Genomic DNA, 144179 nt, shown 5'->3' with positions numbered 1-144179 from the left:
TAAGTGGAGAAGATCATGTTATAACCCAGGAAGTTAGTGGACACACAAAGCAGAAAGCCAATGTAGCAGCAGGGTTCCATCTACCAGTGATGTCTCCCACATGTAGCAAGCCAAAGCAACAGACTCCTCCCGGCATTGGTAGGAACAAAAAGCAGACACCCACTACTCCTGGGCTTCATCCCAAGAGTAACACCATAATAGGATAAGCTCATATAGTAGCTGTTCTTCCCTGAGTGGAAATGTTCAACAAGCAGGTATTTTCCAGAATGTGCTAACAGATAAAACCACTTGGCAGTCTTTGCAGTGGTATTGTTAAGTTAGTAGATACTGCCCCTCTCAGAATAATATGGAGAAATGCCATTCTGTGAAATAGACAGTTAACAAGAAAGAGGAAAATGATTAAATTTGAAGGAGTTTACCTATAACAATAAAATATATAGGAGAAGTTCAGAGGTTTCTGTCTTCCATGGTAACCAGTGAGGACATTTTACTCTTGTGAATGGGGTTTCTGATTCAGATCAAGGGTAAACTACTGCGCAGTGGCCCTGGATAATGTAACCACCAGAAAAAGCAACATGGTGACATTTTTCCACATGCAGAACCCTTATATCACAATCTTTCCTTGTTTCTGTTTTGTTCCATCTCTTTGGTTGGCTTTGCCATCTTTTCTCTTTGATCTTATTCAGTTGTGTAGTAAAATGAATAAATTTCTTTCTTTCTTTCTCTCTCTCTTTCTTTCTTTCCTTTAATTGGGGAAGAGATTTCTATTTGGAAACCTCTTTGGTTGGAAGAACTGTTTCCCATTCCTCCAGCCTCTTTTTCCATATGTTAAAGTCAAAATGAATCCAAGATGGAGACCTAGAAAATAATGAACATGGAAGAGAGAATTTAAGGATTTTTTTCTAGTAAGGATAGAAAGACTTCTTAAAAATAACTTGCATAACAGAAAAATTTTCCAATTGGGAGATGAAAGATTTGAGTTAAAAATAAGTAGGACTCATTTGCCTAGTGTGTCTCTTCTAGCTGTTAACTTATGAACCTGAAAAAATAGTTGATGTCTGATGGAGAATTAAAGTTCATATATATTAATTGGACTTAGATCACCTATGGCTAACAGACTGGATAATATAATAGACAAGACTAACACAAGACACATACCTATGAAACTATATAGCCAGATCTATGAATTTGCAGTAAAACTTGTTAATAAGAAAATTTTAAAACAACATAACTATTTGGAAATGTTTAAACATTATTTTACACATATGGACAATGAGGAAATAAAAATAAAATTACATATACCTTGGAAAGAACAGATGACTTGAAAATTACATGTGAACATATTTTAACTTTCTCTGAAATTTTAATAGTTGCAAATGTATAGCTTTACAGACATGTTACTAGTGTTTCCACATCCATCTCTACATGCACACAAACATACATATGACAATATACAATGACAACTCAGAAAGGGAAAAAACTGCAGTAAAATTAGGAAAGTAGTTTGAAGAGCATAAATACAATTGTGAGCATAGTTAAAATTTTTGAAGATTTAGTGGGTATGAGGGTAGAGGGAAATTCTACAAATCTAATCAGGTAAAAGATAAAGTAGTTTTGAAACAATAAATGAAATATGACTACATATACAGATGATATACTAGATGAAAATTGGTTGCACAAATTCAAGTATATCAATGAAGTGGAAAAGTTTATGAGTTAACATCTAATTAATCCAAGAAGGAGAAACTACATACAAATAAATATGTAACAAAAAGTAAATGTCATTAAAGAAATGCCTCCACAAAAGCCATTGTGTGCCAATGAATTTAAAGTGATTTTAAAGAAATTCCTCAATAACAGGTAATTCCTCTTCTAAGGAAATATTCTAAGGAAAGGAGACATATCTAAGAAATGCAGACAAATATTCACAAGACATCCATTGAGGTGTTATTTATTATAATTTGGAAATCTTAGCATATATTGCATATTTATTACATACATATATTGTAAATCAAATCCAAACAAGGGCTACAGATCAGCCTTAATTCTTTCTCTCATACTTGAAATGCAATCCATCAGGAAGTCATATTGGCTCTACCTTCAAAATATATCCCAAATAATCAAACCATCTATATCTTACCACTTAAACCACTATCATTCTGCACGGAGCCACCATCTTCTCTTGCCTGAATTCTGAAGTAACCTCTACCTGGATACCCTGGTTGCATTTTTGACCCTCCACCCCAGAAGGTGCTTTCCATAGGGCAACTAGAGAAATCCTATCAAATACGTATCTAAACATCTCATCTTTATCATCAAAATAATTCTATTACTTCCCTATAAACTCAAAGTAAAATTCAAGAACCAACATGGGTTATAAGATCTGGATCCCTGCTCCTTCTTTATTTAATAACTATCAGATTTCCTTACCCATTGGGTTCCCTCAGCCCTCTTGACTCCTTGGTGCTTCTTGAGTTAGTGAAACAAGTGCCTCAGGACTTTACTTTGCATTTGCTTTCCTGTTTGCCTGGAACTCCTTTCCCTCAAATAGCCAGGTGACTTTACTTCTCACTTCATTCTACCCTCTCCTCAAACATTTTCACCCCAACAAAAAAGCATCCCTGACAAACCTGTTGAAAATACAGAAAAATCCATCATTTTCTATCACTTTATCTGACTTTATTTCTTCATAATGCTTATATTAAATTATGCATCTATTAACTAATTATGTGTCTCCTCCCACTAGAAAATAAATTCTATTAGAGCAGGGGTTTGTTTGTTTGTTTTGCCCTTCTATCCAGTGTTTAGAAGAGTCTATGGGAATACAAGAGGAGCTCAATAAATACTTTTGAATGAAAGAATGGATTAAATTAATAACATCCAGGAAATGTAAATGTGAAATGTGAAAATGATGGTTTTACCCATATGATTACATTTTATTTAGTTATGAAATAGATGCTAAGACAATGGAATACTTGCTTTCCCTGATGTGATTCTGTCCTGTTGGCTCTTCTCTGGCATAGTAGTAGTTTATCCCTGTCTGCCTTCTTTAACCTCCTACGTGTGTGCCACCACCCCATAGAAGATTTGATGGACATGGACATGAGCCCTCTAAGGCCCCAGACCTATCTTTTCAGTTGTGAAATAAAGGCTGACAAAGATTACCATTTTAAAGTGGATAATGATGAAAATGAGCACCAGTTATCTTTAAGAACAGTCATTTTAGGGGTTGGTGCAAAGGATGAATTACACATTGTTGAAGCAAAGGCAATGAAGTACAAAGGCAGTCCAATGGAAATCACACTGGAAACTTTGAAAATGTCTGTACAAGGTTTCCAAGCCCTCGGGGGCTTGGAAATAACACTACCTGTGGTCTTACAATTGACATGTCTCAGGGTCTGTGCATAGCGGTGGATAGCATTTAGTAGCTGTGGGGGAAGATGCAGAGTCAGAAGTTGAAGAGGAAGAGGTTGTGAAATTCCTTAGCAATCTGGAAAGTGTTCTAACCTTGGAAAAAGCAAAACTTGGTGCTGGTGAAAATGATGACGAAGATGATAAAGATGATGAGGGAGAAGAAGAAGAAAAAGAAGAAGAAGGGGGAGGGGGAAGGGGAAGAGGAGGAGGAGGAGGAGGAACAGGAGATGATGAACATGATAATGAGGAGGAAGCTGAAGAAAAAGCTCCAGTAAAAAAAAATATATATGAGATACTCCAGCCAAAAATGCAAACTAGAACGAAAGAGACTCAAAACCATCAACACCAAGATCAAAATGTCCCCAATCCTTCAAAGAACAGGAAAAAAACTCTTAAAACGCCCAAAGGACCTAGTTCTGTAGAGGACATTAAAGCAAAAATGCAAGTAAGTAGAGAAAAAGGTGGTTTTCTTACCAGAGTAGAAGCCAGGTTCATCAATTATGTGAAGAATTGTTTCCAGATGACTGACCAGGAGGTTATTCAAGATCTCTAGCAGTGGAGGAACTCTCTTTAAGAAAATAGTTTAAACATTTTGTTAAAATTTTCCATCATTCCGGGGCGCCTGGGTGGCTCAGTTGGTTAAGCGACTGCCTTCGGCTCAGGTCATGATCCTGGAGTCCCAGGATCGAGTCCCACATCGGGGTCCCTGCTCATTGGGGGGTCTGCTTCTCCCTCTGACCCTCTTCCCTCTCATGCTCTCTGTCTCTCATTCTCTCTCTCAAATAAATAAATAAAATCTTAAAAAAAAATTTTCCATCATTCCATTTCTGTAATAGTTGATATCTGGATATCCTTTTTATAACACAGAGTGAGAATTTTCCCTACTGTGTCTGATAAATGTTGTCTAGATTCCAATGCCAAGAATGTGTTGTTCAAAATGCCTGTTTAGTTCTTAAAGATGGAATGCCATCCTTTGCTTGGTTTTGAGTATGTATGGAACGTTATGATAGGACAAATGGAAATGGTGGGGAGACAAAAATATACATGTGAAATAAACTCAGTATTTTAATAAAGTAACAAAAAAAAGAGCATGGAGTGCTTAATATTTGAATTTAAGTATAAAATTCAATCTACAAATTTGCACACAGACTATTGTGTCAACGGTGTGCAAATTACACATGCATAGAAAAAGTAGAAGGAAATAAACTAAAAATCTCTATTAAAACTTTCTTAGAGTGGTAAAGCTTAAAAGCATTTGTTGTGTTATCATTTACGTTTTCTTTCATCTTTAAATTTTCAGTGTACTTTTTTAAATTAGAAAAAGATATGTTTTAAGAACTGAGCACCTACTGTGTGCCAGCCACTGGCTGGGACTGGTGGATATGAAGCCAAATAGGTGTTCTAATTTTAACTGGAATAATATATGAATAAACCAATAATTGTAATTTCAGTCAAATATGACAAAGATCACATGAGCAATATGTGTGCTCCTTAATTTCTTAAAGCCTTATTTTCCTCACTTGTAAAATAGAAATAATAGTACATCGTCTTCGTAATTCTGTGCTAATATTACATGAGCTAATGTGAGTAAAAGACTTAACACAGCAACTCACTAATAGTAAACTCAATTAGTCATTTTTAAAGTTATTCTTATCAGTGTAGTACAGAGGAAGGAGTGAGTATTTTTTGCACAATATCAGGGAACACCTCCTGAAGTAGTGGCCATTGGATTGAGCTTAAAAAAGTAATAGTATTTGACAATATAGCAAATAGTATGGGCTAAGATACGCTATGGTAACAAGAACTCCCCCAAATTTCAGTGGCTCAGGAGGACAAAACTTAATTATTTATGCAGCAATGGGAAGGGACTGTCTCTGGTCATCATAATCCCTCAGAGGGACCCAGATGAACAAGTCATGATCGTGACCTATGCTTAACCTGTGCAGCAGTGGGAGTGGTATGCATTTAATCACCCACCATCTCCCAAATTTTCTGGGCAGAAGGGATGCATTTCACTTTCACTCACATTTCAATAGCCAAACAAAGCTACATGGCTAAGTCTAACTTCCTATTGATGGCCAGCAATCCTACCTGGTGCATGAAAGTTAAAAAGCTGGAAATACTGGGCGAAAGCACTAATGATCACCACAGATACACTGACAAGGAAAGTTGGTAGTTTGTTTCATCATCAGGATAATTTGGACAATGATACACTGTTAGGCCCTCACTTTTCCTTTATCTCTGGACAAAAACAAGATGAGAGTGTATCATCTCTGGCATTATGGCAGAATGGATACCGCTAAATCATCCTATCCCCAAAATGCCAGAAAAAGTTGAATAATTTTTAAAAGAATAGTTTAAAGTGCATGTCTGGGCTGGCAATAAAGTCAGAGTAATCCTTAAGGGCAGAAAGCAAATAGAAAGCATAAATCCACAGTAATAAGTGAAATAAAGTCCGTGGCTTCCCTGGGAAAAGTTGTGCATTCCTTAATATAGAGCTTCGATTTTAATAACCTATGTGTGCCTAGAGCCCACACGAAGTGAAAGATCAAATCAGAGATCACACATAAACCTTGGATTCAAGTGTAACAATTTCAGTGAAAGAATGAACCCAGAAAAATAAATAAAACAGGAAAGTAATCATTTGCAAAGATAGAATGTTCAAAAGCTTGTCTATTTTAGCCTTGGCTTTCAGAATTCTTAACCACAAGCTGGTGCTCATGTGGTTTTGGGGTTCAAGCTCATGCCTATGTGGTCTGACAACCCAGGAGAAAGAATAAAGTTGAAAGCACCTCATGAAGTTATGTGTTATGACTGTTCCAGGGACTAAGAATGCAAACCCTAAGAAACAAATGCAAATATTCACTGAAGAAGCAAAACTTCAGTCTAGGTCACAAGGGCTCCCCACAAATATAGTTGTTTTCAAACATAAATGCTCCATAAAAATAATGATAAAGCAAACAAGGCAGTAAGGCAACATAAATGATACGTGCAACCAGATCAAATAAAAAAGATTTTAGACATTGGAATTATGTACAGAATGGAAATAAATTATCATCTATAGGATGGAAAATATGTGTCATATATTTAAAAAATAGATAATCTAAAATATGGACTGGAAAAAGAGAGTGGCAAATTGATATACACAGTTGAAAAAAAGTTCAAATATAAATTTTAGAAATAAAATAAAATAATATAATATAATATAATATAATATAATATAATATAATAATATATAAAATAATATAATCGTTAGAATTTAAAGATCTAAGATGATTTTAAAATTGTGGTAAAATGAGCTTAACATAAAACTTATTATTTTGGGCCGCATGGGTGCCTCAGTCAGTTAAGCGTCTGCCTTCGGCTCAGGTCGTGATCTCAGGGTCCCAGGATCAAGCCCCGCTTCGGGCTCCCTGCTCAGTGGGGAGCCTGCTTCTCCCTCTCACTCTCCCGCTGTGCGCTCTCTCTCTATCTCTCACAAGTAAATAAATAAATAAATAAATAAAAATTATTATTTAAAAAACAACAACATTTTAACCAACTTAAAGTGTACCATCCATAGACATTGACAGTGTTGTTCAACCATCACCACTAACTAGTTCCTGATGTCTTATTTGTTCAACGTCCCAAAAAGAAACCCTGTACTCGTTAAGTTCAGAAGTGTTCCTTCCTCTTCTGTTTTTATTTTTCACAGGAATCTGAAAAGGATTGGTGTTAATTTTTCTTTAGATGTTTAGTAGAATTGACCAGTGAGTCATCTGGTCATGGATTTTCCTTTGTAAAAAGGTGTTTGATAACTGATTCGGTGTCTTGTTATAATTCTATTCAGATTTTTTATTTCTTCTTGAGTCAACTTTGTGAATTCGTATGCTTCAAAACAATTGTGCATTTTATCCGTTGTATACTATTCTCTTACAATCCTTGATATTTTGTAAGATTTGTAATAATGTCTCAACTTTCATTTCTGATTAAGTAATTTTAGTCCTCTCTCTTTTTTTCTTCATCAATCTGGAAAAAGATTTGTCAGTTTTGGTGATCTTTTACAAGAACAAATTTTTGTTTTCATTGATTTTTTGCTATTTTTGTAATCTCTACTTCATTTTTCATCACTCTAATCTTTGTTATTTCTTTCCTTTTTCTAGCTTTGCATTTTGCTTGCATTCCTTCTTCATTTGCTTCAAGTTATTTTCTAATTTCACTTGAGATTTATTTTTGACCTACTGATTGTTTAAAAGCATGTTATTTAATTTCCACATATTTGTGGATTTTCCAGTTTTCCTCTGCTAGTTTCATTCCACTGTCATCAGAAAAAATATTTTCTATGATTTCAGCTTTCTTAACTTTATTGAGACTTATTTTATGGTCTAACATGTGGCCTATTCTGGAGAATGTTCCATGTACACTTGAGAAAAATGTGTATTCTGCTGTTGTTGGGTAGAATATTCTGTATATGTCTCTTAGGCCCAATTGATTTATAGTGTTGATCAAGTCCTCTGTTTCCTTATTGATTTTCTTTCTGCTTGTTTTATCTATTACTGGAAATAAGGAATTGAAATCTCTTATTGTTATTGTGCTGTTGCTTATTTCTCCCATCAATTTTATAAATATTTGCTTCATATATTTGGGAGCTCTGATGATATATATATCTTATTATATTTTTCTACTGAATTGATGTTACTATCATTATATAATGTCTTTCTTTGATTCTTGTGATGATTTTTGTCTTAAAATCTATTTTTTTTGGTTTTTGTTTTTTTTTTCTGATATAAGCATGGCTGCCCTTGCTTTCTTTCAGTTGCTATTTACATGCAGTATCTTTCGTCTTTCTTTCACTTTCAACCTTGGCGTGTCTTTGGATCTAAAGTGAGTCTGTTATAAATAGCATATAGTTAAATCACTTTTAAAAAAATACATTCTGCTAATATCTTCCCTTAAATTAAAGAGACTAATTTATCTTCAAAATAATTACAGATAGAAAATTTACTTCTGTCATTCTATTGCATTTTCTCTATGTCTTATCTCTTTTTTTGGTCCTCAATTTTCCCATTATAGCTTTATTATTTATTTAATTCATGTTTTGTAATGTACCACTCTGATTTCCTTCTCATTTCCTTTTAGGATGCTTTTTAGGTATTTTGTGAGTGGTTATCCCCGGTATTCCATTTAAGCCCTTAGGTTCATAACAATAGTTTGAATTAATGCCAACTAAATTTGAATAGTGTACAAAAACTCTCCCTCTATACAGGTTTTTCCCTACCCTTTTATGTTGTTATTTTTGTTATATGCTGTATTTGTTATATGCTGTAATCTTCTCTTTTTTCTTCATTAATCTGGAAAAAGATCTGTCAGTTTTGGTAATCTTTTACAAGAACAATTTTTTTTTTGTTTTCATTGGTTATTTGCTATTTTTCTAATCTCTACTTCATATATATATGAACCCATTAATGCAGACTTATAGTTTATAGCTGTATAGCTATTAATGTAGACTTACAATTACAGTTTTATACATTTGTCTTCTAAGACACATAGGGGAAGAAGAAGAAACAACCCAAAATACAAAGATACCAGCTTTTATATTTATCTATATAGTCAATTTTGCTACAATTTTTATTTCATCAGGTATTTTCAGGTTGCTGTCTGATACCCTCTTATTTCAGCCTGAAGAACTCCCTTTAACATTTGTTGTAGGGCAGGTTTGCTAGTGACAGAATCACTTAGCTTTTGCTTATCTGAGAGGATCTTAACTTCTCCTCATTCTTGTGGATGGTTTTCCTGAATATAGAATTCTCAATTGACAGCTTTTGTTTCTCTCAGTATTTTAAATATGTCAACCCACTTCCTTCTGGTCTCCATGGTTTCTGAAAACAAATCAACTTTGAGATGTACAATATGTTTATTTGATACTTTTATATATTGTGATATGATTGCCATTGTATTATTAATTAACACCTCTATCATGTCATGTAATTATTACTTCTTTTTTGTGCTGGGAATAATTAAATCTAGTCTCTTAGCAAGTTTGATGCATATGATATAATATTGTAGTCTATAGTCACTACGTTCCATTAGATCTCCAGGACTTATTTATCTACTAGTTGCAAGTTTGTACCCTTAAACAACATCTTTCCTATTTTCCTATGTTTTTATTTTTTGAGAGATGTCCAAAGTGTTCCATAGCAGCGGAACCAATCTATATTCTCACCAATAGCATACAAGGGTTCCCTTTCTCCACATCCTTGCCAACACTTGCTATCTGCTATATTCTTGATTTTAGCTATTCTAGCAGGTGTGAGGTAATATCTCATTGTGGTTTTGATTTGCATTTCCCTGATGATTAGTGATTTTGAACATTCTCTCATGTACCTGTTGGCCATTTGGGTGATGTGATCTTATAGGCAGAAAAATCTAAAGATGTCACAAGAAAAACTGTTAGAAGTAATAAACAAATTCAGTGAGTTGCAGGGTACAAAACAACACACAAAAATCAATTCCATTTCTATACACTAACAATGAACTATCCAGAAAATAATATGAGAACAATTTTATTATAATACCATTAAGAAGAATAAAATAGGAATAAAATTAACCAAGGAGGTGACTTGTACACTGAAAACTACAAAACATTCCTAAAAGAAATTAAAGAAGACACAAATAAATGGGAAGATAACTCACGTTCTTGGATTGGAAGATTTTATTTATTTATCTATCTATTTATTTATTTAAATTTAAGTAGTGAACATGTAGTGCAGTATTGGTTTCTGATTCATCACTTACATACAACACCTAGTGCTCATCATAACAAGAGCCCTTCTTAATACCCATCACCCACCCAGCCCATCTCCCACCCACCTCCCTTCATCAACCCTCCATTTGTTCTCTATCATTAAGAGTCTTTTATGGCTTGGTTCCTTCTCTCCTTTTATTCTTTTCCCCCTTCCCATATATTCATCTGTTTTCTTTCTTAAATTCCACATGTGAGTGAGATCATCTGGTATTTGTCTTTCTCTGACTGACATTTCACTTAGCATTACATTCTCTAGCTCCATCCATGTCATTGCAAATGGCAAGATTTCATTCTTTCTGATGGCTGAGTAATATATATATATAACATCTTCTCTTTCTCTCTCTCTCTTTCTCTCTCTCTCTCTCTCTCTCTCTCTATATATATATATATATATATATATATATCACATCTTCTTTATTCATTCGTCAGTTGCTGGACATGTGGGCTCTCTCCATAGTTTGGCAATTGATGATAATGCTGCTATATACATCAGGGTGTATGCATCCCTTCAAATCTGTATTTTGTATGCTTTGGGTAAATACCTCGTAGTGCAATTGCTGGATCATAGGGTAGTTCAATTTTTAACATTTTGAGGAACCTCCATACTGTTCTCCAGAGTGGCTGCACCAGTTTTCATTCCCACCAACAGTGCATCCTTGCCAACCCCTATTGTTTAGAAGACTATAAAAAATCCTAATGGCACTTTTTCCAGAAATGGAAAGATCCATTCTAAAATTCATATAGGAGGGAAACCTACTAATATAAAATACAATAAAGAACATATTTTACAATTATTTTTTTTAATTTCAGAACATTAAATGTACATATATTGGAGATCTCTTGACTATTTTCTATGTGTATTTTTTTCTGTTTTTCAGATTTCTTCTTAATTTCCATTGACTTCCCCATATTTTTTTATTGTCTGTTTTTCTTATTGTGCTTTTGATCATATATAGTCTTCTCAGTACATCTCATAATTAAGTCTTCATTTATTAAATATTTTTTGTCCTTTTTTTCCCTTTTACTTTCTGCTTTTTCATTTCATATCTTCTTATTGTTTTATATTTTCTGAGTTTTTGAATTTCTGTTTTATGGTGCTTGCATCTGTTATTTATTGCAACAATAATACTGTATAACAAATCATTCCAAAACTTAGTGGTTTAAAACAGATTTGAGTCAGCATCTCAATTCTGCTCTTTGGGCCAGATTGAGATCATCTTAACTGAGCTCATTTTTGTGTCTTTGTTGAGCTGGCCGGTAGACTAGAGGCTAGCAAGTCTATTATAACTCAGCTGAGATGTCTTAATATCTGCCATGCAGTCTCTCATTGTTCAGTAGGCTATCAAAAGATTGTTCTCAGAACATAAGTGAAAGAATAACAGAACAATCAGAAATGCACACAAGAGTTTTATCAAGCTCTGTGGATATCATTCTAACATCTCATTGGTTAGACAAAATCACATGGCAAGACTAAGAGTCAGAATGGGATAGGGCTACAAAGTTATACGGCAAAGGTCATGGAAAGAGAGAGACTATTATTTAAGGCCATTAAGGCAATAAATATGCCACACTGAATAACACTGCTTTGTTATATTCCTTCTGCTTTGAGTTAGTATTTTTCTGGAGTTATTTTTTCTGCCATATATTTCATTTTTCATTTTCTATTTTTAAGCTTTTAAGTATTTTCCTTATATTATTGTGTTTAAAAAGCTGTAGTTTTATTTCTCTTGTTCATATTTGAAAGTTCTAATTATTTTCTAACCAGCTACTAACATAAAATCCTAGGGGGGTGATCGTTTGGGTGGCTTTTTCAGTTTCTTAATTTCTTCTATTATTGATATGATGAAAAAAAGCATTTTTTGAAATATAAACCCCTCATATGTAGAATATAAAAAGTGGCTTCCATTTTCCTTACCAAATTTGAATAGGAGACAGCTTTGAAAATATTTTGCAGTGTTCAGTAAAAGTGAAGATGTATGACATCTTCTATGACATTGTAATTGTATTCTTATGCATATAGCCCACATAAATTCATGCTTATTTGTACCAGGGTACATTTTCAGGAACGACCATAGCAGCAATATTTATAATGGCCAACATATGAAAATATCCTGAAAGTTTATTATAATATAATAGATAAATGAATTAGGAGATAAGCTTGCTATGAAATACATTCAACAATGAATAAAATGCAACGAAAAGCAACAGTATAAACAAAATTTTTTAAAGATTTATTTATTTATTTATTTGAGACAGAGAGAGAGAGCAAGTGGGGAGTAGGGGGAGGAACAGAGGGAGAGGGAAAGAGAATCTCAAGCAGACTCCCTGTTAAGGGTGGAGCCCAAAAAAGGGCTCGATCTCAGGACCCTGAGATCATGACCTGAGACGAAATCAAGAGTCAGATGCTTAACCAACTGACTGAGTCACCCAAGCACCCACATGAACAAATCTTAAAGATATAATCTTGAACAAAAGAATCAAGAGACAGCTGAATACCTCATGTATAATTTCAATTATATATAATTCAAAAATAGTAATATTAGACAGTATTGTTTAGATATGAATATTTAAAAAGCAAAAGTGTGAATGCTATTAAATTCAGGATATTAGTATTAGGGAAGGAAGGGAGTAATGACCGGACATGTTGGAGGTATGGGGTGCTTGTTATGCTCTATGTTATCATCCTGGTTTGGGATTATATGAGAGTTCATTTTATAAAACTGTTATGTTTGAGAGGTCTGTTATATATCAAGGTAGAAATATTGAAAATACATCTGGATATATGAGTCTGGAATTTAGAGAAGTCTAGCCTGGAGTATAAATTCAAGGAGTCTTTGGTACACAGACATAATATAAAGCATAAATCTAGATGAGATATATAACAATGTGTTTAGGAAGTGGTTTCTCTTGGACTGAAGTATGTTCCCTCAAAACTTACATATGGAAGTTTTAACTCCTAGTATCTGAGAATGTGACCTTATTTGGAAATAGGATCAGTGCAGGTATAATAAATTAAAATGAGGTCATACTAGAGTAGAGTGGGCCTTTAATCCAGTATGACCTGTCCTTATACAAATGGGACATTTGGACATGGATAGGACAGACGAAGAATGCCATGTGAATATGAAGGCAAAGATGAGGTGATGTGTCTACAAGCCAAGGAACACCAGATTGCCAGCATACCACCAGAAGCTAGGATAGAGGCATGTAACAGATTCTCCTCATAGCCCTCAGAAGGAACCATCCCTGCCAATAACTTGATCTTGGACTTCTAGCTTTCAGAATGGTTAGAAAATAAATTGGGGGGACACCTGGGTAGCTCAGTCAGTTAAGCATCTGCCTTCTGCTTAGGTCATGATCTCAGGGTCCCGGGATTGAGCCCTGCATCAGGCTCCCTGTTCAGCAGGGAGTCTGCTTCTCCCTCTGCCCCTTGCCCCCCACCCCCGCTCGTGTGCATGCTCTCTCTCTCTCAAATAAAAATTAAAATCTCAAAAAATAAAAGAAAAAGAAAATAAATTTTGGTTATTTAAGCCACTCAGTTTCTGGTACTTTGCTATAACTATCCTAGTAAACTAATACATGTTCCAAGCCTAAGGCCCAACATTAAGAGATTGAAAAAATGGGAAAGAACCAAAAAAGGAGGTCAGTGTGATAGGATGAAAACCTTTAGAAAATGAAGCTCTAGAATCCAAGTGATGAGTTATGGAAGGAAGGACCGGTCAAGTGTATCAAAGTTGTATGGGAACCAAGAATTAATCCTTGGGTTTCACAAAGTTAAGGCATCAGTGATGTGATAGAATAAGTTTTGATGGAAAGGCTGAAGGCAAATGCCACTGAAGGATGTTTAAGATGGAATAGGAAGAGAGGACTTGAAGATGCTTAGCATTGTCATAGTTCTCATTTGGAGTTTATAAAGCAGCAGAGAAATGGTGCAGTAACTGCAGATTTAATTGGGATTGGAAGTGTTTTAACATGGAAGAAAAAAAACACATTTTATACTCATGTGAGTGATCTAATAAAGTAGGATAAATTGATTTTTATAGAGAGTTACTGGACTATAGGTCATCAAACAGACTAAAGGAGGTAGTATTTGGTAAAGAAACTGGGGAGGATGCCCTTAGTAGTATGAAAAATTAGAGGTGCCTGGGTGGCTCAGGCATTGAAGCATCTGACTCTTGAGTTCAGCTCAGGTCGTGATCTCAGGGTTGTGAGATTGAGCCCCACATCGGACTCTGCGCTGGGCATGGATCCTGCTTAAGATTTTCTCTTTTTTCCTCTCCCTCTCCTCCTCACCCCCTCCCTCTCTAACAAAAAAGAAAAGAAAGAAAGAAAGAAAGATGAACAATTCATTCATAAATTCATTCATTTATGAATTCGTTCATAAAAGGAAAAGGGACAGTGGCAAAGTAGTAATTCAAAGCATGTAGACATGTTTATATGGTGGAAGCTGGTGGACATTCTCTTCAGACTACATCAAAAACTCATGATGTAATGTATGGTGATTAACATAAATAAATAAATAAATAAATAAATAAATAAATAAATAAATAAATAAAAATAAAAACTAAGTTAAATAGGATCTAAGCTTTCTAGAATGAATAGGTGTCAAAATTTCAAGAAAATGAGAAAGGTTTGAAAATCCAGTGAAGTGAGTAAACAGATTTGAGAAATATAAAATAAAAGCTCAGCAACAGCAAGGGCCTGTTTGAGATTAGTGGTCATGAATGCGTTGTGAGGACATTTAATATAATTATTAGTTTTCTCACCAGCCATATTGAACTGATTTATTCAGCAGCCCTTTCCCTGAGGGCCAGGCAGAGAGAATAAGAGATGGAGTGGCAGTTGTTGGCACCTTGCAGTGGCTGTGGTCAGATGGAAACAGCTGGGAAGTCAATTTAGAATACATTTTCAGAAACCTCTTATTTGCCAACAGTGGTATTAGTAGAATTCCTTTAATAAGAGTCTTCCCAGAAAGAATGCTAAATTAATCTTCATTTTTCTTTTAATTATGGCAGATTTATTGTGAAGAAATCACCACATACTAAGGCACATCTGTTTAAATAATGATTAAAATGTTAGAAAGATATTATAAATCCACATTATAGTAGTAACAAAAACAGTAACTATCAATCGTACTGCAAATCACTATTGACAATGTGATCTGCACACATATTCTTTTATTTATATTTTATATGTTCTCTACGAGGTATTATTATCTTCATGTTACTTATAAGGAAACTGAGTTTCAGAAAGATTATTTTGAGTGATTTTTGACAATCACTCTATGTCTCTTAATTGCTGCCTAACCATTAAAATTTTAGAGAGTTTACAGCAGTTGCTTAAAAATAGTTTCTTGCTTGATTACTTGCTGTAGTAGCATTTCATTTAATCCTAGAAAAATGTGAAATTAGCAAATTACATAGATCCAAAAAAGAGGAAAACTTTATTTGGAGACATTTCCCATAAGGGAATGATCACGAATGACAAAAAAGTATGTGAGTACATAATACACTTGGGAGGATAGACAAATGAGGTCACAACCAAATATCACAATTTCTAGGTCAAACTTTATTTAGTTCTTTCTTGGTTAAAATTAATTAGGGTTCATTTTTTTTCTTCCATATTGCTATATATCATATAAGTCAAAGTTTAGTCAGAAATCTAGATGTTTTGGTAGACAAGATTTGATACAAGGAATTAGAGCCCTACAAAACCATAGGGAAGGCTGGGTGAGTGAAGGATAGAAAGAACCACTACCGACTTTGGGGAAATCAGACAGTGCGAACTGTCTATGAACTTAGCTATCTCTTGCACCAAGAAAAGTTATTTGAAGATTGACAGGGTGCCTCTGAAAGTTACCTCTACCGCCTGGTTACATATATATACATCAGCCACTATTGGAAGAGAAAAATGACTTTTGCTTTCTATCTACCTAATTTCATACAGATACCTATAATAAAAATCTAAACTGGAATTTTGCTGTCAAGAACCCGGAAAGCATAATTTTTTGGTTCCAAAGCCTGTGTTACAAAGGAGAGTTTCAGAACAATGCAGATACTAATAAATATCACTAAACAATATGTGATTCAGTTCTCCTCCTTGGATTCCTGGGACCTAGGAAATACTTCTATTTACATTTAGGCTCTTAAAAATAATTAAAAACAACAGTATGTATCCATCTAATACGACGATAGATAGTTTGTTATAGTCTTCCTTTCCTGGCCAGAATATGAGAGAGTGAGTGAGAGAGAGAGAGAGAGAGAGAGAGAGAGAGAGAGACAAAGTCCCACAGATTACTTTCTCTATCTCTGTGTAATAATTATTGTACCTCCTGTTCAGTCACAAACTACTTTATATTCTCCAACTTAAAAGAAAAAAAACTAGAAAGCTAAATAAAAATACTATATGCATAGCTCATATAAAATATGTGGGAAGAACAATCCTAAAATTTGTATGGAATCAGAAAGGACACCTAATCTCCAAGGAAATGTTGAAAAATAAAAACAAAGCTGGGGCATCATGTCACCCAATTTCAAGCTATATTACAAAGCAGTGATCACCAAGACAGCATGGTATTGGCACAAAAACAGACATATAGACCAATGGAACAGAATGGAGAGCCCAGATATAGACCCTAAACTCTTTGGTCAAATAATCTTTGACAAAGCAGGAAAAAATATGCAATGGAAAAAAGACAGTCTCTTCAATAAATGGTGCTGGGAAAATTGGATAGCCACATGCAGAAGAATGAAACTCGACCATTCTCTAGCACCATACACAAAGATAAACTCAAAATGGATGAAAGACCTCAATGTGAGACAGGAATCCATCAAACTCCCAGAGGAGAACACAGGCAGTAACGTCTTTGACATCAGCCACAGCAACTTCTTTCAAGACACATCTCCAAAAGCTTTGGGACTTCATCAAGATAAAAAGCTTCTGCACAGCAAAGGAAACAGTCAACAAAACAAGGAGACAACCCACAGAATTGGAGAAGATATTTGCAAATGACACTACAGATAAAGGGCTGGGATCCAAGATCTATAAAGAACTTCTCAAACTCAACACCCAAAAAACAAATAATCAAGTCAATAAATGGGCAGAAGACATGAACAGACACTTCTCCGAAGAAGACATACAAATGGCTAGCAGACACATGAAAAAATGTCTATCACCATTAGCCATCAGGGAAATTCAAATTAAAACCACATTGAGATACCACCTTACACGAGTTAGAATGGCCAAAATGGACAGGGCAAGAAACAACAAATGTTGGAGAGGTTGTGGAGAAAGGGGAACTCTCTTACACTGTTGGTGGGAATGCAAGTTGGTACAGCCACTTTGGAAAACAGTGTGGAGGTGCCTCAAAAAATTAAAAATAGAGCTACCCTATGACCCAGCAATTGCACTCCTGGGTATTTACCCCAAAGACACAGATGTAGTGAAAAGAAGGGCCATATACACCCCAATGTTCATAGCAGCAATGTCCGCAATAGCCAAACTGTGGAAAGAGCCAAGATGCCCTTCAACAGATGAATGGATAAAGAAGATGTGGTCCATATATACAGTGGAATATTACTCAGCCATCAGAAGGGATGAATACCCAGATTTTACATCAGCATGGATGGGACTGGAGGAGATTACACTAAGTGAAATAATTTAAGCAGAGAAAGTCAATTATCATATGGTTTCACTTATTTGTGGAACATAAGGAATAACATGGAAGACATTAGGAGAAGGAAGGGGAAAAAATGAAGGCATGGGGGGGAATCGGAGGGAGAGATGAACCATGAGAGACTATGGACTCTGAGAAACAAACTGAGGGTTTTAGGAGGAGTGGGGGATGGGTTAGCCCGGTGATGGGTATCAAGGAGGGCACGTACTGCATGGAGCACTGGGTGTTACACGAAAACAATGAATCGTGGATCACCACATCAAAAACTAATGATGCATTGTATGGTGACTAACATAACATAATAAAATAAAATTAAAAAAATAAAATATGTGGGAAGAAGAGAAGGATAAAATGTAAATTTAGTTTATATGTAAACATATAATAGCAATCTAGTTGTTTCTTAAAGTGAAATAATTATTTGTGGAAGAGGGCATTGCTTTGCTTCATATGAATAGTGACTGCGTATTTCATCCTGACTGGTGATAGATACTTTGAGCATCTTGACATCTTCTGCTTCACAACTGGCTGAGCATCTTGTCCTCAAGTCTCTACTACCAGAAGAGCATCTGCTTACTCTGATCCTCACTCAAATGTGTGCCTTTGGGCTAATTTGCTAAATGGCTGGGAGCAGCATGCTCAAATACTGTACCTGTTTACAGAAGCTCAAGAAACCTAACAAGTCTTGATTCTTTTTTAGTGGTATAGGAGTAAAATACAGTAATTTTTCTTTTATTTTGGAAGGACACTTTGACAAGCTTTAAACTAAAAAGTTCATCAAAGTGGCATGCATTTGAATTCTGAATTTTAATGAAGACAGGCACATTTCTTGCCAAGCCAATTAGGATATTTGCTACTTCTTCCCTGATCCAATGGCCATGATAAACTTTAATATGGTTGGACCAGAGGCAGGTCCTGTTCACCGACATACTTGCATTTTATTATATTTCTTCTTCTCTGGTATACAATCTCAAAATACATTCTTACACACACTCTCCAATTTTCTTTTCATATAAATTGACAAAATGGTTACAATTATTTTGGTTTATATGTTCTCTCGTTCTAGAGTAAGATGAAGGGAAACTTATTTCTTTAGAATCAACTGGGATTTGACTTTTTTTTTAAAGATTTTATTTATTTATTCATGAGAGAGAGAGAGAGAGGCAGAGGGAGAAGCAGGCTCCCAAGGAGCAGGGAGCCTGATGCGGGACTCGATCCCAGGACCCTGAGATCATGACCTGAGCCGAAGGCAGACGCTTAATGGCTGAGCCACCCAGGCGCCCCTGGGATTTGACTTTTATGATAAGTATGCAGGCTCATAATTTGGTGGGGATGGGTCTTGAGGAGAAACAGCAACCCTTTGCAAGAAGTTAATTGTCTTATTTTGGAGTCTTCCAATAAGAGGATACTCATTTCAGACAGATGAGAAGGAGCTGATTCTGTTGGCATGGAAGACACAGTGAAATTCTGAGGTCTAAAGTATTCATAGTTGCCAGAATTCACCAAATATCACTATTCCAAATTTATGTGTCTTATTTTCCCCCCATTCAATGCTTTGAGTTTCATATAAGAGCCCTATAGAATCTGTGAATGACTCTGTGAATATCAACTAACTGTAATTTTGGATAATGAATGGTTAACTTTGGTTTTATTTTTAACATGGGCCCTGAGGTTCCAGGGGATTAGACATTCTTTAAAAGCAGTAATAGAATATTGTTGGGTTTTTGGTCTTCCCTGGAACCAAAATTTTAAAGCCCTGAATTTGTAATTTTTTTGTAAGCTAACCATACAGTTAGTAGTAGCTATCTCATACTATTTGTAGGCTTTATTTCCATTATTAAATTCTATTGCAATAATCATTGTGGTCTTCCAAAGCCACATATTGAAGAAACATTTCTTTCCAGGGCAACTATAGGCATGCCAGAGTCTACTAGTATTTCATTTATCTTAGCAACAGTGTCATTGTTTTGACATAAAACTGTCAAAACAGTTTCCCACCTCTGAGCCATTTTTGTTAAAAAAATTCTGCATCAGTCAAGAGTTTTGTTAGAAAAAAAAAAAGACACACTCGCTGTAGGTATTTCAGAGGGAACAGATTTAATACAGGGAATTCAGTGCTTACATCTGAAAAGCTAGCTAAACATTGGCCAGGGAGAAGCCCTGCTGGATTTAATGTGTCTAGGAAACACTGCAGGAAATCACTGATAATGATCTGAACCCTTGGAGCACCAAAGCTCAAGAATCTAAGGAGTTTTCCAAGAAACTAATGAGAGCTGTCTGTTCACTCACTTCCTTGGAGTCTCCAAAGGAAGGGAACTATATATTCTTCTCGTCTGATTATTGACTCTCAAAACATTACTTTTACTGTTGCAACATAAAGTAGGACCCTAATGGCAAGGGATTCTGGGAAATAGCATTTTCCAGACTCTGCGACACAGGGGGATAGTTTAAGTGGCTGAAAATGTCAATGCATATGTAAAACCTATATCACTATTTTTAACAAAACTTTGCATCAGTGTCATTTATACCTACATTTATATTTACATTTATATATATTGTCTGACAACTATTCAGCGAATTTGACATGACAATCCTGTCAAGTAATCATCCTGAAGTATCTCTTATATTGACCCACTTTTCTCCATCCCACTCAGTGATTCTAAATCTGTCCATCACAATCTTTCTGTTGGTTGGCTACAATAGCCTCCTAATTGTTCTCCCTGTCTCAAGTATCATTTGCCCCCAACCTACTCTCACTGAAGTCAGAACAATATTTTAAATCACAGATCTGATTATGCCACTTCGTTGCTCAAAATATTAAATTTCTCCCCAATATTCTTAGGTTAAAGAAAAACTTATAAACATAGTCCAGTAAATGTAATTATTTGGACTTCGCTACCTTTTCCAAGCCCTATCATTGCTATAAGTCAAATGTCATGACTTGTCATTCATAGCTACAAGTAAAATTCAGGTTCTTTGATCAACTTTCTTCTTCTCCAATATCATCCCTAATTTACTCTGCATTTCCTCTCCCACTGATCACTTTTCCATGTCTGACCAACCTTTTAACTGCATGCTTATTCATCCAAAGGTTTTTTTCAACATTTGGACTCAGCTACAATCTGACTCTCCCCTGCATCTGCCAGTTTCTCCTGCAGAGGAGATCCTTCATTCATTCCCACTCCCTTTACCGTGTTGTCATAGATGGAATCTGTACTTCCTTAATTCTCACTGCTACTTCCCAAGCATTGCTGTTTAGCTCATGTAAAAATTTTCCTTTCAAGTTTTGCCTCTATTTATCATCCTTTGATGTTGTCATCTGCTGAGGCCCTTGGGTCTCACATGGGTCATAGTGTTTCTTTTTATTTCAAATCGCAACAGCTCCGTAATGACTTTAAAGAATACGTGGCTAGCTCACTGGGCACCTTATTTTCATAGACATTTGACTTCCTGGATTCCAGTTCTCTCAACTTCTACCCTACTTTAGACAGCCATTGTCATGATCACAGCTGGATTTTATCATCACTTATCATTTCATTACCTCCAATATAATAAACTCCAAAATACTAATCTCTAATCACAGCCTCCATTCATTTCAGCTTCTCACTTCATTACTTTCACTATATAGCATTTTATCTTTATCATGTCTTTGGATTTTTAATTCCTCCTTCATTTGTCTCCCATTCCCACTGCTTCATTTATTTCTTATGGATCCCAGCCTCAGTAGTGGATCATATCAATATTTTATTTGTAAACTGCTTGTTTGATTTGGTGGTTCGGACTGGTTTACTGGCTTGTTGATACAATTTTTGGCATAAGCTTCATAAAAATTCTTTAAAATTAACTCAATCAAGCCATCTACCTCTTCTTCTCAGGATGCTGAGAGTTGCTGGAGAAAATCAAATATCTGTGCAGATGGATGCTTCTATACATTTTTTATACTCATTGGACACTCAGTTCTATTAGCAATCATTTTACTTATTCTTGTGCCCTACATTCTGTGGCCACAAACATACATGTTTCAGTGCATATCTACAGTTACTAACTGTGTGAGGACGCACAGACCTCACCTCTGCGAAGATTATATGCTAAGGTCATGTATTAATGTTGTGCATCATGCCCTGCATCCTGGCATTCTGGCCTGGGGTACAGTTGCTCTGGAGAAGAAGTAATTCCCATAGGCTTGGGTCTGGGAAGGTCCAGGGAGCATTATTTGAAGAGTTAAAGCCCCATCACATTCCTGGACTAAGACCCTTGTGTGGGAACTGCAGCTTGTCCGGAGGGGCTCTGCCTCCTCCCAGCCCCCTGTTAGCCCTTGGTCCTGACATTCTGTGCCCACTTTTAGTTTGAGTATGATAATGGCTATTTGGAAGAGGTATTATGAGAAATAACAAGAAGGTATAGTCAATAATATTGTATTACAAATTTGAAAGTTGCTAAGAAAGTAAATCATAAAAGTTTCCTTACAAAAAAAAATTGTAACTTTCATAAAGATGGTAATTAGACTTAACTGCAGTTATCATTTCACAATGTATACAAATGTCAAATCATTATGTTGTATACCTGAAACGAATGTAATGTTGTATACCAATTTTACCTCAATTTAAAAAAAAGGAAAAAAAAGGTGAACATGAATAAGGGTACCCTACACTCTGTGCTCACAAACATGTATGTTTCAGTGTATATTTATAGTCACTTTTTAACCACTTTCTGAGAGGAAAAGATGGTTCTTTTGTCTTTAAAGTTTCTCAGCCGTGGTTCTAAATATAATTTTCCTTAGTAATTGCTCTAAAAAGTGTCTCTTTCTTTTATAAATCAGATCTCTGAAATTCTTCCTTAGAACCCATACCACTCTGGTTCCTGAACTCTTTTTATTTTCTTCCACAGGTAGGCTATTGAAGAAAAACTTGACTAACTTTCATAATCCTTTGCTTCCTATTTTCATTGGAGTAGATAAATTTGGATTTCATCATCACCATTAGACTTTTATACTCCAATTTAATAAGAACTATTTAAAGATGTTGAATAAAAAGGACATTTTTTCTATTCTAATTCAAGCTCTTATAAGCATTGAGTTGGTGACCACGTACTTTATTAATTTTTTTTTTTTTTCCTACTTGGCTTTATGGATAACACTGTCTAGTTTCCCCTTTTCCTTCTTTTGGTTCTTTCTTAACATTTTCTTGGATTCTTCTTTTTCCAGTCCCCAAAACATCAAAGTTCCACAATGTTTTGCCATCAAACTGCTTTCTATACCCTATTCTATACACTCTTTGTCAGTGATCTTATCTTTTCCCATGGTTTCAATTGGTATATATACATTGATGATTATCAAATATGTTTCTTTAGTCCAGACTTCTTTTCTGAGTTTCAGGTTTATATGTTCAACTAGGTACTAAGTATCTACATTCGAATGCCTCACATGTACTTTAAATCAATATATCCTTAGATGAACTTATTATTTCATCTTACCCAAACTTGTAGTATTTCCCATCTTTTTCAATAGCACAACTATTCATAAAACTCCCAAGCCCTGAGCCCTACACATCATTCCTGATTCTTTTACTTCTCTTACTAATAATTCTACTTTCTTACATTTCTTTCTCTGCAAAAGATTATCTTTCCTATATTTCCTTCTCCAACACCTGTGTTACTCCCTCATTTAAGATCTTATTTTCTGTGAATTTCCGGAACAGCCATCTTTCTGCTATCCATTTCTATAAACTTGTCTAATGCCTAGCCATTTCTACAGTTACTGGAATTTGTTTTCTCAGATACAACTCTCATGGTGTCATTCCCCTCTTTAATCCTTTATTGGCTCTTGAGGCCTACAGATCGACATCTATATTTCCTAGCATGAAGGAAACATTTCTCGACTAACTGGACCCTGTCTATTTCCTTTGTCTTATTTCTTGCCACATCTCCTATTCTCTCTTTGCTGGGAATCCCTTTGGAATTGTGTGTTCTTTTGTGACTCAGGGCTTTTGCACACATGGGAGTCTTATGTCTGAAACATCTTAACTGCTCCAACAGTACCTTGTATTTCTAGCTCTCATAGCACATTTTATTATGATCATCTATTTATTTGCATTTTCCCCTCAGATTCTAAACCTTTTGAAGGAAAAAAAAATTTTTTTCAAATACTTCGAACTCTATTTAGAACAGAATGAATTTAATGAAAAATTAAGTGAACAAACCCAAGATATAAGATAAGATTTAGTCCAGTCTCATAAACAAGAGCCCTTTCACTCTGTTTTTGGTAAACATGCTGATACCTCTATTCAAATGAGTTTATTACAGTGGCACTACTTTGTACAGGGCCATGTTTTATTTTTGGCATGTATTTATTTATACCAAAATATAAGTTGAATGTTCAATAACATGAGTTCCACTGTATTAACTTACACATATTACGTAATTTACCTTCTTTGATATAGATGAACTAATAAAGCTGAATTATTCATGGAAAGTCAGCTGATCCTGCGCTCAACTTATAGTATATAGTTAGGCGGTAGTGAGTTTTTTCAAGAAAGTGGGAATTTACCAGTTTATGTAATATTGTCTACTCACAGTAAGATTAAAAGTGATTATACACAAAAATCCATTTGAACTCCCTGATATTAAGGGTGAAAAATAGGCTACAGTAGAAACATGAAGTGTTTCCTATGCTTTCCATCCTCTCTTGTCTGGTGATTTATAGATGACCAGGAGTCATGATGTATTTCCTCCCAATAGCTCTGGAACAGTATCCTACAGGATTTATTATGATTTATGATGCTGATGGCGTAACATTTTATTTCACTATAGCATCAAATTAATTATATTGACTTAATTTGCATTTTGAGAATCCGGCACCCTGCCTCTGTGACATAAAAAATACCGTGCACCCACCTGCTTTCGTGGGGGCTATCAATATTTGCTTTTCCAGATATTAATGCACATGAATGGTTCTATGTTAGTTTTTATGCCATAAGTCAAATGTATGTGTGTTTGTTCATAAAATTTCATATTTTCTTACATTTTATTAAGTATTTTAGAGAAAAATGCCCTAAAAAGAGAAGAAAGGCTGAAGAACACTGAAAAGCTCAGCTATTCCATTTTCTCCTTCCAAGAATTTCATATGAGTTTAATCTTGGAAACTCTAAATACACTCACTGATGGCATGCCATTTATCACACCTAAACAAAGTCTTGGGTCCCACAGTTTAACTGAATCCCATTTTAATAACACAATGGAAAGATGTTTTCTCCCTTAGTACACACACCAAATATGTTACTGATTTTTTTTTTTTTTCTGCTGATCCTGCAGGCACTGTTACCACTTCATGTCTCCCTTTGTTTCTCCAGCCTTCTGCAAACCACATGGGTGATGCATTCACAATAGATATTAGGTCATTCTCTTGTTCGGTTCCTCTTTCTTTTGGCTACTAGGATATTTTTGCACTTTACATATTTAGCAGCTTTTATGTTTGGCTCAAACAGCCAGAAACACCATCTTCCTTATTTGCTTCAGTGTCAACACCCTATGACTCAAACTACATTTCCCATTCCAGGTGCTTCTGCTCATGTAGTGAATTTTTACTAAGGGTGTTTCCATTGTTTTTACCTTACACATTTTGATCAATTTAATAATTCTCATTGACATTGTCTTATTTTCATTAAATAGATAGGAAAAATTGTTTTAATAACATGGACTCGAAAGATATTTCATTCATAAAATTCTTAAAGATGGCTTTCTACATCAAGTTGTTCATGTTGTCCAGTTCATAATTTAAAGACTGTCGTGATAGGCAGTCTTTTATTTTCCATCTTTAGACAGCAACAACTGTGTGATAACCCCTTTTTAGAGTCAGTTGAATTCTTTCCGTTTTGTGGCTGAGAAGCATGTAGTTCTCAAATTTGGCCATAGTTTTGGTCCATTTTTCAGCACTGAGATTATGTTTATGTCAAAGTTTTATACAGTTTTGACAGTTGGGTTCTCAAATCTGTGTGCTGTTATTGAATGTATGTGAGTAAGAGCTTGCATTTATCTCCTCATAAAAATGGACAAGCTCTAGCAGTACCAGCAGAAAAGAAAACACAATTTCAGGGCTAGGAGGATTGGAAATCCCATATCTAGCAGAGCTCCATTTCTGAGATAACTTGACTTCACATTACAAGCAGGAAGGTGAGGATTTATAGTCAAACACTTTGAAGAAAAATATGTAATAGGTGGAGAAGGGAGAAGGCACTGTAGAAAACATTTCACTTGCATGATCTCTTTGTTTTCTGTAGAATGTCTTAGGATGAGCTGTGATCCAGAAAGTACTACCGTAGTCACCTTCCCTCCTTGAGTGAAGATTATCAATTCTCTTCACTTAACAGAGACCCCAAAAGTTGCTTCTAGGCGAGTGTTGAAGCTCCGCTTCCATCAACCCTTCCCTTCTCCAATTTGTGCATTCAGACAGTCTAGAACAGTTGTCTAGAATAGAGAGGACCTGGGAGAAGTGTCCTGAATATCATATGGGTAGAGCCTAGGGTCTTTATATTATTACATGCTGTTGCCACTTGATATCAGCACAAAAATGAATAATATATAACACCAAATCCAGATGCATTCAAAAACCCTCAACTGTGCCATCTGGGGAGAGGTCACTCCAGGTCTAGTTTGAGTGTATTTTGCGTAAAAGACAGTGTAGACAAATTATGAAGTTATTGTCCCTTTTAATAGCTTTTAGTGCCCTATAGTTATTCAGATATGTACTTTCCCAGTTTATTCTCTGCTGTCTTGTATTTATGTTTCCGTCAATCACTCTTTTTCATTTTCTTTGTGTTCATTTTCTGAGAAAGACTGTCACATGCATTATGCCCATTAAATCTTAGTGCTACCAATTTCAGGTAAGAATAATTTTCTCAGAAAATTGAAGAAAGTGGAGGCATAATAGACTAAATTCCATGAAAAATTCTCCTGAGTTTTTCTGAGTTATATTTTATACGTTGAAACAGTTGTTCTTTCTAAGACCCTAACTTAAAGTTTTAGCTAAAAAAATAGAAATTCTTCTTGAAAAATATTTTATTTATTTTTATTTTTTTAAAATATTCTATTTATTTATTTGACAGAGAGAGACACAGTGAGAGAGGGAACACAAGCAGGGGGAGTGGGAGAGGGAGAAGCAGGCCTCCCGCTGATCAAGGAGCCCGATGCAGGGCTCGATCCCAGGACCTTGGGATCATGACCTGAGCTGAAGGCAGACACTTAACGACTGAGCCACCCAGGTGCCCTTGAAAAATATTTTAAACTGAAAGAAAACCTAGGATACATAAAATATATGATAGAAAAATCTATCAAACTTCAACTTATTTTTTCACTCATTTATATACCAAATATTTATTGAGCATCTACTATATTCTACTTACATGCTAAATGATAGAGATACAAACAACTTAAAAAAGATTTTAGCTAACTTCAAGGAGTTATTTCTGGTTAAAGAGACACACATATTAATAATAGTCATAAATAGGAATGTGTCAGAGGAACTCATCAGGATTATTAAAAAAAATATGTACATAGGTTTTCTGAATGATGTAAAGCAGATCTAAGTTACTGTGAAGGCTCAAAATATGATTTCCCTAAGGTAGTAAAGCCCAATTTGTTGTTTGAAGTTAAAATAGAGGTATGATATGGAAAAATGCTACAAAGAGAGAGTGATATGTACTGTTTCTGATATGAAGGAACATGGAACTGAATGGAGGAAAGTGTAGGTAAAGTGTAGAGATGAACAGAGATGGGCAGAGATGGACCCCATTACACAATGGGGTCAGGGCAGCAGTCAGGTGCCAAAGCAGATGAGACACTGATGGCTATGCTAAGAATTTCTATCATAGGAGATATTTGAAGCTATTGAAAGGAGTTTAATGGGAGAAACGTCCTCCTTATATTTATGCTTTGAAATAATCATCCTGGTTACAGAGTGTGGAATAAATTGGAGTGTGGCAAAAGTGAAAGAAGAGAAATCCACTTTGATGCTATTTCTATCCAGGTAGGGAAAAAAAAAAATCATAGCTTGATCTAGGATCATGTGACTTGAGATGGAGATAAGTGAATACATTTCAGTATTAGAAGGTAAAAGGTACAGGACATTGTGTTAGTAAAAGAAAAGCTTGGAAGGTAGGGTCATATCTAGATTTCTGGCTTGCAAAATAGAAGAATAAAGATGCTGTTCACTAAAGTAGGAGACAATGGAAATCAGTGATACCATGGTACCAAGAGTTAAGAATAGAAGACACAAATTTGGACTTATTGTCATATCAATGATAGTGGAAGTCATGCGAGAGGGTAAAATTTCCTAGGAAAAGATTATATCCTAGTATAGGATCTTAATGTACTCCTACATCTAGTACAGTTTGTTGTAAGGTAGGAGACTTGAGCATATTTATGTTAATGTGAAGGATGCAGTCAAGAGAGAGGTTTGATATGGAAGAAACAGATGACTGACACAGTCCTTTAGAAGGTGGAAGGAGTTAGGATATAAAGCAGCAATAAAAGGAACAATAAATATTATATATGCCAATATACAAACATGTTAACTAGTGATATGTTTGAAGTATAAAAAAGGTTGTGTTTTTCCTCTTTTTAAGTTTTGGGACATTTGGCAAATTACTTAAATTTTCCATGTTGCTTTTTTTCCACAGTGACACTATATAGAATTAAATCAGTACATGAAGAACCCTTGGAACAGTTCTGGGCACAGAGTGAGAACCCAATACATATCAGCTGTTTTACAGCAATTTTAACATTGTATAGAAATGTTCTGCATAATTGTTTTGTCTTGGATACAGATGGCTCCAGGAGAAAAGACAAATTTACTCATGCACCTGGGGAGCCCAGCTCAGTGCTTGAAACAGAATCCTTGATTTATGTCTGGTGATCAGAATTTAAGTGAATTTTGCAATCTGCAGGTAAGAAGTTTGGTTTTTAGAGACTAGTCGGAGGGATGTATACAACAAATGTATACCCAGTTCTAGGCAGTGAGTTATTATACCCTAAAATAAAGGAGGAAATTTTGCCTGATTTAGAGCTATGGATGATATAATCAAACATCTTTTTTACACTGGTTTCCAGTGCTGAAAGTAGAAAGTGTACTATCATGCATTCAACAGAATTATGTGCATTATTTCCTAACTGATGTATGCAAAACTCTCCTAAACCAACAAAAAGGAGTTTTTCTAAAGTCTTTTTAAGCACGTGTTGTGATTGAATCATACTGGAAACAGGGCTTCAGTTGACTATTTAACTGATAAGAGGCCAAGAAAAGCGCAAACAATCTGTAGCTAAAGGAAGATCTTATTTGGTACAGTAGAGATATGAATATGATTAGATTAGATTAAATTAAATTAAATTGTCACCTTGGTCTTCTAAGCTTCTTTGTCTCATATGGACTTGCTTGTTTATGGCAGAGGATTATTTATTAAATTTTCTATCTGCTCTTTGGACTCAGGATATTCTGAGGAAGCTATTCAGAGAAAGCATTCAACCATACTATCAGAAAGTAGACATATTGCCACATGGGACAATCTTATGCAGATATTTTGACTTATTTTTATTATGGCTAATTAACCTGAATGTTAAGGTCAATGAGATTTTTCCATTCAATCCCCCTTTATTTTAGGAAACAAGCTTGCAGAGACTCTGATCTGTTCTCAAATACCCCCATTTTCCCAGAATTATCAAAGGTGTTCAAGGAAATGGAAGAATATGCAGAAGCAGTAATCTCCTAGGAGTCCTACTGAACATTATAGGTGGTAAAAGCCTATATATATATATATATATATATATATATATATATATATATATTATAAATATATGTAGTAGGTAACATAGATAATTATAATAATATATAATACTTATATTATATATTATAATATATATGTATATTGTATATGTATATATAATCAGTAGCAGATCCATTGATTCAGAATAGATCAAAACAGTGATATTAGGATAAGTGCAGTATTTCTAAGCTTTTCTCTACAAATGGGAGTTAAATCTATCAGAGGCTATAGTTTAGCATTACGTTGCATGATTCTACCTATAATTATACTGTTATAAAACAAGATTTTTAGAAGAGTTTAGAGATACAGAATTAATAGGTCAAATTAGGGTTCTTGTGTCCTTGAAGTTTCCTACTGTTTCTGTCCAGCTGCATCTGTATACCAAAAGTTAATGCAAAAGTGAGCGTATTTTCCCTACTCACAGGACAAATATCTGTTTCTCTTTTGGAGATATTAGGTTATACTATAAAGGTGAATAAATGAAAGGAGTATAATTTACATGCTTCTCATCAAATTAGAATTGCTGATTTATACTACAGATTGTTCAGAAAATATAGTGGAGAGGTAGATAGATTCTCTTAGTTAATTCTTAGTTATCTTTTAATTCCAATTTAAATATTACTTCCTCAAGGAATCCCACTGTCAAGACTGGGTCAGGTCCACCTGATATATAAACCTGATAGAAGTGTTCATAGTACTTGTTCTTCTGCCTTGTTCCACATACTACATATGTAACTAAATATGTTTTTGTAATTACTTGTTATATGCTTGGATTCTTTACTAGATTGTTTGACTAAAAGATAATCCATGAAATTGGAACTCCATACATATCTTTCATATATAGTTATAGACATGCAGAGTAAATATCAAAACATCTTTTACTTAAAGACAAACTCTGTATTTGTATGCCTCAGAAATTTAATAAATTATGTTAAATTAATAAGTGAATGTATACTGCTGCATTTTCAATAGGGAATCTTTGCTATTTCCAATAAATTACAAATTATAAATTATATGAGTTAAATAATGTCCTCTCTCTCTCAAAATTCATGTCCACCTAGAACCTCAGAATGTGACCTTTTTAGAAAGAATCTTTGCAGATGTGTTATTAAAAGCCTAACATTGAGATGATCTACTGAATTTAGAGTAGATTATACATCTAATGACTAATGTCCTCATGAGAAGGGGCGAGGACACAGAGACACAGAAGGCATGTAAAGATGAGGGCAGGGATTGAGTTAAGCTGCCACAAGACAAAGAATGCTTAGGGCCATCAGAAGCTAGAAGAAGCAAGTAAAGATTCTTCTGTAGAACCTTCAGAGGGAGTGTGGTCCCGTTGACACCTTGATTTCAGACTTCTAGCACCCAGAGCTCTGAGAGAATAAATGTCTGTTTTTTAAAGAAAAAAAGAAATAAAACCCATTTGTTTTTCTCTCCTGAAATCACTATGAAGTTGAAAAATAAATGGCAAAAAAACAGATATTTTTTCATTAAGCAAATCAATTATTGCTCTTTTCTCTCTGTATCAAATTGTGCTTTCTTTTTCCATAGTAGTATACTCTACCAATTGAGAACTTGGGCTTAAAGGTCGGAGTATAACAGAGGTTCAAATCCTGACTTTGAGAACAGTCCTCATTATATAACACTGTGTCTTGAACGTGTTTAATGCAGGTCTTTTCATGTGATGTGCTCTTTCAGTAAATGGGAGCTATTATGGTTCTAATAATACTGTTAATGTCTAAGTCAAAGATTTTGTTTTCTTTATGTCTGTATCTCAATATAGTGATAACACATAATAAGTATTCAAAACGTTTATTAAATGACTGAACAATTAAAAAACAAAAGAATCTGTCAAAGAGGTGTGATAATCTAATTACTTAACATATTTGAACGCTGTAAGCAGGTGATCTAAGTGATCTAGATACTTCCATGTAGGACGGATGTGCAAAATATAGCTACCACTTATTTTACATTTATTATATGCTAGGAACTGTTAGATACTTTGGGCACACAATCTTATGTGATCATTCTAAGAAATCTGTGAGATATGTGAAGTATGTATTTTTATATTCTTTATTTTAAGGAATGATAAGCTGAGCTTAAGAGAGTTTAAATAGTTTATTTGCAATTAAACAAATAAGTATGGTAGAACTTGTATCTGAAGTCAAGTCAAAGTGATGAAAACACCATGCCTTTCCTTGTATACTGTATCAATGAAAACTACTTAAATGTTCTAAGTGTTCTGCTCAACTGTAACCAAATTTGGGGGACAGGGAACAATTGGCCTAATAAGCCATAGTTATATAGATAGACCATGCTTATACAATTCCTCTGCACATACTAGCCCTTCTGTTTGGCCTTGTGCTAACCTTACTTGAGATATTTAATTATTGTTCAAATTAGTAATGGTTATCATTTGAAATTCCTCTTGGAATAAGTTCATGATTATTTTAAATTGAAGTTGAATTTGCTCTTAGAGCAAATTTGATCATCTGTTGATCATCTAGAATAATCATCCAGCCAATAATATTTGAAATACTATGCCAAAATAGAATTTCCTAAATGCTATTTAAACTAATTAGCTTTGTATTTGGTTAAGAATTAAAAATCCCATAGTAGCAAAATATTGTTACCCTGCGGAAGCTCTACCTCTCAGAAAAGCTGAGAACATTCATGCTTCATGTTTATATTACTGTCAAATCAATAATTTTATGGATATTTTATTTTTAGATGGCATTAATGATTCACAGACACATTTAATTACATACAGAAACATTGCAAAAATCATTGTTGGTTAAATGATGGAGAAAAACATAACCATCATTTTGTGGTCCAGCAATTTCATTAAAACAGCATTTTGATGTATCAAGTACATGTGTTGACTTAGAAAGTCATGGTAAGGGACGTAAAATTAAATAATATTAATATGACCTTTTTTTTTATTTCAAAAAGTTTCATTAAAGGTTTTAATGAAGGAGTTAGTTCAAGAGCTTTTATTTCAGGTCTAGGGTAAACAAAGAAAAAAAGCGATATAATTTAAAAGTTCTTTCCTTTGGCAGTATATACTAATATGACTATTACCTACACAGAAATAAAATATAAACATCTATATAGAATATTTTGCTATAGATGATAAAGCTTAATGAAAAAATAAATGTGTAAACTTATATTCAAGTTATTTTGAAAAATAACACAAAATGTGGTGGAAGATTTCAGTCTTCTCAGGATTGCATAGCTTTGGAAGCCTCCAACTCATCTGGGTCTTTTTGGGGTCATGGTACTGTAAGGAGGTGGGAAAATTTTTGTAGGATGTGTAATTGCAGAGAAAAGGTTACAGAGTCTAATGTAAGGGTGTCTTGAATTGGGTCCTGGAACTAACACCAATTTACTCAATAACTGTCAGCTAAGTGGTATCTTTGCACTTCAGAGTTTCAGATGACAAATAAAGATAACAGTCAGGGGCGGCAGGGAGGGTGCCTGGCTGGCTGTGTTGGTGGAGCAAGTGACTCTTGATCTCGGGGTTGTGAGATTGACCCCCACATTGGGTGTAGAGATTACTTAAAAATACATAAATAAATAAAAATAAAAATAAATATAAGAGATAACAGTGGGCTATTGGGGTAGTGGGAATGGCAAAAGAGAACAAAGGTAACAGACTTTCAGTAAACTGTGAAGGCCATACAAATGCTGAGGGTTTGTGGGGTTACAATTGAATTGCTGAGTTTTGCTTTCTTTTTTGATTGTTTCTTTTATAACGGAGTGTGGTGATGGGAAACAAAGGTAGAAGACATCCGATGATGAAATCTGGCCACTGATTAAACTGGATATGAGAAAAGGCTACTAGATAAAACACTCTGTTTCCTAGTGAGAAAGAAGAAAGTAGCGATGAAGCTGTGTTCCTCATTGTTGTACCCAGTCACCGTGACCTTCCAGAGCAAGACAGGAAAGGTCTGAGACACAAACTGGAGGAGACTGCACCACCAACATTTGTGCAGCCCAGGGCTCCTCCCGCAGACCACCCTGCATATTGCAAATAATGTTGCTGTGTCCTGCGGGTTAATAATCCAATTTAAAGTCATTTAACTCAATCTTTCTGTAGGAAAGTCACTTTCATTAAGCTTTATGGATATTAAAATACATGCTTTACTTTGAATGAAAGGTGCCAAGGTGTTTTTTGTGCTAAAATATAAAGGAAACAGAAAAGAAAACTTACTTTTTATCTCTAAGCACATTTGCCACGTGCCATTTTCTGGGATCTCACAGTTCTACGTGATATCATTTGGTCCATTACTTTAATAAAGAGTCCTTAGAACAGCTACAATTGTGCTTTTCAGATCTAATGCTTTCTCTTTGCACATCTCCCTTATGAGGCTGTTCTGACCTTGACAGCTTCTATCCCATTACGAAATATTACAGCAATAATTCAGAAACACCATGGTTAATATAAAGTATATAAAGTAACATTTAGGTGTCTAGAGATTCGAATGTTGGGACTCTCTACATTATCTTCCTTTATGGTTTTTAATAAATCTCAGTTCTGAGGATCACTGGCATCAAAATTTAAAACAAACAAATTAACAAATAAAACCAGATAGTCAAAACCAGTATCTGATTTTTCCTGGAAGAGAGAAAGCTCTTTATTTCTGCAAGGGTGGTGTTTATAAGTGTGGAGAATACACAACAGAAAACCACACCTGACTTCAATTTAAAGTGAACCAATAAAATTAAAAAAAAAAAACAAGGTTGTGTCTTTACTAAACATACCTGGCATTTATTGAGTTATTTTTCAGCCAGAGTTCTTTTTTTATTCCTGGAATAAAGAAAAAAGTAAAAAGCTCAGGATTATGTACAGATTCCAGTTGGGATTAATGACACATATTGAGACGTTGGATATTCCTAAATCTCCTGATCATGCTCCTTTTGGCTGATGATAGACTGACAGGGTATGGCTGTTTTTCCAGACATCAACCATTAAACTACTTTTAGTTTTCATATCATGCTTGTAGAATGCAAGCATTTAGTTGTTACTCAACTGACAATAATCTGTCTCTTTATGAATGTCTAATTCAATTTTATTTCCAGTATGGGTTTCAGAATTTTTCATGACTCTGTGTTACCCCTAGAAAATTAAATTATTCCTTAAGTACTCCTCGGTACTATTTAATGATACCTAATAGAAGCTTAATGGAACTCAAACTCACATTTATGATAATTCAATTATACTCTTATTTCTGTTTCTCCTGCCCATTCTGTTCTTTTTTCTTTGTCACAGTTTTTTATTGTAAAAGACTGTCTCCCTCCAACCCACCACCATTAGAATGTAGACTGTACAAGGCATGGAATTTTGTCTGTTTTTCTCATTGCAGTATTCCCTGTGATTGCCTGCCACCTAAAGTAAGCGCACAATAAATATTTGTTGAATGCAAGAATAAGTCCTTCCATATGTCAGTGGAAGGAACTATTTGGCAATATCTTATTTTTTTCCCCCGACAGTGTCTGGCACATAACAGACATTAAATATTGCTTACTGAATAATATACATGTTTACTCAATAATAAACAAATGAATAAAAGCAGTGGATCTTATACTCTATCTTAGCCCTGGACACTCTGGGTGTTCCATAACATTCGCTTAACTATTGATTCATATTGGTTTATTGACGCATGCATATTTCGTGGCCTAAATCCAACTCTCTACAGGTTCCTATGTTTTAAGTATCTAGGTCTTAACCACTTTCTCTTATTACCAATCAACAATCCTGGTATGCTTTTTTCTCATGTGATAGTTATGTCAATAAAATGAGATTATATTTTGTATTTCTCTCCTCGTTGCATGCATCAAGCAATCATTTATCCATCTCTATTAAAAAATGTTTTTTAATTCATCTATTTATTCTTTCATTTTAACAATCATTTATTAAGTGCTACATATCATTTATTAGCAATTTCCCTGATTTAAAATGATGATTATATATCACCATTATGAAACAGTTTTTAAAATGCATTATTTCTAGCATCTTTAGATATCTTGTCAGTACTCTTATCCTGCTGGATGCTTATTTTTTTTGTCCTGAAGAATTTGGAAAAGACATATTTTCCTTTTCATTCTAGCCCGAATTATCAGTTCATTGTAATGTAGAAAGAAACAAGTGGCCATCATTCTCAAATATATTACTGGAATTATTTCAGATAACAAGGTAAAGATTTAAAATGTTATATACCCTCAAAAAATAAAATAAATTTTTATATACCCTCAATTCACATCACCCTAGGTTTGTCCATTAACAACACAAAAGTTCAAGAAATTTAACTTAAAACAAACTGCCTGTATGACTGAATCAGGTCAGGGCATCTTTCTTATTCATTTTGTTATCCGTAGTATATAACATGTTGCTGGGACATGGTAGGAACTCAATAATTGTTGGTTTAATGGATCAATGTATGAACATACTGGCTAAATGGAAGAGAATTATTTTTATCTTATAAAATCACATCAACATAATCCTTTATTTGAAAGATATAAGCTTGTCATTCTATGAAGATAAAGTGATGAAGGAAACTTCTATCATCCTATATAATTTTTGAAATATATACATCATATATATAAAATTATACTATTATATATTGTTATATTGTATATTATTGTGTTATACATAATATATAATGAAAATAATAATAATAAATTATTAAATAATATACATATCAGATAGATATATTCTATAAAATTCTATATAGCCAAATTAAAGAAACAATTTCCCCACTGTAGCTATTATAGATAAGTATTCTTCATAAAAACTCATAAACCTAAAAGATTTTGTGATAGTGAGTATAATACAGAAATTAATAAACCAAATCAAAACATAAACCCTTTATTAAGAAGATTTCATGAACACCGTGATAGAGAAATTGCAAGGTACTTAGACATAGTTAGGTAGAAGCAGAACTGGGTCCCAGTAATTTCTATATAACTTGAGTGGCATTTGGAAAGGAATTGCTTATGCCATTATATTTTTCCCCCATACATATATGGGTTCAGATAGAGAGATGTGTTTCCCGCTTTTCAACTGGAGAGAAGTTTGGAGAATTAGTCATCATGAATGTCAGGGAACTCCTCATATTATTTAATATTTTTGGTCCTAATACTTTTTTTTATTATTATGTTATGTTAGTCACCATATATTACATCATTAGTTTCTGAGGTAGTGTTCCATGATTCATTGTTTGCGTATAACACCCAGTGCTCCATGCAGAACATGCCCTCTTTAATACCCATCACTAGGCTAACCCACCCCCCACCCCCTCCCCTCTAGAACCCTCAATTTGTTTCTCAGAGTCCATAGTCTCTCATGGTTCATCTCCCCCTCCGATTTCCCCCCTTTCATTTTTCCCTTTCTACTATCTTCTTTTTTTTTTTACATATAATGTATTATTTGTTTCAGAGGTACAGATCTGTGATTCAACAGTCTTGCACAATTCACAGCGCTCACCATAGCACATACCCTCCCCAATGTCTATCACCAGGCCACCCCACCCTCCCACCTCCCACCACTCCAGCAACCCTCAGTTTGTTCCTGAGATTAAGAATTCCTCATATCAGTGAGATTATATAATACATGTCTTTCTCTGATTGACTTATTTGACTCAGCATAATACCCTCCAGTTTCATCCACGTTGTTGCAAATGGCAAGATTTCATGTTTTTTGATGGCTGCATAACATTCCATTGTATATATATATATACCACGTCTTCTTTATCTATTCATCTGTTGATGGACATGTACGCTCTTTCCAAAGTTTGGCTATTGGGGACAATGCTGCTATCAACATCTGAGTCCACGTACCGCTTCGGATCCCTACATTTGATCTTTGGAGTAAATACCGGGAGTGTAATTGCTGGGTTGTATGGTAGCTCTATTTTCAACTTTTTGAGGAACTTCCATACTGTTTTCCAGAGTGGCTGCACCAGTTTGCATTCCCACCAACAGTGTAGGAGGGTTCCCCTTTCTCCGCATCCTTGCCAACATCTGTCGTTAACTGACTTGTTAATTTTAGCCATTCAGACTGGGGTGAAGTGGAATCTCATTGAGGTTTTGATTTGGATTTCCCTGATGCCGAGCGATGTTGAGCACTTTTTAATTTGTCTGTTGGCCATTTGGATGTCTTCTTTGCAGAAATGTCTGTTCATGTCTTCTGCCCATTTCTTGATTGGATCATTTGTTCTTTGGGTGTTGAGTTTGATAAGTTCTTTATAGATTTTGGATACTAGCCCGTTATCTGATATGTCATTTGCAAATATCTTCTCCCATTCTGTCAGTTGTCTTTTGGGTTTGACTGTTTCTTTTGCTGTGCAAAAGCTTTTTATCTTGATGAAGTCTTAATACTTCATTTTGGCCCTTGCTTCCCTTGCCTTTGGTGATGTTTCTAGGAAGAATTTGCTATGGCTGAGGTCGAAGAGGTTGCTGCCTGTGTTCTCCTTTAGGATTTTGATGGACTCCTGTTTCACATTGAGGACTTTCAACCATTTGGAGTCTATTTTTGTGTGTGGTGTAAGGAAATGGTCCAGTTTCATTCTTCTGCATGTGGCTGTCCAATTTTCCCAACACCATTTGTTGAAGAGACTGTCTTTTTTCCACTGGACATTCTTTCCTGCTTTGTCGAAGATGAGTTGACCATAGAGTTGAGGGTCCATTTCTGGGCTCTCTATTCTGTTCCATTGATCGATGTGTCTGTTTTTGTGCCAGGACCATACTGTCTTTATGATGACAGCTTTGTAATAGAGCTGGAAGTCCGGAATTGTGATGCCGCCAGCTTTGCTTTTCTTTTTCAACATTCCTCTGGCTATTTGGGGTCTTCTCTGTTTCCATACAAATTTTAGGATTATTTTTTCCATTTCTTTGAAAAAAGTGGATGGTATTTTGATAGGGATTGCATTAAATGGGTAGATTGCTCTAGGTAGCAATGACATCTTCACAATATTTGTTCTTCCAATCCATGAGCATGGAACATTTTTCCATTTCTTTGTGTCTTCCTCAATTTCTTTCATGAGTCTTTTGTAGTTTTCTGAGTACAGATCTTTTGCCTCTTTGGTTAGATTTATTCCTAGGTATCTTATGGTTTTGGGTGCAATTGTAAATGGGATCAACACCTTAATTTTTCTTTCTTCTTTCTTGTTGTTGGTGTATAGGAATGTCACTGATTTCTGTGCATTGATTTTATATCCTGCTACTTTACTGAATTCCTGTATGAGTTCTAGCAGTTTTGGAGTGGAGTCTTTTGGGTTTTCCACATAAAGTATCATATCATCTGCAAAGAGTGAGAGTTTGACTTCTTCTTTGCCTATTTGGATGCCTTTTATTTCTTTTTGTTGTCTGATTGTTGTGGCTAGGACTTCCAATACTATGTTGAATAGCACTGGTGATAGTGGACATCCCTGCCACGTTCCTGACCTTAGGGGGAAAGCTCTCAGTTTTTCCCCATTGAGAATGATATTCACTGTGGGTTTTTCATACATGGCTTTTATGATATTGAGATATGTACCCTCTATGCCTATGCTCTGAAGAGTTTTAATCAAGAAAGGATGCTGTACTTTGTCAAATGCTTTTTCTGCATGTATTGAGAGGATCATATGGTTCTTGTTCTTTCTTTTATTAATGTATTGTATCACATTGATTGATTTGCAGATGTTGAACCAACCTTGCAGCCCAGGGATAAATGCCACTTGGTTGTGGTGAATAATCCTTTTAATGTACTGTTGGATCTTACTGGCTAGTATTTTGGTGACAATTTTTGCATCCATGTTCATCAAGGATATTGGTCTACTTCTTTTTGATGGGGTCTTTGTCTGGTTTGGGGATCAAGGTAATGCTGGCCTCATAAAATGAATTTGGAAGTTTTCCTTTCCTTTCTATTTTTTGGAACAGTTTCAGAAGAATAGGTATTAATTCTTCTTTAAATATTTGGTAGAATTCCCTTGGGAAGCCATCTGGCCCTGGGCTTTTGTTTGTTGGGAGATTTTTGATGACTGCTCAATTTCCTTAGTGGTTATAGGTCCGTTCAGATTTTCTATTTCTTCCTGGTCCAGTTTTGGTAGTTGATACATCTCTAGGAATGCATCCATCTCTTCCAGGTTATCTAATTTGCTGGCATAGAGTTGCTCATAATATGTTCTTATAATTGTTTGTATTTCTTTGGTGTTGGTTGTGATCTCTCCTCTTTCATTCATGATTTTGTTGATTTGGGTCATTTCTCTTTTCTTTTTGATAAGTCTGGCCAGGGGTTTATCAATCTTGTTAATTCTTTCAAAGAACCAGCTCCTAGTTTTGTTGATCTGTTCTACTGTTCTTTTGGTTTCTAGTTCATTGATTTCTGCTCTGATCTTTATTATTTCTCTTCTCCTGCTGGGTTTAGGCTTTCTTTGCTGTTCTTTCTGTAGCTTCTTTAGGTGTAGGGTTTGGTTGTGTATTGGAGACCTTTCTTTTTCTTGAGAAAGGCTTGTATTGCTATATACTTTCCTCTTAGGACTGCCTTTGCTGCATCCCAAAGATTTTGAACAGTTGTGTTTTCATATTCATTGGTTTCCATGAATTTTTTTAATTCTTCTTTAATTTCCTGGTTGACCCATTCATTCTTCAGTAGAATGCTCTTTAGCCTCCATGTATTTGAGTTCTTTCCAACTTTCCTCTTGTGATTGAGTTCTAGTTTCAAAGCATTGTGGTCTGAAAATATGCAGGGAATGATCCCAATCTTTTGGTACTAGTTGAAACCTGATTTATGACCTAGGATGTGATCTATTCTGGAGAATGTTCCATGGGCACTAGAGAAGAATGTGTATTCTGTTGCTTTGGGGTGGAATGTTCTGAATATGTCTGTGAAGTCCATTTGGTCCAGTGTGTCATTTAAAGTCTTTATTTCCTTGTTGATCTTTTGCTAGATGATCTGTCCATTTCAGTGAGGGGGGTGTTAAAGTCTCCCACTATTATTTTATTGTTGTCAATGGGTTTCTTTGCTTTTCTTATTAATTGGCTTATATAATTGGGTGCTTCCATGTTAGGGGCATAGATATTTACAATTGCTAGATCTACTTGTTGGATAGACCCTCTAAGTAGGATATAGTGTCCTTCCTCATCTCTTATTACAGTCTTTGGTTTAAAATCTAATTTGTCTGATATCGGATTGCCACCCCAGCTTTCTTTTAGTGTCCATTGGCATGGTAAATGGTTTTCCAGCCCCTCACTTTCAATCTGGGGGTGACTTTGGGTCTAAAATGAGTATCTTGCAGACAGCATATCGATGGGTCTTGTTTTTTATTCCAATCTGATAGCCTGTGTCTTTTGATTGGGGCATTTAGCCCATTTACATTCAGGGTAACTATTGAAAGATAGGAATTTAGTGCCATTGTATTGCCTGTAAGGTGACTGTTACTGTATATTGTCTGTGTTCCTTTCTGGTCTATGTTGCTTTTAGGCTCTCCCTTTGCTTAGAGGACCCCTTACAATATTTCTTGTAGCGCTAGTTTCATGTTTGCAAATTCCTTTAGTTTCTATTTGTCCTGGAAGCTTTTTCTCTCTCCTTCTCTTTTCAATGACAGCCTAGCTGGATCTAGTATTCTTGGCTGCATATTTTTCTCATTTAGTGCTCTGAATATATCCTGTCAGTCCTTTCTGGCCTGCCAGATCTCTGTGGATAGGTCTGTTGCCAATCTAATGTTCCTACCATTGTAGGTTACATATCTCTTCTCCCAAGCTGCTTTCAGGATTTTCTCTTTGACTCTGAGACTCATAAGTTTTACTATTAGATGGTGGGGTGTTGACCTATTTTTATTGATTTTGAGGGGAGTTCTCTGTGTCTCCTGGAATTTGATGCCTGTTTCCTTCCCCAAATTAAGGAAGTTCTCTGCTATAATTTGCTCCAATATACCTTCTGTCCCTCTCTCTTTTTCTTCTTCTTCTGCGATCCCAATTATTCTAATGTTGTTTTGTCTTATGGTATCACTTATCTCTCTAATTCTGCCCTCGTGATCCAGTAGTTGTTTATCTCTCTTTTTCTCAGCTTCTTTATTTCCCATCATTTGGTCTTCTATATCACTAATTCTCTCTTCTGCCTCATTTATCCTAGCAGTTAGAGCCTCCATTTTTGATTGCACCTCATTAATAGCCTTTTTGATTTCGACTTGGTTAGATTTTAGTTCTTTTATTTCTCCAGAAAGGGTTTCTCTAATAACCTCCATGCTTTTTTCAAGCCCCGCTAGTATCTTTAAAATCATCATTCTGAACTCTAGTTCTGACATTTTATTAATGTCGTATTGATTAGGTCCTTGGCAGTCCTGGCAGTTGGTACTGCCTCTTGATCTTTTTTTATGTTGATTTTTTCCACATTGTCATTTTGTCCAGAGAATAGATGAATGAGAGAACAAATGCTAACAGGGTAACAACAACCCCAGAAAAATAAACACTAAACAAATCAGAAGAGGTCTGTAACTAGGGGAAAAGAAAGGGAGAGAAAGAAAAAAGAAAATAGAAAGAAAGAAAAAGAAAAAGATAAAAAAAACAGAATATGATCAAATATGATCAGGCTGGTGCATACATCAGTGTCACACACTAGATTTTGGGTGTATTTTGGTGTTAGAAGAAAGTGCCTCCCAAATTTTAAAGAAAGAAAAACTTATATATGTAGATAAATAAGGGTAAATACAATGAAGGGATGGAGTATGACTGTAAACATGAAAATTATAAAAGATTTTATAAAAGGAATTGATAAGATAAGAAGTTGGTTGAAAAAAGAAAGAAGAGGATTAAAAAAAAAAAAAAGGGAGAGAATGTGATCAGGCAGGAGACTAGAACAAAGCCATACACTAGAGATTTAGGGTATATTTTGGTCTGTTAAAAGAAACCGTATCCCAAAATTCTAAAGAGAGAACAACATACACACACACACACACACACACACACGTATATATATATAAGGTTAACTACTAGGAAGGGATAGAATATGACTCTAAAAATGAAAAATAAAAAATATATTTTAAAAAAGGGGTTGATAAGATGTTTTTTGAAAAAGGGAAAAAGAAAAATTCAAAAAAAAAGAAAAAGAAAATTAAAAAAATTAACTTTGAAAGATGAAAAAAATCACAGGAAAAAAGCCATGAATTCTATGTGCAGTATTCCCCTAGTGCTGGAGTTCTGCCATTCTCATTGATCGGTAAACTTGGTCTTGGCTGGCTGTTCTTGCTGCTCTTCTGGGGGAGGGGCCTGTTGCCGTGGTTCCCAGATGTCTTTGCTGGAGGTGGAATTTGTGCGCCCTTGCCTGGTCTGGGCTAAGTGTTCTGCTCGGGTTTGCTCTCGGGAGTTTTTGTTCTCTGAAAACTTTCCATACAGCTTTAGAGGACAAAAGTGAAAATGGTGGCCTCCCAATCTCTGCCCAGAAGAGCCAAGAACTCGGGGCCCCACTCCTCACTGTGCCCCCTGAGAGAAGCAGTCAATCACTCCCATTTCCCTGGTCTCCGGCCGCACTCTGTGCTCACTCGGCCTGTGAACAAGCATTTCTATCTCTGGCACCCGACTTGGTGTGGAGTCTCCAAACCCAGCAGATCCCTGCGGTGCGCTCCCTGCCACTTCTCCTGGGGGCAGAAGGGAAGTCTCCCCAGATCTTCTGGTTGTTGGGTCCCTGCTTGAAGAGCAGTGGCCTGACTGTGCCATGGATCACAGTTTATGGCAACCCCGAGCTGAGAGCCCACAACTCGGCTCCATCTCTGCAGCCGGCTTCCCTGCTCCAATACCAGGGAGCTCTGCTGCACTCAGGCACCTCCAGTCCTTCCGTGACCCCGAGGGTCCTGAGACCACACTGTCCCACGAGGGTTCCACCCCCCACTTAGCCACTGGAGCAACCTCACTCAGTGGAGCCAACTTCTAAAAGTTCCGATTTTGTGCTCCATGGCTCTATCACTTGCCAGAAGCGGCCATCGGAGGCCCCTCCCCTGCTGTCTATCCTCCTGAATATTGCCTCGGATTCACTTCTCCACATGTCCTACCTTCCAGAAAGTGTTCACTTTTCTGTTCAGAGAGTCACTGCTATTCTTTTCTTTGATCTCCTGTTGAGTTCATAGGTGTTCAGAATGGTTTGATCCCTATCTAGCTGAATTCCTGGGACCAGACAAAATTCAGGTCTCCTACTCCTCTGCCATCTTGCTCCTCCCCGGGTCCTAATAATTTTAATGGGTTGAAAAAATTGCAACTATTTTCTATCCTTTCTTCCTCAGTTTGGGAGTGAGTCTGACTGGTCTAATTAGGTCTCTTACCTTGCCTTAGGTCAGTAAGGCAAGGAACATAATTAATAATCCTATCAGACTACATCTAAAGGCAAATGGGTGATTTCCCAAAAGAAAATTGAAATGTTAGGAAAATTTATGTATTCTTTATGGTCAAAACCCAACAAATGTCCATTGTATTGGCTAAATGGCACGGTAAAGAAGTTAGAGTTCTCTGTATCATATCATCTTTACTTCATAACCCACATTCTTTTTTTTCTTTTTGCAGAAAGTATAGATTTAATGTTGACATTTATGATTCTGTGGATAGCACAGGTTTTGTTTCTAATTTATGCCACTGTCACAAGAAAGCCTGGGTGATAGAGCATATATAAATGAATATAAATCCATGTACTTAAAAAAAAAAAAAAACCCGATTGCCTGTCTTAATGAAGAAGTTATCAGTGTCATCTTTATATACCAAGAATGATGTAAAAATTCATAATATAGTAAAACTCATTTATGAACATGAATTCAGGTGACATGTAATTCATTCCTGTCTTCTTATTGTCTCCCATTTTCTGCTTAGTTTAGCTATTTGATGCAAAGAGGAAAAGCCAGGTAGAGAAAAAGAGTCACATGTATGACTAAGCAGAGAATCCACTCAACTCTAGAATTATTCTAGCTCAGTATCTCTCTATTCTTAAAAAAAAAAAAAAAAAAAAAAAGTACTGGAATTATTGTGTGTAATCTGGCAACTCCATTTCTGGGCATATACCCAAAATGACTAAAAGCAGGGTCTCTAAGAAATATTTGTAGACCCACAATCAAAATAGCATTACTTACAACAGCCAAATGGTAGAAGTAACCCAAACGCCCATTGACAATGGAGAAACAAAATGTGGTATATCCATACACTGGAATATTTTTCAGCCTTAACAAAGAAAGGAAATTTTGACTGGTGCTGTCATATGGATGAAACTTGGACACATTATGCTATCTGAAATCAGCATGTCACAAAAGGACAAATACTATATGATTCCACTTAAATTGAGTACGCAAAGTAGTCCAATTCATAGAGACAGTAAGTACAATGGTGATTGCCCAGAGCTGGGGGAAGAGGAATGAGGATTTTTTCTTTAATGAGTATAGAATTTCAGTTTTGCAAGATGAATAAAGTTCTGGAGATTGGGTGCACAGTGATGTGAATATACTTGACACTACTGAACTGTATACTTAATAATCATTTAGGTGTTCACCATACTATTAAACATATGAAAGCTTCAAGATGGTCTTCAACATGTATGATGAGGGAATGCCACCTATTTCCATATTTCTCCATTCACAAGGCCATGACAGTTTATTGGAGTCTTAACATTACCTTAATTATTTTAAACAGAAAATGCTTTTCTTAATAGTTGAAATATTATTTTAATATTGTTTTTTATTCAACAGAGCTTATTGTTTAAGGTGTTTCCTAGAAGTCCTGGGACACACAGATTCTTCTGGCAGTTAATCTGTTCAGATAAGGCAGGTATTTCTAGGACGGGGTGTTAAATTATGCATAAAATTATGCTCTATTATTCAGTATTTTTTTCTCTTAAGGATGGTCTACTCTGTAAATGCTTTAAATCTTGGTAAACAGAATGAGCAGCCTCCAAATTGCCTCAGCTGTCCTTTAAGAGGGCCTGGAGGAAGTGTCCATTGTCTTCAAATCCTGAATGCTCTAGGTATTGTTTTGGCACATTCTACATGCTTGCATGCTTTTAGATGAAAGAGTATCTCTGATCTTAGAAAAAAATTAAGCTGATCTTATATTTGCTGGCTACATAGTGTCTTTTAGAATCATTTGTTATAAAACAGGTAAGAGAGAAGACAGAATTTTGGAAATATATTTTACCTAAAATTTTCCATATTAAGGAACAGTATACACAAACATACACATACACACACACAATCCATTACAGTCCATCATTTGCATCAATGATTAAACTAGTGAAACAGGGAAAGTGCTGGTGGTAAGAAGTAGAACTTTACAGTAGAAAAGGATTTTAAAATTCCATTATGGAAAAGGCATAGCGTATGTCTATAAACATATGAGGAACACTGAATTTATTCACAGAGCAAAGTATATACATTCACATAGCAAAAAAAATGTAAGATTTTTGTTTTTTAAAGGCACTGCTAAGTAATACACTAGTGTTTTCAGAGTGCTTTAGTGTTTAAAGCTCAATATGCTATGGTTGACCATATAAAGCTGATAAATGTATTTCAGAAGGGCAGTGAATCAAGGTCATGCTTCCTTAGTTCCATATAGTCCCACCTTCTTTCCTCTTCATTGCCTCCAAAGTAAAAATGAAATAGTGAAAAATTATATTACTGCAATACCTATAAAGACCGTGAATGCAATGAGATTTTGCTGGAAGAATATAAAGTATGTCACAAGCAAGCAGCATAGCCAGGCATGGGATTTCCAGCCATATGGATGGGTGTTGCTGCTTTGGGTTTTTTTATTCCACACTATTTTAGGGGCATTTCTGAGGTATCATAAACTTCTCTGAATGAGAAAATACATATAAGGCATGCTCATTGAAACTTGAAGTCTCTCTGTCTACCTGTGTGTGTAAAGTAATAAAATCAGGCATTCTAAGGAATACAGCTATAATGGGGATACAGCTTATCTTTTAAACGGTAAAAATCCTGAATAGGAATTTCCACTCTGCTGTACTTCTCATGTTAATATGTTAAGGATATTTCACACTTGTTATGCTCATTACTGTCTCCAAAGTTTCATGGTGATAACATGGAAGATTATCTCCTCCAGTCATTTTCTTTTCAATTTAAGTGCTTTAAAAAATAATAATTTCACCAACCATACTATTATCTTTCTTTACTGCAGCTATACAGTAGATTAAGTGAAGGCTTTAAGGGATTCTTTTTAAGGAAGTTCCAAATCTCTTCTCATGATTAATATGTTGCCACACTCGCCTTAGGTAGAAATATTCTGTCAATCCATTTCTGAAAAACATGATGGCACTGCTTTATTGGTATTAAATTGCATTCAGTTTAAAGTATCCCAGAAGAATGTTAATACTTTTATTTTCAGTCTGGACGTAGAGGAACACAACACATTAATTCAAATGACAAATGATACTAAATCAAGTGATGATATGAACACCTAGAGAACATGAATAGATACTAAAAAGAGATCCAGAATGAAATAACCAGTGTTCATACTTCTTAATGCCATTTTGGATATATAGAGAGAAACATCTAAACACTGATTACTAATAGCTGGGAAATATTTCTGCTGTGACTACCTTACAAAGAAACATGTGGCTGACAGAAACAGAAACAAAATAGGTGCAAATTTATATTTTAAAAGACAGTATAAAGGAAAGTTTAACAAATGTGATTGGCATATACTGAAGTACCCCATCAGGGTCTTAAGAAGTGATCATTCCTTTCAAAGTAATAATATTTTCTAAACATGGTCATCTGTTTAATAAGCTATTGTATTGATGCAGGAAGATCACCAATATGGGGAGATACAGTCATCTGATAAAACAGAAATGTTACTGCTATTATCAATAGGAATACAAGAATGACAAGAAATGAGTGTGACAAAATTTAAGTTCATGTATGTACTTAAGCATAATGGCAATCCAAGTTAAAGAAGAGATGCTTCAACACAAAACTATTTAAGATATGTGTGGAAACTAGTATGTTATAAAGAGGACCCAATTAAATGTGATAAATGGAATATTATCACTGGGAGGTGATAATCTCTAATTTAATAGCCAGTTTAGGTGGTAACTTCCATATCCGCCATTGATTTCTCTTATCTATATTTCAGTTTGGATATTTTTTTTAGCCTGTTATATCATCAGTTTGTTATTTTGAAATAAAATTATTATAGACCCTGGTTAGAATTTGTTTATTAATACTATTGTAAAATACAAAAGGACACCACATGATTTTTGTATTGACCATTTTCTCTTGTTTCTAATGTCTTTATACAATGCCAAAAGAAAAAAAATAAATAAATGTGCATCACCATACTTGGTGTCAGATTCTGAGAGTTAGACAAAAAGCCTCTTGGAGTGCATAAGAAAGTGAAATAGACTATAAAAACCAGGAGTTCAGATGACAAGGAGTCATTCAAATTAACCTCCATTTCAATGCTCTCTAGACTCACTGAATGTCCAGAAATTCAACCATGATTATGAAATGCAAACTTTTCTTCCGAACTCCAAACAATGCATCAACAAAGAAACAATAACTTATATCTTTAAAATTAATGAGCCATTTAGCATACTTCATGATAAAGGCACAAAAAAGGGACTGTCACTTTTTCCTTATTTTAGGAGGCAGAACTGAATCTAAAATGTGTTTCCTTGTAGTATATTCACACAAACTCCCACAATATCAATCAACCGACCAACCAAGCAACAATTAAACACAAAAAATAAAGTACTTAAAAGCATTAGACTCTTTTTCACCTCAAATTTTATTTAGATTCCTAAACTGTGCATATTTGTGATCCGTATTGGTTTTTCCTTCTCTCTCCCTCTTTCTCTCTCTTTCTTTTCCTTTCTTTCTTTCTATCATCTATCTATCTATCTATCTATCTATCTATCTATCTATCTATCTATCTATCATCTATCTATCTATCCATCCAAATATCTAAATATATTTATATCTATCTATCATCTATCTATCAATCTATCATCTATCTATCTATACAAATATACAAATATATTTATATATTTTTTTTCCTTTTCAAAATAAGATGTTAATCATGCTGAGGAGGAATCAAAGGGAGTGCTCACTCAGAACTGGGGAAACTATACTGAATTTCCCAGTTAAGCAAGGACATGGAGGGAGGACTTGGAGTCATATTTTTTACCCATTGTTCTCTAGAATTAACTCAATTACATATCTACCATTATGAAATTCCACTATTCCGGGCCGGCTGGTTCTAACTATTTTTCCTTGAAATCTTAGAATATATTGCCTTCTCCTTTCTTCTTATGGATATATAAAATCAATGTAATTTTTGGTATTCAGATGTTCTATTTCTGCCTGTGTATGGTAACCTGAGTCACATTTGTGAAATCAAGTCTTTGAAAGTACTGATTTAGCAAATTTTTATTTTTCGGTTCTTAAGAATTACAAGATGCCAATGGGTTTTAAAAAGGGAATTGAAAGGAAAAGAAAAAAATAAAGAAAAGAAAGGAAAAATAATTGCTATATAAAACTCTTTAGTACAGTTAAAACTGAGAAACTAGAAGTTTGGACTGGTCAGCTCAGCTAATCCTTCCTGATAATGAATTTAGTGATGGGATAGGAGTCGCTCTGTGAAAAGGAGGATGGGAAAGGAATTTACCAGGAAGGATCTGTGAAAATATTAACATAAATATTTGTATTTATTACTTATGTTAGATTGGAATCATTATATTATCCTAATCCTATTCATTCCATCTCCAACATGTATCTTGGATCCATTCATTTCTTTCCACTGTAAAAATTTCTTAAATGATTTTTCCACTTCCACTCTCCCATCTATCAATGCTCTAAGCTTCCAGATTCTCTTAAAGTATAAAATAAATCCTATCACTCCTGTGTTCAAAATTTTTCAAGGTCCTTCCATCACTTAAGCATAAACTCGGAGTCTTTTTTTTTTTTTAATTTTTAAATTTTTATTATGTTGTTAGTCACCATGTAATACATCATTAGTTTTTGATGTGGTGATCCACGATCCATTGTTTTCGTATAACAACCAGTGCTCCATGCAGTACGTGCCCTCCTTAATACCCATCACTGGCCTAACCAATCCCCCCTCCCCTCTCCCCTCTAAAACCCTGTTTGTTTCTCAGAGTCCATAGTCTCTCATGGTTCATCTCTCCCTCTGATTCCCCCCCATGCCTTCATTTTTCCCTTCCTTCTCCTAATGTCCTCCATGTTATTCCTTATGTTCCACAAATAAGTGAAACCATATGATAATTGACTTTCTCTGCTTGACATATTTCACTTGGCATAATCTCCTCCAGTCCCATCCATGCTGATGTAAAAGTTGGGTATTCATCCCTTCTGATGGCTGAGTAATATTCCATTGTATATATGGACCACATCTTCTTTATCCATTTTGTTGAAGGGCATCTCGGCTCTTTCCACAGTTTGGCTATTGCGGACATTGCTGCTATGAACATTGGGGTGCATATGGCCCTTCTTTTCACTACATCTGTGTCTTTGGGGTAAATACCCAGGAGTGCAATTGCTGGGTCATAGGGTAGCTCTATTTTTAATTTTTTGAGGCACCTCCACACTGTTTTCCAAAGAGGCTGTACCAACTTGCATTCCCACCAACAGTGTAAGAGGGTTCCCCTTTCTCCACAACCTCTCCAACATTTGTTGTTTCTTGCCCTGTCCATTTTGGCCATTCTAACTGGTGTAAGGTGGTATCTCAATGTGGTTTTGATTTGAATTTCCCTGATGGCTAATGATGATGGACATTTTTTCATGTGTCTGTTAGCCATCTGTATGTCTTCTTCAGAGAAGTGTCTGTTCATGTCTTCTGCCCATTTTTTGACTTGATTATTTGTTTTTTGGGTGTTGAGTTTGAGAAGTTCTTTATAGATCTTGGATCCCAGCCCTTTATCTGTAGTGTCATTTGCAAATATCTTCTCCCATTTTGTGGGTTGCCTCTTTGATTAACTCAGTCTTAACAAGCTTAGAAACACTCTGCCTTGTCTTTCTTCTGCATCTCCTACAGCCCCTAGCCCCATGCCATGGGTCTATCTCATCCTCACTTGGTTCCAACCATACTGGCCTTTAATCAATTATCTCAAGCATCTCAGGAATATTGTACATACTTGTTCTGGCAGAACAGTCTTCCATTCCCTTCTATTTCTGACCACTTCTTTAAGCTTCTTCCCATTCAGATTCTGCACTAGAATCTTTCCATTAGAATGCCTCATGATTCCCTACACTTTTCCTTGCTAGCACCCATAGTGATTGGTAACTATATACTTATTCCTGTTAACATCTATATGATATTTTTCTCTCCTACTGTTTGAGTTTTGTAAGGGCACCCCCCACCCTCCTCTATAGTACCACCTTTTCAGTGTCTGAAAATAGTGCTTGATGAACTTAGGTGTTCATGATTTTGTGGGGCATCATGAGTTCAAAATAATTTTCTGAGTTTGGGAATGGGGAGGTAGCAGATTCAGATCTGTCTCATTTAACTTGCCCAGAAATAACAGATATCCAAAGCAGTGAAGTAATGCTGTGCTGGTAGTAATTAAAAATAATAGATTTTCCTTTAAATGGAAAATAAATCTTTCAGAAATTACTTTAAATATTTATTTCATCTTTTCCTAATCCAATTTTGACTTCTATTGAATATGACTTCCTTAACTTTAAGTAGATCTCTATTTATTCAAAAGCCATTCATTCTCTAATATATGCTATTAAATACACAGAAGTTAGATACACAAAGATAAAGGATATAGTTTCTACCTCAAAGAATTTACAATCTTTGTAATTGTAATAATTACAGTCTTTGTAATAATCTTTGTTGAGACATACACAAGTAACAAGAATATTACAGTCCAGCATGATATATGCCATGATAGATATGAGCCCTGGGTGTTAACACAGTACAAAGTAGGAGAATCCTACCCAGAATAGTCGGGTAAAGTAGAGTTGTAAGTGGTGCCACTTACTTTGAATCTTGAAGTGCATTTACCAAGTCTAAAGTCTGCTGGAAACAGATTATGAATGATATTTTACACTGGGCTAAATAGTATTCTCTTCAGGAAGGATTCCTAAAGTACAAAGTATGTATAGTTACAAAAATACACAGATAGATATAGACAGACACATAATAGGTAACTAGATGACAGATGATAGATATAGATAGATGATAGGTAGATAGATAGATAGATAGATAGATAGATAGATAGATAGATAGATGATAGATATAGATAGATAGACAGACACAGGTTTTTATTAAGACATATTTCAAAATGAAATTATAATAATTAATACAGTAAATATTCATCCATCTAGCTACCACTTAGTTTTCTCAAATTGTAAAATTTTACATTATTTGCTTTAGATTTATTTTTTATTTAAGTAATATTACAGATATTTTTGAAACTACTTGGTTATCATTCCCAATCTCATTATCTTCTCTCCCTCATGGTAACTCATAATCATGAATTTAATGGATGGATTTTTAAAATTCCTATATATATTATATTTATGAATTTATAACACATGTAGTCTCAAACATGTGTGATCTTATAAAGTATGTAAAGCATTAATGATATTTTTGTTTCTTCCCTTCTCCATGTGTCTTTTATTTGTTCCTTTTGCCATACTTGCTCCCTGATCTCAACTATTACAGTAAGTAGAAGTGATAGTAACACTCATTCATGTAACCATCCTGATTAATAAAATGTTTCTGATGTACCACCATTAAGAACATTACTGACGTCAAGTTTTTGATCCTATATGTGGTTAAGAAAAAGTTCCTTCTGGTGTACTGAATGCATTTTAAACAAATCATGAACTATTTTTTCTGCCTCTGTGAGATGATCAAATGGCTTTTCTCCTTTCATCTATTAATGTGTTGATGTTATCCTTCCTGCTGAGGCTTCTTGCTACCAAGATAATGATAATGATGATAGTCATTAGCAGGAATGTACAGGGGGTGCACAGAGCACCACATGAGCCTGGCAACATGCCCCTCCTCTCATCTCGATGCCATCACTGCCAAGAAAACTTCAGGTGCTCCTGGCAAGCTTCTGCAACACACATATTCCCCTTCTTACGACCACAATTTGCCAAGAAGTCCAGCTCCCAAAGGGAAGTTATAATTAAAACTAATTATCTACTCCCCCACCAGGAAGTGACCATCAAGGTGAATCTATTGATGTTTTATGTTTTATTTATTTCAGTCACCACTACACCCAAGATCACATTTCTCTTGAACTCTTATTCATACAGTCTTGTGCATCTATTTTATCTGATGTACATTTTCCCAGCACTTTTGCATCCTTAAACACCTCCACTCTGGAACTCAAGATCTATCATCATAAAAATATCTTATTCCATCCTTTTCCCTGGAGAATCTTTTTATTTTCTTTCTCAGCATGAAATCGGGCCCTCTTCTGAGGACACTTACTTTCCCTGGAAATCTCTCAAGCATGGTCTCTCTCAGTCACTGATCTTGGAGGTTAGTGCAGTACCCTCCTTACTCTCCTTTGTTACTTCTAGTGTACCATCTCTAACCCACTCCCTAAATCCTGACTCCAGTTCTCTGCAACTTATGATATCAGACTTCACCATCAGCACCCCTCATTTTGGTTATATACCAATTTAATATCCAAGTCATGTGCTCTCATCTTGAAGATGTTAGTGTTTCTTTCAATAGCATTACTTCTTTCATATTTTATGGTGATTTCATGACTCTTCTTCAAGCATCTTGACCCCCAGTTCCTTAACTTCCTCATCTGTATAATGTCGTACTTCATCATGTTATGGCCACAGCACTTGCCCATTTACTATCAAGATCAGGTAGAGATTTACCCACAGATACCCAGCAGATTCTCTGACTACCAAATACAATCTTCCCATTAATAGTATCCTACCTTCTAATGGTGAACAGGGCCAATTACCCCTACCAGAGTGTAGCTCTTTTCTTTGCCCAGTGGTTTCAATGCATAAAGAGCTTGAAGGGATCAGGTGGCATTTGTGGCATTTCTTCTTGAGAACCAAGACCTCTGAGCCTCCATGGTTTTCTACCTATTGCAGACACAGTGCCATATAAAGATCACTGACTTAGGGTGTATACTATTATGGATAAAAACTTCCCATCTTACAGATAGGTATCTGCTCTAAGTAGGCTGTATTTTTTAATGTCCTATTCTTTATCAGGATAGACTATGACTGAGCTACTGGATCCTATGGTCATATAAACCCTCTTTGGTTTTAATGTGAGCCCCTTGTTGTAACACAATGTTATGTGGGATCCTACGTCAGTCAGTTAAACACTCTGTAGACCTTTGGATAGTGGTGTTGCCAGAGTCCCAATGGGCAGGGAAAGAAAAACCACATGCACAATATTTACATATTCCAGTCAAGATAAATTGCTGTGCCTTCCATGGTGAAAGTAATTAAAGTATCACCATGTGGTTATTGCGTATCCTTGAGAGATGGTTCCATATGTAGGGTTCAACACTGATTGGTCTTTGTTAGTAGTAGTTTGGGTATTTGACAGCAGCAGTGTAGTAGGCTCATGTATAACCTTTATCCCTCTCACATGATTACTCCATTCAATGCTCCCATTGTGCTAGCTTTGGCTAATGGAGAGCAGGGAGAGGTGGTAAGGGTGGAGACTGGCTGATGTCAACTGGAAGAGCCATTCTCTCTAGTTGGCTGTTTAGTGCTTCTTCCGTAGTGACTATTTTGGTTGTCCTTAACCTGCCACACAAAAATCTTCATATTTCATAGCCTCTCCCATCAGTCCATCCACATACTTCTTCCTCTGATCCATTGCCCCCAATCTTCCCAATTTCTCTGTACAGACTGTGACTGACCAGCCAGGCCATTTGCTCCAGCCCATGAGATTTATACCTGCTTCTTTATCCACACAAAGTAGATGACTTAGTGGGAGAATTTTTCTTCCTGATGCCTATTCAGATCACCCCTGAAAGTATTACAGCAATAGTTTACTTCTGGCTTGCACTCATATAGTTATTCATGAATTCGGCTTGATATTTCCACCTCTAAAGGTGGCCACAAAGGGTCTCCTCATATGGACATAGCTATGACCTGAGGAAGAGGCAATAGTGCAGATAGCGTAGATATCATGGGAATCTGGACCAGCTGCTCTTGAGGCTTAATGATGCCCTTTGACCAAGATCATGCCCAATTTGGAATATACCACACCCATCTTAGAGTGGATTGATCCCAGGCCTGCCTGAATTTATGAGCTGGTGGGTTCTTACCCCACTGTCAGTCCATGTCCCCTGGACAAGCACTCTATATCTACCAGGTCTTAATATTATTGTGGCTAATTATCTGTTGCAGATGGCATGGCATGGCTCCCCATCACCAAGGATCAAATTTGGGACTCTCTTATTGGAGCTTACCACAGATTCCACATAGTATATTTTCTACCACAGATACCTCTAAATGATGTGGGAAACAAAGGCAGAAGGAAATGTAGATAAAATTAAATGTCCATATAACCTGCAGCCCATTGCCAAATACTTGAGGCAGGCAGAGTATAACGTTCCTCCAGGAAGCTCCCAACTGTCTTAATGCCTTGCTAGAGAGATAAACAACCTTAGCTTGACAATAGCAAGTCCTCCAGTAGCCTATGAATCTTCTCTAGCATATGAAAATCCTTTTGGAACTTCCCTTATCTTTACTCCCCCCAACCCCAAAGTATATAATCAGTTGCCCCTCACAATCCCAGAGCAGCAGCTCTTTCTGCCAGGGGTCCTGTCCCTATACTTTAATAAAACCACCATTTGCACCAAAGATGTCTCTTTCTTGGCCGTCGGCTCTGGACCGCACCAAACCTCACCAACATTCCAAAACTACATCACTAATACTATAGGATCTGCCATGTTGTATGACCAAAGTAGCAAAGTTGCTTGCACCACAGACTAGATCCACTAGTATGCTACTCAAGTATGCTACTCAAGTATGGCAAAGTTCCATGTTACTCAGAGAAGTAATGGAGAGTAGGAAATTTGCTGCTTCCAGAATGCAGAGGTTTACTTAACTTTGGACTTTCCTTTTTTAAGCACAGGTATAAATTTCAATAATTTGTTCTTTACTTTGGATTAGATGTCCTTCCATACCCCTGGACCCCTAATAACTTCATTGATGTGTTAGGTTCTCGAATTTTCATAGAATTTGTTTCCCACCTTTTAGAATTCATATGTCTTACCATAGCTTCCAATATACTTACCACTTCTTGCTCTTCTGGCCTGTTTAATATAATGTCATCAAACTAGAGAACTAATGTGATGTTCTGCAGAATATCCAAGTAGTCCAAGTCCAAGTCCCTTTGGACTACATTATGAGAGTGAGTGGGAATGTTAACACAGCCCATGAACAGAACCATAAATGTATAGTTTAGTTATTCATACCGTCCCAAGTGAATATGAACTACTTTTGTTCCTTCTTCCAGACTGGGATAGAACTAAGTAAGATCAAGCTTATTAACCTGCTCTAGCAAATACATCACAGTTGGCACAGCAGCTACCCACAGTTTGAGCTACTCATTAGTTATATTTGTAGTAATACAATGATCTCCTCTAGAATTCAGGGATCAGAATGAAAGAGAGATATGATATCATTAGCTAGGCATCATCTAGACTTTTGAGAGAGGTACTAATTCCTGCCATTGCCCCTGGAAAGAAATGTTGTTTTTTAATTACTCCTTGTTTTAATGTGAGGGCAGATTCTGATGTTTCTATCTGGCCTTCACCAACCATAGTTTTTAATCCAAGGCCAAGGAGTTTCCCTGGATAATTCTCATGTTTACATATGATGAGGACAGAGACAATCCAAATTCCCATGCATTGTCTGTTCGTTCCTGCTGATCAATCAGAACAAAATGCTTGTTGACAAAATCCTCTCATCTTCACAGGATCTTCACCCATAAGCCTACATGAACATAGGAAAATGGAATATCTCTCCTTAACATCCTCCTCCACTGTCCTGTCAACTGATCTCAGGGGAGACATTAACTGTCTGATCAAGCCATCCTCTCATCCCACTCCTCCATGTCCAGTTCCTTCTAGCTTTGTTTACTCCTCCCTATAAAAAGAAAGCTCTTTTCTGCATGAACTCTGGGATGCTTGTAGATCTTATATTTGGAATCTTCTCCCTATTGTAAATTCCTGTCCCCTTAATGCAATAGTACCCCTCCTCTTATGGTAATATACTTGTTGAATACAGTGTCTTTTTATCTACATTTAGATTTTTTTTTTATTTGACACTCTTGTTTTTCAAATGGTTCCAGGACAGAAAACTGGGTCTATAAAATGGACGAAAGATCATGTCACTTCAGTTGACCTCAGTTTCATGATCATCTGTACTTGATTTATTTTTATTGTATACATTGATCAATATACTGGTTGATAGTTCATCTGTTTTTCCCCCAAGAAACTTTGTTCTGTTAACATCTCCATAGCTCTCTTTGGGTCAGGGTCACCTGGTTAGAATTGTAGACTTGTCACTTATTATATAATTGCATCTACCTTACTTGTGATGATTAAATGCTGCCACCTGGCCTCTCCAGTTTTGAGATCCTATCATTCCCACTGAAATCAGACAGGCAAGTTTTCAGTAGTATCTCTCATCATTACCCCTGGATTAAGATGACATGTACTACTGAACTTCTCACTGATTCTGCTGCCCCTTTCATGAGAGCACTCCTTATCACTTTGGTAAACAGAGTGTACTGCAGGCCTTCACATGAGATATTGTTTATCTACTCTAGTATGTCCATTTCTCCAAGATTTTTAAAATCTCTTCTTCTATCATATTTCAAATAGTTCTGGGATTTTTACTTCATTTAGTCTGGCACTATTGCTTCTAAGAGTAATCCAGAGCCATAATAGTAGGGTCACTGCAAAGGTATAAAATTCTATATCAGAGCACAATGCTGACACACTGACAGGGTTTCCACATCCAACTTTATATTTCAATGCCCTTGATCCAGCAGCCTTAGGATTCAGTCCTATATATTCTATTCTTGCTTCTGCTGGTATTTATTGGCTAGGTTCTGCAGCTCCTTTCAGTTATAAATCCTTTATTTCTATAGCAGGCCCATCCCCAACATTTCCCTGGCTGGATTGTGTTATTGGTTTTGTGGACAAGAAGAGGAAGAAAGTAGGAAGGAGGCATGTATTATCTTTCAAGATAGTGTCTACATCACCTTCAAGCAAGGGAGACACCACCCTTTAACAGAGAGGAGTGGGCCAACTAGGTAGGCAGAAAGTTCAGGGAAATCTGAGCATTCAAGAATTCCTAGTGTGTCAATCCAGATGTTTCTATTCCAATGTTAGCACCCCACTCTTTTCTTATTCTAAGTGTTGGTGATAGAAACTCTCATATACCTCTGATGAGTTTATACAGTGGTATAACAAATTTGAAAAGGTAAGTGTCTATATTCATATGAACTGAAGATCTACATACCCTACAGTCCAGCAATTCCATTTATAAGAATCCAAAGCAATGATTTCCAATCCTGGAAGCATATCAGAATCACTTGGTGAACTTGTAAAAATAGTAGTCTTCCATAACATCCCAATTACACAGAATCTCTGGCGATGGGGCTCAGTCATTAGAATTATTTAATTTTGATGAATAAAAAGAGACAGGTATTATTGTAGCATTTTGATACTGCTGAAAAAATGGAAAACAGTTGAATGTCTATAAATATGAGCAATAATAAACATAATTTTGGTTTATTCACTCACTGGAGTATAATATATTAATTAAAATAAGTAAATGAAAGTTACATATATCAATGTGGATAAATCTCAAAAATATAACATTGAGTGAGTAAAGCAAGTCACAAAAGATATGTACCACTTACCTTGAACAACCTATTTTTTGTGGATACTTACATATGTATATGTGTAAAGTAATAAAAACTAGTCAGAAAATTAAAAAATGGTCAGAAAAATGGTTATGTCAGAATAACTATTACCTTGGAAGTACAAGAATGGTAATAGGTACAGTACACAGGTTTACTAGTTTCTAAAAACTTCAGTGAAAACTTGGAAAAACATTAAGGTTAAATAAATCTAGATGTAAACACAAGAGTATTCTTTATATCTAATATAAAGGTGGATACTAAACACAAGGGCATTCTTTATATTTAACACACCTGAATGTTTTTATGCACACACACACAAAAACAACCACTCAGATTTGACACAAAGATTCTGAACTAGATAATGAGACAAATATATTTGGTGAGGGAATGCCGGTGGATAGAAAAGGGGATACAAAATGTTAAAGCTATCATTAGAAAAGTGTAAAGTGTACAGTAAAGTGAAGGAAAATCAGAACCTTCCATAGAAATCAGGCATTTGTATCATTTTCTAATAACCTAAATAGCAACCTGCTCTCAAACCAGAATAGGTGATAATACATATACAAAATGAAATCAAGGAAAGAGATTATATTATGCAAACAATACTATTCAGTGATTTTCTAGTAACAGCTCCAAAGAACACTGCACAGAGTGAGGTAGCTGGGTGTTTCAAACAAAGATGAAATCAATGACTTTTGGTTGGAATGAGAAAATAAAGAGTTGAAATCTGAATTCCTTAAATCATAAGTATATTTTTGTCTCAGAATAACCCAATAACCTCATGGTAAATGTAAATAAATCACAAAAATTGAATAATTTTAAACAAAAATATTATGTATTTCCTGTCACTGAACTCTGATTTGTTTCCTGGTTTTTGTTGTAACTAATGACAATATTGCACATATTGATAAATAAAAAAGCTCTAGTAATGAAACAGACAAATATATGAGAGAGGCAAAAATTAGGGAGTTAGAAAAGTGTCTTTCTAATAGACTAACAGGAAAAAAGGAGGCTTTCAAATGAAAGCATTAGAGGACTTTAAATAAAATAACACACAGGAATGATTAGTAGAAGAAAACACAAACCTAAGACAAAAGCTTCAATGACTTGCCTACCTGTAAAAAAACCCAAGCACAGGTTGCAACTTCAGATACTGTACCTTAATATATAATTTTAATATGCAGCCCAATGGAAACTAATTTGCATGTTATAATTACCTTTCCAACTGTCTTTCATGAGATAAATACACAGCCATTAACAAACTTTAATGTATCACATATTTTTACTAAATAAATTTGCTTTATAATATTGCTAATTTTCTAAGTAAATGGCAAAACCCCCTTATGCTTCATTAAGCACAACGAATTGGGAATATTTGAAGTTTTGATTCTAGTGTGAAAGAATACTTCATAGCAGTAGCTAAATTAATGACATTTCTTTTTAAATAGTTGCTACACAATAACTCTCATCTTATTAAAATTATTAATTTTAGTTAAATCAGGTCTTGGCTTATGTGAAGCTAGCCTTGTGATAATCAAGATGAGAAATGACGAGGACACAGGAAGCACAGAGGAAGATTAATGTTTATACTGAATTCATCTTCTGATATTTAGTCCCTATCATTTCTGGGAAAAGTAGGGAATCAGTATACTTATATATAAATAGAAATGGAAAATAATTACATTCCTCATCCTTTAGAAGAAATACATAAACTTCCAGATACATATACATATACATGCACATATGATATATATCATGTATCATACATATATAAAAAACAAATGTAAGTTTGAGTGAAAAGTTATTTTCAACAGGCACAAATGAGGGATATTAGGGCTTTTTAGATATGAATATAAATGACAAGCAACTGATATAAAATGTAAAAGAAGCAGTATTTTGACAAATTCTTGCCTGCCTGATAGGTGATCTGCTATACAATCGACCCCTTTGCTTTTCCACTCCGATCGGTACTACTGAGGTCCCAGGAGTGTGATCTGTGCGCTGTCTCAGTCAGCGCAGTCCCTATTGCCAATTAACTAACAGGCTTCCATCTTCCCCTTCATGTTCATGTGACATGATCTCCTCCACTTTCTTTGCAGGGTGAAATTCTCCTATGTTCTAATGTTGAACTCAAATGCCAATTACCCTAAATGCCTTTCCAACTACTCCTGTGTATAAGAAATCCTATTTTCCTGTTGATCATAGCAATTTGTTTTTATTTACCTTATTCCTGCCAGCCACCAGGCCACTGCACAGTACATAAGTATTAAATAAATTTTAATAGAATGAGGTATTTTAATTAATAAAATATATTTTACCTGGGGTTAACTGTACAAAAACAGTACATAAAATCATTTTCTGTATGTACCCCAGAATTACAATTGTTTTTATATAGTGTAAATATGTTACATAGAAGTTTATGTCTTCCCTGTTGGCATATTACTGAGAAATATTTGCTCTTTCACCTTAGTTACTGTTTATTAAATGAGCAGGAAGGAGCAGAGAAACTGAAGGCAATTTACAATGAATATGCCTTTATGTTTTATACTTAAGAAATCATTTTGTTTAGAAAAAAAACTGTGTTTTTAGGTCAGTCATTTGAAGATAGTCATGAATAGTGAGGTCCTTCTCTAAATTATTTGTTTATTTTGGCTAGCTTGTCTCTGTTTATGTTTTAAGGAAACGGGCCATTGGAACTGACTTCAGAATCTTCAATGAGCTATAGCTTCGGGGGCACTATTTTCTTTTTTGTATAAATATGTATTTTTAAAATCTACTTAATAAAACAAAGAATCAGAAGAGACAAGGAATGTAAGGAAAAGTTCAGCACCATTTCTCTTTAGGTACAGAAAGGACAAAGAAAGATGAAGAGATTTCACAAAAGATACACTCCACCAAGTTGTGGCTCTACCTAAGAGCCTGGATTCCACCTGTTAGAGCAGGCTGCAGATCATTGTGTAAAGAGATGTTTTTCTTTTTTGTTGTTATCCACTTGTATGTTTTGTTTAATGAAACATTTCAGAGTCTGTTTTATTCAAGATAATGTAATTTAGCTGCCTACTCTCTAGCTATTCCTCTAATGCCATACTCTTAAGATCTTGAACTAAGTGGTATCCCTGAGTCTCAGGGCACACAGCCAGCATATTGCCCTATACCATTTCTAAGGGATGAACTTGGTATGTATGTTTCCTTGGTAGATAAGCAACTATTGAAAATCAAATGCTACATGTCAGACAAATTGCCTCTGTGTAGTGCTCTGCTGGATGAATTAACACACCTTTTGTGTGGTTCTGCATGAACTGTCGTCAGTCCACAGTGGCATATAATAGGGAAGAGAGAGAATTTCCTGAAAGAATAACTTTCAGGAAAAGTTTCTATTTGTTGTTATTTGTTGTTTAATGTAATGTGTAAAAGTGAGTCTCACTGGCTCTGAATAAAAAGAATATAACTACAGTATTTTTAGGTAGAAACAAATATTAATGCTATCATCATAAGTATTAATTTCTTATATTTACAACAGGTGTTTTTCTCTAGAGTGCCATTGTTTTCTTTCCTGAGAAATAAAAAAATTATGATGCCATGTTAATATTAAGTTTTCTGAAATGTTTTCATCTGTTTCATTTATTAACAGAATGAAGGTGATCAGAAGTTGTCAGGCCATCTTATTCTAAAGCCACAGTAACAACGAAACACTTTTCCATCCTGGGTAGAATAGGAAAGTTATCTCTAAGCTTTGGGTGATTTCCCCTATCACCAATCAAAGCAGTGCCTGATGGTGGAAGGTGGATGAGATATGGAGTTAGAAGAGGTTTCTTTGGATCCTAGATTGACTAACTGCAGTCTGCGTGATGTTAAACATGTTTCTAAACCTCTGTTAACTCCGTTGAAGGCTGAAGTGACAGTCTGATGAGGTCATGCTTATGAAATCAATAGGCACCTTCGTAGGTCCTTGGTATACGACAGATACTTTTTTCTTCACTTTTAGCTGAGACTTGTTGGCAAAAATATGTTTTTAAAGTTCAATTTTTATTATAAAATAGAGTGTGTTTGTGATGCATAAAATACAAATAGTTCATATTGTTTCAGAATAAGCACATGATAAAATTTTATATTCCATACACTGGAAATCAATGCAAATATCTCCCCAAACACTCATTCAGTTATTTAACAAATAAATAAATGACACTTTAAGTGATCTGGAAATTTAATCAATGAAAATATAGGCTTGCCAAAAATATACTTTGTTTCTCATCTTATTAATATTTGATGTTGTGAATATTGAATCTTAAAATATAGAGAGATAATTTTTAATTCTCACAATTATTTGTATATATGTGGATATGAGGGACTTCTGTGTAAACCATGGCTTATAACTCTTTAGTGTATAATGAATGTTAGAGAGAATTTGGCTTATTTCCTTTATATGATTAGGAAACTGAGGCTCAGAGTAATTAATCCCAGGTAATTTAATTGATAGAAGAGATCATGTGATTTCAGATACGCATCAGAGAATTTCAAATATTTTCATTTAGCAGAAGAATACATACTTCAATTAAAATTTAGGAATCCTTCACACACATGTACGTTTGTGCACGGAACACAGAAATGCTTTGATTGCAGGAGTGATGGGCAGCTCTCCTACCCATTCAAATTACTCTTGCACTCTTACCCTCCTCCTTTCCTCTGCCCAGTGTTCCCTAAAAGATACTAAATGGCCCTAGATAATCCATGGGAAAAGTTTGAAAAGTATTTATTAATTTTATCTCTTCTAGTGATGAATATGATTAGTTATTAAATTCTATAAAATGGATATGATAAAAGGTTAGGATGATTTCATATTTCAAAATAATGTAAACAATAAGAAAACTACATAATAAAATGAAATTACAAATCAAAATTATGTAAATGGCTTTCCTAGTTACTTTCATTAATAGTGATAACATTTGAGGGAAGGGAGTTTTACCATAAAACAACTACAAGATTAGAAGAAATAAAAGTATCCAAAGATGATGACCCTACCACATTTTAAGCATAAAATATTATTTCTTGGTTTATTAAAATTGATGGAATTTTAACTCAGCAACAAAAATTTATGTTAATTTTAAGGTATTTTGAAGAAAACAGTTTAAGTATTAATATTTAGCAGAATTTTATATTTTTTACAGCTTGACCAATGTTTATTCTAAAATAGAATTCATTAGAGAGGCATATTTTTACAGTAGGCTTACAGTAGCAAACTTACTAAAAAAAATTAAAACTATTGTGAGAATATGTGAAACCCCCATGATTTATATAAACACGGGTTTATTTTCCAGTCATTCCCTGGCCTCATTCTTCATAAGTGAAAAATTAGCACATCATAACTCAACGACTGAGAAGGGAAATGGAGCCAACAAGATCATTTCTGACCTTTATTTTCTGTATTCAGCAAAAAGTTAATAGTGTGTTTTTACTGAGTAATCTTTAAACAATAGCTTAATTAAAACCACAAGTTTGATAGATATCCTCTTAAAAATATTTGTACTATTTAAGAACACAAGTGTTTGCGTTAATTTAGGAAAGTTAATACCAGCTTTCCAAATTAATATGTCTAAACCTGAGCCTGATGAGTGAGTTAAATCTTCTCTATCAATTCTCATTAATTGATAGTGGAGCTTTGTGTTGAGATGTTCTTACAGGCATAGGCTAAGGAAATAATATGTCTGCTTGGGGCATATAATGAAGAAATATTGGCAGAAATTCATTATACAATTATTGATTATAAAGGACATTAAAGTATTCAAATATATATATATATCTCCAAACTATATGTGGGAACAATGCTGCTTTTTTATTATTACAGCTACTTAGATATTTTCTTCAAGGAGGCAAGTGTTGTTTTCATGATTGTTAACAGTTAAAACAGCTACATTTGAGCTATGTCTAAAACTAAGCATTTAAAAACTCCATAGAATTTTCCAATAAAAATTCTTAATTTGAGATTCTGAGATTCTTTCCTAACGGAAGTAATTATTTCTTATTTGTTATGGGTTCCTCTGCGTGCATAATAAGCAGGGGCTTTTGGTTATGTGTGTGTATGTATGTATGTATGTATGTATGTATGTATGTATGTTTATATATGGGTGTGTATAGACACACACACATGCACATACTTTGGCCATGACACAACTATGTTTGTATTAGTGCATCAGTAATTCTGCCACTGCAGTGGAAAAAGATGTGTGGTTATGCAAGCCATAAAGACCTACTGAACACATTACTTTCCTTTATTAATCCTTTAAGGAAAGTATATTGAATTTTTAAGAATAGAAGTAAACTATTCTATACAGATGGCTTATAATATCCCCATGGCACTTATAGTTTATATTATTTTAATAGTGTCATGAGTTATTATAGAATTTTATTTCATTTTATTAGTTTCCCCATTTTAGCAAAATTTAATTTTTAAAAATGTGCTCAAGACTCCTGTAAAATTCATTTCTGTTAAACCAACTATAAGTTTGCTTTAAGTTTATCTACTTCATATGATCAAATGTATTCCTACAGAAATTTTCTTCAATTTTCAGAGCAGTTTGTATTCAAATTCTTGATCCATCAGCCTCCAACAAAATATAATTTTGGGTAAACTACTTAAACTTGAATCACCTAATCTATAAAATATGGATTACCATCATTAGTAAATGTTCCCAACCCATAAGCTATTATGAGGATTAAATCAGATGGTCAAGGGACACCTGGGTGGCTTTGGGTGTCAAGGATCTGACTCTTGGTTTTGGCTCGGGTCATGATCTCAAGGTCATGAGATTGAGCCCCACGTCTCTCTCTCCCTCTCTCTCTGCCCTGCCTCTCTGTCTCTCTGTCTCTCTCTCTCTATATATATATGTATGTGTGTGTGTATATATATATATATATATAAAGTAAATACATATATATATTTTAAGTAAATATATATATATTAACCAAAACCAAAACAGATCATTAAAAAAAAATCAGATGGTCAATGCAAACTGGTAATCAGAAAACCTGACATATAGTAAACAAAGACATATTTGCAATCCTCATAAGGCCAAAACTTTGTCTCTAATCCAGAGGGAAGGTAATGAATTTTTTTCAATATGAAACTTTTGAGTGTAATTTTCTACATATTGTAAACTTGTTGAGAACTATAACTAAGATTTAGCTCCAGACCTCAGCCTGACCATCACATTTATCTTTTATGCTTTGTGGAATGAATTTTCCCTATCATGTTTCAAAATTATATTTCCCCCATACTCTGTCACATAAGAACACAGAAGTGACATGCATCACTATTTACAAAATTATATTTAGCAGAAAATACTACCTGCAGTGTATAAGTTGCTTCACAGGCAGTTTCTAAAATAAAGTTAACAGGTTTAGATGATAAAAGGTTATACATACATTAATGTAAAGTATTTCATTTGGTTTTAATGAACTATTTCCCAATAATCCTTGCTTTCATGTTCAAAACTAGGGTTCTCTAAGTTTTCAACACCCAGAAACCTTTGTTTAATGATTTTCCACTTATCTACTCATAAACACACCTTAAAATTATCTTTTGACTTATCTGTCCTTCTAGAGGAAGACAATAAAGCATTCATAGTGGCTTGCTATAGCTATAAAGAGGTTCTAAATCCTTTAAACAAATGGTTACAATCTCATTGTCTCATCTACTTCTTGGTGCTATAGCCTCCCGTCATTGAACGCTGTTGAATTTGTAGTGACTCAGAATCGCAGATAAGCTTTAAAGAGTGGAGATAACTTTTATTTGTTACGGGCAATAAAACCAGCATATTCACTGACTATCTGACAAGGAGGCATCTGATGATGCAGATCCAGTGAAGCAGAACACAAATCGAAATAGTGTCTGAAGGGCAAGGTAGTAAAGGCATACACAGTATAAAATCTACACAGCAAAATTATGCGGCAATGAAAGAAAATTAGAGAACAAGGAACAAAGGCTAACACAGATTCCATCATGGGAAGATGCAATAGTAAACATAAATCTTCCCATCAAGACCCTCTGATAATGTTCACTCAATTCATTTTTAATGAAAAAATACTTTTTAGCTTTGTATTTCTCAGGCTTCTCCCTCCTATGTAAAAGTCATAGTGTGTGTGCTTACATATTCAATTTTTATGAGTCTAGCATGTAGGTATATTCTGAATTTTCCTGCATAAAATGTTAATTTTTGTATTTTGGTTTTGGAAATACACACATCTATATACATTGCACTTCATATGGTTTAATGGCTATCAATTTTTTTTTTAATTTGCTGCTTTTTCATTGATGATGGGTTCCATTTTGCCCTTGTAACCATTTGGCTGAGGGCTGGAAGGGATCTGGAGTGTTGAAACATGATCAAATCCTTCATAAAAGACATCACAACATGATATCCCCAAGTAACCAATTAGAGCAATTAGCAACTTCCATCATTAGGATTTCTTCTGATATCCCTCTATATGCCCTTAAATTAGTCCACACATAATATATAGTTGGTTAATGTAGTTGTTAATGTTTTAAAGTTTTTTTTCTAGGAAATATAACTGAAGATAATGCCAAAAAGAATTAAATTCGGTTGCTAAAGAAAAAAATAGTGGGTCAAAGACATTTATAAAAATATTAAATATATATATATTTATGGCCATAATTTTATTTCAAAAAACCTGATTCTTATAGAAGAATTTGCTTTAAAGATAAAATATAATTATATTTATAATAATACAATATTAATATACAAATATTAATCTTTCTTAAACTTCTTTAAAAATACTGAATGTGAATGTTTCTCTAAAAAGGCAAACTGAAAAGGATCTTTGCTTTCTTTCTAAATCTTTCTTATAAAATTCAAGAGAGTAAATGGAAGGTATTATTTGCTTGAACTATTCAGATAACCATTTAAGTTCTTGATTTCACCCTGTCAGATTTGGCACAGAGTAACTAAGTCTCTTTATTATTCAGTTTTCCCCCAACTTCTTTGCTGTGACACCTCTGGCTTTCTTGACTCCATTATTTTCCAGTGACACCTGACTGGAGGTGGAGAGGACAATGACAACAAAAACTTCTGGAGGGGCTAGTGACAGCTACCTGGAGCTGTCACCTGTCCATGCCTGCTTCCTGGCTCCATGGTAAACAGTTTTGGCTGAATACTTTAATTCTTATTTCCTTACCCCGCTTCTTGGGACAACTTCCATGTTACCTCTCTAAGGAATACTCCAAATAACTCACATCTGTTTCCCCTAGTGCGGGTGCAAATTAGATCCAAAAGACCAGTGAAATCTAATTTCAAGCTTTAGTCCTAAATCCTTGGCTGGAAACTAGAACATGTCTTTTATTCCTTTCTTGTCTTTGGCTAAGCCACTCAGTATTTCAGCAGGGTAAGTGCTTTTCTTTTCTCTTGCTCTCTCTTTCTTTTAGGGAGGGCATTAAATCTGATTTTCAAAATGTGCAAATTCTGTTTTAGTTCTTAGATGCTCAACTCTTCAGGACCCCTCTCCTTGCACTCCCTGTTCAAACTTAATCTCTCTGAAGTCTCTGGATATGTCATTTTTGGTAATGAGAATTTTGTTTTTCAGGCCTCCTTCAACTTGAACCCTCTTAGGAGAGCAAATATTTTAATTAAGATGAATTTTTCATGGAAGTGTTAGTGTTCCCTTTGATGATATAATATCCTGATTTTCTTCATTTTTTTTTGCTTTTTTTCTTTCTCTTTTTTATTTTATTTATTTATTTATTTTTAAAGATTTTATTTATTTATTTGAGAGAGAGAATGAGATAGAGAGAGCATGAGAGGGGGGAGGGTCAGAGGGAGAAGCAGACTCCCTGCTGAACAGGGAGCCCGATGTGGGACTCGATCCCGGGACTCCAGGATCATGACCTGAGCCGAAGGCAGTCGCTTAACCAACTGAGCCACCCAGGCACCCTCTTTCTCTTTTTTAAATATCTGTATAAATATACAATTACTATAAACTATATATTTATATATTATATAAGATAGAGTTATTACATACAATGTACTTGCAAACATAATACCTTTAAAAATCTGTCTTTTATGTGAATTATTTTTACAGTCAGAAAGAAAAGCCAGAAATTATTCTGAACTTTCATATTATATCTACTCCATGAATGTAACAATGGGGATCATCTCCTAATAATAGCTTTTAGATCACCTGAAATCTTATCTAACCAAATTTTGCAGCCTTATAACCCATTGCACTCTTTATAGACTCTGTGCCTCAGATGTACTGAGCTGCTCAGACATATCACACATTGTCAAGACTCCATAGTTTGTACATGCATTTCTTCATTTGGGCCCACTGTTCCTTGGATAACTTTTTCGGTATTTAAATAAAAGGGGATCTCTAATCATAGATATGGCAAATTCTTAGGCTGGAGTTTATAAATTTAAACAGGTGTCCTTCTTGCAGGGCTTCCCAAAGTCGTAATAAACTAGTATGTACTGTGACTATCCAAAAAGGAGATCTGACTAGACAGTTCACACAAATATTTGTTTCCATATACATCTTTGCTCTTTAATGAGTACCAATCAACAACTTCCAAACTTTATGCAACCAGGGGAGGACACATTGATATTGGCAATGACAAATCACAAAGGAGGGCATCTGAATTGTAAATAGATTGCTGTGGTGGTGTTTGGAGAGGTAGAGGGGTGCAAGGAATGGGATTTTTATTGTGGAAGTCCAAAATAGTATGAGACTAAAGTAGGATTGTAGCAGAAGGGATGAAGACAGAGCATATTTGAGACATCTCCAGGTGATAAAATCAGTAGAAATATGTAGCTAATTGAATGAAAGGGGAAAATAAAGTTCAAGAATGACCCTCAGCATTCTAACTTATGTAAATGGGTGAATAGGGGCTGTCAATGGTGAGACTACTGTGGTAGAAATTTGTTTAGAAAAGGAAAAGGTCATTTTGGTTTTGGAAATGTCAATTTTGACCTTTTAGTGGAAATCCATGTGGATATATCCACTTTGAAGTGAGATTTAAGACTCAGTAGTCTGGCAGAGTGATCTGGGCTGGAAATAGCATTTGTGAATCACCATGATACCTGTGGAATTAGAAACTATATGTGTAAATGAAATTACCAAGTATTAAAATGATGTTCCTTTTGGTCCTTGGTTTCAAGGTATTTATCCTTCTTTAATAATGACAATTATGGACAATTAAAATGGAATTAAATTGCATTTTTTGAGGAATTTAAAAAAATGTTTATGACTATTTTCATCTCAGAGATTAAGGAAAATAGAATAATACTTTTTCTGAGTTCTTGTTCTGACCAATATAAACTCTATTAAGAAAGTCAAATAATCATCAAAAACAGAGTAGACTTTATAGAAAGACAAAAGCTGGTATCATGGGTTAAGACATCTATGGCTTGGGGTGCCTGGGTGGCTCAGTTGGTTAAACGTCTACCTTCGGCTCAGGTCATGATTTCAGGGTCCTGGGATTGAGACCCACTTCCGGCTCCCTGCTCGGTGAGGAGCTTGCCTCTCCCTCTGCCCCATGCCCGTGCTCTCTCACTATCTCTCTTTCTCTCTTTCTCTCTCTCTCTCTCTCAAATAAATAAATAAAATCTTAAAGAAAAAAAAGACATCCATGGCTTTTCATCCTGCACATCATTAGAGGCCCTCGTATAGGCAATGAAAGTGGAGCTTATAGTAGCCGACAATAGTCAAATGTAAATGAGTCCTGACACACTCATTACCTTTCACATCTATCCTAAGGGTAAATATCTAGTCTCAACTGTGATCCAAGAGTGATAGATTAGTGAGGGATGAGTTACTGGTACCAACACTTACTCATATAGTATACTTCTTAAAATATTTAGAAAATGTTAAGTGTGGTAACTTAGATTAGACTGGGAATTTGCAATATTTTTCTCCACATCTCCTTATTTCTACTAGAAAACATCATTGCCATCTGGAACAAGTATGTAAAAACTGACCTAATACTTCTCTTGGATTATTAACATTAATTTTCTTCTTGACATGAGTCAACATGAGAATAAGTAGCAAAAGTTTTGTAATTTATTAGAGTTATTTATAAGGATAGTAAAGCTGTTTTCTTTGATGTTCATGTAAAGCATCATAACAAAAGCTGTATGTGGGAAAAAATCATTCAATGTATAAAACACAAAAACAAGCAGACTTGATTAGGGACTGAGATTAAGGAAAGCATTTTATTTTTATGTCATTTTTAAAACAATTCAAATTATCTATTTACTTATACTATAAAGTGACATATTTAAGGATGGAAAACAGCTTGTTACAATAGATATAATACATTCAAATTATTTTAAAAATTTTTTATTGTTATGTTAATCATCATACATTACATCATTAGTTTTTGATGTAGTGTTCCATGATTCATTGTTTGTGTATAACACCCAGTGTTCCATGCAGAACGTGCCCTCTTTAATACCCATCACCAGGCTAACCCATCCCCCCACCCCCCTCCCCTCTAGAACCCTCAGTTTGTTTTTCAGAGTCCATTGTCTCTCATGGTTCGTCTCCCCCTCCGATTTCCCCCCCTTCAGACTACCCCTCCTGCTATCTTCTTCTTCTTCTTCTTTTTAACATATATTGTATTATTTGTTTCAGACGTACAGATCTGTGATTCAACAGTGTTGCACAATTCACAACACTCACCATAGCACATATCCTCCCCAATGCGTTATGTTATGCTGAGCGAAATAAGTCAATCAGAGAAAGACATGTATCATATGACCTCACTGATATGAAATAGACATTCAAATTTTTTTAATAGAGAATTGGGGGTAAAGTGAAAATAATTGCTTGAAAATTATATGGAGGCAGGGGGAAATTTAATACCATGAGATGCATTGCAGTTAGTACTGAACAAGATGGAGAATTAGCATGAGCTGTTGATTGACTCCACCAAATCCAAACACAAGGAAGAAACAAAAGTGAAACTATATTTCTCATAGTCAAACATAAAGTTGTGTGTCCTCAGAAACCTTGGAGATACTCAAGGTGGTTAGCTCACACTGTGAACAGAGTTCTAGGGTCAAAAGTGACTGAGCACAGATGTTGTAGTTTAGACTGGGAAGGTGGCATTTATCATTGTGACATTTTCTATTTTTTCATCACTCTAGGAAGATCACTAATGGCCCCATTACACTTTGGGGCAGGAAAACAATAGCAATACCCTAACATCAATCAGAGAGTTGGTACCTTGGAGGTAATGTTGTAGCCTAGCTGGGATAAGGAGTCGACAATTACAAGTACAGATTGCTGCCCAGCCTTATGTGTTTTCTCTCCTTACATAATGAACATATTTAATAATTGTTGCTGGGCACAGCCACTGACTAGTCAGAACAAAACAACGGCTACAGCGGTAACCCATGAAGAAGTGCACTCTACCCTACTACTGACCGACACAAGTGGTATCTTGGAGTGGTGGTTATGGAAATCTCTTCTGTGCCAGCCACTATCTCTTTACTTATTGGATAGTAGAGTGACAGGTGCAAGTGAGGGGCTCAAAACAGCAGCTTTTAAAAACATTTTCCCAATCAGTATAGTTGTCGTGGCACACAACAGCTAAATATGAGCCTTATCTCTGTGTCAACCCAACCTCCCCTCAAATCCCAATCAATAGGTTAGTAAATTACAACAGATAGAGGGAGCACTATAAAAGATCAGCAGCAATGAGGAGTTTCTGGGAGGTTTTCTGCAGGGTAATTTTGCCTTGCGTGTTCTCTCTCTTGAAAATAAATAAATCTTTTTTAAAAAAATCACAGAGGAAATTAAGGGTGTATTTTAATAATTTTTTTAATTATATAACAAAAATTTGATTTACATATTGGAAGGTAAGAAAAGACACAATATTAAGCACAAAATAAGATTGGTGAAGTAATTTCTAATATAATAGGAATACAAGAATTATATGTCAAATCAGTAAAAGAGAGAGAAAGAGAGACCACCTGTTGGATACAAATATACAATCTAATATTATTCAGCTAAGAAAATCCTATTTAAACAAGTACATAATAAGCTTAAGCTAAAAGGTAGGAAAATGTGTACCAAAAGACAACATTAGGTTCAAAAGCGAAATTAAAATATAAACATCAGAGGAGATAAACAGGAGCATTACATATTGGTAAAAGGATGCAGGGGAGGAAGACCTTCTCCTGCCCTATGGTCCTTCTAGCTGGATTTAGAATCAAATTGACATGAGACTGATTAACAGGAGAAAATCAAATTTAAGAGGTGTGTTATGGGGAACCCACGCATGCATGAAATTCGAAAGACAATGAGGCAACATGAAGCTTATATGAGCTAAGGAGAGGGATGGGAATCTGAGGAGACAAAGGGGAGGAAGACCATTAGCAGGAAGGCTAATGGAGATGTTTGGGTAAACAGGGTTACCCTATTATGCAGTTATGTTCCCTAGGTAAGGCGGAGTCTCTGTTAATAGTTCTATTCCTGATACAGGCTCTCCTTTTCAATGTAAATTTAGGCAGTTGAGGCTGAGATGTGGGCTGGGGGGAGGACAAAGAACTTTTCCTGCATCTGCTGGGTTTTGGGTTTTTATTACTTTTAACTCAAAATAATCTCTATGCCAACGTGGCCCATCTTGGGGAAGCCTGCCCTGGGCTTCTACAGGAAAAATAAATCATGGTCTTCTATGCATCTAAATTTAAAAATAAAAAAATCTAGATCTCAGAAGAGAAGCCAGAATTACATCAAAATGTATAGTGGGAGATTTCAACACTAAGATTTTCAGACACTAAGAGATTACTATTATATTTAATACATAAAGATACCACAGATTTGAATAATAAATTAATCTTAGACGAATATATATAAATATATACACATTAAACCCAACAAAGATGGCTATTCTTTTGGGGAATCACATGGAATATTCACACACACACACACACACACATGCACACACACACACATATAGAGTTGGCTATGTGGTAGGCCATTTGCAAAGGAAGCCTGATACGTTTCAAAGAATCACTATCATGTAGACAGTATTTTTAGAACATACTGCAAAAAGTAGCACATTTATATCCAAGTACACAGCACTTTCCAATAAAAACTTTACACTGCATGCTAAATATTTCTCCCTCCATCTTTTTCTCTGCACACAGTTTACTCATCACCAAGCTCTTCCCTCAACTGCACCTTCTGATCACGTCCCTGCTCTCCTCAAGGTTGCACTCTGACTGCTGGCTGGCACCTCTCTCAGGGAGAGCATTCTCCTGGTATTCTGGTGAATGTGATTCTCCATCTTATTATAGGTGGAATTAGAAGCAAAGGACTGGTGAAGCTGGGGGTGTAGATAGGATAGAGTTCGAGGAAGGAGCAGAGGGAGAGAGAGAGAGAGAGACATTTTTCCTTTGCCTTTACTTACGTATGGTGCTTACACACTTTGTGCTTTTCTTTTATCCTTTTCTTCCCCTTTTTTCTTAAGAGAGAGCTCTTACATGTGTGAGAAGGAATGGGGGGTTGGGAATTGGAGGGAGGAGGAGAGGGAGAGAGAGAATCCCAAAGAGGCTCCACACCCAGCACTGAGTCCCACGTGGGGCTTATCTGACGACCCTGAGATCATGACCTGAGCTGAAATCAAGAGTCAGATGCTTAACCGACTGTGGAACTCAGGCATCCCTCTTTCACTCCTTTTTATTTTATTTTTAAGATTTTATTATTTATTTTTATTTGACACACAGAGAGAGATAGTGAGAGAGAGAGCACAAGCAGGGGGAACGGCAGGCAGAGGCAGAGGGAGAAGCAGGCTCCCTGCTGAGCAAGGAGCCCGATGCGGGGCTCGATCCTAGGATCCTGGGATCATGACCTGAGCCGAAGGCAGCCGCTTAACCAACTGAGCCACCCAGGCGCCCCTCACTCTTTTTTAAAGAGCCTGTTTTATTGGCAGCGAATTCTACATCTCTTAGAAAGGAGGATGAAGATGTGGGGCCTTGCAGCTTTCTCCTTGACTTTGCATAAACTAGAGACTTTTGGATTGCTCTGGGGTTTTTCTGTGATGGGATGATAAGTATGCAGTTCAGGAAGCATTCCTACAGAGAACTCCATAGGATATCAAGATGGTATATCTGACTGCAAATCAACTACCTGATTCTTAGAACGGTGGGATAATTGGCTGGGGATTTTATCTGTTCTTGTGGCTGATGCCAATAAGCGAGTGTGTTTATTAACAATTTATTTACAGAGCACAGACTGATTTCACTAGGGCTGCACGGCCAGCCAGTGCAAAGAAGAAGTAAATGATTTCTTCCAGAGCATTTAGGAATCCACTATTGTAACAAAGTCAGATACACTGAAAGTGAATATTAGGGTACAATAGTAAAGTGATGAGCTTTGTGATATAGAACACAAAATGAAATCTGTCTAGAAAACAAACTAGAATAGGTTTTGATTTACATATAGACAATATGATCTCTACCATTCTGAATTAAAGGAAAAGAGGCATAGATCAAATAGAGCCAATTACCTAATTATGCAAATTATACTGAAGATAATTACAATGGGATTGTGTAGTGGTACAAAAGTAAGATTTGGTTTCATATCCCTTAATTAGTGAGAGAGATATTAGTGAAAATGAAAGGGACAAATTAGGAGAAAACATTATTTGAGTTTATAATTTATACCATCTGAGTAAAGCAAAAAATTACAGGATCAGGATCCCAAGATACCGTATTTTAATTGTCTGATTAGTTTTAATCAAGTGTAAATCTGAAGCTTATTGCAGGAAAGAAAATCAACACTTAATATATGAATATACAACTAAGTCGTTTTATCATCTGCAACATCACACTTTCAAAGTATGAATTATAACCTGATTTTAAAAATAAAATAAAAATATAACTTCATTTTTGGTGAGTATTCCAAATACTGGAAGCAGTAGAATGGATGTCTAAAAATACAATGGAAGATGGTGACAAAGTAATGTATGAAAATATAGCTGAGTAAGCATTTTTTCCCCCTGGGAATATATTTATACACATCCTGGAAATATGGAAAAGTAAAGTATCTAAAAAGTATTGATAATTTGGCCTGAATTTTCATTTATTTTATTGCTAAAATGAGTTGGTCTCTATAATTCTTTTCAATTAAAATTATATATATGACTTTAGGAGATAATGATGGTATACAAAATTTTGGTTATTATCAGGAAATTACTAGGAAAGGACTACTTTTTTAGCAATTCAAGTTATGAGGATATAATTCACTTTTGTTTCATGTTGATGTTTACAAAGATTTGAGCCTTGAAAACAATGCCATCCATAGTATTTACTGTAATTCACTAACTGATCAAATTATACTTGTAAAATCTCTGCTCTTGACATAAAAATCTTTCAAATCCTGATCCATAGATGTTTTGATGATATGATAGCAAAGCGTTGCATATGAAGAGAATGTGAATTTTCTCACAGCTAAGCCAAGTTAAATTTTCACTCCTGCGGTTCCACAGTATTTAATAAATATGAAAATGCATATACCCTATAACATGAGGATTCCATTTGTAGTTATTTACTTTAGAGAAACTTGTGTGAATGTGCATAAGGGCACAGATTTATTACAATATTGTTGATCATAATAAAAATCAGAAATAACTCAAACTTCTAGTGGTTGCATAAATCATGGTATATGCTTATCAAGGAATACCATGCAATTACAATGAATGATCTAGATCTGTGAATTAAATCCACATTTATCATCAGGGCAACATCTCAAAAACAATGCTGATTGAAAAAAAAGTTGTATGTCCTTCAAGTCACTTATGACAATAAAAGAATATATACTCCAGGGGTGCCTGGGTGGCTCAGTCGGTTAAGCTCTGACTTGGTTTTGGCTCAGGTCATGATCTCAGGGTCGTGAGATTGAGCCCTGGGTCGGGGTCCATACTGGGTGTGGAGCCTGCTTGATTCTCTCTCTCCCTCTGCCCCTCCCCTCCCACTCACGCACGTGTGCTCTCTCCTCCTCTCTTTAAAAAGAAAAAAAAGAGAGAGAGAGAATACACTCTCTAAACAATATTTTTGTGGAGATAAACACAACACACACACACACACAGAAAGGATACACACCAGATTTATGATAATAGCTTCCTCTGAGGAGGGATAATGAAAGGAATAACTTTATATGTAAAATATTTTGTATCTTTAATTTGAAAAAGATGAGGAACAATGACCAAGAGTCAACACTGGTCAATTCTAAGTTGTAAGAACATGAGAATTGTTGACTATTTAAATATTCTAAAGTATTAAATCTATATAAATATTTAAAAATTGCTCTTTAATCACTACTCACAAATGGAGTAGCCTGGGTCTATACTACATTATGAGTCACAGTGTGCAATATTTTGAAATACTATTGATATTACAATGAAGATTACAGTGTTATGGAAGCACCAAAGTAAATATTTACTTACAACCATCAAATTTATAGAAATAATAGAAATATCTGAAAAATGATCTAAAAATGGATAATGCATAATTCCTGAAGTTAAATTTTATGGAAATGACAAGTCAACCTTGATGTTTTGAAGGAACATAAAGAGATAAACTTGGAGTTAGATTAGCTGATATCCTGGCATTTCTTAGTCCTAGAATTCCAGTTGTGCTTTGGTCTGCTACATCTAGAATTGGACTTTCATGCATTAGAGAATTGAAATACAAATCCTTGTTAGAAAGATAGATAATACAGTGTTATTATTTGTCATGCAAGACAAAGCTGTGGAATATATGTCAACAAAAATTATTGAGAAAGGATACTTTTGAAGCTGCTGTTACTTGTGAACTGGTACTCTTCCCACCTGCATGACTCTCAGAACACTTAAGGAAATTCTGTGTCAATGTCCTAATGAGCAAATAGCATTTGTAATGGAATACTCCAAGATTATATTGGAACAAGACTATATATGATGCATACAACCCTTGGACCTCTTTTTTCCCACTTGCAAAATTCTAAGGCAAAATAATAGAAAGAGTGGATATAAGGATGGGGCGGGGGGAGGATGAGTGAGTGTGTGTTTGGGAAAGAAATAAATGATACATCTTGAATAAGGAATGAAAATGCCAAATAAATAGTCTACTCCAGAACAAGTGGGCACTACTGCTAATTATACCCAACGGGCCTTAGAGCTTTCTGGCTATAAATTTGAGATGGAATGGTAAAATTAATTATGAAGCTGAGTTTAAATGCCATAAATGACTGGATTACAATTCTGACAGGCATAGATAGTAGTTAGTGATGTAAAAATTATGCAGTGTTTTTTGTTGCTTGGAAAATCTGATCCTGATCCATTTGCTGAAAACATAGCATAACCTAGACAAAGGTTGATGATTCGAAACATTTATTTCAATTTGACAGCATTGGCTTAAATTTATGGAGAGATGAAGTGTCAGGAATGGTTACTCTTGCCTGAAACCCTGTTCTTTCTTGGCAGCATCTATTGTATTTAACACTTCAAACAAAATATTCTTTCCGTACTAAGTTATGTGGGAATTCTACCAAAAGAGTCAAGCTATTTTCTTTTGACTAATTCCAATATTTTCCAGAATTCAGTTCTATGATAAAATTATGTTGAACTGATAGAGGAAAGATTACACACAAAATAGTATATCATTTGTCTTATTTTAAATATGCACATGACCTTTTTGAACTTTCCCAATTCACCAAAAAGCACATTACAAATTAAACTTTCAGTTTATTTTCTTAATTGAACTAGTATGTTGAGAAAATAAATGTTATTTTTCTCCAATACACAATTCGGCAAAATATTGAATAAGCAAATACCGATATCTGGGATGGGTCACTTTCTATATTTTCAATTCTCACATTTAATAATTAATTTTTCCTACATGATTCTATTTTCATGACCTAATATATGATCTCACTAATGGCTCACTTCACTATGTTTTACTTACCTATTTTTTTAAAACATGAACTATATTACATTTCTCTATCAGGATTAAATTTAAGTCAGTGTGGGGGAATGAAGACCCAGGTACTGCATGTATGACTATGAAGGCGAAAATGATTGCTATCCCTTTCTTACCTGGCCATCTCCTCTATTTTGTTACTCTTCTAGGACAATTAGGCAATCTGGTGAACTCACATATTAGCTTTATCTGCAGATAGTAGTATGTTGCGGTGTTTGGGTTTCCCTTCAGCTTTTCAGAGGCCTTCTGGAGATAGACTTCTACCTATACCAAAAGGTGTAAATGACAGGCTAAGCATGAAGAAAGGGTGGGATTTCCACAGGTGGATGCAAAGATATACCTATAAGGAGCTAAAACCTTGCAGTTCTCAATTCCTAGGGCTACATTACACTGACTCTTGGGAGAATCTTGCCTGTCTCAGTAAAATGATCTCAGCCCTTCTTAATACAGTGATTCTCTTTAGGAAGAAGCTGGAGGGCACTTATTTTCTAAGACAAAGTTAACTTTGTCTCAGGAATCTGTTGGATATTAACCAATTTTACTTCGATCTTTATTTTAGATAAGGAAGATTGACTATATTTCTGTGGTACCACAAGGGAGCTTTTAACCTCTTTTCAAATTGATTACTTAATTGGCACATTAATAGCTTAAGTAATATTAAATATTGAACAAACACACATCCAGGTATTTTTTTCCCTATATTCTACATTTTAGATTATTTGAAGAGTACTTGGAAGCATCTGAAGTTTCAGACGGCAGATGATCTTCAGTCAAATTCTGTAATATATTTCATAGTACCTGAGGCTAAAGAATTATTTTTTAAAAAAGATAAATTCAAAGAATGCCTGTATAAATATGGGACATTATTTTAACCAAATGACTATAGTATTTGTCCTTTGCCTCTCCTCACCAGGTAATATTAATGAAACAGTGATCTGTTTAAGTGTGTATGTATGTGTGTGTACACATGTATGCAAATGAGCCTATGTGTTTTATATATTTATGCATACATAAGGTTAGAGTTTTGAGAATCAATATACTCTAAACCTTGGACCCTCACCCAGTCTTACCACCAACTTCAGTTTCCCCAAACTTGGTACTGACGTTTTCATGGTAGTTGCTGTGAACCTGTCCACAGGCCTTTCCTTACCCTGACCTGAGAGACCGCTAATTCTGCTATAGAAATTAGGTTGCATTTGGTTCTTACTCCAATTTTGCATTACATATGAGTTTCTCTCTAGATAGGAAAACACATTGCAGACCAACCCAAACTTCAGTTCACCTCATGGCATCTGCATTTGCAGATCTTCCCTCTGGCTCTTCTACTCAGTCCTGGCCACTTCCAAAGAGGCAACTGACCCATTTATGGAGGGATGAAGTGTCAGGAATGGTTACTTAAATTTTTAAGTAGCACAATAGTAGCACATAAATTTTTAAATAGCACAAATTTTTAAATAGCACAACCATTTATGTGCTACCTTACCAAGTTGCTGCCACTGTATAATCCCCAAAAGTAAAAAAGGAGGACAGAGGTGTAAAGATGAGAGTTTCTTCAATCTCTGTTTAAAGTGCTTAGGAAGTTTGAGGATAAAATTAAGGACTGGTAGGGAAGAATAGATGTCTTGCCAACTTGCTTGATCTCCTCACCTCACAAAGTGACAACACTTTATTATTTTTTTAAGTTTTTATTTTAATTCCAGTTAGTTTACATTCAGTATTATATTAGTTTCAGGTGTACAATATAGTGACTCAACAATTCCATATAACACCCAGTGCGCATCATGACAAGTGCACTCTTTAGTGCCCATCACCTTTTTAATCCATCCCCCCAGCCACCTCCCCTCTGGTAACCATCAGTTTGTTCTATATAGTTAAGAGTCTGTTTTTTGGTTTCTCTCCCTATTTCCCTTTGCTCATTTGATTTGTTTCTTAAATTCCACATATGAGTGAAATCATATGGTATTTGTCTTTCTTTCTCTGACTTGTTTCACTCAGCATTATACTCTCTAGCTCCAACCATCTCATTGAAAATGACAAGATTTCATTCTTTTTTGTGGCTTAATAATATCATCTTTATCCATTCATCAATAAATGGATACTTGGGCTGCTTCCATATCTTGGCTCTTGTGAATAATGCTGCTATAAACATAGGGTGCATGTATCCCTTTGAAGTAGTGTTTTCTTACTCTCTGGGTAAATACCCAGTAGTGTATTGCTGGATCATAGGGTAGTTCTATTTTTAACTTTTTGAGGAATCTCCATACTTTTTTCCACAGTAACTACACCAGTTTGCAACCCCACCAACAGTGCAAGAAAGTTCCTTTTTCTCCATATCCTCACCAACGCTTATTTCTTGTGTTTTTTTTATTTTAGCCATTCTGACAGGTATGAGGTGATAGCTCACTGTAGTTTTGATGTTCATTTCCCTGATGGTGAGTGATGTTGAAATGAGCGTCTTTTCATTTATCTCTTGGCCATCTGTCTTTTTTGGAGAAATGTCTGTTCATGTCTTCTGACCATTTGTTAATTGGATTATTTGTTTTTTGGATGTTGAGTTTTGTAAGTTCTTTATACATATTCTTTATACTAACCTTTATTGGATATGGCATTTGCAAATATCTTCTCCCATTCTGTAGTTGCCTTTTAGTTTTGTTGATTGTTTCCTTCACTGTGTAGAAGCTCTTTACTTTGATGTCATCCCAATAGTTTATTTTTGCTATTTTGCTACACCCCATGTCAAAGAAGTTGCTGCCTGTGCTCTGTTCTAGGATTTTTATGGTTTCGGGTCTCACATTTAGGTCTTAATCCATTTTGAATTTATTTTTTGTATGGTGAAAGAAAGTGGTCCAGATTCTTCTTCTGCATGTTGCTGTACAGTTTTCCCAACACCATTTGTTGAAGAGACTTTCTTTTTCCCATTGGATATTTAAAGGCCACATGTCACTACAAACAAGCTTGTTAAATACTTTAAAGAAGCAATAGAGAAAATGGTTATGTAGCAGAGATCACAAAGATATTCCAAGAATGTAAGAAAAAAAAAATGTTCTGTTCTACAAATGGCTTGCTTGTGCCTTGGGATAAAACTTGCAGTGACAACATAATACATGGATTCAACATTGGCCATCTCTCAGACAGACATAGATGATCAAGAAGATGATATTCTATAGAGGTATGTGTTACATAAATCCAAAAAGTCACTCCGATAAAATGAAAGTCTCTGATATTGAAAATTAAAGTTCAAATGAAATAGTTTTATTATTTTATATAATACAGAGATTTAAATAGGTATGTAGATTATTATAATTAAACCTTTCGCATATTTACTCTATAATCTGAAAGTAGAGTATTTATTTAAAATTCTCTTTGGGAATTTAATATTTGTGTTTACCTTATCTTTCAGCATATACATTAAATGGGCCTGGAAACTCCCAATATTGGCATGTAGGATACCTATGACAAATAAGGAAGTGAAGGACAAACACTGTGCATTAAATTATCAGCCCTTCCCATCATACAACTTTTATACCCTACCAACTGTGCTAAGTCCATGCAATTGAATCATTTCAAGTTTTTCTTTTCCCTTCAGTTTCTTATTAGAATTTAGGCTTAGCTTTAAAGTCAGATAATAGGGCCTTATAATCCCATGGCCAGAGTATTATACTGAAAGCTATAATATTTCTAGCTGCTAATTGGTGTTCTGCTTTAACACTAATGTGTTAGATATACCCTCTCTGGATGCAAAATACTATTGCTCTCTTAATGCAATGAAGGCAAAGGCAAGAAGCCATTGCTGCTGAGTTTTATCCACAAATTAAAAACCTCTAGTTTTAAGGTGATCATCGTAGTTACATGAGTAAGAATGAAACTTAAGGTTTTGTCAACCATCATCATGTAACCACAATGGGTAGCCAACTGGCACCATGGAAGTAAGAGCAAAGGCAGAAAGAACCCAGGTCCAAGAACAATATTTTACAAACTTTCAATCCAAATTCTGAAGACTGCTTAAATTCTTGCTGTGCAAGCCAATAAAACTCTTTTAATATTTAAATTTTGAGTTTACTTTTATGTGTAACCCAATTCAACTTTATCAATATTTAATAATCTACATTCTGCCTTCAATATAGTCATTTTCCTTCCACTGTAAAAAGAATTCTCCCTGGTGGTAGTCCCCACATTCAGCACACTTCTTAGCTGAGCTTGTATGGGTACTGATATAATATCTGTTGACTCTGCCCATTCTTAGTGGCGGGTCTAAGCTTCATGTCATGACATTCAAGGTCCTTATAATGTAGTTCCATTTAAATTCCTAGAGACATCACCGCCACTCCTTGTAACACTGACTATGCTCCAGCCATAGTTCCTTGAATATATTTCTTTTATACCTTGTGGTTTATATATGTTGACCTCTGTATCAGATATGTCTCTTACTCACTTCTCTAACAGGTAAATATCAATTCATCTTTCGATTCCACCAGGATTCTGATTTTTCCACATAGAGTACATTATTCCCCTCACTATGTTTCCATTGCAGTTTTGGACATCTCACTACTGATTAATTATTGATTATTATCTTTCATCTATATATGTTTACTGGATTATAAGATCTTTGATGGCAGAGACTGTTTATTCATCTTGTTTTTCCAGAATGTGGCACAATACTTTGCAGATATCCATGTACAGCATACATAGAATAAATGCTAGGTGGAAGAAAATGAGGATGTGAGAAAGAGAGCAAGAGAGAGAAGAGAACATAAAATAGGTCTAATGGAAGAAGAAAATCTGAGCATAGAAGACAGTTGTTACAAATGAGAAGTAGAACCAGTACTAATCAGAGATAACTTCTTCCTTCCTCCCTTCTTTCCTTCCTTCCCTGACCTTCTTTTTTCTTTTCTTTTTTTTCTTTCTAAAGATTTTATTTATTTATTCCAGAGAGAGGGGAGGAGTGGGGGGAAGAAGAGAGGGAGAGGGATGAGCAGACTCCACACTGAGCAGGTACCCCAAGGTGGGGCTCCATCTCAGGACCCTGAGATCATGACCTGAGCTGAAACCAAGAGCCAGACGCTTAACCCTACTGAACCATCCAGGAGCCCCGATAATCGCATTCTAAGAGATGATTCATGAAATATGTTAATGTTCTTCCACTAGGAATCACAGGTAGAGTTCACATTTTCATTTATTGTTTGATAACTAGCAAAATGTATTTTATTTATATGAAGGTAATGAAAAGCAATTTAGTTTTAGTTTAAAGGTCAAAACATGGAGATAACCCAATATATTACTTGGAAAAACAAATTTGATCAAATAACATCCTGTTAGCCATGCATGATGAAAAACAAGTGCTTGGATTAACATAAGGTTCATGTAGCTACTTTTGACAGAAGAAGATGCTGTCTCATGGTGGCTGTGAGAATTTGCAGAAATCAGTCCATGAATTTACAGAGAATATTATGACATAGAAAAGCAACAAAACTTTTCTGAGGATCTTAGTTATAAACATTTTTTTCAATAAATTATGAAATATTTTTCAGAAATCAACACTCTTTTCTCATTGTGGGTACTGGATGTTTCTTTGGATGATTTTAAGATTTTTAGCTTTAATCTAAGACCATAAAATGTTCACCAAGTGCAATTAAAAAAAAGTTCTTTTACTTTGGGAATACCTTTAAACCTTCCAAAAGACAGCTGGATTGATGGTACCCATGGATATCCTTACCTTATATAGAAAACTAATACGCCAAGGAAAATAATTGAAGAATTTATTAGTAGTCTGAGAGGAGCTACCTAACTTCTTATCAGTGGCTATGAGCATCTCCTTTTTATTCAGTCTGGGAGCATAACGATTCAAAGCCCAGTGTGGTTGGGCCTGCTTAACTGAGTAATATTTAATCTCCCAAAGTTACTGAATTTGACATTACATTAAGTACTATTCAGTTAATATGTGTTCTTATAAAAATCAATTATAACCAAGTTTCAAGAATATACTTCCTCCTATAATTCCTATTTTGATAAATGGCATTATTTTCCAAAAAGTCAGCCAAACTGAAAACAAAGTCACCCTGGACTCTTCCCTTTCATTCATCAATCAACAATGCTATTATTTCTATTTACTAATCATCTCTCTACTCTTTATACTTAGTGCCTCTACATTTTTACTGTCACTTGTTAAATTTCTAAATTGTTTTCCTATATCCATTCATTCTTGATCCTTGAAAATCTATTTTCTACACGTGCTTTGCAGGCATCATCTCAAACACAATGGATCAAAAAAATAAATTCTACTTCCATACACTCCAAATGTTCCTCCCTCAAACTTTTTATCTTATTACCTGGTAACACCATTTTTTCCAACTTCTCAGTTGAAAAAACTCTTTATCTCATATAGCATCAAATGCATAAGGGACATCATATAGGTTCAACTTCTTCAATGTACCTATAATCAATGATTTCTCACCACCTTGTTCCACAAATATCCTGTCCAACCCATCATTATCTATTGCTTGGTTTGTTGGGAAGCCCTCTAACTCTTTGGCCTGCTTCTGTGCTTGCCCCACTGCAGTGTATTCTCCATGCTGTATCTAGAAATTATTTTTTAAACATAACTCAGAAAAAAATAAACATAACTCAGAACATACTCAAGTATCACCTCATCAAAAGGTCTTCCCTGACCACCTTCTTAAAACAGAACTCACTCCTCTCATTTTGTATCTTCCTACCCTGCTTCATTTGTATTCATAGTACTTGTACACACCTGATATTTATTTATTTGTTAACTTAATTTCTCTTTCACTAGAATATATGTTCTGAAAGATCAAGAACATTATCTGTTTTGTTCACTATCGTATCTCCAGCTTAGCAAAGGAACCACACTTGGCACATAGTAAAAATTAATTAGATATTTCTTGACTTTGTTAAATCCTTTAAAAATTACCTTTCTAATATATACATGTATATATATAATAGATATATGTGTATAACACACACACATTATATATATATTTATGTATGTTACTTTTCAATTTCAAAAACAGTTGGTGAGACTATCAGCGTGACAGTGGGAGGAGTTTTTTGTCCTGGTCTCCAGTGAAACTGGTGAAAATCCTTAAAAAAACAGACAATCCTTTAAAGTCTTTGGAAATGGTCCTAAGGGAAAGCAATAAATGAACAAACATCTATATAAGGAAATCTATGAAAATACAGCAAGAAAAGCAAGAATATGGTATTTGAACAACAACAGCAAAATGTTTCCTCCTTCCCGGTCCCAGCTCAATAAGGTGAAGACGGCACTCCAGATGGCTACAGTCAAGAACACAGAGCTTCCTCTCTCCCCAGCTCCCAGTCAAAGGGCTTTCTTCTTGAGAAAAGCAAGATATCAGCATTTCTCATCCTGCTCCCAATATCCCGTTGCTAAAGCTAAATCCCAGGATGCAGATGAAAAGTGACAGCTCCATTTTTCAGGCCAGCTTCAACTCAACTCATGGGATGAAGGTGTGGTGTGCTGAAAATACTGGGCACTGATTACCTTTGCCCTGGATCATAAAGTTGTGCCTCCATGTCAAGAGGGACAAGTCAAATGGATCTCAAGTTGATGTCCCTGCCTTCCACTGAGTGCTTGACTCCTAGACAGTGAGTATCACTCAGAGAGAAGCTTGCCAGCATTCCCAACACCAGCTCCAGAGCCTTGGTTTAGAGATTTTGCCTTGGGAGAGAATCAGACCATAAAACAGAGAGTTCTTAATCTCTTCCTCATAAACTCACTTCATTGAAACAGAGCATGTAGAAGTTCAAGCCTAAGTGTTCCCTCAAAAACAGTGGAGGTTGAGGTAAAAGATAGTTGAAGGAGATTCAAAATATAGGCTAAATTGTTTCAAGTGAAAAATGGAGAATAAGACAGCTGAGTGGAGCCTTCTTGAGGTCAGAACACATATCAAACACTGACTTCAGAAGCTCTTCCTTGAAACAAGCCAGAATTTGAATAATTAATTTGTAGAGCAATTTATGGCCTAGGGAATTGTTGAAATCAATAAGGCTGTCAGCTGGTAATTAGAGGAGTTTAGCAGCTGAGTGTGGTTAAAGAAAGAGAGGGAGAAAGCCTGTAGTCACTGCTATCACAGGGTGATTGTGGGCATACCCAAAGATGTACCTCCTTCAAGAGAAACATCAGAGGTTTAACACTGCTTTGGGAGTGTAGAGGAGAAAAAGAATAAACATCACTAAAATAACCTGACTAGTCATTAAATAAATTAACAAGCCAATAACCCTAACAAGCTCCAAGCTCCAGAGGGGGGACAGTACCCATAGTTAGTACAATTCATTATCTGAATTATCCAGTGAAGGAGCTCTTGGGTGGTACAGTTAGTAAGAGCCAGACTCTTGGTTTCAGCTCAGGTTGTGATCTTGGGGTTATGAGATTGAGCCTTGTGTTGGGCTCCATGCTCAGTGTGGAGTTGGCTTGAGATTCTCTCTCCCTCTCCCTCTGCCCCTCCCACCTGTGCTCTCTCTCTAAAATAAATAAATAAATCTTTTAAAAAATAAATTATCCAGTTAAAAAAACAACAACAGCAGCAACAAAACCTGACAAGGCATGCAAAGAAATAAGAACATATGACTGATACACAAGGTAATAAAGCAGACAACAAAAACCACCTGTGAGAGTGACTTGATGTTGGAATTATCAGAAAAGACTAAAATAGCCATTATAAAAAAATTCACAGAACTAAAGGAAATCATGATTAAAGACATAAAAGAAGTTATGTTGACAATACTGCTTTTAGTAGAGAGTATCACCAAAGAGAAATTATTTCCTTAAAAAAAGAACAAAATTGGAATTCTGGAGTTGAAACGTATATGTGAAATTTAAAAATTTCCCTGTGTCTCAGTAAATCTGACGACCTCCTGACTACTCAACAAGTCATCTTGAAGGATCCTCTAGATGTGCTGTGTCATTTCACAATTCCATGTTCTTGCAGGTTATTTTTTCTTTGAATATATTTTTAAATTTTTCATTTTTGCCTTGTAAATACATTCTATGTGACTCCTTTCAAGTATAGCATTCTCTGTGAAAGTTTCCTTTATTCTGTGGCTGAGTTGGTCCTTTTTTTTTTTCTACAAAGGTTTTACTATGCACAGAGCAGGGAGGGGGCTGAGTTCCTTTGGCAGCTGCTTTCCTCATGGCAGCCAGATGATGTCCACACTTTTCTCCTAATGAATTTGAGGGCCTATTTGTCTTTGGAGACCTTGAACAGCTCCATGGTGCACTATGGGGGGAAGCCACACACATCTTGGATCATGTCCCTTCTGAACTCGGTGTGCCTGATGAGGAGCCCCCAGCAGCAGCTGTACGTCAGCTTGCTCACATTCTTGATCACCTTGTAGAGACCCACATCCATGGGGTAGTGCCGAGCCATGGATGCTGCTCTTCAATGGCTGATGGGGCAGAAGTGACCTCTTCTTATTTTATCTCCTTCCTTATTGTATTAATGTCTAATATTGTATTTGTTACAAAGTGTTATAATTATTTTTAAGTAGACAGAGTTGATAAATTACTCATGCTTACCTAGTGTCATGAATAAATGAAATAAATGGTTAATATTTTTAAGTTATAGAATAAATAAAACACAATTTTAAACCAATTGGTAATTGCTATTACTCATGATTTCTAGAAAATATTAATAGAAAATATTTTATTATTGTGATTTATTATATTATCATATTTTGTTTTCTTTGATATAATTTAGACTAAATAAGATGAACATATATATACATATTTTAGACAATTCATATATATATATATTAATGGACAGATCCAGATCTCGATATTTATCTGTGTTGTTTATGTTTCATCAAGAAAATTTTGTGGATATTTAAATGGATAAAAATACTGTTTTGAAGAACCATACAAACTTTTCTATAAACTTAAGACTATCTTTATAAGCAAAAGAACTTATAATTTCTAAAAATAAGAGTACACACTGTAACTGTACCTTAAATATCTATTATCTCTAAGAGGAGAACTAGATAATTTAAATGAAAACTTTTTTCTTTTTTTTTTTTAAAGATCCTATTTATTTATTTGACAGAGAGAGACACAGCGAGAGAGGGAACGCAAGCAGGGGGAGTGGGAGAGGGAGAAGCAGGCATCCCGCCGAGCAGGGAGCCTGATGCTGGGCTCGACCTCAGGACCCTGGGATCACAACCCGAGCCGAAGGCAGACGCCCTATGACTGAGTCACCCAGGCACCCCTAAATGAAAACTTTTAATAGAAAGCTCTTTCATGTTTTCCATTTTTAGTATGGCGGCAGCCATGGAAATGTGCAGCTCATTTTTCCCTTCAAGAGAGAGATCTGTTATAAGGAAAGCTAACGTCCCCCATCTGCTGCACCTTAACCTCCACAACAGCACTCACTCCAAGACTAGTCCCTTCCTGGGCTGCTACTAACCAATGACAGAACATGATGGAGGTAGTAGAGCTTGGTCATTTTTTGCACAATGTGGGACTCTTAGAATCGGTTATGCTCGGGGTCTACCCATTGGTCTGGCTGGCTAAGCCTTTCTCAGAGCTGCTGTGCAGTCTGAGGCTCTAACAACATATCCTTCATTTTTCCTCTGTCTTTTCACAGGTCTCAGACCTGCATTATTGTCACAAGGTGCTCCTTGTCTATCCCCATTTCTTCTACTCTTTAATCTTCTTAAGTGTTTACCCAATAAATCTCCTACATGCATAATTTCATCTTGGGGTCTGATTCTCAGAAGATCCAAGCTTTCTATGAGATATTTAGTGTCTATATTTTGATAAATATTTTTTTTAATGTACATGTTTAAGGCCTATAAAAAATAAAAACAAACAAATAACTCATCAGTCTCTTGAGTCACACCTCATACCAAATTCTTACTCTCTTTAGGTAAGTATATTAAAGTCTTTAATAATATGCTCGTACAGCCATTCCTTAAATTTTTCTATTTAACATCAATTTTTAAAAAATTTTTCTTTGTTATATCTTAGTTTTTCTTCATTTTTCTATTTATTTCCCATTGTGACAGATATTTATTTTCATATACTCCCTCCCTCCTAATATTTTTTATTGCATAAATATTCAATAATTTAAGAGACTGTAAATATTTTTACTGAGCAAAATAGTGAATTAATTTCTTGTTCACTTTTTTCCCCCTGTGGTGTTAACTCCCCATTGTTGCTTTTTGCATGATTTTCTATGGATCATTTACATGTTTTTTCTCAAACTATCTTCCAGAAGTATCTATATCATCATAAAACATTTAAGCACTTTAGGGCGTCTATCAATTTCATCTTTTCTTTCCTTGGAGACATCTCTGGAGTCCTTTCTCATGCTTCCAACTGGTCTGGTTGGTACAGCTCTGAGCTCTCTATTACCACCATCCTAGACATTTCCTTATATCTCTTCTGGGGCCGAACTCTTGTATTCCTTTTTCTTGATTTAATTTCTTGCATAGGTGGAGAACATCATTTAGTAACTTCCTAAAAGACAGTGTTTGGGATATACACACATTTCTGGACATATTTTTACTTTACCTCTTTCTTCACTTGCAGTTGAATGAATATAGAATTCAAGATTGGAAATGCTTTTTCCTCAAGATTTTTAAAGCATTTTCCTATTGTCTTCTAAAATTTATTTAGGCTGTTAAATAGTCCTAAGTCATTCATACTTACTGGCTGTCGCATGAAATCTATTTGGATTTTCTCCCTATCTGCATTTGGGATATTTTCCTACCCACTGTTTTGGAATTTTTTGATTCCTTACATTGGAGTTCTTCCATTTGTACAAATTGTGCCAAGTGGTACTTGCTGGGACTTCTTGACCTAAAAATTCAGAATCTTCACTTCCAGGAATTTACTTCTTATTCACTTTATAATTTCCTCCACTAATTTTCTTATCTTTCACTTTTATTTTTCATCTTCACATTTTCTGGAAGAATGACCAAATTTAACTTTCAAACTTTTGAGTGATATTGTTTTCAGTTTTGATATCGTGTTTTTATTTTATGAGACCTATTTTGGTCTCTGAATGTTCTTTTCTTTATAAACTTCTATTCTTATATTGTGAATTCAGTATCCTCTCTTACACATCTGATGGCATTTTTATTATTTCTTTGAATTTTCCTTCCACTGTCTGCACAGTTATGTTTTGGTTTTATTTTCTTATGTTTATTTAATATCTTTCTGGTAGAGAAGTTCACATTTAAAGAAGGTCACATTTAAAGAGATACACTAAAAAAGCTGTAGAAGATGTGCTTGTCCCAACTGTCTGGCTGGAGTGAATACTGGGATAATACTAAATATAAATTCCTGTAACAGTTTTCCTTGCACTAAGCAGTTTTCCTAGAGATCTCTCTAATCTTTTATTGAGATGACAGAATTCATGAGCCAAGTTAAAGAAGGGAACCAGTGTTTTCATCATTCAATGTCTAATCTTTTGCTTCCTTCCTCTTTCCAGTATGATGCCCCATCACGTTTTGAGCCTCAGTTCTATAGGACAGCAGTACCTCGGGGGAGGGGGGAATCTGTAGAACCTAAAGGCTATAAAAATTATTTTGTTTTGAGCCCCATCCTACACTTCACTGTATGAGAGACCTGATGTTCCCATTCTTGATGTCTTATGCTGTTCTTCAGTGATCATCAGCTAACTTTTATGATTCTTTCACTGACTGCTTAGTTTTCACTTTCGGTGATGTTTCATTAGATGACTCCTGTCCATCAATATTGCAACAAGCAACAAATTATCCTTTTTTTCTCCTTTTGTCTTTGTCATGATTGACATCATCATCATCATTTTAAAGATTTATTATTTATTTATTTATTTTAGAGAGAGAGTGCACAAGCAAGGGGCTCCATCCCACGACCCTGAGATCATGACCTGAGCCAAAACCAAGAGTCAGACACTTAACTGACTGAGCCACACAGTCACCTGTCATCATCATCATCATCATCGTCATCATCATCATCATTCTTTTATTCCATTTTATGGAGTTTTCAGTTGAATAGTAATAAAAAAATATTTATGTACAATCCATCATGTTTAACTGAAAGTTGAGTGCCTCTTGGTTCTCTTCTGAAATGTTATTATTCTTTGTAAATATTATATCTAAGTGTACATATATATGTGTGTGTATATATAAAAACACATGTTACCCTGCCTTATGTTACTATAGTTTTAACAACTATTTTACAATTAGGTGGATGTAAAATGATAAACTAAGGAAAACATACTAAAAAAGCAGAAAATAAGTGTTATGTAGAATGTGGAGAAATTGAAACTCTTACGCTTTGCTGGAGGAATATAAAATAATGTACCTGTGATAGAAAACAGTATGAAAATTCCTAAAAAAATTAAATATAGAACTATTATGTGGTCCAACAATTTTACTTCTAGGTATATACCCCAAAGAAAGGCAAGCAGAGACTTGAAGAGATATTTGCAAAACTATGTTATTAGTTGTAGTATTCACAATAGTTAAAAATGTCCACTGATGAATGAATGAATAAATAAATGTGGTATATACACAACAGAGTATCATTCAGCCTAAAAAGGAAGAAAACTCTGACATAGGTTAGAACTTGGGTGAAACTTGAGGTCATTATGGTAAGTGAAATAAGTCAGTCACAAATAGACAAATATTTTATGATTCCACTTGTATGAGGTACCTTGCATAGTCAAATTTATAGAGATAAAAAGTAGAATGCTGGTTGACAGAGCCTGGAGTGAGGGACATGGGGAATTATTATTTATGGGCACAGAGTTTCATTTGGGATGAAATAGTTCTAAAGATGGATGGTAGTGATGGCTGCACAATAAGGTGAATGTACCTAATGCCATTGAACTATATATTTAAAAATGGTTAAAATGGTAAATTTTATGCTATGTATATATTTACATAAACACACACACACAAAATGAATGGTTAGGGTAGCTATCACTAGGAAGGTGCCCTTTGAGCAAATGCCTGAAACAAAGGTTAGGGGCTTAGCAATACTGAAACACATAGAGAAGAAGGTCTATGCTACTGAAGTGGAATAAAGAGAATGGAGGTAGAGATGAGGCCAGAGAATGAATGGGATAAGGGGGACTGATTGAGAAGAATTTTAAAGCTAAAAACTGAAAATGGACTATTAGATTTAGCAATATAATGGTCACTATAGTTACTAGCAGATATTAGAAAAGAATACTTTTCATGGAGTGGAGGGCTGAAAACCTACTTTTAATGGATATGTAGGAGAATTGGAAGAAAGCATATCTTAAAATATAAAATAAAATGAGAGTCATAAATTTTGAGGTTAAAAAAGCATTGCCTTCCATCTAATCCAATATCTCCTCTTAAGGGAAAGAATGATAAATGAATTTTGTAAGAGCAAAGAGGGGTTACAGACTGTCTAAGATTTTGCAACATAGTTACTCTGAGCAATGATTAGTTATTTTCTTTTTTTTTTTTTAATTTTATTTATTTCTTTGAGAGAGAGAGAACACATGAGAGGGGATAGGGTCAGAGGACGAAGCAGATTCCCTGCCTAGCAGGGAGCCCGATGCGGGACTCGATCCCGGGACTCCAGGATCATGACCTGAGCCGAAGGCAGTCGCTTAACCAACTGAGCCACCCAGGCGCCCCTGATTAGTTATTTTCTTATCTAACATAGAATTTCCTGAGCCAATCTTTGTGCAGCTCCCTGTTTTTCCAGGAGTCTCAGCTGATTTCTTTTTAGAGACTCAATTTGAATCATAGCCTTTCTTCTTTGTGGTTGAAGGGCAACATAATAATTAAGCCCAGATTTAACTTTACATTTTAAAGATACAACAAACCATTATGAGTTCTGTTTAATAAAAACTTCACTTAATATGAGTCCATTTAATTATTATGAATCCATTTAATAAAAAATGTCCCTGCTTTCTTCTTCAGCCCTAAGCAAATTAAATGAAATAGTCTCCAAGGTTATTGCTATTGCACACTATATCAGAGTACAGGGTATTGAACCATAATCTACTTTCATCCCGTTAGAGTTATGTCACTCTTAGTCTTCTGTTGTGACTAGACAATTAGATACAAATGGTTTTCTAATGGATTTACTACAGGACAGTAGTGGAGGAATTTTCATGATCTTAGTTCATTTCTCTTTCCTTTGAAGTGTAAACTATTAACTATTCTAAATATCCATTAATTTGAATATCTTTCTTTGAGATGGTAAAGGTTTTGGTGATAATATTGACAGATATCAGTTAATTTTTTTAATGTAAAAAAAATCTGATAGGTAGTTAAGAACCTTTGCCTTTTTTCCTATGCAGTTCATTACTGCTACCGTATTTCAAATCCTTATCAAGTTTACACCTGGATTAAGATAGTAGTCTCCTAACTGGTCTCTTTGGCTCTAGTTCCTCCTGTCTCCACACTTCTGTATGGTTAATCTTATTAAATCACAGTTCTTACTGAATCACCTTCTTGTTTTAAAAATAGGGTTTGGTGACTAAACATTTGCTTCATTGAATTGATTGAGAATGTAGATATGTATGTATATATAAAAATAGATAGCTGTGTCTCTACTTCACTAAGGGGCACACTTTCACTAAATTGATAGCCAATGCTCTTAAAATAATCCATTTCTCAAATAACAGTTTTTTCTTTTCTTTCTTCCACTTGACAAATTTCTTCTTGAAGTTACAAGGCATATACATAATTGGTTAAAAATTGCATATTTACTATTTAGGGAATGGTCTCTGGAAGACGCATAACTGCATAAAATTTTATTTAAAATAAATATTAAGATTGTTTGTGCGTGTATGTGTGTGTTTTTTCTAAACCTTTATCACGAAATTTTGTCTCAAAAAACAGACCAAACTGTATTTTTTTCCATGACAGTGTAACTTATCCTCTTACTGAAAACAAAGCTATAAACAGAGAAAACTGGACAAAGGTATAAAAACTTATGACACAATTATTTTCATATTTTGGATATTTTGCAAAGCAAAACTGATTACTTAGAAGAGGGAGACAAATGAGATGATTCCTACAGCAGCTGTAGATTTCTGTCTGGATGTACTTCCTAGAAAGGGTAAGGTGATACAAAGCAGGACATTGCAATCTGCTGGATAAAGAAATCGCTATCAGGTTTTGTGTAGATGGATGCAGTTGGAACTAGCGGAGTAGGTACTGGAGAGAAAGGAGCAACTCGGAGATAGCTGAAGAAATCTGCAGAGGTCCTTCTGGATCTCAGCTAAATACTAACCTGCACATGTGTAGATTGACAAACCAGTCCATAGAGGAAAATAAGAATTGTTGGAAAGTTATGAAGTGAACAATTCCCAGAAGAACATAAGTCGGAGAGACATGTGAGTTTCATCTGACCAGAACACAGACATTTATTTAAATACTTCTGGAAATTAGTGGAGGCCACAAAAGGGTCATGCCATAGTATTTGGGCTAAATGTAGTAACTCCTAAAAGAACTTACAAACAAGTTTGAGAACAACCTGTTCTGCAAGTAACATAACTACCTGCCAAATCAATCCAACACTCTTTTAAGAAAGAAAACTAAATCTGAATATTCAACAATACTATATTCATAATGTCTATCAACAGATGAAAACTTACTAGAAATGTATAGTAGATTTTTATTGCTTTCATAAGAAATTACCACAAATTTAGTGGTTTGAAGTACACAAACCTATTATCCACAGTGTTTTAGTCAAAAGTATTGCAAGAGCCTCACCAGATTGAAATCAAGGTGTTGACAGGCTACATCCCTTTCTAGAGGCTTTAGGAAAGAATTTGTTTCCTGTTTACTTGGGTTGTGAGCAGAATTCAGGTCCTTGTAGTTTTAGGACTGAGGTCCCCACCAACCCTATTTATAGTCTTGCTGGCTGTAACCTCAGTCATTCCCAGCTTAAGTAGCTATCACATTAAATGACACATAGTCCTGTTTTTCCATCTTCAAAGCCAGGAAGGGAGGTAATTCTTTCTAATATTGTATCTCCCTGCCCTCAGTCAGGAAGTTTTCTACTTTTAAGAGCTCCTGTAACTAGACTGGGCCCACCTATCTAATCCAGTATAATTTCCTCATTCCTCATTCCTCATTCCTCAATGTTTGTAACAATAATGGCAAGTCTCCTTTACCATATAATGTAACATATTCATAAATTCCAGAGATTAGAACCTGAACATCTTTGGAGCAAATGTCAACATTATTTGCCTATCACATCATATGAAAAAACAAAATAATGAAACCCATAACCAAAATGAAAATCAATCTTTATATGTAACCTCAGAAATGACAGAAATTTCTTGATTTCTAGTAAATTCATTGATAAATAAAGATATATAGTTATAAAATTACAAATATGATAAGTAATTATAAGAAAAACATCAAATTAATGGGAAGATAAAATGAAAAGATAAGAAAAAGACATCAAATTGAAATTATAGGGACAAATATGTAATGTTTGAAAGGAAAAATCTACTCAAATTTAACAGCAGAGTAAGTACTATAGAAGAAAATATGAGTGAATTTGCACACAGTGACAGAAACTACCCAAACGGAGACTCAGAAAGGTAGAAACAAAAAACAAAAAAACAAACAGGATTTCAGTGACTTATGGCACAATATCATGTGATTCAATATATGTGCATTGTAAAAAAAGAGAAAGAGGAAAAGCATTTAACAAAATAGCAGCTGAAGAATCTCCAAATGAGATTTAAAAATAAAGTATAAACTCACAGATACAAGAAATACAAAAATTTATTCAGGGTATCAACAACAACAACAACACAACAAAGTATAGTGTAAGTAAATTGTTGAAAATCAGTCCTAAAAAAAATTCTTAAAGAGAATCAGAAAAGAGACAATACATATAGAGGAATAAAGAAAATGATCACAGAAACTTTCATCACAATCTATGCTAGTCAGAAATCAGTGACAAGAAATCTTTAAAGTACTAAAACAAAATATATTCTCAGGCTACAATTTTTTATTTTTTGTTTTTTTTGTTTTTTTTTTTCAGGTGAAAAAAAAGGAGAGATCTATTCTCCAAATATTTAGAAATTAAACAATTATGTTTTAAATTAAATTTAAATTTTAAAGTTTTAATTAAATCTCAAATTCAAAATCCAACTTCAAAGAACTCTCAAAGGAAATCAGTAAATTAGTAAACTGAACTGAATGAACAAAACCCACTATATCTAAATCTGTGGGATGCTCCTTAAACAGTGCTTATAAGGGAATCTTTAGCATTAAATACTTATATGGGTAAAGAACAGTTTACAACCAGGAACTTAAGCTTACAACTCAAGAAACAAGAAAAAAATAGCAAGTTAACCCAAAGTAAGCAAGAGGAAGGAAATGATAAAAATCAAAATTAATACAGCAGAAATAGAAAAAAAATGAAAACTCTATGAAACAATAAATTCTTAAAGATCAGTACAATTGATCAGGAAAAAAGAGAAAATGCAAATTAATATCAATAAATTAGAAAGTTGGTATCACTACAGACTTCACACGGTTAATAAAACATCATTATTTAAGAAGACATAATGGCATATGTAGAAAATTCTGAGACAAGGGGTTCTTGTAGATGTGATTAAGTTAAGGACTTTGAGATGGGCTTCTCCTGGTTAGCCAGGTGGGGTTAATGTAATCATAAGAATCTATAAGTAAGACAGAAAAGTCAGAGGCAGAGTGATGCAGCATGAAAAAGACCCCACTGACCGTTGCTGGCTTTGAAGATGGCAGAGGGCCACAAGCCAAAGAATGTTGACAGCCTCCAGAAACTGGAAAAGGCAAGAGAATGGGAGTCTAGAGCCTCAAGAAGGAATGCAGATGTGTGTCCAGGAATAGATTGTAGCCCAAAGAGACCTATTCTGGATTTTTGGCTGAGAACTATAAGATAATAAATTTGTTTTGTTTTAAGGCACTATTTTTTTATTATTGTCTTTTTTATTTTATTACCACTTATAAAGACTTTTCACTAACTCTTAGTTGAACTCATGAACTCCTTGATGTTCTGGCAATAAGTGTTAATCAGGCCTGAAAGGAGTAGAGAATCCATTCTGGTGGGGGTTAGGATAGTTTGAAGAGTTTGCACAGGTCTTCCTCAGGGAGTGGGAGTTCTCAACTCCGCCACTGCACAGTCTCCAGCTGAAGATGTTGCTGATGCTGTTTCTGCTTCTGCTGTTTACTCGTGCTCCCCATGAATGTGTTATATTTAACTATACTTTGGCTCATTTCATCTATTCTGTCCACCAGCAATTTAAGGCACTAATATTGTAGTAAGTCGTTACAACAGCAAGAAACTAATGCAGAGATACAGATTTTTTGTTATAGATTTATTAATGTAGAAATAGCTTTTGAATAAGTAACAATGTGTTTTGAAGATTATGTGAAAACTGAAAATATTTGGGGATATGACATCATTCCTGCTCCTCACTTTCACAATCAGGGGGAAGAACAGGGAATTTTTAAAAAATGTTTTTATTTTTATTTATTTATTTTTTTTTTACTGTTCTGAAGAGAGGTGGATAAAGTTCATTAGAATTTTTCTAGAAGCAGGTAGGTGTGAGAAAAATTATATGAAGGATACACTATCATAGCAACCAGAAGTCATTCTGAAAATGAGAAGTATATCACTTTTAAAAATTTTTTTCGCCATTTTATTTATATTTTGTTATTTTAATAAAATGTATAATTAGCATACAGTGTTATAGTAGTGTCAGGTGTACAATATAGTGATTCAACAATTCTATACATTTCTCGGTACTCATCCTAAGTTCACTCTTAATCTCTTTCCCTAATTCACCCATCCCCCCACCCACCTCCCTTCTGGTAACCACCAGCTTGTTCTCTATATTTAAGAGTCTGTTTTTTTGTTTAATTTTTTATTTGTTTTGTTCCTTAAATTCCATACATGAGTGAAATCATATGGTATTTGTCTTTTTCCAACTGACTTATTTCACTTTGCATTATACCCTTTAGATTTATCCATGTTGTTGCATATGGCAATATCTCATTCTTTTTTATGGCTGAATAATATCCTCCCCCTCCCTCTCTTTCTATCTATACACACACACACACACACACACATACATGCATGCACACATACACATACCTATATCTAGATATATACCACATCTTTATCCAATCATCTATCAATGGACATGGGTTGCTTCCATAATTTGCTTATTGAAATAATGATGCAATAAACATAGGGGTGCATATATCTTTTCAAATTAGAGTTTTCAGATTCTTTGGGTAAATTCCAGTAGTGGAATTAATTATGGGTCGTGTGGTAATTCTATTTTTAACTTTTTTGAGGAACTCCATACTGTTTTCCACAATGGCTGCACCAGTTTGCATTCCCACCAACAGTGTATGAGGGTTCCTTATTCTCCACATCCTTGCCAACACTTGTTTCTTATGTTTTTAATTTTAGCCATTCTGACAGGTGTGAGGTAATATCTCATTGTAATTTTGATTTGGATTTCCCTGGTAATTAGTGATGCTGAGTGCATCTTTTCATGTGTCTGTTGGACATATGTCTTCTGCTCATTTTTTAATTGGATTTGTTCGTCTGTGTGTGTATGTGTGTGTGTCTCTGTGTGTGTTGAGTTGTATAAGTTGTTCATATTTTTTGGATACTAACCCCTTCTTGGATATATCATTTGCAAATAGCTTCTCCCACTTAATAAGTTGTCTTTTTGTTTTGTTGATTGTTTCCTTTGCTGTGCAGAAACTTTTTATTTTGATGCAGTCCTGATAGTTTATTTTTGCTTTTCTTTCCCTTGCCTTAAGAGACACATCTAGAAAAATGTTACCACAGCCAATGTCAGAGAAATTGCTGCCTATGCTCTCTTCAAGGATTTTTATGGTTTCTTCAAGGTTTTTATTGGTCTCACATTTATGTCTTTAAGCCTTTTTGAGTTTATGTTTGTGAATGGTATAAGAAAGTGGCCCAGGGGCGCCTGGGTGGCTCAGGTCATGATCCCAGCGTCCTGGGATCGAGCCCCGCATCGGGCTTCCTGTTCAGCAGGGAGCCTGCTTCTCCCTTTCCCTCTGCCTCTCTCCCTGCTCATGCTCTCTCCCTCTCTCTCTCTCTCTCTCTCTCTCTTTATCTCTGTGTCTCAAATGAATAATAAAAAAATCTTAAAAAAAAAAATTAAAAAAAAAAAAAGTGGCCCAGTCTCATTCTTTTGCATGTTACCGTCCAGTTTTATCAGCACCATTTGTTGAAGAGTATATGACTATTTTGAGACAATTATATTTGAAGATAAAATTGAAAGTGTTTCACAGTAATATGTCCTACTACTTATTTTGTAAATATCCCAGATTTCAAACAGTGATGAATATTTAGAGGATCTCAGCTAATGTGTCACCCTACCTGTCTGTCCCCCAATCTTCATTGATATTAATAATAGTAATGAATAAAAATGTTAAAACATTTGTGATAACCGCTATATTAAACACAATTAAAATATGTGAAATAATAAAGTAGATAGAAAAAATTAAAGTTGATGACAAGCAAAATATGGCTAAAGAATAATGAAGAATTTCAACTAAAAAAGAGTTAAAATAGACTGTGCATGTCCTTATGAAACTGCATGAAATTTTGTTTCTTTATAGGTAGCAACAGATATGGCAGGAAGTCTTAGTTCCAAGTTCTTATTTGGACAATTTAGGTAAAGTTAGATTTGGAATGTAAGAGTTAAAACACACAAAAAGTTGCAGTGGTGTAGTACTCTTTATACGACTCTACAAAAATCTTTTTTTTAAAGATTTGTTTATTTATTTTAAAGAGAGAGAGAGTGGGGTAGAGGGACAGAGGGAGAAGGAGAGAAAGAGAATTTGGAGCAGACTCTCCACTGAGCATGGAGCCCAATGTGGGGCTCGATCTAACGGCCCTGAAATCACGACCTGAGCCGAAATCAAGAGTCAGATGATTAACCAAATGAACCACCCAGGGGCTTCAGATGAGTCTATGAATATCTTAACCACTATTAGGACCTGAAAGTTGAGAAACAAGTTTTCTTGCCTTTATTTCTGATCGTAAAATCTAGAGTTCTATACTATAGTGATATAAAGATTTCTGCAATAATATTATGAAAGTATAATTGCTGACATACAGAAATCATTCATAAAAGCAACAGATGTCATTATAAAGTTGTACAAAACTAATTTTATATTTCTCACTTGTAAAATTTCCAGTGTTAATATTCTTTATTTTTTTTCAATTTCTGTACTTCATACATGTAGCACAACACTCAACATACCTGATTTGTGATCTAAACTATGTATGTGTACCTTACAAGGAAGCTTGCCTTGCTACAAAAGTACTGATCTTCATTTCTTACCCACTAGCATGGTAGGGGGATTCTTGTTTTTGATTGCTGAGGTGGTATCTGGCTTTCCATTGCTTGAAATGTAGGACCCAATTTTATCTTATCACTTCTGTGTTGATAGAGTGCTGTTTTCCCTACCTTTATGGGAAGCATTTCCTTTCATTCTTACCAAGGAGGCAAGATTCACCTCATTTAATCCTTACTTAAAAAGATTTAAAACAGCCAACCTTTATTTTCACAATGCCAGTATATAAATGTATATACTTGATCCTGAAGAATACACTTTGAACTGTATGGGTCCACTTATACATGGATTTTTTATAACACAGTACTATAAATGTATTTTTTCTTTCTTATGATTTTCTTAATAACAGTTTTTATTCTCAAGCTTATTTTAGTGTAAGAATACAGTATATAATACATATGACATACAAAATATGTGTTGTTTATATTATCGGTAAGGCTTCAGGTCAACAATAGGCTATTAGTAGTTAAGTTTTGGGGAGTCAAAAGTTAAAAAGTGGATTTTCAACTGTGTGGGGAGTCAGTGCCCCTAACATTTGCCTAGTTCAAAGTTTAACCGTATATTAATTTGCACAATACTTCAATACATCAATTATTATGTTCTAACTGCAAATGAAAAAACTGAGTATCTAAATTTAGATTTTTTTCAATATAATAGGTTAGTAATATGAAGCATAGGAATATACCCTCTGGCCATTAGATGGCAAAGGTAATGTTTTCTCCACTATGCCAAGCTTCATTTTGATATTTGCAAAACATATGCATATTGTGTGTTTAATAGATTTATGATGTATGCTTTGATAATTATCACATTATAGAGCAGTGTTTTTTAAGAAATAACAGAAAATATGCACCTACAAATGCTGTTTTCAAATTCAGCTGCTTTGAATGAAGCTATGACTTTGAATATTTTGCGAATTTACCTAACTCTGAGGGGTGGTATGGAAGTATCTTGAAGGAAATTAACTATGTGTTCCCTTTATAGAGAGTTGTTTCCACACTAATTCAAAGGGACACATTCACCCCCCATATTTATTGCAGCATTATTTATAATAACCAAATTATGGAAGCAGCCCATGTGTCCCTTGATAGATGAATGGATAAAGAAGATGTGGTTGGTATATACATACAACACTATTATTTAGCCATAAAAAATAGTGAAATCTTGCCATTTGCAACAACATGGATGGAGCTAGAGAGTGCAATGCTAAGCAAAATAAATGAGTCAGAGGAAGACAAATATCATATGATTTCACTCGTGTGGAATTCAAGAAACAAAACAAAGAGCAAGGGAACAACAACAATAACAATGAACAGAGAGACAGACAAACCAAGAACCAGACTCTTAACTATAGAGAACAAACTGGTGGTTACCAGAGGGGAGGTGGGTGGTGGATGGGGATTGAATAGTACATTCGTCATGGTAAGTGCTGAGTAATGTATGGAATTATTAAATCATTATACTGTACATCTGAAACTAATATATATGTTAATAGTACTGGAATTTAACAAAACAAAACAAAACAAAAAGAGTTGTTTCCGTGTGATTTTCAAGTTTTGGCTTTTTTTTTTTTTTTTTTTGCCATTCAGCTAACAAGCATATGAACCTAATCCAGACAGGGAAGGATGAAAGTTTGAGAAAACAGACCTTACCAACTTGTTGGTTGGACTTCTTTAATATGAAAAAAAACTTTCATTTCACTGTGAAGTGTAACATTATTGCCTATAAAGTCAAATTTGTTTTTAAAAGAACTCATTTCCATACAAACAGCTATAGCTGTCAGAAAATATTAGAGCATGAGATTTTGCCTTAAAAAAATGTTGGGATATTGTCAGTTGATGAAGGTAAATGAATATCTTAGATGATTACAAATACCACTTTGTGTTTAGTGTCACATTATCAGTTACATAATTCATCATTGCTATGCAAAGCAGATTAAATAAAGCAAGTGCCAGCATGTATTTTTCCTTTACATCATTAGTAATGGAAAATGAATTTGACAAGTTGTCTTTAATTCCATATTAAGTTGACCATGCATTCAATATGACAGTTTATATATGTAGATAAACTCCTTGAGTAATAAACTTAAAATATTATAATTTTGATCTAAGCTTATATTGTTCATAAAAGACAGCATAATGTGAATTATCTGTGTCCAAACTCTACTTTGGCTTTAAATTAAGCAAATTCAAACCTCATTAATTCAATCATGTTCCTTAAGATACTATTAAATTATTTCTTTGGTACAATAAACTTTACTCTGACTAGCCAGATGGAAATTTCCTCTATCTATAGGACTTATAAACAATGAGATTTTAGACAGTGTATAAATTTAATTTTTCAACTTTAAAAATTTTCTTCTGTCTGAGTCAGCATTATATGCAGAACCTTAAGGTCAACCTCTTACATTAGAATACATGAGAGACACTGAGAATGTCCCAGATATTTGCCCTAATTTGTCCATTTGCTTCTACCTGATGCCAAAAATTTTACCATTGTGGTTTCATTGTTTTATTAGAGGATGAAATTTCTATTAAAATGCCAATATAAACACTCAAATATTTTATTTAAGTTTTAATATAGATGAATTTATGTGAACATTTCTAATTAACCATTGCATTAAGCAAATTTTGACAAGAATGATGAAAATATAAGACAAAGAGAATAGATTTATGAGAAATTGTGAAGTGTAAGGCTTCTGAAAGAAAGCCTATTATGATCATTTAAAAAACGACTAACTGAAAAAAAATGTGACTAACTTTGGATGGTACCTCCTTATAGTTGTTGGCAATGTAACTTCCTGTGTCTTGCTAAAGAACCAATGTCATTTCATAATATTACATGCCTTTGAATATTGCTACCATTTCTAAAGCAGTATCTATCAGTATTTCTCCAGTATCTCTAGTCATTTTTTTTTTTTTAATAAGGCAATCCTGTTACCTGGAAGTAATGATGCATATATAGAGAAAAAAAAAAAAAACTTTATAGCATTTACACAAAAGATAAAGGGATTAAAACATACCACTACAAAAAGTAAATCACAAAGGAAGACAGTAAGAGAGGAGGAAAAAATAAAGGAACTAAAAAAAAAAAAAAAAAAAAACAGGCAAAAAGCAACTAAAGAAACGGCAGTAGTAAGTCAAGTCTTTACCTATCCAAAATTACTTTAAATGTAAGAGAACTGCATTCTCTAATCAAAATGCAAAAAGTAGCTGAATGGATAAAAAACAAGATCCAACAATACGCTACATAAAAGAGACTCCCTTTAGCTTTAAGGACATGAAAGTATTCCATGAAAATGGTAACCAAGAGAGTAGGACTTACTGTACTTATATCAGATAAAATAGATTTTCAATCAAATTCAGTCATAAGAGACAAAGACAGCATTATACAATGAAAAAGTGGTCAATTCAGCAAGAGGATATAACAGTACATATATATGTATCTATCATTGGAGCACCTAGATATTTAAAACAAGTTCTAACAAAAGTGAAGGCAGAAATAGATAGCAATACACTAATACAAAGGGACTTCAATACCCCACTTTCAACATTGGCTAGATCATCCAGAAAGAACGTTAATAAGAAGACAACACATTATAGACAAAATGGACCTAACAGACATATATAGAGCATGCCATCCAAGAGTACCAGAATATATATTCTTCTCAAGAGCACATGAAAAATTATTTTCAGGATATGTCATACATTGGGTCACAAAGAAAGCTGTAATCAATTTAAGACCAAAATTATAGCTAGTATCTTTTCTGACCATAATAGTATGAAACTAGAAATTGATAACAGATGGAAAAATGAAAAATTCACAAATACATGGAAATCAAACTACACACTCCTGAACAACAAATGGGTTAAAAGTAGAAATCAGAAGTTAAATCAGGAAACTAATCTTCAACAAAGCAGGAAAGAATGTCCAGTGGAAAAAAGGCAGTCTCTTCAACAAATGGTGTTGGGAAAATTGGACAGCCACATGCAGAAGAATTTCCTTACACCACACACAAAAATAGATTCAAAATGGTTGAAAGACCTAAATGTGAGACAAGGGTCCATCAAAATCCTAAAGGAGAACACAGGCAACAACCTCTACAACCTCAGCTGCAGCGACTTCTTCCTAGAAACATCGCCAAAGGCAAGGGAAGCAAGGGCAAAAATGAACTATTGGGACTTCAACAAGATAAAAAGCTTGTGAACAGCAAAAGAAACAGTCAACAAAACCAAAAGACAACCGACAGAATGGGAGAAGATATTTGCAAATGACATATCAGATAAAGGGCTAGTATCCAAAATCTATAAAGAACTTATCAAACTCAACACCCAAAGAACAAATGATCCAATCAAGAAATGGGCAGAAGACATGAACATACATTTCTGCAAAGAAGACATCCAAATGGCCAACAGACACATGAAAAAGTGCTCATGTGATCTCACTGATATGAGGAACTCTTAATCTCAGGAAACAAACTGAGGGTTGCTGGAGTGGTGGGGGGTGGGAGGGCTGGGGTGGCTGGGTGATAGACATTAGGGAGGGTATGTGCTATGGTGAGCACTGTGAATTGTGTAAGACTGTTGAATCACAGACCTGTACCTCTGAAACAAATAATACATTATATGTTAAAAAAAAGAAGGTAGCAGGAAGGGAAAAATGAAGGGGGTGGGAATCAGAGGGAGGGACGAACCATGAGAGACTATGGACTCTGAGAAACAAACTGAGGGTTCTAGAGGAGAAGGGGGTGGGGGGATGGGTTAGCCTGGTGATGGGTATTGAAGAGGCACGTATTGAATTGAGCACTGGGTGTTATATGCAAACAATGAATCATGGAACACTGCATCAAGAAGTAATGATATAATGTGTGGTGATTAACATAATAAAATTTTTTAAAAATGTATAGATATTGAACCATATTTGCAACCCTGGAAAAAATCCCACTTGATTATGGTAAAAACAACAACAACAACAACAACAACAACAGAAAGTATTTTAAGGTAAATTAAAATGAAAACACAACATATCAAAACTTATGAGATGTAGTGAAAGCAGTTCTAAAAGGGAAGTTTACAGTGATAAACACCTATTTGAAAAAAAAAAGAAAAATCTCAAATTAACTAAATTATCAACAATATTCTAGCAAACTGAATTCAACAGCTTACTAAAAGAATCATATACAATGATTAAGTGGAATGTAACCTTGGGATGCAGCAGTGTTTTAAGATGCACAAATGAATAAACATAACACAACATATTAATAGAATGAAGGGTAAAAATCATCATATAGTGTTGGCACAGGGAGAGTTAGAGAAACCTGTGGAATAGCACAGAGCCCAGAACAACTTTACACAGGTACTTTTTGACCGAGATGGCGCTGTGCATTAGTGGGGGAAAACGACCTTATCAGCAAATGATGCTGAAAAAATTGTTATCCAAATTAAAAATATAGTATAATGGATTCTTATCTGACAACTGACATGAAAATCAATTACAGATGGATAAAGTACCCAAATTTAGAAGAATAACTTCAAAATCAAAAGTAAACATGTATGTATATACTTATAACCTTCGATTAAGGATGGATTTTTTAAACAAGATCCAATGGCATTAACCATAAATGAAAAGATGGATACATTTGAGTACACTGAAATTAAGAATGTCTTATTCAGGGGTGCCTGGGTGGCTCAGTCTGTTAAGTGTTTGCCTTAGGCTCAGGTTATGATCCCAGGGTCCTGGAATCGAGCCCCGCATTGGGCTCCCTGTTCAGCAGGGAGTCTGCCTCTTCCCCTTCTCTTGCCACTCCCCCTGCTTGTGCTCTCTCTCTCTGTCAAATAAATAAATAAAATCTTAAAAAAAAAGAATGTCTTTTTCAGAAGACGTCATAACAAAAATAAAAGTATAATTCACAAATTAGGAGAAGGCATGTGCAACATATGCAATTTATGAAGTATTCATATAATACATAACTCCTTTGAATCTGTGAGAAAAAGCAACCTTCTCTTTTAAATATGTTCTAAACAAACAGTTTAAAATGTGCTCCCGTAGATACTTATGCATATATATACAACATTATAAAAGCAACTAATAATAACACAAAGCAATAGGAAACAATCAATTTCAATCAACAATAGAATAGAAAAAATAATTTGTATGTGTATAATATAATATTACATAGCAGTGAGAATCAACAAATGAACTATATAAACACACACATCAAAATGGTCAAAACTGAAAAACAGAATATTGAGCCAACAAAGCAAGTCACAAACAGCCCAATGTATTTATAATATATAATCTTCAAAAATCAAAACTAAAAATATATCTTTATACATCTGAATATGTAAATCTATTTTTGGAAAACTAAAGAATGACTAACAGAAAATAACAGGATATGTGGTGGCCTCGGGAAGAAACAGTATGACATTTACCAGGAGTACATAGAGGTCTTTGAAGTATGAGTTATATTCTATTTCTCAAGCGGGATGTAAGTTTCATGGATATACACTTTATTATTTTCTGAACTACATTATTCACCATGAAAAATATAAAATTAAACAAAAATAGATAATTTGGAAATGCTAGAAATGACAGAGGAATGAGTGAGTGTATCTCAAACTGATTATGCTGACCGATATTACATTGGTTTCCAAATTCTAATATATTTTTTAAATTTGTCAAACATGGTTCACTTTAGTATTTTAAAGCACTTTAGAACTATTAGACTGATACTCTTTTTCCTTATTAAAAATAGCATTCGTCAAAATGCATCACCCTAAACAAAGATTATCCCATAATTATTGATATTTCCTTTAAAAAGTTGGGATATTTTGTATTCAGTAAATTTGTTGGTCAGGGACATTTCCTAAAGGTGGATTAAATATTTACCACTAAAAATTACCTGATTAGGTGGTAAGATAAATTGACTCTAATAGGAATGAAGAAATTATGCCAGATAACAGACTGTAAAATGTGCTCAGTCTTGTGCAATGTAGTCTCTATGTGATACAACACAGGTCTGGAAGACTGTTCCTGGAGCATACATGCCAGTAAGCAAATCCCCAGAGAATTTCACAGTTGAGTTTTTTTTTTTTTTTTTTAAGATTTTATTTATTTTTTAACAGAGAGAGAGACAGCGAGAGAGGGAACATAAGCAGGGAGGGTGCGAGAGGGAGAAGCAGGCTTCCCGTCAAGCAAGGAGCCCAATGTGGGACTGGATCCCAGCACCCTGGGATCATGACTTGAGCGGAAGGCAGACGCTTAATGACTGAGCCACCCAGGCACCCCTTCACAGTTGAGTATTTACCCCTAAATTCTCAAGATGTCCTATTATGCTTTTTTCTTTTCTTTCTTTTTTTACTCCTCCGCCATCTTGGACTCCTCCGCTTTTATTTTTTCAATCCTTTAATTAATTATGTCATTTTGTGTTCAAATCTATTCTGATTTTAAGTAACTGTTGATCTTTGAACAACATGGGGGTTAAGGATGCCAATCTCCTGTGCAGTCAAAAATCCACATATAACTTTTGATTCCCCCAAAATTTAACTACTAATAGCCCACTGTTGACCAGAAGCCTTGTCAATAACATAGTCAACTAATATATATTTTGTGTTATATGTATTAGAAACAATATTCTTATAGTAAAATAAGCTAGAGAAAAGAAAATGTTATTAGGAAATCATAAAAAAATACATTTATAGTATTATACTATATCAATATACTGTAAGTTTATATATTTGTTGAAAAAAAAATCCATTTATAAGTGGACCTGCACAGTTCAAACTCATACTGTCCAAGCATTAACTGCACTCACACAAAAAGTTACTACGTAGTAATAAAGCTAATAGTGAGAGTGAAACAAATTAATGAACAATGGAATACATTTTCTTTAAATACTCTATTTATTTAAATGTAATATTAATTTAAAATATTAATAGTATTGATTTGGTGAGAAATTGTTTACATCATGAATAATAAACTCAGTAATTGCTAGATCATAAGTGTATAAAATTGATGGTTAAACAATGAAGAAAATCGTTGATTGATTCCAGATCACAAACTATCACATCCAGTTGTTTTAATTCACATTCTGAAGCAAATCTGCCTCCATATGATAAATGTTAAAGAATAAACCAGTGGTTTATTGACAATTATTAAACTGACATTATCTCTATGTAAGAAAATTCAGCTATTATAACAAATAAAACAAGTCTTGAATCTGTGATCAACACAAGGTGGCCCAAAGGAAATGACGCTGATTTTTCCCCAAAATTATCCGACAACATTCAAGCCCATCCAAAGAGCATTTTTTTTTTTTAAGTAGTGAGATTCTGCATCTTATTAAACAGAAAAGTAACTTATCTTGTAAACAAGAAACATTATCTTCTCTTTTCAGGTTAACTTGGTCTCAGGAAAAAACTGAGCTATATAACAGTGCTGCCAACCCTGCATTTTTCCTTTTGTTCCTCTCTATACCAGCCTTCACTTATGCCCTGCCGGGAATTTCTTTTTTAATACATTCTCTTTTTTCCTGATCTGTTCCTCCTCCCTTCTTTCATGCATTAGCCTCTCTAGAGAAATGATTCCAACAGCCAGCCCTGAAAATGCCTAATGGCTAAAGTAGTTTTGTGTACTAAATGGCTGAAGTGGTTATTTGGTGGAAGCATTTAAATCCCATCTGCTGGGAATATATAGATTCACAGAATTGTATTTGGTACAGATAAGACTTTATTTCTAGTTTTCTATGTAAATTTAAAGAAGCAAAGTCTGCAAACTAAATGTAAGTTGATGGAGATTCTTAACATTGAATTGCTGTATGTTGAAATATATTCAAGGATGGAAATCCACAAAAGACCATTTTTCCTCAATAGCTGACTAGCAATCAAGGGGAAAAAAAAGAATAGTAAAAGTCAGTATGAACTCAGGAATGGTTTCAATTGAGCTCACAACTGAAAATGTGGAAAATATATATGGAAGTTTTAAAAAATATTATCTTCATTCATGAATTTGCTATGTCTGACTTTAAAATACTTAATGCAAGTGATTTAAATAATTTAGCATTTCAAGGCCTGGCTGGCTGAGTCAGAGGAGTGTGTGAATCTTGATCTTGGGGTCATGAGTTTGAGCCCCATGTTGGGTGTAGAGATTACTTAAATGAATAAATAAATAAAAGCTTTAAAAAAATAAATGACTTAGTATTTTTATAGTTGTCAAATTGAAAAACAAAATTATATTACTGATATTCCTTCAACTTTCCTAACTTTTAAAAAATGGTTCAAACCAATTTATCACATAGTGATGAAGAGTGTAACTCCTATTTTATCCAAAATGTAAAAAGAACTGTTAAAACTCAAAAATATGAAAACAAACAACCCAATTAAAAAATGGGCAAACAACCTTTTATATGAAAATAAATGTATAAAAAATGCTCCACATCATAAGTCAAAAGGGAAATAAAACTAGATACCACTACAAGCACATAATACTCCAAATCTGAATACTGACAACACCAAATACTGTAGAGGTGTAAGGGCTTTCATTCATTGCTGGTGGGAATACAAAATGGTACAGCCACTTTGGAAGACAGTTTGGCAGTTTCTTACAAAAGGAAAAATACTCTTACCATACAATCCAGCAATCAAGCTGATGTCATCGTGTTAACCCAAAGGAGTTAAAAATTTATGTTCACAAAAAACAAAACAAAACAAACAAGAAAAACAAAACAAACAAAACAAAACAAAACAAAAAGCCCACAAAACAAAACACCTGTACATGGATGCTTATAGCAGCTTTATTCATAATTGACAAGACTTGAGGCAACAAAGATGTCCTTCAGTAGGTGAATGGATAAATAAACTGTGGTACATCCAGACAATGGAATATGATTCAGTGCTAAAACAAAGGAGCTATAAAGTTATAAAAAGACATTGTGGACATTTAAATGTGTATTAGTAAGTGAAAGAAGCCAATCTGCAAAGAGTACATACTGCATGATTCCAACTGTATGATATTATGGAAAAAGCAAAAATATGGACACAATAAAAAAAGATCCGTAGTTACAGGCAATAGAAAAACAGATGAATAGAGAGAGTGAAGAAGATTTTTAGGACAGTAAAAAAACTCTGTAGGATGCCATAATGGTGGATATGTCATTATACATTTGCCCAAACCCACTGAATGTATAACACTGACTGAATTGTATTCACCCTAAATTATGGACTTAGGGTGATTATGATGTGTCAATGTATGTTCATCAATTGAAACAAATGTTAGCAACACTCTGTTGAGAGATGTTGATAGTTGGGAATATTATGCAGGGGGTATATGGGAAATCTCTGTATCCTCCCCTCAGTTTTGCTGTGGACCTTAAATTGCCCTAACAAACTAAAATCTTAATTAAAAAAATAAATGTGGGGGTGTCTAGGTGGCTCAGTCGGGTAGGTGTCTGACTCTTGATTTTGGCTCAGGTCATGATCTCAGGGTTATGGGATCAAGCCCCAGGTTGGGCTCTGCGCTCAGCAGGGAGTCTGCTTGGGATTCTCTCTCTCACTCTGCCCCTTCCCCACTCAAATAAATAAATAAATATTAAAAAAAAAAGTGTGCTTTCATGTAGAAAAAAAATACAACCCTACATCTAATTACACTATCTTAATCAAATAATAAAAAAATTTATAGATGTAAATTATGCACCTTAAGGGAATTTTTATGATACTTTATAATATCAAAAATAGAAAAATATGTAAATGTTAATACTATAGAGTGATACATAAAAAATTTTATATTGATAAAATGTATTACTTTGCAATTATTAAAAGGTTGCTTGGTGACAGATGGTGACTACACTTAGTAATATACAGAATTGTTGAATCAATATGTTGTATACTTGGAATTAATATAGCATTGTATATTAATTATACTTCAGTATAAAAAGGTATTGCTTTAAATTTTTGAGGACTTGACACCACTCTTCTCTGAAAAATTTAGTAAAAAAAGTACCAAATTTTACAGTCTGATGTATTTATATGTACTTTTGTATATATGCACTTTCCTGTATGTATACACTTGTCTAAGTTTTCAAATGTTTACACACTGCATATATGACACTTTTATAATTTTACTATATATTGAGTGCTGTAATTGTAAAAAAAAATTCCAAAGAAAAGTATTTTGTAAATATATTATTCCGAATTTAAAACATTCTAGTCAGCCTAGAATATATATATTCTATTTTCTTAAAGCAAGTGCATTGATCTATTTATTCAAAGACATACTGTATATATTCCCAGTTTTCAAAACACCAGGAGGATCAAAGAGAAAGATAAGGAGCCATACATCACAGACAACAGCAATCACTCTCCTCTGCCTCCCCAAAACACACACTACATTCGCAATCTCCACATGAATGATGTTGAAACCAATTTAGGAAAAACAAATTTGAATATTAATATCTGGAGATTTACATTTAGATTTTAGTATATTGGTTTAGGAATTTAACCTAAATTCATGCGTTATATTCCCTACTACAGCAGAATATATAATATAACATGTAAGGTATGAGTAACTTATTTTAAAAATAAAAGTAATTAGAAGTTGTTATTCAAACAGTATTATTTGGTGACTAACAATATCCTGTGCAGTCTAGATAATTTGTCTTTTTTCTACATGTAATCTGTGCTTCAATAAAGTTGGATATATGAAAATCTGAATTAAAAAAAACTAAAAAGAGATACTATTTCAAAGAAGGTTTCTGGTGGCACTTCTACTGGTGGTATCTGTTTATTTGTAGCCTATTAAGTTTTTGGAATCCTCTTATTGTATAGAATAAAATCTTAGAATGTCATAGAATCTACATATAGAATAAATTAATATAGAATAGTCATTTAATTTTAGTTTTGCTATTTCTCAAACAAGAATTGTTTGAGGGTACCTTGGGCGCCTGGGTGGCTCAGTTGGTTAAGCGACTGCCTTCGGCTCAGGTCATGATCCTGGAGTCCCGGGATCGAGTCCCGCATCGGGCTCCCTGCTCAGCGGGGAGTCTGCTTCTCCCTCTGACCCTCCCCCCTCTCATGCTCTCTCTCTCTCATTCTCTCTCTCAAGTAAATAAATAAAATCTTAAAAAAAAAATTATTTGAGGGTACCTGGGTGGTTCAGTCAGTTAAGTGTCCAATTCTTCATTTTGGCTCAGGTTGTGATCTCAGGATTGTGAGATCGAGCCCCACATCAGGCTCGGTGCTCAGTGGAGTCTGCTTGGGATCCCCTCTCCCTCTGCCCCTCCCGCTTATGCTGTCTCTCTCTCTCTCTAAAATAAATAATAAATAAAAAAGAATTATTTGATATTTTTTGTTATAAAATCCATCTGAGCCTCCTCAGTATGATCTAGGAGAATAACCATGGGTTAATGAAGGAATTGATCAATTTGCTAGTTAATCCATAGTGCATGGGAAAGTAGCTATTAGAGAAACCATGGAAAGAACAGCTGGTCTGCTCATTGGAAAAAAAAATCTTATTTACTGGGTTCATTCCAAAGATGCTAACTACATAGTCCCCAGGTGCACTGGTGGTGCTTGTTTCCTTTACAATCATTCTGAACTATGGTTTTAATGGAATCATATGGGCAATATTTACTGCCCAAATTGGACAGTACTCCCTATATACTAATTATATTCAGCACAAATGAAAATCTTCAAGTATTGTTCAGTCAATGATATTCTGATTACTGAACAGCTGCAGTGAATTTTTTCATGTCATATATTGTATCCTTTTATTTCTTTTAAAATAAGTAACCCTTATAAATATAATAAAAATAAATGCTAGAAACATTATGATATCCAAAATGTAGAGATTGTTGCTTATGTTATACCCACTACTTACTATGCTACTCAATGACAAATATGCTTATAATTTTTATAGTAATTGTATTAATACTTTCCCCTTATTTATTTTGCCACTCATTCTTAAACACAATTCAGATATAAAGGAACTCATAGGCTGGTTCCAATTTTAATAGATTGAAATGAAATTATTTTTTCTTCTGATCTTAAAGATTTTTTAATGGATTTTTTCTTCTGATTCATCCTTATGGAAATTTTTGTTCTTCCAAATGAAATGACAAAAACAGCAGAGTCTCTCAATTCAATACAATGAAAAGTTAATTTTTCTGCCAATTATTTTTGTATCAGTAGTAGTGAAATACTAAGTAAATGCAATGTTTTGTGCCTTTACTATATGAAACTTGCATTGTGTCTCTACGAGGCTACTGTTCACAAAGCCTTCAAATAATATCCCTTCTTTTGTAAAAGTACATAGTCCTCAATTAAGGATACTATCTGGGTAGTACAATAACCTGAGGCAATCTATGATAGATCTATACTATACCCAAATAACTTAAATGAAATCTAGGTATTTATGAAAAGGAAGTCTAGACATAGATCTCACATAGCATCTACTTGTAGTCAAGGCTGAAATTTCTAGAGACCAGCTAGGGTTTTTTGTAGAGATAATTTCATGAAGGATCTTTGCCTAAAATTCTAATGCCATTCTTTTCATGTGTTGTGTATGTGTGTGTGTGTATGTGGTGTGTATTGCCAATAAAGGGCCCACCAGGAATGGGCCATATCAAATGACCAGTGTCAAATAATATGACTAATGCTACAATTTAATAGCTCTACACACAGTCTTTGAACCATGGCCATATTTATTATATAGTCCTGACTATTTTGCAATGCTCTTCCCATTTCAACAGAGACATTCTTCATCTTAAGTGTTTATGCTAATCAACTCATAATGTACAATCATTCTAGACTTGCAATTATCAAACTACAAAACATTGCTTTACAGCAAACTGTACACTGATAATGTAGAAGCAATTAATCTCTCTAGTATTGTTCATTTGTTGCTATGGAAATAGAGCTCCTCTACAGAGCTATTAGTAAACATTATATTAAGATTGCTGCCAGTGACAGAGTCAACCCTGGCAAATTCTGCAACAAATGCAAAGCAGTATTATTGTAGTCATGCTCAGCCATGCATACACACATCAGAGTGTGACTTTTAATAGTAGGATTTTGTTTCAGTGAAAAAATAAAATTAATTTCTATTATAAAGGATACTGATAGACAATTGACTACCTACTGGTATTTATTGGGAATGAACACAATTAAAATCTATAAATAACTTTATAAATTCAGAGTTATTTTCTTATTTTTCAAGATGAAATTTTATCTATGTTCTTATTAAAGTTGATTATTTTTTGAATATAATGAACATTTGCCACATTTCTTGCTTTTGAATTTAAAATAAACATATGTAAATCTTTTTCTTTGTAGGAATGTTGTGATATTAAAATAATGTTAATTTTTATTAAAAATAATGTAACACATCATATATTAGCTTGGAAGAAGAGACAGAATCTCATGTGCTCATATACAACACATTTAGTCACATTTGACTGAAATGCCACATGGGCTGAAATAGCTTACCCATTACCATTAGGACTCTTAACAATATATTTCTGTAAATACATTCCACTCACAGCACAAAGTAAAGAAAAATATTTTCAATTGCCATGAAATATACCCAGCTGTCAGAAAAGCAAGCTTTCATAAATGTGTCTCTAAACAAATATAGATTCAGCCTATATTAATCAAACTAAAAGATTTAGCATATCTTTTTACTTATCACTAGGAGATCATTGTTATAATTACCGCTTGACAAAGTATTCTTTGCATAAAATTTAATATGTAATAATCTCAAACTACTGAACTAAATGTATTAGTGAAATAGGGATGTTAATTGCTTTGGTACCTTTATTTTATTTTATTTATTTTATTTTATTCCAGTTTTATTGAGGTATAACTGACAAATAAAAATTGGCTATCTTTAGAGTGGATAACACGATATTTTGATATTCATATGTTTTGTGAAATGATTACCACAATCAAGCTAATTAATATATCCATCATCTCACACAATTACCTTTTGTGTGTGTGGGGGGACAATACTAGTTGTTCTCACCCCAAGTATATTGTACGTAAGTATACAATACAGAATTGTTGACTGTAGTCATCACGTTGTACACTAGAATCTCTAGAACTTATTTATCCTAATGTTGTACATTAGATTCTCTAGAACTTATTAATCCTGCATAACTAAAAATTTGTAGCCTTTGACCAACATCTCCTTATTTCTCCCACAACCCCAAACCCCTCGCAACCACCATTCTACTCTCTGGTTCTATGAGTTTGACTTTTAGATTCCACATATAAGTGAGATACAGCAGTATTTATTTTTCTATATCTGGTTTATTTCACCTAGCATATGTCGTCCAAGTTCATCTATGCTGTTGTAAACAGCAGGATTTCCTTCTTTTTAAAACTAAATAATATTTCATTTTATATACACACACACACTTATCACATTTTCTTTATCCGTTCATTCATCAGTGTACACTTAGGTTGCTTCTATATCATGGCTATTGTGAATAATGCTGCAGTGAACATGGGAGTACTGCTATCTCTTCAAGATAGGGATTTCATTTCCTTTGGATACATACACAGAAGTGGCATTGCTGAATCATACTGTAGTTCTATCCTCCTCAACATTTGTTGTTTTTTGTGTTTTGATTCAGACAGGTGTGAGGTGGTATCTCATTGTAGTTTTGATTTGCATTTCTCTGATTGTGAGTGATGTGCAGCATCTTTTAATGTGTCCGTTATTCATCTGCATGTCTTCTTTGGAGAAACATCTGTTCATGTCTTCTGCCCATTTTTTAATTGGATTAATTGCTTTTTGGGTGTTGAGTTTTATAAGTTCTTTATATATACTGGATTCCACTAACCCTTTATTGGATATGCCATTTGCAATTATCTTCTCCCATTCAGTAGGTTGACTTTTAGTTTTATTGATTGTTTCCTTCACTGTGCAGAAACTTTTTATTTTGATGTAGTCCCAATAGTTTATTTATTTTTTGTTTTGTTTTTATATCCCTTGCCTCAGGACACACATCTAAAAAATGTTGCTATGGCTGATGTCTGAGAGATTACTACCTGTCATTTCTTCAAGAATTTTTATGGTTTCAGGTCTCACATTTAGGTCTTTAATTCATCTTGAGTTTAGTTTTTTGTATGGTGTAAGAAAGTTGTCCAGATTCATTCTTTTGCATGTTGCTGTCCAGTTTTCCCAACACCATTTGTTGGAGAGTTTGTCTTTTTGCCTTTGCATATTCATTCCTCCTTTTTTGAAGATTAATTGACCATATAATTGTGGGTTTATTTCTGGCTTTTCTGTCCTATTCCATTGATCTATATCTATTTTTATGCCAGTACCATACTGTTTTAATTACTACCACTTTGTAATATAACTTGAAATTTGTAATTGTGATACCTCCAGTTTTGTTCTTCTTTTTCAAGACTGCTTTGGCTATTTGAGGTCCTTTGTGGTTCCATACATATTTTGGGATTGTTTTTTCTAGTTCTTTGAAAAATGCTCTTCATATTTTGATAGGGATTACATTAAATGTGTAGATTGCTTTGGGTAGTATAGATAGACATTTTCACAATACTGGTTCTTCCAACTCATGAGCATGGAATGTCTTTCCATTTCTTTGCATCATCTTGAATTTCTTTCTTCAGGATTTTATAGTTTTCAGAGTGTAAGTCTTTCACCTCTTTGATTACGTTTATTCCTAGATATTTTATTGTTTTGGTGTAACTGTAAAGGGGATTGTTTTCTTAATTTCTTCATTTGAGCAGACAAATTCCCATCAATGAAATTGAATCAGTAATCAAAAAACTCCAAAAAAACAAAGGTCTAGGACCAGATGCTTCACAAGTGAGCTCTGCCAAATATTTAAAGAGTTAAGACCCATTCTTCTGAAACTGTTCCAAATATATGAGAGGAAGGAAAACTTCCAAATTCATTCTCTGAGGCCTGTATTACCCTATACCAAAATCAGATAAAGACACCACAAAAAAGATAACTACAGGCCAGTATTTCTCATGAATATAGATGCAAAAATCTTCAACAAAATATTTCAAACCAAATCCAAAAATATATTTTAAAAAATCATTCACCACAATCACGTGGGATTTATTCCTGGGATGCAAAGGTGGTTCAATATTTGCAAAACAATCAATGTGATGTGTCACATCAGTAAGAGAAAGGGTAAAAAACATATGATCACTTCAATAGATGCAGAAAAAGCATTTGACAAAGTACAACATACATTCATGATAAAAACCCTCTTCAAAGTAGGTCTACAGGGAACATAAGAAAGGTCATATATGAAAAACCAACAGCTAACACACTCAATGGTGAAAAATTGAGAGCTTTTACCCTAAGGTCTGGAACAAGACAAGGATATCCATTCTTGACCCTTTTATTCAACATAGTACTGAAAGTCCTAGCCATAGCAATTAGACAACAGAAAGAGATAAAAGGAATCCGAATTGGTAAGGAAGAAGTAAAACTCTCACTATATGCAGATGACATGATATTACATATAGAAAACCCTAAAGACTCCACCAAAAAAACTACTTGAACTGATAAATGGATTCAGTAAAGTCACAGGATATAAACTCAGTGTACAGAAATCAGTTGCATTCTTACACACTAATGATGAATCAATTGCTTATTGTTAAATAAACATTGAGTGCCTACTTTAGCTTACTTTTAAGAATGAAAAATAAATTAGATACTCTGCCTGCTATTAAAGAACTTCAGGTTCAGTAGAGTTGGAGAGGCAGAGAAGTTAGAAAATTAGTGAATTGATTGTTTTGAGAATTTTGCACAGGTTGTTTTTATTTAGCCCAAAAGAATAACATAGTAATGAACTTAAATTATCTACAACACAATGACTTGATTAGTTAACCATTTCAGAATTTGCTTTTAAATCATTGTTTAGAATACAAACATCTTGTTTTGAAGTTTTTAGGGAAAATCTCATAATAAATATATTTAGCATTCATAATTAGTAAAACAAAATTGATTTCCATGATCCATCATTAATTTTACCCAACAGAATACCATTTGTGTTTACCTCCATAATAATATTTTAACAGGTGTAAAGCATTGCCAAATTTTCAATTTTTTTTATTATTAACCCTCATTTTTATATTTGACAGATGATAAAATGCCTACTGCTACATTGACCAAAGAGGCTTCACAAAATCACTTGAAGTTCTATATCACAACTTTAAATGTTTCAATTCATTACAGTTAATGAAGGATGGTGGATCTGGAAAAGATTTCACATTGGATGTAGTCATGGTCATTTGTTCTGTTCATTAAATCATTATGTTATCATACTTGCATGAATCTTTCAATTTTAACATATTAATCCAAAACCAAATCTCAAAGAATTTGTGTCAAATGATACACTAAATGTAAAAACTAAGCTTATATGTTACATGTATATAACATAAAAATTTTTCCAATTATCATATATATTGTATTATTTTTAAAATCTTAAGCAATAGGCTTCAAGACTTTGTTCATCTACTCTTATACTATAGTAATATTTTCATTTAAATCAATTGAAGTTAATTGATAAAATATAACAATCAGATTTATTGAATAAATACTATTAAGTCAGCTAATATTTGGTAGCAATCAGCCTGTAAGTGAAGAGGAATAACTTTCAAGATCTAATTTGGACAGTGAAACTCATTTTCATCTAATAAGCATTAATGTGTGACAAAGTTGCTAGATTCCCAAAGGCATCCTGGAACACATTTCATCTGGCTACATCATTATGGAAATTTTGACCTCTGATCTTAATTATGCATTCACATTTCCATGATGGAAGTTATAATTTTTGTTAGATATCACCCATACCAACATTTTGCATAAATTGTTGCATATGAGTTTCAGTTCAGTAAATGGCGGGAGGGTGGGACTGAATCTTGATATAGGCTGAAAGTAATCGACATTTATAGTGAATATTTACAAATGGGGGAAATCTTTCTTGGGAATGAAGCTAGTGAAGCTGTAGGAAGCAGCAGCTTTCAAAACTAAAAAGATTGGCAGACAAGTAATTTTAAACCCAAATTCCTGAGGAATGTTTTCTCAGATTTGATGTAATATTAGTGGTAAATAGCACCCAAACACAAAAATGGGCATAAGAGCTGGATAGTATACTGTCCATTCTTGGACATAACAAATGGGTCGTATGCAGTGAATAATGTTAAATATCTGAAATTCTGATGTGATTAAAAAGAAATCTCACAAATGTAGAAAAATTGAGTTGTTTTAACAACAATAGATGTCAATATGCTTATTTTCTGCTTCATACCCAAGTAACAATAATAGTAAAATTTCTTTACATGAACAGGAGAAAAAAGCTGTATGCTTTGTTTGTCTTCTATGGAAAATTGTTAGAGACTTGATAAGGAAATGCAAAATATTATCATTATAAAGAATTCTAACTAGATCAAAAAAAAGGGGGGAGGGAAGTCCTGTCAATGTTGATATCACACACTGTTCAAGCCACGTATTTTCTTCCTCGTCTTCCTTTCATTTCTTCCCCAAATCTCCCTATCTCAATGTTTCTTAAAGTAAGTGCACATTAGAAAAATCTGAGACTCTTTTAACAAGTATCAATGTTGGGCCCACATCTGACTAACAAAATGTGAATCTTTGCATGTATGCTTTGTACTGATATTTGTAAAGCCATAAGCTTCCCACCCCCAGGTGATGTGCATGGGAGGAATGTGCGAACAATTAGTAGTGTTTATTCCTTCTCTTTCTTTGCTTTCACTAGCTATTTATTCATTAATCAACTTTATCGAAATACAGTTCACATACCATGCAGCTCATTCATTTAAAGTGTCCAGTTGTATTTTAGTATATTCATAGAGCCATGCAATGATCATATTTAATTTCAGATCTAATTTCAGAATATTTACAAATGCCTCCCAAAAGAAAATTTTTACCCATTAGCTGTCACTTCTCATTTTACTCTAATCTGAATACCCTATTCTTATGTAACCACTAACCTATTTTCTGTCTCTATTGAATTACCTCTTTTGGACATCTTAAATAAATATAATCATGCAATAGCCAACCATTTATAAATTCCATCTTTCACTTAGCACAATATTTTCAAGTTGTAGCATGGATCAGTCCTTTGTTTCTTTTTTTTTCTTTTTTTTTATTCTTATGTTAATCCCCATACATTACATCATTAGTTTTAGATGAAGTGTTCCATGATTCATTGTTTGTGCATAACACCCAGTGCTCCATGCAGAATGTGCCCTCCTCAATACCCACCACCAGGCTAACCCATCCTCCCACCCCCCTAGAACCCTCAGTTTGTTTTTCAGAGTCCATCGTCTCTCATGGTTCGTCTACCCCTCCGATTTCCCCCGCTTCATTCTTCCCCTCCTGCTACCTTCTTCTTCTTTCTTTTTTATTGCTGAATAATATTTCAGTATATAGCTATAATACATTTTATTTATCCATTCATCAGTTGATTAACATTTGGTTTGTTTTCACATTTTGGTCGTTATGGATAATGTTACTACAATCATTTGTGTACAAGTTTTCATACAGACATATATTTCCATTGAATCTGTAGAGTATTGGGAGTATCGTTCAAAGTATTTGCCCATAATTCTTTTTATTCTGTAAGGTCTGTATTGGTAGCATTTCTTTAAATCCTGGTTCTAGTAATTTGAATTTTCCCTCTTTTTTTCTTGTTCAGCAGAGCTAAACTTTTGTCAAATTTGTTAGTTTAAAAAACTACTATTTTTAAAACAATTTTCTCTACTGTTTTTCTATTTTTTATTTCACTTACTTTTGTTCTTGTCTTTCTTACTTCCCTTTTTCTGCTTTCTTTGGATTTCATTTGCACTTCTTTACCTGGGTTCTTAAGGCAGACTGTTAGGCTATTGATTTGAAATCTTTTTTTTTTTAATATAATATTTCTAGTTGTTCATTTCTTTCTGAATGCTCCTAATTCTGCGAAATAGTCTCCCTGCATTTTTAAGGCTTTGATGTTCTTATTGAGCTTTTTTCCTTTTTTTTTTTTTTTTAATCTTTTATCTAGGGGATTCCCCTCCTGCCCCGCCCCAGGTCAGCATAACCACTTATGAGTTGCACGTTATGTCTAAGTCTCCTTAACCATTTAGATATTTGTCCTTTACTTTTAACTATGTGTATGGCATAGAGTTCAGTGTTTAAAAAAATATATGATTTTTTTTTTTGGCCCCATATTCAATCAAGAACTAGTAACTCTGAAGTTTCCCTCTGATCATTCCTTAGAGTGCTCTGCTATGCGGATGCACAGTCTTTCAGAATGATAGGGATGATTATGATAATATTTATAAACCTGACTCCAGGAGTCTCCTTGGATCAGAGCAGCTTATTTTTCAGTTAGTGTTTGGTCATAGGTCATGTTTAAGCTTGTACCAATGAAGGTTCCATACAACCCCCATGTTGATAAACTTGCTGCAACCTGGGGAGCGTTTTGAAGTCCACATTACATGTTGTTTGCTCCTTTGTGATGCACTATAGCACATGCATAGGAGATTCCAACCCCCCACAGTTAAGTGTGATTCCCGGAGAGTTATTTTTGACTGGTCTTTCTATTAAACTTCCAGCTACTCTACAATATTGTCCAATTAAAAGGCTACCAGCATCCTATTAATTGCTATCCACAAAGATCTCTACTTTTTGACAATGACTTTAGGAATTAGAGTCCTCCTTTCTCTGTTTCAAATAAAATCAGTCCTCCCAGGCAGAGATGTGGGACTATTTGGTCTTTCACCCTATCTTTCTCTCTGGGCAGAAACCTTAAACCACGCACGATAGCTGGAGTTAGAAACCTACTTTTCTGGAGTGACATTTCTGCTTTATGAATAGGCACTGGGGAGGATGGAAACCCCTGTTCTTTTTAGCTGCATCTCCCTCCTATAAGTATGCTGGGGCACAGACTATGGAGGCCCTAATATTCTTCCCCTACTGTGTCTAGTATAGATTCTCTACAGATGAGGACTGAGGAGGAGAGAGATCCAATTCTGTTGTCTATGCTTGTCTGGAAGAGATTTTCTACAATATTGAGTCAAGGAGTAGAGGTAGGGGAATAAAAAAAAAAATGTCAGCATTCTATCCCTGAAACCATAGTCCCACAGTGAAGCTGGTAGGAGAGGGATTCCTTGTCTTGGCTACACAGAGCTTCTGTAACACAAGGCTGGGATTCATGTTAATGGAGTAAATTGTGTCTCAAGACACAAACTCTCACTGTTTTTACTGAGATTTCACAGTTTGCTTGAATGAATGTTTCTCCATTTGCTGTATGCCTTTAGGGTAACTACCAGAGATTTTAAATAGTTTAAAAAAATATATCATTTAAATTTTTACTCTTCTGTGACAGCTTCCACCAATTTCTTTACTCTATCATTCCAGAAGTCCCTCACATTTACTCTTAATTAGTGGTTCTACCTTGCTCAAAGTAATCACTTGAGGAGCTTTAAAAAATATTGATGACTGTGTTTTGCTGTGCAAGATTCTGATTTAATTTATCTGGATCATTGCTTGGGCAACAGGACTTATAAAAGCTCTCTGGATTACTCTAAACTGTAACCAAGTTAGGATGCCTCAATCCAATCTATGGTGGGCACATAAACTTTAGCCATTTTGGGGCATCACAAAATTTGATCTTTAAACCATTCTTCAGGAAAACCATCAAATGGGCCCTTGTATCTTACCTGAGCCATGCAGCAATACATCAAAATAGCTTCCTCCAGATACCTTTTCATTTCTTTTAATAGTACTAATCCATCTCCCTGATGTCCTGCTGAAAATATTTAATCCTCCAGAGAATATACAGTTCATGTATTTTCTTCAAGATGTACCATCACTTTCTTTCTTTCTTTTTTTTAAAGATTTTATTTATTTATTTGACAGAGAGAGATAGCAAGAGCTGGAAGCAGGGGGAGTGGGCGAGGGAGAAGCAGGCGGGAGCCCGATGTGGAGCTCAATCCCAGGACCCTGGGATCATGACCTGAGCCAAAGGCAGACGCTTAATGACTGAGCCACCCAGGTGCTCCCATCACTTTCAATTAATAATGTTTTCTTTTTTTTTTAAGATTTTATTTATTTATTTAATTGACACAGAGAGAGAGAGAGAGACAGCGAGAGAGGGAACACAAGCAGGGGGAGTGGGAGAGGGAGAAGCAGGCTTCCCGCTGAGCAGGGAGCCCGATGTGGGGCTCGATCCCAGGACCCTGGGATCATGACCTGAGCCGAAGGCAGTCGCTTAACCAACTGAGCCACCCAGGCGCCCCAATAATGTTTTCTATAATATTTTTAATCCTTCGTCAACATATCTACCTTATTTTGAAGTTCCTTCATCAATTTGAAGTAGGGGAGAAGTTGGGTGGTTTTTGTGGATACAATGACAGTTGAAGAACCTCCTTTCATATTTTAAGATCAAAGAAAATTTTGCTTAGGAAAGGTGGCAAGAGGGGTGCCTGGGTGGCTCAGTCCGTTAAGCGGCTGCCTTTGGCTCAGGTCATGATCCCGGGGTCCTGGGATCGAGTCCCGCATCGGTGCTCCCTGCTCAGCAGAGAGCCTGCTTCTCCCTCTCCCTCTGCTTGCTGTTCCCCCACTTGTGCTCTCTCTCTCTCTCGCTCTCTGATAAATAAATAAAATCTTTAAAAAAAAAAAAAAGGAAAGGTGGCAAGAGATGTTCATTAAAGAAAGAATTCATGGACAGTTGTTTGCTCCACTTTGGTATGTGTGAGCCAAATTAAGAACACTTAATTTCTCATGGGGCCGTAGAGAAGGGGAGTTGAGAGTAGCAGTGAAGAAAATGTAAAATATCCTGGATGTTATATCAGAAGACCTAGATCCTATTACTACGTCACTAAGTAGCACCTGACTTTGAGTATATTGTCTAACCTTGGGGCCTATGATGAGATCCAATATTACTTTAAAAATATTTTAAAAATCAAATAAATGAAGAAATAAATGAATTTAAGTAGTTTAATTGAATAATCCTAAAGATCTTCAGTATCATAATTCTTTAATTCTCTTCATTGTGGGAAGCATTAGGAATTACAATGTAATAGCGAATGTTATTCAAAGACATGATTCTCAAAGTCAGATCAATGAAGTGTCCAAATCCTGGGCTCTTTCCACTGCTTACTGCCATGTTCTGGTTTCAAAACTAGTTTTGCCAAAATTATCCAACCCCCTGCCTCTTTTTGTTGTTGTTGTTCTAGACCATTTGAATGGACAGAGGAAAACATTTGTTTTATGGAGCAACTGGGAGCAAAAGTAGAGAAATTACAGAGCTAGGACTCTATATTATTAGTATATAGCTATATTAGTCCATTTTCATTGAAGTACAAAAGAGTCTAACACATACTATTTCTCTGTTGTAAGTGACAAAAATACATTTTCTTGGCAGGTTTCTGATTCAGTCTTGAACTTCTGTCAGCTTTTTCACTAATTTTAGTGCTTCCTTGTCATGGTTTCTTATAACTAATGATGTAAAATAAGAGTCATTATGGGAAAAACACTCAGGCAACTAAAATAGTTTAGCAGATTCATGCTTACTGAATATGTGCATTTTATGAAGTTGTTAATATAAATTCTAAATAAAAAGAAAGAAATTAGCAAATTGCTGGTTAATTCATATCAAACAATATTCTCTCTCTCTCTGGGTGTTTCTCTCTCTCTTTCTCTCCCCCTTCCTCTTTTAGTAAGGAATGAAATATGTTATATGTATAAAGAACTAAAGACTTCCAAAGCGGTTATTTTACCATAAGGAGCATTTTCATTTTTTTTCTGAATGGCTGAATTTGAGATAAAGAATATACTAAATTCAACATTACTGCTCATTACTTGGAAGCAGTTTTGTGTTAAGTAAGGAATTATTCTACGATCTATATATTCTTTATTCCTAGGGTTGAGGTAATTGAGTATTTCAAAGACATTCTTTAGAGAAGGATGGACAATTTTTTGGCAATCCTGGCTTAACAATTACACACAAAAGGAACTATGGTTAAGTTCCGAATGAGATCATAAAACTTCCCTCTGAATTAGCTCACCAGCCAGTGGAGGTCATTAGACTTTATTTGACTTATACCTAATATCTTTTGAAAGTTGTAAGGAACATAGTTACCACAGTGATCTTTGCATCAACCCAACCAGCCAGGAGAAATAGCTATATTTTCTTTCTTTCTTTCTTTCTTTCTTTCTTTTTTTTTTTTTTATTAAAGCTAAGTTGTTTTACCCAATTTACATCCTTAAGTACAGCAGATTTGGAATGTTTATGTTACTAATGAACAAACACTCAAAAGAGGGGATGGCTGGACACTTATGTACAGGTTCACTTTGGCTGGAACTTCAGTTTTCTGAGTCTAAAAGTATGCTAATATGGACTTAGCGCTTAGTGTCTGCAAACCAGGGCTCTAGGGAAACAAAAGAAAACAAAAAGGGATTATCTAGGGAGATTAGAATACAATATGATTGGCCAACCTGTCCCATTTTTTATGGAAATGTTTATAAAGGAAGACAATTTCCATTGCTTGGTAACTACACAGGCCAAACAACAGGAATTTAATAACTTTAACAAAATTCTCCTTAAAGTATACTTTTGATTTTTTAAAGCATTCCGTAGATAAATTTGAGTAATGACATATTTCATATTCCTCATTAAGAAATCCAAATGCATACTTAGCTATGCAAACTTTTAGAAGAAATAAAGACAATTTCTTTTATGCCTGCCTCCCTCTCCACCACCACAGAAATCACTACCACGAACAAACAAACAAACAAACAAAAATCTGTAGCCTTTGTTCAATTCAATGTTTCCTATATTTAAAGGATCATAGACATTCGTAGGTAAAATTTAATATCCTAAAAACACTTTGGCTCCCCGAGAAACTCTGACTTAATCAGTATTCATCTGATGCAGTGTCCTCTATAGTAATCACCTACTATAGGAAGCTAAAATACCAATAATAAAATCTTGTGCCTTTTATTAGTATATTCAGACCCAAGCAACAAGATTAACAAGTCTCTAAAACACAAGTACCTATATTTTGAATTATATCATTTTATTCTGCTTTTGCCTCTATCTCTATACATGTTCCAGGAATAATTGTGTTCTTCACAATTTGATGTTTTATCCGGCACTCATCACTTACATATAGCAATTGCTGGGGCGCCTGGGTGGCTCAGTTGGTTAAACGCCCAACTCTTGATTTTGGCTCAGGTCATGATCTCAGGGTCTTGATATTGAGCCCTGCATGGGGCTCCATGCTTAGGACAGAGTCAGCTTGTCCCTCTCTGTCCCTCCTGCCCTTCCCCCCCCACATGCACACACTTTTTCTCTAAAATAAATAAATAAAATCTTTTTAAAAAATTGCTGATACTCTTCTTGTTTTACTCTTTGTGTTTGTTTGTTTGTTTGTTTTTGTTTTTGTTTTTGTTTTTGTTTTTCCTATGATCTGCCAATTAATTCAAAGGGCATCTACTATTGGGGTCATCTGAAAGAAATAACACATTGCCATATACTGATTCCATGCTAATTATGTGGCTGGTATCCTTGCTGGCATAATTTCAGTCACACAGATGTAGAATCATTCATTTAGGACATGAAAACAGTCAGGAGGTATGTATTTTGCAGAGTTAATTAGGTGATAACTTTGTATATCATTGGGAAAATGTTATTATTAGTAGTAAGAGAAAGAGCTGGAATTCAGAGCTAAAATGCTCAACCGTATTTTCCAAACTAAACTGATCTATTTTTTTTTTTTAAGATTTTTTTTATTTATTTTTTAGAGAGTGAGCGAGAGAGAAACAGCATGAGAGGGGAGAGGGTCAGAGGGAGAAGCAGGCTCCCCGCTGAGCCGGGAGCCCGATGCGGGACTTGATCCCAGGACCCTGGGATCATGACCTGAGCCGAAGGCAGACGCTTAACCATCTGAGCCACCCAGGCGCCCAAAACTGATCTATTTTTATAAAACAATCACTCTACATTGATGAGTATTTATTTATTTATTTATTTATTTATTTATTTATTTATTTATTTTTCTTAAAGATTTTATTTATTTATTTGACAGACAGAGACACAGCGAGAGAGGGAATACAAGCAGGGGGAGGGGGAGAGGGAGAAGCAGGCTCCCCCACCCCCTAGCAGGGAGCCTGATACGGGGCTCGATCCCAGGACCCTGGGATCATGACCTGAGCCGAAGGCAGACGCTTAACGACTGAGCCGCCCACATGCCCCTTGATGAGTATTTATTATCTGAATCCTTACAAACTGAGTTTCACAGAAAACAAAAGTTATCACAATCTTCAAACAAAATCATTATAACATAAAAGCATTTACTCTCAAAAATTTCCTGTCACTTCTAGTTTAGGGCATATTCTGTCTAGTGATGTTAAAATCTTTGTTGGTTTCACACATATTTGTGTTGTAAATACAATACTATATATATGGCAAAATGAACAAACAAATCCTTTAAAAGATTTAGGATTTCATTTGGTGACTTTGGAGTAGTTTTCAAATCATATCCAAGCTCATCACTACTTAGAATATGATAGTTTGATCTTTTAATACTCAAGAAGAGAAAATCAATAAGTTTCCAAAATGAGCGAACTGAGTATAAAACTATTGAGCTCTTCTGAAAATTGGTGAAACTTTACTTTTTTTGTTGTTGTTGTTAAAAATAACCTTCAAAAGGGGCACCTGGGTGGCTCAGTCGTTAAGCGTCTGCCTTCGGCTCAGGTCATGATTCCAGGTCCTGGGATCGAGCCCCGCATCGGGCTCCCTGCTCAGCGGGAAGCCTGCTTCTCCCTCTCCCACTTCCCCTGCTTGTATTCCCTCTCTCGCTGTGTCTCTCTCTGTCAAATAAATAAATAAAATCTTTAAAAAATAAAAATAAAAAAAAAATAACCTTCAAAAAGTCAGTCTCAAAATGTTAAATGCATGGTAAAGTATATAAGATACCACATACAATATAGAGAAATAAATTATGTCCTTCCTCTGAAAATATTGATTATTAATTTTTAATAATTTGATTTATTAATTTTTTGTGTGGTTCTAAAACCTCAATGTATTGCTATTATAATCCTAAATGTTAAAATATAAAACAAACTAATTTTATATGTTTAGCTTAATATCTGGGTAGCTTTCTGATATAACTTTTTTCACATTATTTGTACTTTGACAATTTTTTCAGATTTTAAATGAATTCACTTAAAGTGGCTGCTTTCTTCCTCAGGATAATTCAGTTTTCCTGGCAGAACATGATTTTTATTTGTCATTAAGAGTACAGGTAATATTAGAATTAATTTGTTTGTTAGGTTATGTTTTAGGAGGAGAGCCAATCATAAGTAAAGACAAAGAAGAAAGGACACACTTGGAAAGGAAATATTGAGAATGCGATATAAGGAAATAATCGGTAGGGTACTATTATTTTACCAATTTGGTGAAAAAAACAAAGGTATAAGTGGAAGAGTTAACTTTGAAGGAAGGAATACATCCTGAAACAGAAGAGAAGAGCATGATGAAAATACACAGAAATTATAAGGAGGAGAGCAATAAAAAATGGAGAGATGCCCATATTAAATGACTTGAATAACCTCTAAATTAAGAGTAAACAGGATGGTGGTAGAAATGTGACAGTAGTTTTTGCTTTACACAATTTGACATAGATTTATTTGTTTCCCTCTGCTTTAAAATACCATTTCAAATGGTTATGCGATTTAATTAGTGGAGGCACTGAATCCAGAATGCTTGAGAAATAAACAAATCAAACAAGAGCCTACTGAGAGAAAGTCTTACTTTGCACATTTCTATATACCTCTGATCAAAATTTCAATATGGATTTTGGAAAGAATGAACAACCAGAAGGATTCTATGCCATGGGAGTTGTAGAAGTGCTTGCAGAAATGCCCCGCTTGAGATTAGGAACCCTGGGTTACTCCATATAGAATAAATAATCCATAATCTGGTACTTATTCCGAGACATTTCACCAACAAACACTTCCACTTGCCAAACTCAAGGAGTATTCCAACCCTTTCTAACTCTTGCTCTCATGCATTTCATGAGGGATGGTGGAAGGTTAAGTTGTCTTTAATCCTGTGGGGTTCGAAAGGTAGCTTACTTCCATAGCATTTTGTGAAACTATTAAATAATATTCTCTTAACCTTTTCATCTTTACTAGAAACATAGATGGACAAAAGAGCAGACCTTTATGTGGTAAGGGACCCTGTACAGAGGGAAGCAGAAAGACTAGACCAAATTGTGTTCCAGATGTTTTTTAAATCTCAATGTCTGTTTTACTTTTTCCCCATTATTACTGGACCTGGTGTCTGGAACGGGGCCTACTAAATAACCTTATGAGAGAATCTCTATTAATGATTGTTGGGTGTTAAAGCAATGCTTCTGCCACTGGTAGGTATTATAAAGAAGTCTTTGGAAGACACTAGCTAAAAAGAAGTCATACTAAATAATGGTCATTACTGGCAATTTAAAAAGCTATGGGAGGTCATGTTTTAAGAACAGATGGTGCCTAGTGTGTCTTCTTAAATTATGTCACACAGACAGTCCCAATTTCTTGTATAAGTATTTAATATTTTACATCCCTCGAACCTGCTGCCAAAGCATGTCTCTCTAGGTAAACTCTCAACACAGCTCTGACCCCATTCACATCTTTTAAAGTTATGAGCATGCTAGCTCGGAGGGAAGCAGCCAGAATTTGGTATGCTTCTTAAAAGCTGTCAGCTTTGTTCAGGGTAAATTTCTGAAATTTCTGAAAGCCTGGCTGCCTGACAGTGTTTCGTTCTCACTGTCATTCTGGTGATCACTCCCTTCACATGACCAGCAGGGCCATCACATCTCTTCAGTAGTGAGGGGCAAAAACTACAGTAACAATTGGTTTTATAAAAATCACTCTCCTGGTAGCTCAGGAGCCTTCGTGATTTTGGTTGACATATGTTCTGCTTGGCATTTCACAGAGAAGTGGAAAAGAAAGTTGAAATTATACGTGAAAACTAAAATTCTTAACTTATGAGTCATGTATAGTCTTTCCAAAGATGCAAAGCTTGCAATGGGAGACACGTGACTGTCCCAGCTTTCTATATGAGAAATTATTCATCACTACAAAAGTAACCTTTTGATGTCTATGTCTATGGTATCCCTCAAGATATCTTTATTTATAATATTAAAACATTGTAAAAAAAAATACTCCAAAATTATCTCTTGTCAGTGTTGCTCAGTGAGACTTTTTATTTTTTCTTCTGGTTCTGCCTGTGCAGCAGGTGGGACAAATGGTTTAGCTTAGCCTGAATTCACTTTGACTCTTAAGTAATTTAAATGAAACATCCCACGAGTAATTTGTGTAAACTAATCCCCTCTAGAAGGACTAACGCTAAGTCCTTGGGGAAGTTTGTCACTTTTATTTGATGTTATAAGGATTTACACTCTGACAAGTACACCATCAGGGTGTCACTAGTAATATCAATTTAATTAAGGTACTGTCAGCTTTTCTCTAGTTTCCACAGTTTAACGTCTCAGTCTTTTATAATCAAGCAGGCTAGAAAATTGGGGTTTGGTTTACTAGCTCCAGTTTGTTTTCTTTTCCTGAAGTGTGACTTGAATTGTTAAAACCAGTTTTAGTCACTTTATGGATAGATACATGTTTTATGTTCTTCTTGTATATTTGAGTCACTTAGTATCAGATGATCTTCTAGTCCTACCCTCTAGATATTCAGGAATATTTAAAAATAAAATTAGTGGATCTTTTGTAATTGGACCGGCTACTCAAATAATATATAAAAATAGCAGACTTTGGGGACCCATTAAGATTTTGGAGAGGGCTTATAATATGTGATGTGTGAAGTATAAGTGTTTTTTAAAATGAAAATGGGTCTGTCCTGCATGTAACTATATTAATTTTGCGAGCCTACAGTATATCATTTAAAACTAATGACCGTTTTTATATGTATAGTATAACTCATTAAAGGCAGCAGCAAGTGTAGAAAGAGTACCCTGTGGAAAGGGTGCTTAATTTTTGACTTTTTAAAGTCAAAATTTTTGTTCTGTAAAGAGTCAATTCTGTAATTAATTAGTTGTGTGACTTACACAGAGACACACAATATTTAAGCTGGAAAAGAGCATCAGCCACCATTTCTACCAAACCTCATAATGTAGGCAATTATAGAGAGATGTATAGGTAGAGGTATAATTATAGGTACAAATATAGGTACAGAAGTAGAGGTGGAAGAACAGGTGCAGGGACAGGTAGAGATATACAGCAGATAGGTAAGATTTTTCTAGCCAAAGTACACAGTTAACTCCTACACGAGTAATTAATTCCCTCTGGCCTGAATCTTTGTTGTATGAGTTTGAATAACTCACTTTTATTTTTGTGACATAAAATGTGAATATTGAATAGATATTTAAGGTCCTTTTGAGTTCTAAAATTGTGAATCTAAATGCTAAGAATCTAGTTTCTGAAATTATTTATTCACATGCATATATATTTTATAAACAAACAAACAAATAAATAAATGTAATTTGGGCAAATGTATAATGGCACATACCCATCATGCATACATAGTATTTTCATTGCCCTATAAATCCTCTTTGTTATGCCTTTTCACCTCTACTCACAACACCTACTCAGCTTTTTATTGTCGCCACAGTTTTGCCTTTTCCAGAATGTAATTCCATACAGTTGGAATCATAGGGTATGTAAGTTTTTCAGATGGGCTTCTTTCACTTGGTAATATGTATTCAAAGTTCCTCCACGTCTTTTTAGGCTGCATTGGTTCTTTTTTTGTAAGTGCTAAATAATAGTTCATTGGATGTACCACAGTTTATCTGTTCACCTAGTGTAGGACATCTTGGTTGTTTCCAAGTCTTGGCAATTATAAATAAAGCTGCTATAAACATCCTTGTGCAGGTTTTTGTGTGGACATAAGCCTCCATCTTCTTTGGGTCAATGCCAAGGAGCATGATTACTGGATCATATGGTAAGAGTATGCTTAGTTTTGTAGAAAATGACAAACTATTTTCCATAGTGGCTATACCATTTTGGATTCCCATCTGAAATGAATGAAAGTTCCTGTAGCTCCACATTCTTCCCAGCATTTGGTGTTTCTGGATTTTGGCCATTCTAATAAATGTTTAATAATATCTTATTATTGTTTTTTTTTTTTAAAGATTTTATTTATTTATTTGACAGCGAGAGACACAGCAAGAGAGGGAACACAAGCAGGGGGAGTGGGAGAGGGAAAAGCAGGCTCCCCGCAGAGCAAGGAGCCCGATGCGGGGCTCGATCCCAGGACCCTGGGAACATGACCTGAGCCGAAGGCAGATGCTTAACAACTGAGCCACCCAGGCGCCCTATCTTATTATTGTTTTAACTTGCATTTCCTTGATGACAAACTATGTAGAGCATCTTTTCATATGCTTATTTGCCATCTTTATGTATTCTTGGTGAGGTGTCCAGGTCTTTGGCCTATTTTTCATCATCATTATTTTTTTAAAAGAGATTTAGTGTTTCTTTTTAGACAAACTTTGTATTTTTGTTATTGACTACTAATTTTATTTTGTGTAGTGTTCAGATGTAGTCTCTGTAATACTTACTGGTTAAATATTTTTGTATGTGATTATTCATTGACAAATGTTCTTTGCACACCCAAGAAGAATGTGGATTCACTAGACTTGATGACAGTATTTTAAGTGCCCCTCATTACCAATCAAATGTATTAAGTTGTTTAAATCTCTTACAACTTTATTTGTTGTTGTTGTTGTGTTTTGACCTATAAATAATTAAGAGGGAAATTCTGAAATCGGCCACACTGATTGTGGATTTTTAAGTATTTTTCAGTTGTTTTAATAAATTTTGCTTTATATAGTTTGTGGATATTTTACTAAGTACATAAAGGTTTTCACTTCATATAACTTCCTAGGAAGGTGAATTATTTTCATTTTATATAGGAACCCTCTTTATTCTTAATACTGTTTGCTCTGAATTATATTTTGAATAAATACAGCTATTCTTTAGTTAGCATCCTATTACCATTTTCTATCTCCTATTTTAATCTTTTCTTGGTATGTTTTAAGTGAATCTCTTATAAAAAGCATGACATTAAAAAAACACTAAGACATTTGTTATCTTTTAAATAATACATTTAGCCTTTGTATTTTTAATTTGATTATAGTATATATTCTTTCTGTTTATTCTTGTTTTGTTAATGCTTCCTCTATATTCCTTGGTACCATTTTCCAGTTAATTTTTAAATCATTTTTTAATTCCTCCTCCCCCCCACCCCCCCTTCCTGGTTTGGGTGTTTTATTCTTTCTCTATCTTTCTCTCCTTCTCTCTCAGGCAATATCATTACAACTTTACCATTTCATGCATGCTAATATATGAAGTTAAAGCCTTAAGTCTCTACCTAAATAATAGTTTTGAATCTTTTAATCTATATCAGCACACTTCTAATTTGCAAACCTTTTCCCCAAAATTTTTCATTCTGTCCTTTTTCATACATTGCTTGACATCATGCTTGTCAATATTTTATATAGATAGACTACATGTAAATAACTGTATGCTCAGCATTCCTTCTACTGTGTATATTTTGGAAATTGCTTTTGTTCTTTTGAAATAATGGCCATTTCAAATTTTCTGTGTATAATTTTTTATGGCAGTAAATGCAGTTTTGATGAAAAATGTATTTTTCCTTCTTTTCTTGAAAGATGGTTTTTAGTGCACAAAATTCAAGTTTGACAATTTTTTCCCAAATTTTGAAAAAAAATCACACTATTGAATTCAGGCTTTCTCCCTTGCTGTTTTGAAGTGTGCTAAATCATCTAATTATTATTTATTTGTAGGTAATCTGTTCTCTGATTTTAGTACTCTTTAGTCTTTCTGAAATGTGTCTACATTAGAATTTTATTTTATTCTGCTTAGTATATGTTATACTTTATCTTTCCATAGATTCAGCATCAGTTTTGGTTAATATTCAGTTATTTGTTTATATTGCCTCTTCTCATCATTCTGTTTCCTCCATGATTGGCATTAGATGTGTAAAACTTCTCACTCAGTTATTTGTATTTCTTAACCTCATTTAAAAATATTTTTATCCTATTAAATGTTTTGGCTACCTTCTGAGTAATTAAAAATAATTGTCTTTGAGTTAGTAATTTTTTTTTTAGCTGCGTTTGATTTTCTATTTAGCCCAATCACTAAATTTTTTCAAATCAATTATTTTAATTTTATTCCCTAAGGTTTTATTTTTGTTATTTTTCAAATCTGGCTGATCATTTCAGACAATGTCTTGTTGTTTGCTTTTCTTTAATATCATTTAAAAATTTCCTAAAAAGTTTCTAAATATTTATTTCATTTTCTTAAATTTGGAGGAAACTGAATTGTTACACACTAAAAAAATTATGTTCACCATTGCAAGATTTAATTTGTTTTCTAGCAGAATATCCTTTCAAAATATCTAGTGTGACTTAAGGTCAGATATTGCAGTTCATCCTTTTTAAATGTTAGAGTTTTTTAATTTAGAGTGTTTTAAAACATAATTGTACTAGTATTATGTATAAACTTTTGTATCACCTATGTATCATAAGCTCTTTCCATGTTAAAAAACATCCTAGCAATTATAGTAGTCCATTAAATGACTATTATATAATGCACTGAATCATTTTATGGTGCTGTGCATATCTCCAGGTTCTGGTGTTATGAAATATCATAAGATCAAATCTATGATCAATTTATACTGCCATTGTCAATATATGAAAGACTTTTTCACTAGAATTGAATTAGTACACTATTTTTTTTTCTGATGTCATAAATCGGTGGCCAAAAAGTACATCTAAGCTTAATTTATATTAATTTAATTATTAAAAAGCATGAACACATCTTATCTTTATGAATTACATGATCAAATATTTTACCTATTTTTGAACATGAATTTTAGTTATTTTACTAATCTCTTTTAATGCATTCTTAACATACTAACCCTTAGCCATATTCTACAAACAGGTTTCTTATTTGAAAAGCAATTTGTATTACATATTGTATACATTTTTTTAGTTCTTATGATGTCAAAAAACAAGTGTGTCTACTTCTCAATTTTGATATTTCTTTGATTACTTTGAATTTTAGTATTTTTCCTTAATAAATTTGACACTCAGTTTCATTTCTTCCAGTTTTACCAAATTTTCATTTTATATTTGTTTATTTAACAAGACTTTAAAATTTATAATATTATGGAAAGTTTAAAAAATAGTGTCTTTATCCCACATAATTAATATATTTTCTCAACACCATGTACTGAATAAGCTTTTTACTTCCTTTTAATTTGTAAGGTCTTGTTTTTTAAACACTCAGTTTATACTACTCTATCACATTTGTTTATATCTAGTCATGCCATTAACACAGTTAAATTTTATTTTTTTTCATTTTTATTGGGTTTTTAATTTTAATTCCAGTATAGTTGACATACAGTGTTATATTAGTTTCAGGTGTACAATATAGTGGTTCAACAATTCTATACATTACTCAGTGCTCATCATGATAAGTGTACACTTTAATCCCCATCACCTATTTCACCCATTCCACCCTCCCACCTCTCCTCTGGTAACCATCAGTTCTCTCTAGTCAAGAGTTTATTTCTTGTTTTCTCATTCTCTCTCTCTTTCTCTCTTTCCTTTGTTCATTTCCTTTGTTTTGTTTCTTACATTCCACATGAATGAAATCATATGTTATCTGTCTTCCTCTGACTCATTTTACTTAGCATTATACTCTCTAACTTCATGTTGTTTCAAATGGCTGAACAATATTCCATTGCATATATATATCACATCATCTTTATCCATTCACCTATTTATGAACACATGGGTTGCTTCCATAATTTGGCTATTATAAATAACACTGCAATAAACATAGAAGTACATGTATCTTTTCAAACTAGTGTTTTTGGATTACTGGATCCTAAGACAGTTCTATTCTTAATTTTTTGAGGAACCTCCACACTGTTTTCCACAGTGGCTACACCAGTTTGCATTCCCATCAACAATGCACAAGGGTTCCTTTTCCTCCACATCCTTGCCAACACTTGTTGTTTCTTGTGCTTTGATTTTAGCTATTCTGACAGGTGTGAGGTGATTTCTGATTGTAGTTTTGATTTGCATTTCCCTGATGATGGGGGATGTTGAGCATCTTTTCATATGTCTGTTGGCCATCTGCAGTTTTTAGTCTCAGTAAATGCCACTCCAATCCATCTATTTGGTCAAGCAGAAAAGTAGGAATCATTTTTGATGTTTTAAATTTTTTCATTTTTCAGTTTATATATTCCTATTCTTGATTTATTTTCATATATCCTGCCAAATCACAAGTACAAATTGCCATCACCTCTTGCTTGGTCTCTAGATATACCCTCCTAACTGGTTGCTTAGCTTCCAATTTTGTATTTTTCTAATTTCTCCATGGGCTGTCACAGCCATTTTTTAAAAAAACATAAATCAATCATATTGATTCCTTGTTTGAAGCCCTTTCAATTGTTCCCCCTGGCTTTCTTTGCACTACAAAGTACAAAATACTGTTCTCCATATCCATTTCTTTTTTTTTTTAAAGATTTTATTTATTTATTTGAGAGAGAGAGAATGAGAGACAGAGAGCACGAGAGGGAAGAGGGCAGAGGGGGAAGCAGACCCCCCGCTGAGCAGGGAGCCGGATGCGGGACTCGATCCTGGGACTCCAGGATCATGACCTGAGCCGAAGGCAGTCGCTTAACCAACTGAGCCACCCAGGCGCCCCTCTCCATATCCATTTCTTGTCTTATAAAACATTTTTCCCACTAGTCACTTCCATGTCTTTCTTTACTATGCTGATTATTTTTATTAAAGACTAAAAATAGGGGCGCCTGGGTGGCTCAGTTGGTTAAGCGACTGCCTTCGGCTCAGGTCATGATCCTGGAGTCCCTGGATCGAGTCCCGCATCGGGCTCCCTGCTCGGCAGGGAGTCTGCTTCTCCCTCTGACCCTCCTCCCTCTCATGCTCTCATGCTCTCTGTATCTCATTCTCTCTGTCTCAAATAAATAAATAAAATCTTTAAAAAATAAAAAATAAAAAAAAATAAAGACTAAAAATATTGAAGAAAGTAAATATGTGAATGACTTTATAACTGAATTTTCAATCAACCAATACATTAATCCCATTAAAAAATTAAGCATTGAACTAGTAAGTGGCATTAGAAATTTGAACAAAACTAATCTTTGATTTCAAGTTGCTGACAATCAAAAGAAAGGCATGGAAAAATAAGTAAAACAAATGTTATAGTAGAAATGATAGCAATCCAGTAGAAATGGTAACAATGGAAACAATCGAGGATGTGGTCAATTCCCACTAAGGGATAGTTCAGTAAGAAATTAGGAAATTCCTTTTTTCTTTTTTTTAAAGATTTTATTTATTTGACAGAGAGAGACACAGCGAGAGAGGGAACACAAGCAGACGGAGTGGAAGAGGGAGAAGCAGGCTTCCCCCTGAATAGGGAGTCCGATGCGGGGCTCGAACCCAGGATCCTGGAATCATGACCTGAGCTGAATAAACATTTTTCCAGTTTGACATGGCAAAAGAAGGGCATTTCTGTCAGAGAAAGCTATACGAGCAAAGATAGTTTAGTTTGAGATAGGCAGTGAGAAAAACAATGCAAAAGATATTTTCTTCAGTTGATTAAATGTTTCTGAGCATCTACAATGTGTCAGGCATTAATATACATATTTAATATAAAATGGTGAATTAAATAGCTGATCCCAGCCCACATGAAACCTTTTAGTAGGTGTAAGACCTGTAAGTTAAGTAGAGGAAAGAATTAGCTAAGAAGTTTGGATTTCATCTTGTAAACAATGGGGTGTTGTGAAGCATCTTAAGCTAAGGGGAAATACAAAACAAGTTTGCAATTAAAAAAGACCAACAAAGGTGCTTTTAAGTAAAATAGATCAAATGGTCTGACACTAAGACCAGTGAGATGATACAAGTAATAAAGGAATAAAGCTGAAATGAGACAAGAAGATGAATATTCAGGTCATTAAGGAAACAATAAGAAGGATATGATCTGAGAGTAAATGTAAGGAATGACTGAAATTTTAAACTCAACATGAATTCCAGATTTCTGACATGGGTGACTGGGAGATGAAAAAGCAAGGCAGAGAGAGATGAAATCTAAGAGAAAGAACATGTCTGAGGAAAACGATGAAACCAGTTTAGGACATAGTCAGACTCAGTTGTTCATAGGCATCCACATAGAAATTAATAAGACACTGAATAGGATACACCTATGTTCAATCACACATTACAGGATGACAGCAACGTCTATCAGGATTCCTTGTCTACTACCATGAGGAAATCTAATTATTATACATAAAACAGAAGTGAACTTTGACTTGATGCTATTACAATGTGACAATAATGGTCAGAGATCTACACTTTACTTTGGAATTATGTATCATTAAAGGGATTTAGGTTCACTGGGGTCTAAAATTGTCACTTCTTTCACAGCAGAACTAAATTTTTACTAACTGAACTAATAAACAGTTCTTAACCAGATAATGTTTTTCTATGTGTATTTATTCGTAATATTTTGCTTTTGACTTTAAAAATAGAGGTAGTAGGGCGGAGCAAGATGGCGGAGGAGTAGGAGACCTGGATTTCGTCTCCTCTCAGGAATTCAGCTGGATAGGGATCAAACCATTCTGAACACCTACAAACTCAACAGGAGACTGAAGAAAAGAAGAGCAACAACTCTCTCATCGGAAAAGCGACCACTTTCTGGAAGGTAGGACGTGCGGAGAAGGGAATCCGAGGCGATATTCGGGAGGATAGACGGCGGGGGAGGGGCCTCCGTCGGCCGCTTCTGGCAAGTGATAGAACCACGGAGCACAAAATCGGAACTTTTAAAAGTCTGCTCCGCCGAGGGACGTCACTCTGGGGGCTAAGCGGGGGGTGGAACCCTCCGGGACAGTGGGGTCTCAGGACCCTCAGGGTCACAGAAAGACCGGGGGTGCCTGAGTGTGGCAGAGCTCCCAGGTACCGGAGCAGGGAAGCCGGCTGCAGAGGCGGAGCCCAGGCGCGGGCTCTCAGCTCGGGGTTGCCATTGACCGTGATCCGCGGCACAGTCGGGCCCCTGCTCCTCCAGCAGGGACCCCACAAGCGGCAGATCCGGGGAGACTCCCCTTCCTCCCCCGGGAGGAGCCGCGCGGGAGGGCACCGCAGGGATCTGCTGGGTTTGGAGACTCCACCCGGGGTCGGGTGCCAGAGATAGAAACGCGCGGTCACAGGCCGGTTGAGCACGGAGTGCAGCTGCAGACCAGGGAGACGGGAGTGACTGACGGCTGTTCTCTGGGGGCTCACTGAGGAGCGGGCCTGAGTTCTCGGCTCCTCCGGGGCGGAGATTGGGAGGCCGCCATTTTCACTCTCCGCCTCCAAAGCTGTACGGAAAGCTTGCAGGGAACAAAAGCTCCAGAGAGCAAACCCAGCAGATTACTTAGCCAGGAGGGGGCAAGGGCGGGGCAATTCCGCCTCCGGCAGAGACATTTGGAAACCACGGCAACAGGCCCCTCCCCAGAAGACCAGCGAGAGCAGCCAGCCAAGGCCAAGTTTACCAATCAATGAGAACAGCAGAACTCCAGCGCTAAGGGACTACTGCACATAGAATTCACGGCTTTTTTACCATGATTCCTTAGTCTTTTAAAGTTAATTTTTTTTTTAACTGTCTTTTTGTCTTTTTATTTCTTTTTGAATTTTTCTTTTTCCCTTTTTCAACCAACATCTTATCAATCCCTTTTTTTAAAAAAAAAAACATTTTTATTTTTCATTTTTAGAGTCATATTCTATCCCTTCATAGTAGTTACCCATATTTTTGGCTTATATATATAAGTTGTTCTCTCTTTAAAATTTTGAGATAGTTTCTTCTAACAGATTAAAATATACCCTAAATCTCTAGTATATGGTGTTCTCTATTCCCCTGCCTGATCACATCCTCTCCCTGTTTTTTTCTTTTTCTTTTTTCTTTTTTTAAATCCTCTTTCTTTTTTCAAACAACTTCTTATCAATTCCTTTTATAAAATTTTTTATAATTTCCATTTTTACAGTCATTTTCCATCCCTTCATCATATCAACCCTTATTTTTGTACATATATCTTTTTCTTTCTTTAAAATTTTGGGAGACACTTTCTTCTAAAAGACCAAAACACACCCCAAATCTAGTGTGTGGCACTGATCTATATACCATATAGATCATATTTGATCACATTCTGGTTTTTCTTTTGTTGTTGTTGTTTTGTTTTGTTTGTTTTTGTTTTTATCTTTATCTTTTTCTTTTTTCTCTCTTTCCCCTTCTTATCCCACTGCTTCAGGTCTTTTCTGATTTGTTTAGAGTATATTTTTCTGGGGACGTGGTTACTCTGCTAGCATTTTGTTCTCTCATTAATCTATTCTCCTCTGCACAAAATGACGAGACGGAAAAAATCACCTCAACAAAAAGAACAAGAGGCAGTACCGACTGCCAGGGACCTACTCAATACGGACATTAGTACGATGTCAGATCTAGAGTTCAGAATCATCACTTTAAAGATACTAGCTGGGCTTGAAAAAAATATGGAAGTTATTAGAGAAACTCTTTCTGGAGAAGTAAAAGAGCTAAAATCCAACCAAGTAGAAATCAAAAAGGCTATTAATGAGGTGCAATCAAAAATGGGGGCGCTAACTGCTAGAATAAATGAGGCAGAAGAGAGAATCAATAATATAGAAGATGAAATGCTGGAAAATAAAGAAGCTGAGAAAAAGAGAGATAAACAACTACTGGATCATGAGGGCAGAATTCGAGAGATAAGTGATACCATAAGACGAAACAACATTAGAATAATTGAGATCCCAGAAGAAGAAGAAAGAGAGAGGGGGGCAGAAGGTATAATGGAGCAAATTATAGCAGAGAACTTCCCTAATTTGGGGAAAGAAACAGGCATGAAAATCCAGGAAGCACAGAGAACCCCTCTCAAAATCAATAAAAATAGGTCAACTCCCCGACATCTAATAGTAAAACTTACGAGTCTTAGAGACAAAGAGAAAATCCTGAAAGCAGCTCGGGAGAAGAGATATGTAACCTACAATGGTAGAAACATTAGATTGGCAACAGACCTATCCACAGAGACCTGGCAGGCCAGAAAGGACTGGCAGGATATATTCAGAGCACTAAATGAGAAAAATATGCAGCCAAGAATACTCTATCCAGCTAGGCTGTCATTGAAAATTGAAGGAGAGATAAAAAGCTTCCAGGACAAACAAAAACTAAAGGAATTTGCAAACACAAAACCAGCCCTACAGGAAATCTTGAAAGGGGTCCTCTAAGCAAAGAGAGACCCTAAAAGCAACATAGACCAGAAAGGAACACAGACAATATACGGTAACAGTCACCTTACAGGCAATACAATGGCACTAAATTCCTATCTTTCAATAGTTACCTTGAATGTAAATGGGCTAAATGCCCCAATCAAAAGACACAGGCTAACAGACTGGATTAAAAAACAAGATCCATCGATATGCTGTCTGCAAGAGACTCATTTTAGACTCAAAGACACCCCCAGATTGAAAGTGAGGGGGTGGAAAACCATTTACCATGCTAATGGACACCAAAAGAAAGCTGGGGTGGCAATCCTTATATCAGACAAATTAGATTTTAAACCAAAGACTGTAATAAGAGATGAGGAAGGACACTATATCATACTTAAAGGATCTATCCAACAAGAAGATCTAACAATTGTAAATATCTATGCCCCTAACATGGGAGCAGCCAATTATATAAGGCAATTAATAACAAAAGCAAAGAAACACATCAACAACAATACAATAATAGTGGGGGACTTTAACATCCCCCTCACTGAAATGGACAGATCATCTAAGCAAAAGATCAACAAGGAAATAAAGACTTTAAATGACACACTGGACCAAATGGACTTCACAGACATATTCAGAACATTCCACCCCAAAGCAACGGAATACACATTCTTCTCTACTGCCCATGGAACATTCTCCAGAATCGACCACATCCTAGGTCATAAATCAGGTCTCAACCGGTACCAAAAGATTGGGATCATTCCCTGCCTATTTTCAGACCACAATGCTTTGAAACTAGAACTCAATCCCAAGAGGAAAGTCGGAAAGAACTCAAATACATGGAGGCTAAAGAGCATCCTACTGAAGAATGAATGGGTCAACCAGGAAATTAAAGAAGAATTAAAAAAATACATGGAAACCAATGAAAATGAAAACACAACTGTTCAAAATCTTTGGAATGCAGCAAAGGCAGTCCTAAGAGGAAAGTATATAGCAATACAAGCCTTTCTCAAGAAACAAGAAAGGTCTCAAGTACACAACCTAACCCTACACCTAAAGGAGCTGGAGAAAGAACAGCAAATAAAGCCTAAACCCAGCAGGAGAAGAGAAATCATAAAGATCAGAGCAGAAATCAATGAAATAGAAGCTAAAAGAACAGTAGAACAGATCAACGAAACTAGGAGCTGGTTCTTTGAAAGAATTAACAAGATTGATAAACCCCTGGCCAGACTTATCAAAAAGAGAAGAGAAATGACCCAAATCAACAAAATCATGAATGAAAGAGGAGAGATCACAACCAACACCAAAGAAATACAAACAATTATAAGAACATATTATGAGCAACTCTATGCCAGCAAATTAGATAACCTGGAAGAGATGGATGCATTCCTAGAGATGTATCAACTACCAAAACTGAACCAGGATGAAATAGAAAACCTGAACAGACCTATAACCACTAAGGAAATTGAAGCAGTCATCAAAAATCTCCCAAAAAACAAAAGCCCAGGGCCAGATGGCTTCCCAGGGGAATTCTACCAAACATTTCAAGAAGAATTAATACCTATTCTTCTGAAACTGTTCCAAAAAATCGAAACGGAAGGAAAACTTCCAAACTCATTTTATGAGGCCAGCATTACCTTGATCCCAAAACCAGACAAAGACCCCATCAAAAAGGAGAATTACAGACCAATATCCCTGATGAACATGGATGCAAAAATTCTCACCAAAATACTAGCCAATAGGATCCAACAGTACATTAAAAGGATTATTCACCATGACCAAGTGGGATTTATCCCTGGGCTGCAAGGTTGGTTCAACATCCGCAAATCAATCAATGTGATACAGTACATTAACAAAGGAAAGAACAAGAATCATATGATCCTCTCAATAGATGCAGAAAAAGCTTTTGACAAAGTACAGCAT

General features: G+C 34.9%; 1 protein-coding gene across 1 annotated transcript; it reads left to right on the top strand.

Annotated features, from left to right (window-relative positions):
• The first annotated feature begins 3090 nt into the window (after positions 1-3090).
• LOC118004535 (nucleophosmin-like) lies at positions 3091-3967 on the top strand. Its single transcript, XM_034995912.1, has 3 exons — positions 3091-3136; positions 3429-3695; positions 3759-3967. Exons 1-3 carry the CDS (start codon positions 3091-3093, stop codon positions 3965-3967), a joined length of 522 nt encoding a protein of 173 aa, XP_034851803.1.
• Positions 3968-144179: the final 140212 nt, after the last annotated feature.

The sequence above is a fragment of the Mirounga leonina genome, unplaced genomic scaffold (genome assembly GCF_011800145.1).
Source record: "Mirounga leonina isolate KUSES-001 unplaced genomic scaffold, KU_Mleo_1.0 Mir_93, whole genome shotgun sequence".
NCBI classification, from domain to species: Eukaryota; Metazoa; Chordata; class Mammalia; order Carnivora; family Phocidae; genus Mirounga; species Mirounga leonina.
The sequence above is the reverse complement of the archived record's forward strand: the minus strand, read 5'-3'. Positions and strand labels throughout refer to the sequence as shown.

Coding starts and splice junctions, on each gene's coding strand:
- LOC118004535 (XM_034995912.1), top strand. CDS start 3,091: ATGGACATGGACATGAGCCCTCTAAGGCCCCAGACCTATCTTTTCA. Junction 3,137..3,428: donor GCCCCAGACCTATCTTTTCA/GTTGTGAAATAA, acceptor AGCATTTAGTAG/CTGTGGGGGAAGATGCAGAG. Junction 3,696..3,758: donor AAAAGCTCCAGTAAAAAAAA/ATATATATGAGA, acceptor AAAACCATCAAC/ACCAAGATCAAAATGTCCCC.